The 122,648-nt window shown below is 54.6% G+C and overlaps 5 protein-coding genes across 7 annotated transcripts; 3 read left to right on the top strand and 2 right to left on the bottom strand.

The window, feature by feature from the left end:
* The first annotated feature begins 5,487 nt into the window (after positions 1-5,487).
* TPCN1 (two pore segment channel 1) lies at positions 5,488-55,778 on the top strand. Of its 3 annotated transcripts, XM_067306789.1 has the most exons (29): positions 5,502-5,530; positions 5,853-6,027; positions 6,848-7,081; positions 27,189-27,313; positions 29,919-30,095; positions 31,204-31,317; positions 31,584-31,714; positions 32,656-32,744; positions 33,373-33,407; positions 34,056-34,114; positions 34,944-35,043; positions 36,374-36,490; positions 37,462-37,586; positions 38,849-38,897; positions 39,072-39,135; positions 40,183-40,227; positions 41,376-41,432; positions 41,518-41,571; positions 43,124-43,196; positions 43,415-43,522; positions 44,767-44,838; positions 45,606-45,695; positions 46,493-46,608; positions 47,343-47,389; positions 47,974-48,042; positions 48,504-48,588; positions 50,085-50,221; positions 51,564-51,644; positions 52,967-55,778. In XM_067306789.1, exons 3-29 carry the CDS (start codon positions 6,970-6,972, stop codon positions 53,087-53,089), a joined length of 2,454 nt encoding a protein of 817 aa, XP_067162890.1. In that variant the 5' UTR covers positions 5,502-5,530; positions 5,853-6,027; positions 6,848-6,969; the 3' UTR covers positions 53,090-55,778. The 3 variants fall into 3 exon arrangements, with proteins under 3 accessions (XP_067162891.1, XP_067162890.1, XP_067162892.1); XM_067306790.1 differs by lacking the exon at positions 5,853-6,027 and having other exon boundaries at positions 5,488-5,530; XM_067306791.1 differs by lacking the exons at positions 5,502-5,530; positions 5,853-6,027 and adding an exon at positions 6,423-6,458.
* Positions 55,779-56,881: 1,103 nt separating this feature from the next.
* Positions 56,882-63,839, bottom strand: SLC8B1 (solute carrier family 8 member B1). The gene is made up of 15 exons (XM_067306808.1): positions 63,309-63,839; positions 61,900-62,052; positions 61,738-61,790; positions 61,562-61,618; positions 61,002-61,108; positions 60,698-60,865; positions 60,505-60,612; positions 60,372-60,428; positions 59,964-60,094; positions 59,745-59,886; positions 59,339-59,460; positions 59,045-59,198; positions 58,794-58,874; positions 58,389-58,453; positions 56,882-58,080 (listed from the first exon to the last, which is right to left on the bottom strand). The coding sequence occupies exons 1-15, from the start codon at positions 63,447-63,449 to the stop codon at positions 57,883-57,885; spliced, it is 1,737 nt and encodes a 578-aa protein (XP_067162909.1). The 5' UTR covers positions 63,450-63,839; the 3' UTR covers positions 56,882-57,882.
* Positions 63,840-66,860: 3,021 nt separating this feature from the next.
* On the top strand, positions 66,861-72,386 carry PLBD2 (phospholipase B domain containing 2). The gene is made up of 12 exons (XM_067306793.1): positions 66,861-67,081; positions 67,230-67,323; positions 67,417-67,575; positions 68,131-68,231; positions 68,849-69,063; positions 69,292-69,386; positions 69,474-69,634; positions 69,824-69,919; positions 70,401-70,472; positions 70,679-70,831; positions 71,020-71,182; positions 71,499-72,386. Exons 1-12 carry the CDS (start codon positions 66,861-66,863, stop codon positions 71,664-71,666), a joined length of 1,698 nt encoding a protein of 565 aa, XP_067162894.1. The 3' UTR covers positions 71,667-72,386.
* A 4,372-nt stretch (positions 72,387-76,758) lies between these two features.
* SDSL (serine dehydratase like) lies at positions 76,759-80,891 on the top strand. Its single transcript, XM_067306874.1, has 8 exons — positions 76,759-77,192; positions 77,346-77,617; positions 77,791-77,830; positions 78,420-78,559; positions 78,910-78,998; positions 79,103-79,330; positions 79,810-79,934; positions 80,032-80,891. The coding sequence occupies exons 2-8, from the start codon at positions 77,450-77,452 to the stop codon at positions 80,223-80,225; spliced, it is 984 nt and encodes a 327-aa protein (XP_067162975.1). The 5' UTR covers positions 76,759-77,192; positions 77,346-77,449; the 3' UTR covers positions 80,226-80,891.
* A 4,864-nt stretch (positions 80,892-85,755) lies between these two features.
* Positions 85,756-94,226, bottom strand: LHX5 (LIM homeobox 5). The gene is made up of 5 exons (XM_067307053.1): positions 94,035-94,226; positions 91,835-92,058; positions 90,357-90,634; positions 88,331-88,496; positions 85,756-86,123 (listed from the first exon to the last, which is right to left on the bottom strand). Exons 1-5 carry the CDS (start codon positions 94,205-94,207, stop codon positions 85,756-85,758), a joined length of 1,209 nt encoding a protein of 402 aa, XP_067163154.1. The 5' UTR covers positions 94,208-94,226.
* Positions 94,227-122,648: the final 28,422 nt, after the last annotated feature.

Raw genomic sequence — 122,648 nt, 5'->3', positions numbered from 1 at the left:
AAATGAAACATATATGACATAGTTCTGTGTGCATGTCTGAATCCATGGCTGATTTCAGCCCTAGCTGGGAGAGGAATAAAGGGCTCCATGGTATCAAGCTGTTACAAGGTTAAGAAAATAAAACAGTTCAGTTGCTCCCTGGCTTAGGGAGGGATCTGTAGGACTGGGAGCAGAGGCCACATCCCACCCTTCCCCTGGCCCTGACTGCAAACGGTCGGGGTGGTGCCCCGTCAGGGTTTGGCTGGGGAATGGGGAGAGGAAGGGGTCCCGGTCAGGGTCCTCGCAGAGCGGGCGCTGCAGTGCTCCGCTTGCTTGCAGCCACGTCGGGGGGAACAGCATACCCCAGCCTCTTCCTCGCTGAAAAGTGATGAATTCCTCCAGCTTCCTCCCATGCCAAGGAAAAAGTTCTCTCAAATACACCCAAGGAGAAACCGAGTCAGGGTAAGGGCATCATCCTGCCCCAGGAATGATTTTATTGCCACCTTCAGTAGCAGCAGGACTGGGCCCTGACTCACACGAGCACATGAAGGGCATCGGAGCTGAAGCGAGGGAGACCTGCCAGGAATCTGCACTCCTGGTCCTTTGGCAAGAGACGTCCTCTTCTGAAAGGCAGTGGGCTCAACCTAAAATAGTGAGACACATTGTGCCAATGCTCTGACGTACCCTGTACCTGAGAGCCAGCCCTGGCTCCAGGAGTCTTGGGCCTTAGTGCAAAAGCTCTCTCAGCTAATGCTTGTAGTCTGGGGGAGCTGAGCCCCAGGGGAGCCAGCAGACTGGCTGGGAGGAGAGAATAGAGGAGAGAGGATGGATTTTGTGCTTATTTCTTGTCCTTCTTGCCCTCTCCCTTCTTCTTCTTCGTCTTCGACTTGAGGAGCGTCTGGACCAAGCAGCATTTCTGGATGCAAATGGCAATACAGATCATCATGGCCATCTCCCTCACATCCCACTTGTTCTTCTCCTGCCATATCCTGTGCTACTCCCCAGCTTGGGAATACTAGGTAAGTACAGCATGTTTCTCCTTCAGGGCCAGCTGGGCCTTCTCCTTGGTGCAGACTGCATGAAGTGCCTCTTACTCAGCCTGGCAAGCTTGAGGGCCTCCCACAGGTCCTCTAAATCCCTGGGTAGGGATCCTTTTTACCTATCCAAAATTCAGGTAGAACAACAACTGGCTGCTAAACGGAACCTTTCCAAGGGACCAAAAAAGGAAACATGCCTGGATGGGAATCTCAAGAAACACCAGGTCCTCATATTTTCATGCTCCTTTGAAAAATCCCCCCATAGCTTCTCCTACTTTGCAAACAGCACCCATCCTCAGATGGGGACCCTGATCAGGTAATATGCAGGTCAGAGCCTGCTTTGCCAGTGCTTGGAATAGAAAGCCACATCTCTGCAGTTAGGAGGGGGCTGAGTCCGAGCTAGCAGCTTTGCTGAGAGGCAGGTTATATCAGAGCGGCACTGAAGCCCAGCTAATACGTAAACTCTGGGGAGCGTGGGAAGAGCTAGGCCATGGCAGGCTGCAGAAGGCCAAGGACAGGTAGTTTTGGTGGTGCTCATCAGCTGTTTATTCCTTTCCTCATGCACTAAAGTGAGCCATGTGGAGGAGGACGTTTAGGGGAACCAGCAGTGTGGACATGTGTCTGCATTAGCAAGTTCTGCCCAGACCCCACTGGGACTTGGGGCTCCAGCCATCCTGGCAGATAGGAAGCCCAAAAAAACTGATGTTATTAAAAACCTGACAAAGTGAGGCTCTTTACTTACAATTAGCTGCAAGCTTTCAGGACCTTCCCTACATTTTGCTTTGCTGGTAATCCAGCAGCTTTTCTTCATCTGGTTAAAAAGTGTAGGGACATGAAAGCAATTAGAGCTTTCTCAGAGGAGGCGTTAGGGGTGATGACATGAATCTAAGCCTGTTAAGCTTAATTTGGATGTCAGGACAGTGACATGCAAGCTGTTAAATCTGCAGGTCTCTCAAGTGGGCAGGGAGAGAAACAGAAGCGAGATTTGGACACTAGATGGAGACAGCAGAGTTGAGGATTGACACAAAAGTGAGAGCCCTGTTCCCTCGGAGCAGGTGGACGTGTCTGACGGAATGAGGTAGCTCATCAGCTCCCAGTTACTGTGGGATTTAGCAACTGATGTAACCCTCCATAAAGCAAAAACAGCAGAGAACCCCCTAACGCCCAGGCAGATCAAAGATACCTTCCCTTGCAAAACCTGGGTGGTGGATTGCCCCTCTGCCATATCCTCCTGTGTGTGTCCATCTGTTTGGACAGGGATCTCCCTGGATACACCACCTTGTAGGAGAGCCAAGCAGCTTAAAGAGGATACCTGTTTTTCTCCCATGTCCACTTCATTCTTCTGAATTCAGTACTCAGTTTCGAGCTGCACTTTGTGCTGCTTCTGAAATAAACAGCAGGATGTGTTACTTGCAGACCTCACGGACACCTGAAGCCTGGTGGGAAGTAGCCTGAGATGGAAAACAGCATAGCTTTGACCCCACATCATTACATTTTAGTGTAATACTTCTTCCTTCTGGAAAGCTTCCTCCAGCTGAGATATTTTTTGCCCTTGATTTGGGGGTTCTCTGAGGCAATAAGGGAATCCTTTGGTTTACAGCATGGAGCTAGTTGAGAGCTCTGTGGGTGAAACTGAATCACATCTGAAAGGTGTGTCCAAGGGTCGCTTGGATTTTGTACTGCGGTTCTGTCACTTTGCCACTGCCCAGTCCCTCTGCCACCTTGTTGTACCAGAGCTGTGCAGTCCAGTGCAAGAGTGAAAGATGCTCCATAACTGGTGTGTGCTGCCCTGCTCTAGAAGGCCAGTGCTTGTCTGAAGCAAACACCAAGCAGGATTAAAATGAGGGGGGGAAATGTTCTTCTAGCTCCAGATTCACCCTGTCTGATGCTCTGCTCAGGCCAGAGTTGTCGATGTAAAAGCCTGAGTCCCAGCTAGGACTCCTGCCTGCTGCTGCTCTTATTTCTTCTTTTTCCATCTGCTCAGCACAGTGATAAAACACACTTCCTCTATATTTGACTCAACACTGATTCCTTGGCTTGTGTCTCTTAACAAATTACCAGGCAGTCTGGGAACTGCTTTGCTTCCAAAATTAGCTGCACTCAGCCCTAGATGCTACAAACAAACCATAAAAGATGGTTTTATTTGCATCCAATATTATGTTTGCTCTGCTAACCCGTACAGCTCCCTTGTTTCTCAACACATGCCTTGCCCATTTTGCAGTAGCCTGGCTGCTCTGAATTCTGACTAGATCGCAAGCTCTTTAGAGTGTCACGGCACTTTGTGGAGGTGGTTTCAGAGCTGAGTCAGTGCATGGGGAGAGAAGGAGGTCCTGTGAGTAAGCTACTTCCTTGGTGGTTGCAATTGTGTTGCTGCAGGGCTGCTTTCCACAGAAATCAGCAGAGCATTCTGATGGAGCAGGTATACTCCAAAAAACAGCATATGCATCCTGCCAGGAACTAGCAGGAGCCGGGTAATTACCTGAAGCAGAGAGCAGCCTGGCCTGACAGCACTACAACGGGTTTAATCTCTTCCCGCGGTCCCTTTCTGAGAGCCAGCTCTGATTCTTAGTGCTCCAATATGACGGTATTGAGTTGTGTCCTTAGGTGCTGAGTATCCTGCTGTAGCTTGGTACGATTGGTCTGGGAAGCCCGCAGCTCCTGTTTTTGCTGTTTTTCTGCTTTCTGCTTGATCTGCAGGATGCAGTTTTTGGAGTCTTTTGGCCAGATCTTGCAAGCTGTTTTTGAGATCTCTCATCACATTGTCCTTCTTTCAAATCCAGACCTGGAAAACACAACAAAGAAAGAAATACCCCTGAGAAGTGGAGGGTAGGGGGAAACATCAGGTTGGCAAGAGAAGTAAGGCTCTTTTGCAAAGATGGTGCTGATCAAAGACTAGACACCTCTGCTCCGGTAGCAAGGGGGATGCTGCAGTTGTGCAGAAGCCTGATCCACCCGTTTGTAATACCAACAGGACCCCCACCAGGGGCAAAGGGAGCAGGGCGTCAGGGCCCCAAGAAAAATCCCCCATTTGGGGGATTTGGCTGCCTGGGCTCAGAGCCAGCTGAGATAATGCAGGTGTACAGCTTTGAGAAACCTCAGCCGCCTTGAAGCAGGTTGAGGAAAAGCTGGAAGAAGCCTCAGTGGCCTCATCACTGTGGATTTGCCTGGCATCCTGGACCCTCAGCTGGACCTGGCTCCCATCACCAGACCTGCTCTGCTCTTCTTGGCCAGACACAGCGGGACAGCCTCCTCGCTGGTGAAGCCACTGCCCCTGGCTGCCTTGTTACCCTGCCCGGCGCCCGGCTCCCCTTCCCTGCCGCAGCAGCCTGCCCTTGCTGCTCCCTGGCAGGGTTAGATTAACACAAGGGGCTCCGGTAAGCTTCTCCTCTGCTCGGTAACAAGTTTAGGAATAAGGCCAAGGATTGAACGAGCTTTACCGAGCCCTCCTGGCACTGTAATGTGAGGAAACATCTATAGGTGCTGCCTGGGCTGAATGGGAGCCAGAATCAGTCAGAGACACTGGACAGAGCTCAGTGGCTTCATCAGGCTTTCGATTAGGCTTGGAGGAACGGTCCTGGGGGCGCAGCTCTGCGGGCTGCCTGCAAGAGAAACGCTCATCCTGCGCCAATGAAACAGATTGATTCCTTAGGCACGGGACAGGCTGCCAGGCTGCACATAAAAGTCTCGAGTGCTTTAATTCCCAGACGTGCAAGGAGCAGGGGGAACGGGGAAGGCTGCCCCGGTCTCCACTCGGGGCAGGGGGCAGGAGACAGAACCTGCCCCTCTTGTGGAAAGGAGAGAGACGGCTTGTCAGGTGCTCGGGGCTGGGGCTGGGGCCGGGGCCCGGCTCGAGGCGCGGGGCTGGAGCCGTCCGCCACGTCCCCTCGGCAGCGCGGCCCTGCTGAAACGGAGCCGCAGCTCCGGCTGAAAGCCGGTGACTGCCACCGCGATCTAAGCTGGCTAGTGAGGAGGGGGCCAGAAGTTGCTAAGCTCAGGTTTGAAAGCCGAGAATGCAAGAAGCCTTTTCAGCTCCAGTTTACAGTGAAGTAAGCTTAAAAAGCGGCGTCCCGCCGTTGCTAGGCGACCGCCCCGCGCTCACCTCTGACCCCGGGCGCCAAGGGGCGGGGCCGCTCCCCACAGCCAATGGCGCCCCGCCCTCCTCTCCCCCTCCTCCCCCCCGAGTCCGCCACTTCCTCATTGAGGCGGGCCTTGCCCCGTGATGTCATGCCTCCCCCCGCCGCGTTGAGCCAATCAGCGACCGCGCTCGCCAAGACAGGCGGCGCCGCTACCCAACGACGAGGCTGACGGCGGAGGAGGCGGGGAATAATCCGGATGCTCTTGCCGGGGCGGAGGGCCGCCGGTGGGAGGGGCCGAAGGGACGCCGAGCGTCGATTGGCGGGCCGCCGGGAGGCTCGGCCTCTGCGGGCGAGGCCGCGCCGGCGGCAGCCAATGGGGCGCGGCGGGGGGCGGGGCCAGGCCGCGCCGGGCGCTGAGGCGAGCGGCGGCGAGTGCCGGTGCGGCGGCGGCGGCGGCGGCGTCCAGCGGGGGCGGGGGAGGCCCGGGCGGCGGCGCGCAGGCCGCGGGGGGGGGCGGGCGCCGCGGGCAGCTGTCCCGGCGCGGGGTCGTGCCGGGGGATGCGCCCGGCCTCGGCGCGGGCCGGCGCTCGGGGGCGGCGCAGCCGGTTCGCGGGGGGGCCCGGTGCCCGCGGTGCCTCGCTCCGGTGCCCGGGGAGGAGGGGAGCGAAGCCCGCGCGGCGGCCCCGGCTGCGAGCGGCCCCGTAGTCCCGCCTAGGACTGCTTTTTTTTATTATTTATTTTTTCCCCCCACTTTTTGAAGAAATTCGTGACTCTGCCGTTAGCCGGTAGAAAAGTCCCCGGGAGCTTCATGTGCGCGCACTCAACGCGGCCTCTCTCTCTGCCTCCTTCCCCGCCGCCGCTGAAGCCGGGGCGTCCGGGCGCGCCGGGGGAGGGAGCCGCGCGTGACGGGGACGCCCGGCACCCTGCAGCGCCAGGTGGGTCCCGTGGGGGGCAGGGCCACGCGTGACGGGGACACCCGTCACCCTGCAGCGCCAGGTGGGTCCCGTGGGGGGACAGGGCCACGCGTGATGGGGACACCCGGCACCCTGCAGTGCCAGGTGGGTCCCGTGGGGGGACAGGGCCACGCGTGACGGGGACACCCGGCACCCTGCAGCGCCAGGTGGGTCCCGTGGGGGGCAGGGCCACGCGTGACGGGGACACCCGGCACCCTGCAGCGCCAGGTGGGTCCCGTGGGGGGACAGGGCCACGCGTGATGGGGACACCCGGCACCCTGCAGTGCCAGGTGGGTCCCGTGGGGGGCAGGGCCACGCGTGACGGGGACACCCGGCACCCTGCAGCACCAGGTGGGTCCCGTGGGGGGACAGGGCCACGCGTGACGGGGACACCCGGCACCCTGCAGCGCCAGGTGGGTCCCGTGGGGGGACAGGGCCACGCGTGATGGGGACACCCGGCACCCTGCAGTGCCAGGTGGGTCCCGTGGGGGGCAGGGCCACGCGTGATGGGGACACCTGGCACCCTGCAGCACCAGGGGGGGCCCGTGGGGGGATGGAGCCACACGTGACGCGGACACCTGGCACCCTGCAGCGCCAGGTGGGTCGCGCCTGCCACCAGGCTGCTCCTGCTCTGGCGCTGGGCACCGCTGGTGGGAATGGGCAGGCCTGTCTGACTCCTTAAAACTCGTTTTTTGGATAAATATTTCCATTGAGCCTGGCGCCCTGCAGCACTTGCTGAAAGCAGGGAACTAGGCCCTTTTTGGACCTTGGCGTCTACAGACACACACCTTTATATTCTTAGGCCTAGCAGACACCCCTGATGGAAGACTTTCTGGAGAGAGTTTTTGACCAAGCCGTTTTACACGTGGAACTGCGAAAGCCGTTATTTGAAGTCCTTGGAGTGGGAGCCGCCGAGGGGACGGCATGGCGGTGAGCATGGACGATGATGTTCCCCTCATCCTCACCCTCGACGACAGCGGGAGCAGCACCTCGGCCCCCCTCGACGACCTGGAGCGGGAAGAGCTGCCTAATGAAAGTAAGATGCTTTGCCGTTATTCCCCGTCCGCCGTGGTGGCCTGGCTGGGTCTGTGTTTGCAGTAGCTGTTGGGTTTTGTGCTTGCCGGAGCCTGAAACTCTCGCAGCCGTCGTTCACCTTCCCAGCGGTTGCCAGAGAATCGGGTTAGGAAGTTGTTAATTTTGCTGCTTGTTTACTCCTAACGTGTGTGTTATGCCAGGCGGGGTGGAGAACACCGGGTGAACTGGTCCTGCAGATGCCTTTTCTAACACGTGTCCTCTGTGGCTTCCACGTAATAATCTGTGACCTTGCTGTCCTTAAGCTCTGCGCGTCTTCCCTGTGCGCTGGCCCGGAGCTGCTCCTTTTCTTGGCACCAACCCGCTGTGCCATACCATTGGCCCGAGCTGTCAGGGGCAGTGGCTGTAATTACGTCACTTAGTGTTTTCCTAGAGCCATAAAGCATCTGTCCTGTGCAACCGTGTTTTGCCTATTTTTAGTTTACATTCTGTTGTTGGTTTGTTTGGTTTTTTTTTTTTTTGGTAATAAGGAAATGGGTACGTACTGATAAATCTTTTAAATTCTTTACTGTATCCTTATCAAAGAACCTGGCATAACTTGAGACATTATTATTTGTATCCCTGCTAACCCCAGGTATTTGGTGGGACAGAATCAGCTTATGAGTGTTGGCAGAGAGAAAACAAAAGCTACTATCTCACAGAAGCATTGCTCTCTCCTCCATATATCTTTGTTAAAGCTCTCATCCCTCATTAGGTGAGGTGGGAACAGGAGATGTATTTAGTCATGTTCACGTTTTTTGGGGTTTTTTTTGGTTATACCTCACTAAATGTACTTCAGCCACTTTGTTCATCACATCTCTTTGACTTCCAATTGATATTGCAGGTGTACACTCACGTCTTGTGATGCCTCTACAAGCCCTTGCTGCCACAAGCTTAAAATTTCTTATAAATAAGAGTTCCCTGGCAAGGATCCCTCTTTCCAACATTGAACCTCCATTTAGTTTCTCTCTTGCAGCTATATGGGTTCCTTTAATTTTTTTCTTTCTCTAACTTCCTGAGCTAGTAGCTAGTTTCTGAATATTGGGATACTTCTCCGTTTCCCACCCCTGCAACACACGTGCCTGGCTAAATCGCCCAGCTGATTGCTGTAAGCCCTGCTGCACCACTGCTCTGTCATGTCTGCTTTATCACATCCAGTTGTCTTTTAAAATGTAGCTTTCTATTTTTAAGTTAAATAAGAGAGAATGCTTCCTCTATCCCGGGATGTCTTTGTAGGCCTTCTCGTGACTAACTGCAATCACTCTGCTCTCCTCTTTTTCTTCCTTAAAGCAATGGGAGATGGGGAGAAGAAGCTATATGGGTTTTAGCATTTAGTTAAAGCCAACATGACTGTGTTAAAGCATAGCTATGAGAATGAACGTATTAATAAATAAAAGTATTCCACAATCTGCTTTCCTTGAAATACAGAAAACTTGTTTAAGGGCAGATTTTGGGTTCTTAAAAGATGGCTATATGATCTTTGAGACTTCATTTCCTGGAATTCTTTGAACTAAGTGACTTTTGGTGTTGAAGAGCAGTTATTTTGCAATATGTTTTAATCAGTATTAAGGTTGAATTTGCTGGAAAAAATATAAAGCCTATTCTATACAAGTGATTCTGCATCACACAGAGCCTTCTGAAGTCAGTGGGGTACTGCAAGTGTGGAATCGAAGATTAAAACAGGAAGGCTAATATAAACAACTTGAAAGGCATGTTTATCTCTGACAAGCGGGAAGCTTAAATTAGTGAGTGAGAAGGCTAACACCATCACTTGAAAAATTAAGCTTGTTTGAGAAAAAGAACATACATTCTAGCTTTCCTCTTTCACAGTAAATTTTCTTTACAGGCAAATATTAAAAATATGTTCTGTCTCGTGGAGGTTGTGATGAATTCAGATGTTTCCCCTCTGCCTCGTCTTTGTTTTTCCAGTGAGGAGTGGAATGACTTTAACAAAACTGAATGATTTTATGTTTTTATTTGGAAGCCTGTTTTTACCAGGGGAAAAAAGAGTGTGGAAGAAGTTCTACTTTCAGGAGAGGAAGAGCCTCCCCAGGTGATGAGGGCATAGGGAAGATCAGGAGACTGCTTCCTTCTCCTGTTTTTGTCTTCCTAATGCCTAAATCCTAATAATAGAAAATTCGATCAGAATTTGGAGAAATAGCTCTCCTGTTACTGTGCGTGACCATAGACTACTAAGAATTTGTTGGAGGTTAAATACAATTCTTTTATTTAAAAAGTTGTCCTCTGGTATGAACTGGGACTGTCTGCAATGAAACACCCTTTATTTTCTTCCCAGGTGACACTATGGGAAAGACGAGAAGGGTCTAACCCCCTTGATGCTAAATCGTGTGCCAGAGGTTGAGAATAAAGTTAGATTCTTGTTCTGTGTTGCTATGTGGATGAACTTCTCCAGACTTTAATCCCTGTTCCAAACTGTCACAACCATCTCTCACTTAGCACCCTAAATGTATGTGACTTCCATACATCAGCTTTCACTTTTTTTTTTTTTTTTAATGAATTTGTGCCTTTGTTTAACTTGATCCCTCATGTAGCTTTGTTAAAAATGGATACTTGGACAAATGAATTTATAGTTGTGGACTCCTGATGTTGATCGTCTGGAAATACAGATAAATTACTTGGTTGCAATACACAGTAATAGAGTTTTCTGAAGTGATGCTTAGTGCAAGAATATACTCCTTTCAGAGTCTGGCGGAAGAGACCTCTCCTGGGTACAGTGCATGCTATGGGATTAGAATGACAAGAACTAAATGAGAAAACTGTGTGGAAAATCACATTCTTAAAGAAAATGTCCAGCTGCAAAAATTAATCTCCCTAGTCATAGAGCTCTTAAGCCCTTAATAGGGGAAAATACTTGCGTGGGGAGGAGTATTAAAACTCTGCCTTCCTCGTCTTGTGCTGGGATGCCTGTCTTCTAGGAAGCCTTCATTTTCTGCCACACCAAAAGGTCAGAATCCTGAAAAGTTGACTGGAATTCAGATCACATCCAGGAAAACGTGGTCCCTGTGGTGCAGCTGGTACTCTGAACGCAACATGAAGGATTGTGATGCCGGGTAATTTTTCTTTCAAGCTTCAACGGCTGAAGGAGACGGAGAGAAGCGCTGTCGTCACTTGAATCCATGGCTTACGCTAATTAATATGATGCTGCCCTTTCCTCGTACATCTTATCCGAGAATCTCTGAGTGCAGTACATGCTCTAATTAAGCTTCCCAACACCTATGTGAGGTGAATGACTAATATTAAGTGAATCTTACAGAAGGGGAAAATGGGAGGCAGTTGTTGCGTGACCTTGCCCAAAGCGAACCCCTGCAAATGGGGAGAATCAGCCAGGGTTTAGCGATTTCTAGTCCCTCACCCCAACTCCTACGAAGCGTTCCACCTGGGTTCTTAAAATATCTCAAGGTGCGAGGTACGTTTTCTGTATACAAAGGCAGCATGGATAGCCTTGAAACTCTAGGACAGTGTCTCTCCTTGAGCTGATGGGAACTATAAGCAATAAATGAGTGTACATTGATTTATCCTGTATTAGATCAGATACAAGATTCTCCTTTGCTTCCTGTGTGGAAATTGCTGTAGCCTCAAGTGGAGTTTCAGTGTGTTCAGAGCAGAAAGTACAGCTCAAAGTGTTGTACAGGGAACAATATGGTATTGTGTGCTTGTTTCTCCCACACAATGGATTATGGCGAGTGGAAGAAGTCATCTTTAAACTCTGGGTTTTTACAAGAAAGCGCCTGCATCTGCTATTGAGGTAAAAAATGAATTATTGTGTACCTGTGGGGGAGTGGGGGGAGCAGCAGCGAAGTGCAATGTTTTCCAACAGGATTGTTGCAAGCCGGGAAGTTGTAACTTTGAACGTCGATGTTTCAGCGGAGCCTCGCCAACTTGGTCTCTGCTGCTCGAGGAATAAGTTTTCAGGAAAGCTAGAGCCAGCCTGGCCTTTGGGGTGGAAAGTAAAGAGCTGTTGATGAATGTGCCTGTGCAGTGCTGTGAAGGAGAGGGGAGCCCGAAGTGCACAAAGAAAATGCCATTCTACTGTCGGTGGATTTGGAGGGGCTGTTCTCGTCAGGCTTGCTGAGCATCTCGCTTAGACCAAGGGAAGTGTGCTGCGTGTCAGTGGCTGTTTCTCTTACTTTCACCGCTGTCTCTAAAATAGCGTGTGATGTGCTTCCTGGGGCAGCTGCACGAGGGTGTCTTTTCTTGGCTTGCTGCTGCTCTTGTACCTAGTTCCTTGATGGAATATGTGAAGAGGCTTTTCAAGCTGTTCTTTTTGCAACTGGCTGATGAAAACTGTTTTGAACACTGAGAGTCTAATTATGACATTAGTGGAAATTGTTTACAACGAACTGCCTTTTTTTTGAATACGCCATCTAGTAATCCACAGGCAGGCACGTGCCTTCAGAGCTGGCACGGAAATGGGGACAGTTAATGTTGGCCTTTGGAGATGTATGAGCAGCCTGGATTTTAATGTCTTCAGGACTCAGCGCAAAACCTGAAGTGATATAATTCTCTTCTGTGTTGGATCCGGCTCCAGAACGTGTTTGTATCTGCACTGAAAGAAGAGTTTTGTCCTCCCAGTGCCCAGCTCCAGCTTCTCTGCTCAGTGAGTCCCTGCCTTCAAACAGCTCTGCTGCCTTCTTCCTACTGTCATTTCCTTTAGTGCAGTGAGCGGACAAAAGAGATTTCCAGATGTTAAAACAAGCCTACGTTCTCTGAGCAGAGAGTAACTGCTTGGCTTTTTGGGAAGTATTATAGCCATGCGCAAACTCTGAGTAGCTGTGCTTCTTGAGGAGCCATGTAATTGCTGAGAGAGCAATTTGCTGCCTCTGAAGCAAACCAAGTGTTCTTAATGTCAGCTAGCTAGTGGATTTAATAAATCCATCAGGAACTGAAGGTTTTGATCCTTGTGTGAAAGTGAGAAGACGGTTATTTGGGCTTGGGCACTGGTTATGAAATGTTGTAGCTAACTGGTGTGGGGAAAGAGGGGGAAAAGAGAACAAGCAGGATGCTTGGTAAATCCTAAGATCTGTGACAGCCAGGCTTTTAAACAGTCTTTTGGATTATCTGGTGACTTTCCTGAGTATGCCGGGTATTTTCTTGCATGATGGCTTCTAGCTCTGCTGATTTGCCTTTAATTAGTTCCAGTAGCAGTGCTTCTGCCACCGCATTTAGAGGCGAAGCATGGCCAGAGTACAGGACGGGGATCTCGTTTTCAGGAGCAATCTGGTTCTGCTGTTGACGCTGTTGCTTCTTGTACCTAGGGTAAGTCAGCTAATGTCACTGTGGTTCACATGTCTCATCTGTAAAGCGCAGATTACACATTTCTTGCAAATAGACAGGCAGGCTTAATTACTTTGTTATGAAGAGCTTCTCTCTGGTAGTGCTGTGCATGATTTGTTTTTCCTAATATCTACCTGCTTAAAATTTGTATACGGAGGAATTTTACTGATGCACGAGCGGTAGTTCAGTACTGAATTGTTTATGCCTCTGAAAGTCTCTTTCTCCAACCTAACCACCTTGCGTTTTGCAACTTCTGCCAGTGCTTCTGTAATCCTTTCCTGGCCTAGCTGATTTATAATGAATGTTTTAAGCAAGCAAAGCGAAGCAAGACTGCCTGTGAGATGAGTGAGGGGTGAAGAACTTGGAAAGGGAAATGAGCACCCAAAACATAAGGAGATTATTGTTTTCTCCTTCAGCACAATTCGTTTCCCTGGGTGATGAGCTCTGTAAACTCGGAGGAAGGAGGTAAATGCTACTTTTTTTAGGAGATGTTGGATATCTTTGATGTGATGTTAGAAATAGTGGAAAAAGCGGTTCTGCTATTATGTTCCAAATGCATCGTCTCCTGGAATCTCATTTATACTGAGTGTTGGGGTTTTAAGACAGGATTGCCTCGGCTGTGCTTAAATACTTTGCTGTAACGAGAGGATGGAGCTGGTATCTGCAATTCAAGCGAAGCAGAATTCTGTGTTGTCCGGGGCTCACAAAAGCGTTTGTATCAAGCGGTTCTTAACATGGCTCTGAAATGTGGTACCTATGGAACAGAAATCGCGAGCCGAGTAGAGTACCAGGAGGTATTGTGGGTTGCAGTTATCTTGGATATTTGTTTCTGAGCCTGCCTTGTTTTCTTAGCCCTGCAGGAGATGGGTTTGCACAACGCACGCATTGTGTGCTTCACAGCCGGATGCTTTGTCCAGCAGATTCCCTGCCCTGTCGACGCTTTCACACAGCAAAAAATCATAGCGATTTCATCCTGAATGGCCCATGCTGTTCAAATCTGAACTGGTAAAAGCGCTTACAAGGTAAAGGAGGTTTGGGTTAGTGTTCCATTATCCCGAAGTCAAGCGGTTCTTTCTCCTCTGTCGTTTCCCAGAACGCTGGAGATGGATACCGACTTTCACTGTAAATTTTTGAGGCCAAGGAGTCTGGAGGCCTCTTCTCGCCCCTTTTGGTGGAGGTGGGAGGGATGACCTTGATGCTTTGAGGTTGACGGCCCGTCCCCTTCGTGCCCCTCTTCCCTAATACACACTCGCATCTTTTTGCTCTGAGAACGGAGCAGGGGGTTAGGCTGCATGTTTCCCCCCACGCCGCTGGCTTTTGTTGAATGCCGCGGGGACGAGGGGACGCCTCGTGGCGTCGGAGGGCTCCGCTTTTTGAGCAGGTGGCCCTGGAACTATAAGGGATGTTAAGGAGTCTGAAAGTGTTCGAGCTGCAATTGTGAACTGACAACTTTCCAGCTCTAACTGGTCACTCCTCAGCCGCTGCAGCTGACTTGGGAACATTTGGCTCAGGAAGCGGAACAACAGTTGGAAACAAATAGCGATTGGTTTTTTCATGGCTTCCCAGGGAACGCGTCAGTTCATTCGTTTTTTCCCCCTCATTTTTGTGGTTCCTGTGGATTTTTAAGGCACTGTAGATGCAGGATGCTCAGTATAGCCAAGCTTGCTTACTGGCAGATTAAAATGAGCAAAGGCTGAGCACGCTGAGTTCACTCATCATAACCAATGCGATGCTTTTCAGAACTTCCTTTGCCCTTGGTGTCTTCACCGAGGAATCCTGCCTGCTGCCGTCAGCCCCCCTGCGTTGAAATCCCATTTTGCCCATTTGAATGCTGTAAGAAGTGCTGTATAAACTAAACAGGAGCATCTGTGAAGTGGTTAGAGTTGTTGTTGATTGCCTTTTCCTTATTGCCTTCAGGGGATTTAAGCTTGAATTTGCTGGGAGTAGAATTTATGAGCCAGAACACTCCATTTCTGATCCTTAAGCTGGGAAAAGTGCAGTGAATTTGATAAGTCTTTCTCTTGCCTTCAATGTCGCTGGCTTTTGATCCGGACTGCGCAGGGCTCTCCCTGCGTCTTTAGCATAATTGCTTTTTGCATGTTGGGAAGATGTCTGATTTTGCACGGCTGCTTCCCTTATAGCGAACCGTAGGATTTCATCCATCTGCTTCCAGCGAGCAGTTCGGTAGAGAGCTTGTGCACTTGTACTGCCGGTCCTCTCGTCCGGGGGAGAGGAGGGCAAAAAAGGTGTGATCGTGGCGATCCTCTAGCACTGCGTCATGGATGACAGATCCAGAGGATGACGAGGAAAGACTGCTGTGATCTGAGTCATAGCGTGGGGATTTGAAACTGTTATCCGGTGCTTTGTTTGTGGCTTTTTTTTTTTTAATCATAACTGGTGATGTGTGTTTGGAATAAAAGGCTTTTCTTTTCCTGCTTACACAGGGGAATAAAATTTAGGGTGTATCTCCATGCACTGCTATATTAAACCCTCTGATATGAGGGCTGTGTCCAGCCACTACGGGGCTGAACATATTAGCTGCCATCTTATGTGTCCTGCATGGTTGCCTAGTGCACGTGTGCTTGTCATCTGGGAACGTGTGATCATCCGTATTTTGTTCCAACTATATCTTTTTTCTTTTTTGAGAACACTTTCAATAACCTCAACAGATTTGGGACAGTTTATTGCATAGAAGTGACGTAGCCCACTAAAGGATTTCCCTAGAATACACAGATATCTTCCTGCACTTGGTTAACTAAATGAAGAAATGCCCGTAAAGTTACGACTAAGTGATCAGTGCTACAGGTGGGAGCACTAAAAACTCACCAGGGTCAGACTGTGCTAGAGAGTTGGCTGCGCCACTTACAGTAAAATCGGAGCCGAGAGGAGGAAGAAAGGAGGCTCCGAAGGAAGAGCGCGAGGGCAGAAGTCTGGACGAGTACGACATTTCCGCAGTCGGTGCCCTTTTTGCTGTGGTTCGGTTGCCCTGGCTTGGGGACGCCGGTGCCTGGTCAGGTGTCTTTTAACCGGACTCTTCCTACAGTGCAGCACAGCCACGTCCCCAGGTTGCTTAGTTAGCTTGCCGCTGCAGGAGTCGGAAAATGCCATCTTTTGTTGCACGGTTGCTTGTTTTCCGTGGTGCAGGAGGGAACGTTGTTTCTGCAGGGTGCTGAGCAGCCCGGGAGACCTGAATAACACCCGCTGGGACTGGTGTCCTGCAACCGTGTAGCTCTGCTCTCTGCCTCGGCCTTCTTACCTGCAAGTAGTATTAAAAGTTCTGCTTTTTCCGAGCCGCTGGCAGCGTGCAAGCAAGTGACCGCTCAGGTTCTGCTGTATTAGGTACGTGCGTGTGAGCCACTTCCTAAGCAGCGCGTCGCTGTCGGGGAAAAAGAAGTGGCCAAGCCAAAGCACCTTCCTTCTACCTCCGACACTGGTGGCAGGACCTTGTCTCTAATGGTGGCCAAGGGGGTGACTTTGAAATGTTGAAGATGATGCAGATAATTGGAGAGTGAGCACATGTTTGCTCTCAAAAGTGAAAAAGAAAAACGGGAACACTAATGGAAACTGTTTAAAATTGTTGGAGAGGCAGTAAAAAGTCACGATGCAAATGGAGATCTGTACGGGCTAATGTGAAAGCGGCTACGCAGCTATGTAGCAAATGAAAAAATAGAAACAGGGAATGATGGAAAATAATGGAGAGCTGTGGTCAGCAGAGTTAAAGATGCTCTAAAGGACTTGAGAAATAAAAATAAACCTTAAGTGATACTGGCCTGTTACACATCTGAAGCTGAACACTGATCAATAACACTACAGGGACGCTCCAGAAATACTATATTCTATATTTGTAGAAAAGCTAGTCATCATATAATCTATTCTTCCATCCCAACAGCAAATAAACTAGAAGTTAAATAGCTGATTCTGCGGTTAGGCATTTAAAACTCAGCAGATGACTTGCCCCAAAAGGTTTCTTATACCACGAGGATGACTGGAGGCCAGCCAACTAAACAAGGCTTCCAGACAAAAATAACGGAAAAGCAGCAATAAGCTTTTTTAAAATCTGGAATTAAAGGCGAGCTTTTAATGCGAATCAGTGGGGGGTTATGAAAAAGTGACAGTGTCGTATGAACTTGGAGTCCCTCACTTACTTACACTCACTTAATTGTGAGGCTGCGAGAGAGAGTGGCGGTGTTTCGGGAAGGTGTTTGTTTTGGCACCCGTGCAGCATTTTAACTGCGGAAGTAAACAATAAAACAATGCGAGTCAGCACTGGGTAGCAAACGCTTCTGCGCAGGGGCTGAGTGACGGCTCTGAAAATGCAACTGTTTATCGGGAGGCGTTAGTGAACGGTCTGTTATTAGCAGCCTGCCACAGGGATTAGATGTTGTCTCCGTGCCAGCTGCAACCTTTCTCTCCGATCTGGAAGAAAATGGAAGTAACTTCTGATCAAATTAGCGAAGAACATAGGTTGAGGGCTTCGTAAGAAGGAAGAAGGGGTTTTGGTGATGGGCAGTGGTTAGGACGACTGAGTGAGACGGATGCTGGCAAACCACAGGTACGGAAGCGTGAGCAGCACGGGGTCCCACCTCTGGAAGCGAGGAGCCTGCTAACCCGGGAAGCCGTGAATTGGGGGTGGACTAAGATAGCTGAGCTGAACCTGAACGCGTGGGATACGTACGAGAAAGCAAGTGTATTCCTTGGCTGTTTAAATAAGAATATTGTTTAGGGTAGCAGGTGACGTTCCCATCCGTGCTGGCTCTAGAGCAGCCACCGCGTTCCTGCTCGGCCTGTTTCTAGCGCCCTTGCTCCTGCTCGTCCGAGATCTGATCCGCCGTCTCCCTTCAGTGCCCCTAAAAGGAGGCTACAGTGACTAGATAACAGCAGGATCGTGCCTGTTTGACTGAAGCTAGAGAAATTCAGGCTAAGAATAAGGCACGTGTTTGACAGTGAGATTAACATTTGGAACCACTTCACAAGAGTCCGGGAGGATTCTGCAGCACTGGGAAATTTTGAAGGCAAAATTGGCCGCTTTTCTAAGGATGTGGTTTTGTATCAGGTAAAACTGTAGGACTTGAAGTAAGAACTAATTAAGGGGAAGCCCTTTGGCATCTGTTTTGCAGATGTCAAACTAATGGTCTAATTCTTCCCTTCCTCTCCAGCCTGTGGCTCTAACAGTTACATGTAACCTCTTCAGTTCCTACCAGCCACAGTTTCCACAAAATAAGCAAAAACCTCTATTTTTGATGGAGAGCGGTTATGCAGCGCTAGACTGGTGTTCTCCCTATTCCTTTTTATGCATCTTCAGATATTGGCAGCTTCTCTTTCCTGGCTGAGGCGCAGTGAGGAGGAAGAGGAGATGTGACAGTGTTGTATTTCCAAAGAGCTGGTATGTCAGAATCTTACTCTAACACCACAAAACGTCGTTACACACCTCTCACTACTGTACGACAAGACACTAGAGTTTTGCCATGAAATTGTAATTTAATTTAATTTAACCCATTTTCTTGCTATCCCTCTCTCTCTGGAGCAGAAAGGTCAGTATGGCACATACCTTATTGCTGCTGGCTTTGGCTTACTCCGTTCTAGTTCCACTCCAGCGCTGGCACCAGCAAAAGCGGTATGTTGTGGGGTTATAAAAATCAACGGAGACAGTGGATCAGCAGCAGCGCTGGTAGGCGTTTGCCCGGGCGATTACCGTGGCTTCACTAGCTGGGAGCGCCTTTGATCAGCGCGCTTCCCCTCCTGCGCAGAGGAACAGAGCAAAGTTTAACTAGGCTTCGCTCTACTACTGCTGCTTAGAAGTGGTCGTGCCAAAGTGCAAATTGGCATCGGGCTCTGCGGAGGCCGGTTGGTTTCAGAAGTAACTCGAGCTGATGATGGACGAGTGAGCAATCGCCTTGCAAGGGATTAGTGGCTCAGGCAAATGCTGGTTTCTCACAGAAGTGAAGCGCTTCCTCTTTGCTTCCCGCTGCCATCGTTGCCGCTTCCCCAGGGAACGGCTGCTGATTGTAACTGGGAATCAAACCTGGCAGCACAGTGCTTTTGTTAAAAAGGCCAGATTGCAGCTTAATCAAACATCTTTCCAAACTGCATCAGGAAAATCCAAGCGCTCTGCTTTGGAGAATTAAAATGAAGAACATGCTCTTAAAATGCTGATGCTGTGTTGTTCCTGATGCTGAAGCAGATCTTTAACATGTTAAAACCATGAGGCATTCATTTCCCTTTTTGGAACAAAAAGAGGAAATTCCTTTGCATAACAGGATATGTTAAAGACATGCTATATCTGAGGGATTCTGGTATTGTCTTGTTCCCTTTCTGGTACTTCCATAAAAGTTATGGATTATAAATATGTGTCTGTGCGTATACGTACTTCATGTCTGGCCTCTCTCATGAGCATAGCCTTAGGCAGAGCTTCTCTTCTTTCCATTGGGTTCAATGTAAACTTCACTATTTCCAATTGTTTTTTTCTTTTCCTTTCAAAATTTATTTTGTACAAATAAATGAGGGTTTCATATAACCCCTCAACAGCTCAGATATTTAATTCCAGTTACAGAATAATCTTATGTCTGTATCTACAAAGCCTTTGTTACTGTGGTGTGATCAGACTGACAAGATTACATAGCATATTGGTTGCTAAAAGGGTGGGTAATGTAAGCTTGTAGATCATCCTTCTGTTGTGGCTTTGACTTCTCCTTTTTGTGGTATGGAGATTCATTTGTTAAGGTCAGAAATAAAGGATATGAAACTGGCAGCAACTTGGCTTAACCCACAAGCTGGATTCCTAATTCTTAATGATATTTTCCATATATTTCCTAATACAGCCTTTCCTTTTATATAAGTTTTGCTGGTTAAAAATGCTTTGGATTTGACTTTGCGGCTGCAGCTATGTTAAGAGAAGCAAATGCTCCTCTCTTGTACGTTCTCAGATTGCGCCAGTGTCCGATTCTGGCTCTGCTTATGGTAGTGTCATGGACTTTCTCATGTAGGAGGCTTTAGTCCTACCCATCTACCAGAAAACAGTTTTTATGGAAGAGTGGCAAGGCTTTGGTTCACAGGAGGTTCTGGAAAAGCGATACTGTTGAACAAGAACTCGTGGGGTAGGTAACGCGGTTCTTAACGGGATGCAGCTCTGCGAACTGGGGAATGATCCTGCTCCAATTCCTTATTAGCCATTGCAGTGGCTTTTGCGCTGTGCCGTCTGGCGTACTAGTGAGCCGTGGACGGCTCTTAAATGGCCAAAGAGAAATGGCTTTTAGCATGGTGACAAAGGATCAGTCAGTCTTCAGTGGCTGAAGCCTCTGACTTATCTAACAGTGTTTGACCCAGTCTTGATCTTTGATCTCAAACAGCCATGAGGATTTTTGGACATCCCTGCAGGATGTGCCTCTTGCTGCTATCAGTCTAGAAGAAGTGACAGTTCTACTATGATCAGACATTTTCTGATAAAAGCTTAATTGCAAGAGAAACAAATCCAATCACAGAATGACTCCGGCTTGAGAGCAAGTGCCCTGAAGGGATGAGGCAGTAAATGGCACAGATGAGGGTTTCCAGCCAACCAATCTCAGCCCTTGAAGGGAGGCAAAATTATTCCTCTCCTTGCTTTCTTAGAAGCCTTTTTCTTTTTCTTTTTTTTCCCCTTTAAAAACATCTCTTTTTGTCCCAGAAAGGTGGTGCAGGTAAATCTCCTTGTGAATCATCTTAGCTTGTCCCCCATTTGCAATGAGTAGCAAGCTGCTGAGCAAACTGTTAAATACTGGCGCTCTCATGCTTAGAGCGCGAGTTAACTGGAGACACCGCTTCTGCTGAGACGAAACAATTTCTTAGGATGCTTTAGCTCCTGTATCATTGCGTTCAGCTCGTGTACCAGTGTTTTTAAGTGTGTGTCGCGCAGATGTTAGCAAGGATGCAGTGGTCCTCTATTCAAACAGTGCAGGGTTTAGGTTGAATTTAATATAAGAAGATAGGCAGCACCGTTGATAAAAGGCAAATGTTATTTAAAAAGTGGCTTATCATGCTGAGGGACATCTGCTCGTCCTTCTTGTGGATTCAGCTCCTGTAGCGTGGTGGGTGATAACTTGAAGTGAGCTCATGTTTATGCTGCTGGAAGTGACTGGCTTCTCGACTACAAGCTAGGACAGAAGACTTCAACTGTCTTACACCACTAATGGGAAGTGGCAGCATACGTATTTTTGAAAAACTTTTTGGTGTTAAATAGGAAACTGAAGTGATTTTATTTGTTGAGATTTACAGCAAGCGAGTGCTATGAGGCTGTAGCAAGAGAAGGAGCCCGGAGGTCTTTGCATATGTTTCTGCTGTGGACAGTTGTGCAGCTATCTCTAAGGGGAGAACAACTCGGTTATGCTGACGTGAAATATTGGGAAGTATATTATTTCTCTTGCTGCGGAAGGGCTTGGCACTGCACTCCGCTGGAGACGCTCTGTTTGTCCTAGGCAACAACTGATAGTAAATTGTTTAGGCTTCCTCATGGCCGTTGAATTTCTTCCCATAACCCTGCCCTGAAAACAGGATGGGCACAAGTATGCTTTGAGTTTAAAAGATCAGTCCCGTGCTGTTTAAACGCACAGAGCTGAACTGGCAGTCAAGTACTCAAGGCAGCGATTTCATTGTCTCCGTCTCTGTCACCTCCGAGACGTGGCTGAGGGCCAAACCAGCTGCGCTTTCCAGGCACCTTCCAGCTTTTTTCTCCCGGCTAGGTGAGGCTGGCCTTGGCGAGGCAGATCCATGCATGTTCGTGCCTCCGCACTTGAAAAGCAAGAAGCTGCTTGCCGTCCTTCTTCTGCAGCCACGTTCGTCTTCACTGCAACCTGCTTAGTCACCGAGGGAACCAGCAGCTTTGACCAGTGTCTGTAGCCACATGGGACTCGTACATTGAGAAGATCATGACTGTCCTATATGTGATGTCAAAATCTCCAGGGACCCCAGGGGCAGTTTGGATGAGTCTGGGGTCTCCTTTCTTGCAGGGACATGTGTGAGGTGTTGCCGGATGCCTGGTTATGTTCCTTTCAAACTGAAAGGATAAGATCTGCCTAGCTGTGTTTGGGTCATCGGGCGTTGATGCCGTCCAGGCCTGATGGTGTGAGCAGTGGAGGTGGTGTGGCAGTGAACGGTGCGGAGCTCGGGAAGAAATGGCTCCAATTTAAACGGCTAAGCGCGGCAGTCACCATGATGAGAAACTGCAACCAAGTGAATCATACTGTTCTGTGCTCTTTTTGCTGCTTGCAGAGGGATTAGAGTCTGCCGGGGAGACGCTCGTACTGTTGAGCTCCAGTTGCATGTCTGTGCTGACTCTTGCTGCAAACTTGTAAAATGTTTGCTCAACTCCAGGGAGTTTTATTTGCCGTGAACAGCAGACGCTCCTCTAAGTATGTTCAGCTCCGATAGGAAAAGACACTGCTCCCATGGGCAAAGGTGGCTGGCAAATGTTTCCTAACCAAGTTCATGCCTCTTTCCAAAGAAGAAATAATGACTCCAAAGCCTAGCTTATTTCCTTCTGGATAAGGGTAAATGGAAGGAAGGAGGAAAAGAAGAAGATAAAGCTGGTACCAGATTATATTTAATTAAGAAGGAACCTGATGGTTAACTGACCATTTGGCCTTCTCTTTCCCTGTCCTCCTCCTCTTCCTCCTCAGTGGCTGGGGTGCTGCGGAGTGTTTTATCAGCTGACACATCTCCAGCTGTCCAGGATGGTTGCTGGAGCTGCCCAGAACACGTGCTCTGGACAGCTTGACCGTTCCCTGCCACAGGAAGTAATGCCGTGTTCAGTTGTTTTCTTAGCTATTGCTGCTCCATTTGGCGCATCAACTTGCAAGGACCTTGTAAGGCCACGTGAATGAAGACGTGTCCGATCTCCTAAATTGCATGCCCTCTGCATTTCTTTATTCATGTATCAAGAGAAATATACGGGCATATGCAACTCTTGAGACTAATAACTTTCATTTTGCTGTATTGCATTAAGTCCACATATGATATGTGAATGGAATGAGTGACAGATTAGAGCACGTTTGCCAAATTATGTTAGTTGCCCTGCCTTCTGCACGGGTTGGGGAGTTTGGCCACTGCAAGTATATATACTACATTTATTTGTATTTGCATTATCTGGACAGGATGGCAACTGGTGGCTCCGTTAAGCTCTTTAGCAGCCTTTATGGGAGAAAGCCTGGTAAAGGCACATGGCTTTGGAGCGTTTGCTAACTCCTAGCCAAGGCTGGGAGTCGGTGGAGGAACTAATTAGAGGCGTCTAAGGCTGTTTCAATTTAACACCATAAAAAGTGTGCACCATCTAGAAAGCAGAACATCTGGGAAACAGGCTAATGAGAGCCAGATTGGGGGAGCTCTGAGGCAAATGCAAGAGCTACCCTGTAGAGTTTGTTTATAACTCTTTGTATTTGTAGTAGGTTACTAATTTGTTGGGTTTGTATACATCCATCCATACACACACACACACACACACATATATATATATATAAAATGTATGTATACAAACACACACACACACATATTTTTTTTTTAAATTAAAACAAAGGCAGACACCAAAGATCAGAAAAATGAAATGGCATCCATATCCAAATTAACTACAGTTGGGCATAAAATAGCCTGTCTGGGAAAGGTGAATTTTTCCTGCTTCCCATGAATTTTTTTTTCTGTCCCTTTCTCCCTTCCTGGCTCCATCCTCTAGATCTGTGGTGGCAGCGTGGGCAGACCCCGTCTCCTCCGAACGAGAGCATGTTTGCTCTCTCAACCAGATGAGAGTTTTGCTGTCATTCATGCAGGGAACTTGTTTTGCAAAGGGAGATGTTTGGGCTCTGGAAAGTTTATGCTCCTCCTTTTTCTTTTTTCTTTTTTTTTTGTTATTGTTTTTTATTGTAATGATGACATATGGAAACTATTTACACAGGAGCATGCTCTGCTGCACTGAATGGAAATGTTGGAGTCCCGGCAGTATCGTTCCGGATGCCTTGTGTAAGCAGCCAGCTGGTTCTGCTTTTCCTTTTTTTTTTATATATATATATTTTTTTCTTCCTTCTCTCTCTTTTCAGGGAACGTCTGGGATAAGTTACCCAAGTGTGGAAGGAAGCTTTGCCATCTGTGAGCAGCTTAGCTCGTTTAACTTTGTCAAGCCCTTTGTACCGTGAACTTCCCAAATCTCTATTTTACTTTTTTGTCCGGGGGGGCCGGAGGAGACTTCTTGCTATGACTAGTCAGCACTTGGACTCCTTTCCCGGTGGCTGTTCACGTTCGCTGGGGTGAGCGAGTTCTGCGTACGCCAGAAGGAGAGAGCAGGGCGAAGGAGACCCTTGTTTTACAACCATTCTTAAAAGCTCTTTGTCCAGCAACTAAGCCTTCAAATAACTTCAACTTAGAAATATCCTGCGCCTACGAAAGCGATGGGGAAACAATGTAGCTGAAGTCTGAGCCACCTTCCTCAGAGGGGAGGGGAAAACACGTTCAGTTCTGCAGAGAGCGGAGGAAAATCTTCTTGTGCGTGGTTGTCCCTCGAGTAAGCTGCGAAGTTGAGGATCAGCTTGCAGAGGGGAGGGAGAAGTCGGAAAGACTTTCCTTCCGACTCGCCTCCCTCCGCCCGACACCGCGCGTCCCTGTGCGCTTCCGACGCCCGGGCCGCCATGCGGGGGGGAGAGCTGCCCGCCATCTACTTGGAGGACTGCGGCAGCCCCGTGGAGAGATCCTCCTATCTCATTGAGCTAGATACTAATGGTAAACGCCGCTGGGGAAGTTCTGCAGCGCGAGCCGAACGCGGCAGAGGTTGCATTAGTCTGTGTCATTGTTATCAGGGGAGCAGCTGAGGAAATTAGCTCGCTGGAGGGCTGCCAAGCAAACAGCGAGATGCTTTTCAAATTTGTTATTATTTTTATTATTATTTATTACCCAGATGATGCTGTTGCCTCAGGGATGCTAGCTCAACCTTCTGGTACCTGATGGGGAAGGAGCTGATCCACAAAATGCAACTCTGCAAGGAAACGCTTCAGCAAGGTGTCTTCTGTTCTGTTGGGGCCTAGGAAGATGATGCCTGGCTTAGGCAGGAGGAGAACATCGTGGATGCTAGAGTTAATCGTTGTTTCTAACTTTCATCTTTGAGAGCTGTTTTGTATTTGCGTACTCGATGTCACTGGGACATCTCTTCTGTGTAGCAGGAGTCTTCTGTGTAGGAAAAGTAGAGAGATGGTTGGAGATGGCTTTTTTTTTTTTTTTTTTAACTGTGGTGTATCATTTCCTAGTGTAGATCGGATCCCTTTCAAAGATGGGTTTGTCTTTGTAAAAGAATTACTTCAGAGTTAAAGGAAGTTTTGGCTGTTCTTTTTGGTAGGACAAAGTGGTTTTTAAGGCTACAAACCTTTGCTGGCTTCTCCAGAATACGTTCTGCTGCTCTGAAATTTTGTAGGTGTTATAAAGGTCCAATAACACGGTAATACTTTAAGTAACCTAGTTAATATGTCCCTCTTCCCCAAAAGAGCTCGTGCATCCAGGAGGCCTGAGGCTCCCTTGTGCTCTGCCTCTGCTCTGACCCCGCTCAGTGCCCCGTGGAGATCAAGGCAGGCAGAATGGGGCTGCAGGGTGTTTTGCCTGGCAGCAAACAGCCTGTTAGGTTGGGAATGAGGGTTTGAAAATACCCATCTTTCGGGCAGGAAAGATCATTAGCAGTGAGACTAGTGGGTTCGGGTGAAGATGTGTTCCTTCTGCAGCTCCGTTAAGCGTTAAATGCAAAAAGGGTTCTGCTCTCAGGCTGCACTTTGAGAGAGTTTGTTGCTTTGAAAAGTCTACAGTAAAAGCTCCATAAATAATAACTTTTAGAAAATCACAGCGCTCACAGTGTAAGGCTTCTGATTTTTGCATGTTGCTGTCCCCTTTTAGTGAAAAGGGAAAGAAACCCCAAAGCCTGCCATTTCAGTTCTGTGGATAAATAAAAAGCTCCAACGTGCAGTTTTCTCAAGAACTGTGCTCATTCAAGGTTTAAATGGGCTGGGGGAAGAACTGGCCTCATTCAAACATTCATCCAGACTTTGAGTGGCGTTGTAAAAGTCTGGGGAGGGCGAGGAAGAGAAACGGGCTTACTGCTGCAGCGTGCTCAGCAGTACAACTGTGCGATCCGGGAAGTCTTTGCAAATCGCGGATGCGAAGTGTTATCTTTATTTGCTTTGCGGGTGAAAAAGGCAGCTGTGGCTCTGCGTTGGTCAAGGGATTTTTGATCTCTTCCCGTGGCTCTTTGTCAGGTACATGCAATAGCATTTCTTTGATAGGTACAGGATTCTTGGTGTGGACTCTCTCACCGCTCCTGAAGGTGTGCTGGGAAACCTGAATCGGTTGTTCAGCGAGGATTGTTTTGTCGTAGCAAACTGCCTCAGCAAATCTGCCACATGCAGATACATCAATGAGCGGAAGAGAGCCTCACTGTAAATTTTTCCCACCCTCAGATAACTTCTCACAACGCAGGGAAAGCAAACTGCCGCACCGCAGCTTCTGTGTCCCTAAAAAGGGGGAAATCAGCACTTTGAGGTTGGCAAAATCAATTTTACACATACCCTCTTTGGCGACCCTGTGGTTTTGGCACCGATTGAAACTCTGGAGAAGTGGGTGCTTGGCCAGCTCCACCACAGCTTTCATGTGTGGCCCTGAGCAGGTCTCGCTGCTCAGAACCGCTTAGAAGTGGATCCCGTAGGCAGTGTTGTGCTAATAATTTCTGTGAGGTCTCTCTTTAGTACTCTTTTTCTCCATCAAAGATGCAAAATAAAAGCTGCTATTCCAGAAGAAGAAACCAAGTGACGATCCCTTTATTTCTTTTTGAACAATAATATTTTTCATGTGTTCCATGTGTCTTTTATTGCATTGAAGCTGTAGAATTAAAAAAACTAGTATTTTGGAGTTTACATACTTGTTCTACACATCTTTCCCATGGGAAGGGCATTATGTATGTATAGCTATGCTTGGGAGAGTTAGGGTTTTGTTTTTTTTTCTGCAGTGCAAGCTGGATGTTCTTTTAAATGAGGTTTTTAGTTATAAAATCTTGTACATGTGTTCAATAAAGCATTGTTGCATAGTGCTTTACTGAGATGCAAGAAAAGACATGCTCTTAAAAGTTTCAAAATAAACCTGTGGAATTTGGCAGGTAATGTATGTTGCTGTTTGTTTTCATCAGAGGGATATTAGTAGTTACCTGCACTAAGAAAAGTGTTGCAAAGATGCATTGTTTAATGACTCGGGAGAGCTCTGAATCACGCTGTCTACAGAAAATACTATACTTCTACTAATAGTACTGTACTGTACAGCTTCTGTACTTAAACTGATTCCCTTTACCTGTTAGTTGGAGTCCATACTCTGTTTTTCCGTGCTGTCCTTTACCATTCAATGCAAAAAGGCGACGTTTTTCTTTTGTGGTTTGGATGCCCTTGGAGATGTTCAGCTGTTCGCTGCCTGTCCATAGTTTGACTGCGGATAGTAAGCTGCGAACATGACGGCCCAGAGCTCCTGAGTCAGGAGCCTGCTTATTCCTCTAAATGGGATTCTGGCTCTTTTGATGATATTCTGGGAACGTTCCTGTGTTGAAGTGCTCAGTTCGAGAGTGTCTCTTAAAAGCTTCTACATGTGAAGAGCCAATTAGTGTGTGTACAAACTGTTGGTTTCTTGGGTACGCTGCCGCTTCTTGATGCTTGTCTCCAGTCCCGCTGTGTGGCTTGTTCTCATGCTCCCTGATCAGTCGCAGCTTGCTTAATTGTAAATCAATTTTTTTTCTTCTTGTACTGATGCAGATGGAGGTAGCTACGACATTGTTAATGATGCATCCAGCCCTGCTGTGGGGGACTGCTGTGCGCAGCAAAGCTCTGCCCAACACAACTGGGAAATGAACTACCAAGAGGCAGCAATCTACCTCCAGGTGAGCCCTGGTGTTCGGTACATTGTGTAAAAATGGCCTCCTGAAATTATGATAGTTCTTGATTATGAAAAACAAAGAGCTTCAGTTCTGAGGTTGAAAAGATGGTACTTTGCAGAGGAATCCACTTGAAGAGTGGGGAGATGCTGGAAGTGCATCCAGATGAGCTCTGGCAAGTCATTTGGGGGCAACGGAAAAGGCTGGTGCTACCAGTCATTCATCCTTCCTCCCCCCATCTGGGCCAGCACCGGGACTGTACTAGTTGAGGGATTCAACCCATGTTCAGTTCTGCCACTCCGCCATGGAGACTTGCATAAACTGTCATTGATTTTTCATTTCACCTCCTCAACTGGTCTGGGTTGGATGGTCAGGACTCTTCGGGAGGCATGTTGGGCTCAAGAAGTGCAGATTCTAATCCTGTCTTGGCTGCAGATTTGGTGAGTGGCCCTGGGATGTTCATTTAGCTTCAGTCAAGCTTTTCCAGGTCACACAAAAAATATAAGAGAAGTTAGAGCTCTGTGCTTAGGCCTGATCAGCTCAGAAGTGGATTGCAGCCGCCTTCTGTTTAAAAAGAAACAAAACCAACCAACCAAAAAAACATACTCTATGTACGTACATCATGAAAGTTTTATAATATTTTTGTCAAGATGGCTGTACAGCTTCTGCTGGTGCAATGAATTAGCTACCAAAACTGAGCTTCTTCCCGAGCTGGCTTTCTCAAATTGTTGCTGGTTCCCCGACTGTCCTTCCTTCCTCCTTCCCTTTATTCCCTTTCAAAAGCTCGTGCTGCAATGCAGAACCGAATTGGACCCAGTCAGGGTTGTTGCCTAAGCTGCTGCAAAGTGATTGAAACTGTTCTTTCCTCCCTTCCCTTACCCCACAGGACTGAAAGTATTGCTCCTCTGACACTTTAAAACCTGGTAGGCTTGGACCTTGGACCTAACTTCAGCTCTCTTAGTTGTGTGCTAGAGCAGCACAGACAATATAATGGTAACGCCAGCCCCTCCTGGGCTTTTGTTTAAACTCGTGGTTATTGGAGATGCTCTGTAAAGGTTCATTGAGTTGCTGCAGTGTCTGATGGTAATGCACACAGCAGGCTTGGCCCTTCAGATGCAGATTATTCTTGCTGCTGCCTTGACCAATGGTCATAATGACAATGTCCTTGAAATGAAGTAGACATAACTTAGAGAGCATGCAGATTGTTTATTTGAACCAGTAGCTGCAGGCAAGAGTGTCTTATCTACATAAGAGGACTTTGCTGTCCAGCCACGATTTGAATTGCTTGGTTACCAAGAGGCAGAATTTAGACTATTTTTCATTCTGCAAATGTGTTTTGTCAGGCGTGAATAAGAATGCCCTGCTGATCCAAGCTAGCTCACCCTTTGAGTAGGGGGGCTTGTATTTTATGGAGCTTGCTGCTGGGTTTTGTCCTGCTTGCAATCTGGCTCGCTGACCTGGCAGTGCTTATGTTTGTTTTTAAACAGAATGTGAGTTTGCCTGTGAGATGGCTTAAACGAGAAACATTTGAAACCTTTTTCTGCATTAGTCTTGAGACTTTTTCACTTCTTAAGGGGGATCCTGTTTCCTGATTTTGCTGTCTGTTTGCAATCACAAACTTTCCCCTTGTGTAGTAATAGTTTACTGTCTCTACAGTAGTTGCTTACCTGGAAAGATGTTAATAAAAAAGCATTTGATGTGCATCTGAGTGTCCCAGCTAGGGAAAAACGATCTCTTATGACAGCTTCCAGGAACCAAGTTTTCTGTGGGTGACAAAAGCTACCTTGTTTAAACTATTGCAGCAAGAAAGAGAAGTTGTTGGATGGTTCTGCATGAAAAACCTTCTCTAAATTCTCACATAAGCTTTTAAACCTTCTTTAAATTCCCACACAAGCTTTTAAACCAAACTAAGCTTTGTCCTAGAGGTAAAAATAGTAATGATGCAGCTGTTCAAAATCGGTTGTAAGCAAACTGTTGAGCTGGAGTATCTGACCTTTTAATGTTAATTAAGCTTTCTAGTTAAGGGGGAATGACTAATCAGCGTGGAGACTTGATAATTTTTCATGGAGTCCGTCTTCACACATTCCTTCCTTGTGTGTGTGCTCCAGAGCATGTTCTCTCCCAGACATTTTGCAAGGCCAAGATAAGGAGGAGCAACTGTCAGCCAGGTGCCCTAGAGCTTATCTGTGTGTTTTCAAGTTCTGGCCTAGAGCAGTTTAACCAAGGAAGTCTGTAAACATGTGGAAGTGACTGGAACTAAATGAAGTGCTGTGTTTGTGTTGGGGTGTTGACTCAAGTTTCTTTGCCTACCTTTATAAACTCGCTCCGCACTCTTCCTCATTTTGAAAAGATTCAAAGGTTTCTGAAGCTGGAGGTTGTAGGTATTAATGAGTTGCCTTACTGAAATGTACTTACTTACAAACAGAAGGGGATATCCCACGGGCATAGAATTCATTCCTCAATAAACAGATCACCGTCAGGCTGTAAAGCAGGAATAGTCTGCTGGGAATTGTATCTAATCCTTATAGAAGTCTGTGTTCTTCAGGTGGAAAGCTCTGTTAGAGAACCAAGAGCAACTAGTGCTGTTCTCTTCTTCTTTCTGTCACCCTAGGAAGGAGAAAATAATGATAAGTTCTTCACTCACCCCAAGAATGCCAAAGCACTTGCTGCCTACCTCTTTGCACACAATCACCTATTCTACCTAATGGAACTGAGCACAGCGCTGCTTCTCCTGTTGCTGTCTCTCTGCGAGGCGCCAGCTGTTCCTATGCTCCGTCTTGGCATCTATGTAAGTGCTTGGGGCAAAATGAAGAAGTCTGCCTGTTTTTCAGGGGTGGGTAAGGGGAAAAAGTAGGCTAAACATAGAGGAAGAGGGTAAGCAGTAGTAGGAAGAACCATCTGGCTTGAGAGCAGGGTATGTTAGTTGGCCAGCCAGCAAAACGTCCTTTCTTTTTCATCTGATGTGCCTATAGACCAACAGCAAAAGTGACACTTGCTTTGTATTATCAAGCTGATACGGTTCTTAAGTTTCTTAAATGTTTGAGGAGAAGAATGTCGGTTTTGCTTTTACTTGAGGTAACTCAATAATCTGTGTGCTTTGAAGGGGTGGTTTTAAAGTCATTGTCATGGCTGGCGCTGTTATCCCAACACCTCCACTGGTTCCCAGAATGCAAACAGTTTGCAGCTTGGACCGACTTGTTTGACATCTGTGAGGTCAAGTGTTTTTCAAAATGAGTCAGGGTTGCATAACTGAATTTGAGTTTTGAGCTATAGCTAATTAAGCTGAGGTTGTAAGGAAATATTCTGTCCTCTTCTTTGTGAGGCATTTTGTGTGTTCCAACAGAGAAAGGGTCCTTCCAGCACTCCCGAAAGCTGTATGCTGCTCCTGGGCTTGATCAGGACACTGTCTTTAGTTGTTCAGGACTTTTGCTTCAAGAGAAGATTCTTCTATATGTAAATTCTCTCTGCCCAGCAACTCTCATTCCTGCAATTCACTAAAAAATTGCAGTCTTAAACTCTTAAAAATACGTCTGTTTGAGTTGCTGGTCTCGTGTCTTTTTTGGTATGTTGTTTTGAATGTATCAGAAAATATATTTTTTTGATACATTATTCAAGTTCAAAAGGTAACATGGATTTTTAGGGAATTCTGGACTGATACTGAATAGAGAAAAATTCTGTAGGCTTTAATAAAAGCACAAAGCAATAAATGCAGAAACTTCGAAAAACTGAGAGTGCCATGCTAGCCTTAAGGGTAGCCTCGGGTTTCCTGGGTGCCCCGGAGCAGTACTCAGATTGTTGTTAAATCCACGTGCTCTTTGAAAAAGGAAGGGTAGAAGTCTGATGTGCTTGTGTTTGTAATCAGAAAGGCCAGTTTAAGCTTTGCCCTGTTGTAACAGGTCCATGCAACCCTGGAGCTGTTTGCGTTAATCGTGGTAGTCTTTGAGCTCTCAATGAAGATGAGGTGGCTGGGCTTCCAAACCTTTATCAGACACAAAAGGACCATGGTGAAGGTAAGCTGCCTGATTGTCAGTGTTTCTCCTTCAGCGTCTTTAGAAATCAAAGAACCAGAGTAACTGTTGCACTGTACGGTAGCGGGGATAATTTAGGCAGGTGTCCCAACTGCCAAGCTATTTGTGGGAGGTCTCAGAGCTGTGGGAGTCTCCTCCCACCCTTAAAGCACCCAAATAGGTGAGTGGTCAGTGGGAGCCTTGCCTTTTCCCAAATAGAGACCGTAGCTCTCTTTAGACCCTTTTTAAAAATCTTATTATTTTTGCAGACTTGCGTGCTGTTTGTACAGTTCATAGAGGCCATTGTGGTGTTGGTGCGCCAAACCTCACATGTCCGGATAACAAGAGCCCTGCGCTGTATCTTCCTGGTGGACTGCCGTTACTGTGGTGCAGTCAGAAGGTGAGTGGTCGGCTGGCTGGATTTTCTGCAATCGTGCCTGAGATGGGAGTGAAGGAAAAACGCTCTGGTCCTGTGGGCAGCTAGGGAAAATAAGTGTCTTTCATGCGCATTTCAGATCTCAGATGTTTTGTGCCTGGGACTGACGTGTGCCCAGCGTCTTGCCTATGTAGGGAAGTTTCATAAGTAGTAGCTTTGGATGTGTTCACGGTACACAGTGCTTTTGTGATATTGTCCTCAGCAGCATAAGCTCCCTCAGAGAGCACAACATGTGAATGTGGCTGTATTGTTTCTGGCTCTTAAGTTACCTCCGTGATTCACTATGCAATTTATAGGCTAATGTCTTGAGTCTGGAGAAGGAAAGTGATGGGGTGACATCAGTAGTGTGTGCTGTACCTGAGAGGTGATTGCAAAGGGAAGATAAGTAGCTTGAAAGTTGTCTTAATTTACCTAGGGATGTGAAGCAATGTGGTGAGGATCAAGGTTCTGCAGAATGCATTTGACACCGCTGATTTTAGGACTAGTGGTGGTTGGATTTTTAGACATAAAATTTTGCTGCCATAGTTACAGAGGATAAAGCTTCATCAATTGATCCACCTTTATTGTTAAGGTAGGATAAAAAGGCAGATGAGAGAGGCTGGGATAGAAAACCCATGGGATAGGAACTGTATTGCAAGAGTTTCCCCCACGAGAGGTGAGAGAAGTCTCTCCAACTTCATCTTGCATACAAGCTTCATCATTCTTGCAGCAGCAGAAAGGACAGTGTGGTACAATGCCTGAGCTTTCTCCGTATAATCACTGGAAGTAGGGGGAAGAAGGTCCTTCTCAAGTCTGTTCTTATATCTTCGTTTTTATTTTTATTTCCTCCATTTGGAGAGGAAGGCTTCATTCCTGTATGAAAGCACACACAAGTTCTTGTTTAAGAATGTTTTCTCCTTTTTCAGAAACCTGCGACAGATCTTCCAGTCCCTCCCCCCATTTATTGATATTCTCCTCCTCCTGCTTTTCTTCATGGTGATCTTTGCCATCCTGGGTGAGTTGTACTTATGGAAGTTGAAGCTGTGATACTCCCAGCCAGTTATTGTCTAAGAGTAACAGAAAGAACTTGGATGAACATAAAGCTGATCAGACTGAGTCCTGCCAGAATCTTCCACTTATCTGATTTCTTCCACAATCGTGTGGGAGATACAGTTAAAGAAAGAACTAAAAATTCTAGGAGCTGGCATTTGGTTTTGTGACAAAGGTCCTTTTGACCTTTGCCAGAGGATAGTTTGTGGTGTTTATACTTGCAGTTTCCAAGTTCTGTTTCTGTGAACTGTTCCTCAGTGCAGTCAGTTCAATCTAAATTCCTACGAATTCAAGTGTTTGTAGCATACCTGCTATGGGCCCATCCTCAGACTATTCGCAGAAAGTTTATTTTCTGAAAGGATCAGTCAAATGCCAATGACAAGCATTAGCAAAATGCTGTATGGAGAGGGCTTTTCAGACCCCCCCCCTCCTTCACGATATCAGAGAGGGCTTCATGGTTCTTTGTGCAACCTGCTCTTTGGGAACAGACACTTATCACTTTGTTACTTGAAATTAAACGTCTTTTTAACTTTGTGTTCCTTTCCCCCATTCTTTTCTTTTCTCCTCCCCCTTCTCCTCTTCTTTTTCTCTAGGTTTTTATTTGTTTTCTCCTAACCACTCGGATCCTGTAAGTAATCACTGATTCTTTGGACTGAAACTCAAGTCCTATTTTGATCAGTTTAAGAATCAAACATTTCTGTGTAGACGTAGCTTGTTCCGATATGGCGGTCAAGGAGGCTGGATTCTAACTGGTGCCAGCAATGAAAAGGGGTAGAGGCTGTGACCGACGAGGCCTCTTGACAGTGTTACCCTGGATTAACACCTGCTGGGAAGGAAGACAGTAAATGAGACTTCCTCAAAGACAGGAACACCCATAGGGAACATCAGTGTAGTTGTTCTTAGTTCTTGACGTCTTAATTCAGTCAAACATGCCACCCACAGCTGTGCCCAGGGGAGAAGGTGTCTGGGTGAAAGCTTGGCCTTCTCAGGCTGTGACTCCCAGGAAATCCAGTAGCTGCTAGTTCCTGCTATTGTTGGGTCTGTCTGTTGCTTACTGGGAGTAACTACTACAAAAATGTGCAGAGGAGCTTTTAATCGTTTTGACTCTTCACATGCCATGCCTCTGGGGCCTCTAAAAAGGACCAGTGCTAAATTACCCTTTTTCTAGGAGACATCAGGGAATTGTAGAAGGGCCTGTATTCTAGTGGGTTTCTTTTGAACAAAATAACTATGAAAGACTGCTTGCATTTTTATGGGTGTGGTTTTTTTCTTTCAGTACTTCAGTACTTTAGAGAACAGCCTTGTGAATCTCTTCGTGCTTTTGACCACTTCAAAGTAAGTTCGTGCTTGTTTTAACTCAGTCTTTGCCTTTCCTCCCAAAAGAAGTCTAGCAGAGTCAAGAGTTTATTTGCAGCACTGTTGGATCTCCAGATGTGACCTCTTTTCTCTGCATGAGAGAGATTGCCCAGGTTAGCCTGCATGGGAAGAACTGGTACTTCATTTCATTTTAGGACACTGACTTCGGATGCAGAGTTATCTCTAAGCCACTCAGAGCACTTCCTCACTGTGCAGGCAATAAGAGGGGAGATGACTTTATTGGGCCTGGGTCCAAGAAGGGGAAGCTTCTGTTTGTGCTCCTTTGTCAGTGATAGTTTGCTGTCGTGAAGTAACTTCCTCTTCCTCTGCTTCACTTTTCCTATCTAGAAAACGTTGATAACAACACTAAGTAAATATTGGTTAGCTGTCAGAGTGGGCTCTGAGGATTAGGAAATTGGCAAAATCAACCAAGAATAAATCTTTGGTTGTCATTCTGTAATACTCTTAGCCCAAGGATCGGTGTAATTGTATTGCAGTTGTGGTGTATTGCTGTTATTAAAGCACAACCCTTAGCCATGTTGCAAATCCCCTTTGCCCATTTGGGTTTCAGGATGTGCAGGGAACATGCTTATTCATTTTTCTTTTTTTCATCATGCTTCCATGTTCTGTCTGCTCACTGCTAGACTCAGACTTCTGCGTCATAAGCAACTACATGCTCTGCAGAAATGTGCAGACCCACTGATGTGGGGGCATGCACATCTGAGACCTGTCTCATGCTCTTGCCCGCATATATAGAGTATAGTGTGAGCTCCTTGGGTGCTGAAACTTGTGTCTTTTTGGGATACAGTTTCCCTGATGTGATGATGCCATCCTATGCCCGGAACCCCTGGTCCTGTGTCTTCTTCATAGTGTATCTCTCCATTGAGCTGTACTTCATAATGAACTTGGTGAGTCCCCTATTGAAACACTTGACTTCTCTCTGCCTGACTTTGGATTTCCTTGCCCATTGGAGTCTTCCCCATTCCCAAGGGTGCTGTATAACAATCTGAGACCATTTGGCAGAATACTTCTAGAAATGGCAGCTTTGCTACAGATAAGAGTCTTTTAATGTTTGACCGTAAGGAAATGAGATAAATCGCAGAAAACAGAATGATGCAAATAATCTTTTGATTTCTCTCTCATTAATATGCTGCTTGGAGTGACACACCCTGTTGCATGAAATTTATTGTCCTTCCCCATCTTAATTATTTATCATAAAATGGCATTTTATTATCTGGGCTTGTCTGAAATCCTTTGTAAATCATTTTGAAAGGGATGGAATTGCGAAGTGTGGCAGGACTTGAATTGCAATAGCCCTGGCGTTAACTCTGTGGTCTCTCTCCACTTCCCTTTCCAGAGCTTGCAAACAGGACTGTCTCTTTTTGTCTTTGCTTTATGTGGATGTCTGTGTATTAAACAACACCAAATTGGGAGTACAGCTGCCACCCTGGAAAGCCTGACAGTTCAGGCACCCAGCAGGGTGTACAAGGAGGTTTTGGAGTAATTGCAGTAGTGTTGCCCTGTAGGTCATGGCCTCAGAGAGGCCACAGCCATCCTGTTAGAGCAGAGTCATGAGCGTGCCGATGACCACAGCGTGAGAGCGTGGCTGCTGTGCTGGCTCTGCTTCTTGACCTGCAGCATCCAGGGCAGGGCCAAGACCAGTTCAGGTGGGATGTGGGCTGTGAAAGAGGAGTTCTCAAAGGAGCTGGGGAATTCTGCAGCCCCAGAGGAGTGATTTGATGCTTCTAATGAGCTTGGATTTCAGTGCTGCTGTCCTAGATGGAGGCTTAGTTTTGATGTTTGTTTGCCAAAGCTTCTGTGGAAGGATGAATCCCAAGAGTAGCCCTTACAACTTGCTTTGCAGGAAGAGTTCAGGGCATTTTAACAAACCTTTCCATAGTGTTTTTTTTTGTTGGCCTGTGTGGGCTTAGCCTTAGCTCTTAAAACCACTAACAAGTGTTAGGAGGTCAGATACATCTGGACCTCTTCAAAAAAGTGAATCTGTGTGTGTGTGCATGGTGTGGTTGGTAATCCGTTTGCGCCCTTATGGCCAAGGGGCCCTCATTAACTCCCTTCTACCGCACATTAGTGTAGCACTTGGTAAGATTCCTCCTTCAGGCAATGCCTCTCCTTGCTTCTCCAGGCTGGATATTCCTGCCTGCTTGAGAAGCTTTGGCTCAGGTGGCCGCCCAGTGTAAGGATTAAAACTTGACTTTCTCTCCTGTCTTCTCTCTGCAGCTTCTGGCTGTTGTGTTCGACACTTTCAATGACATCGAAAAGAGGAAGTTTAAGTCCTTGCTGCTGCACAAGCGCACGGCCATACAGCACGCCTACCGCTTGCTTATTACCAAACAGGTACAGGGCCCTGCAGGGAGGCTGAGATCGGCCTGGGGTGCACGGCAGGAGGGGAGGCCAGCGATGCTGAGAGAACATCAGTAGTCTGGAGTGTTTAAAGTGTATGTCCCCAAAAAGATGATTTATGACAGCTGACTGCAATCATAATCGCCAAGGGCTACTCTTTTCTCATTTGTGTGACTTGTTTTTATCTATTTCTGGAGAAAAACAAAGTAGTCCGAGTTTTAGCCCCATGTCAGGCTATGGAAGTGCCCTGATAAAACGAAGGAAGCTTGTCCCGCAGTACATGTGATCCCCGATTTCTCTCTGCTTCAGTTTGGGTCACTTGAGGACTTGCATCTCAAACACTGGTACTTAGAGGAGGTGTGAGCTATACATATGAAGGTACAGTCACTAGGTACTGCATGAGCAGAAGGTGCAGAGGCAGAAGTAATTCACCTACGGACAGTTTTGTATGGGGCAGAGCACTGGGGGGGAGGGTTGATTTCTTGCTTCACTTCTGGAGTAGGAAGAGAAATAAGGCCTGAGAATAACTAACTTTCTTCCAGTAAATTAGCTCATGTTTAGGGCACATTCATTATATGAGCTGTTCCTGGGGAATAGTTGATGATCTGAAAAAAGCCCCAGTAATGGGGTCTGTTAGGCTGCCTACTAATTTCCCAAGGAGAGTGGTTGAACTCTGTTGCTTGGGGTGTCTGGTTGGACAACTTTCTCAGGATAGCACAACCGGGAACAATTCTGCATTCATTGGAGGGACCTTTTGCCAGGAAAGCTTTCTGTGTCTGTGCTCTGGGATGAACTCAGTATGTTAAAGTAATAGCTTAGGGTACTTTGGGGGCTTAGTTATAATGGCATCTTAGGGTGATGTAGAAATCCTGCTTAAGACAAATTTGGAGTGAGAATTAAATACGCTAGCCTGTATGTGCTTCTGTCTCATGTCACTGCTTATAGCATCATTCCCTTGTTTCTAGAGGCCGTCTGGAATTTCCTTCAAGCACTTTGAAGGGCTGTTGCGGTTTTACAAGCCTCGGATGTGTGCCAGAGAGCGGTATCTCACTTTCAAAGCACTGAATCAAAGCAATACTCCTTTAGTCAGGTAGGACGGTCTTGCTGCTGCACCCAGAGCAGGGATGCTGCTTCACTCTCCACAGCTGAGCTGTACCTTGGAGAGGATGGCTGGGTTTATGGAAGGAAACCCATCTGGAATGGGAGTGGAGTTTTGTGCTTGAAAGGCTTTGTGTTGGGGAAGCAGGGAGCTTTACCGTGGGGGTATGCTGAGAAGTGAGCTTGTTCTGCCGAAGCGATGGAGTTCCTGCGTGCCCTCTTGTGGATACAAGGCTCTGCTGGCAGCCACCAGGCAGTCTCGGTTTCCCACCTCTCCCGTCAGAAGAGAGGAGCAGAAAATTGAAGAACAGCATTAGAGCCTGCAAAGAGCATTTCTTCACACAGTGCAGCCTCGCAGCTTAACACGTTCTTGTTTCTCCAGCAGCTGGCTGTGTCCCCCAGGGTTTTGTTAATTAAAATCTGGTTCTGCTGGTGCTTTCAAGACTGTCATCCTCTGTGTTATGAGGCAGAGAATTACCATTCTGGTGGGTGGGTGCAGCTAACTCCAGCCAGCATGGAAGTAGAGGGAATTAGAGCAGGAGACTTGCTCTTCCCTTTCCTTTGTTCTGGCTGCAGACAGGCTTGGAGTGAGTGTCTCCAACGAAACTGGTGCCAGTGCTTCTCCTTAAAGTCAAGTGCCACGGAGAAATGGTGAAAATGGCATAAGGAGAAAGACCAAGTTCTTAAATTTAGGCACCTAATGACACCAGTCAGCATCTGAGAATTTCAGCCTCTTCACTTTGAGACACCTAAAGCCTGTTACATGCCTGACCCCAAGCACCTAGATACAGTCGCTCATGTTTTATGAGCATGCTGAGTTCTTTGCTTTCATGTCCTCCTTCAAAATTCATTTTTACCTTTAAAAGCAAATAAGCAAAGATGGTAGAAAAGAACGTATGAGTGAGTAAGGAGAGTAGTATGGTCTCTGTCCTTTGGAGCCTGCTGTCTAAGCCTGAGGTTTTTCCTCGTTGTAGTAAAACTCCGGAGTTCAGTGGAGTTGGAGTTTCCTCTGGAGGCAGAAGGGTAGTGATCTCTGCTAGGTCTCGTTACCCTCTGCACTCTGTTTGGGCCGTTGTCAGCCAGTAACCTTTGTCCAGGCCAGGAAGAGCTTCGCGCTGAGTTCTCCGCTGTGGTTGCAGCTCTGAAAAAGAGTTAACATTTTCCAGGGAGACTCTGCTGATGGTACTTGACAAGGACAATTAAGGATATAATCAACTCTAAGGATCTAATCAGATGCTTCTTTCTATTTTGCAGTCTAAAGGATTTTTACAATTTCTATGAAGTTGTTGGCTTAAAATGGAAGGTAAGTGTGTGCGGGAGGGCAAGCGAAGGAGGCCAGTGATTAGTGAGAAGGGGGTTGAGAAACAAAGGCAATCTAAAAGAAATAAATGATGGGGGTAAGGTGGGTCTCCCTCATTGCACATTTTTGTATGGATGTAGCACTGACTTCCTCTGATCAAGGCTGTTCTGTTTCCAGGCAAAACGAAATCGTGAGCACTGGTTTGATGACCTTCCACGGACAGCATTCCTTATTTTTAAAGGTAATGTGACATGTTTTAATGACAGCAGGTACTCAACCAGTCTAAAAAGCATTTCTTCACAAAGGCAAGGCCTTTTGAAGGGACTTTTTTTTGTATATCCTTGTGCCCAAATGTCCCTGGTAAACAGCTGAGAAAGGCCAACTGACCAACTCACTTTGTATTCAGCGCTTCCAAGGCTCTGAGTCTCCAAGGGAGATTTGTCATGTAAATATTCCCTGTGCTCTGACCCAAAAAGCAACTTTCATAAAATAAGAGAGCTCTTGGCAGATACTCTGTAATGAACCAGCTCCCGAGGTCATGGAGGGTTGTATTCCGTTTTTGGCACAGAGGTTAGCTGGGGATATACGCTTGCTGAATCTAGCAGAGTTTATAGGTTTGTTTCTCTGTACCCCAGGCGGCAACTCACAGCAGTGACTGTGCAGTGGATTTGTGTTTTCACAGAAGCTGCTAGGCTTCCTAGTCCCAGGATGTGATTGCAGCGCTCATACATGTCAAGTGCAGCTGCTAAGGAGAGGGAAAGAGATCAGAAATATCCATCAGGGTAATCTGTCTTGCAAATGTGACTTATCTCCCATGTCCCAAGTTTCCTGACTGAACATAAACATTCAGAAATAAGAACTTATCTGCAGTTTCTTTTTCAATGTTTTATGCTGGTGGGGCCAGTTAATACTATCTTGAGCCAAACATACGGCTGCCATCAGGAATCCTATATATTTATGCTAATGCACTCAGCCCTTCTTTACAGCATATTCATTGTCCCAAATGTGGACAGTGCCTCATCAACTGTATTTACCTGTGTAGTATTTTTGTGATGTGGTTGGAGAAAAGATATCTAGGTGGGTAAAGAGAGCTAGTTCATTCCCACTGGAGTTCTAGAGGAAGATTTGAACTTGGTCCCAAGAGAAAAATTTAATAATCTTCTAAACCACTTAGCTTCTGTGCTGAGAATTGGTATGAAGAAGTCTCTAGGGAGAAGATAGAAGAAGCTGTGTGTGAACTATAGAGGACTGCATAAATATTTGTTTTGTCATGTTTTCCTTCCTGCAGGCATCAACATCCTTGTGAAGTCGCGAGTATTCCAGTACACCATGTGTAAGTAGGAGAAATGAACTGTCTTCTGCCAAGCTCCCTTCATCACATGGGTCAGGGATGTTGTCTTGTCTGTGCTAGGCAAGAACTGTCTGCAAAAGAATTCAGCGTGGTGGGACCTGGTCTTTGGTCTGAGCCACGGCCCACATACAAATTCCTAGAGTTTTGGTGGAGAGGGAGGGAACTGCGTGTTGATACCAACTACTGCCGCAGTTTGTATTCTCGGTTCTCGCCATGGCTGAATCGTCTGGAAGGGCTCATTGGTTCAGTACTTCATAAGACACTTGTGGATCTGATTCTGTAGCAATCAGCTTGTTGCAGTGAATAGGTTGGTTAGCTTTCACAAGCCTGGAGGTTTTTATCTTGCAACTGAAGGCTGCTGGAGCCAGTCAACCTTCTTGTGCTGTCTGCACTTGAGAAGGTGCAAGTGTCTTCATTACTGGAGGGATTGCTTGGCAACTGTACTGCCTGTGAGAATGATTCTGTGCTCCCCTCCTCTAGAGGAGAGAAAGTGGTTACTTGTGGTGCTAGTTGCTATGTTCTAAACGATCTCTTCCTACTCAGTAATTTTTTTTGAATGCTGGAGGAGAGGATTTTTGTAAATTAGGGTGATAAATTAAAATGAGTGAGGGGGTTGGGAAGATCTGAGTGAAAAAGAGCAGTCCTGCATCTTTGGTTTTCTGGGTATGAATATGGGGGAGAAGTGGGAGATCCAAGCTGACAGGAGTTTTGTCTTGCACTCTTGGAACCTGCTTCATTTGTTTTGCATTATTGGGGACCTAGTGGCTCTCAAGAGCTTGCTCCAGAACTAGGAAGAAGCTGAAATACACTTGTAATAACGTGGCAGAGTATAAGATAAAATGGTAAAATGCTTGTGGTTTTGCATTTCCCTTCCCCCCCCCCCCCAACCTTCTGGAGACAAAGGTGCTGTATCTGTTTCACAGGCTGGGAAAATTCAGGGCAGAAGTTTAGAGACTCTCCCAAGTTATGAGTTGAAGCCTGTAGTTGAGTTGGAAGTACGTTCCAAACACTGACACTGTTACTTGCCCTGTGTTGTAGGCCCTGTTGTAGGTGTCTATTTAGTAGGTTAGGAAAACGATGTTCTCTGATCTAGGTGTGTTTTTGCTATGGGTTTTTACTTCATTTTCCAGATACTGTGGTGGCTGTGAATGGAATTTGGATTCTTGTTGAAACCTTCATGCTGCAAGGTAGGAAACATTGCAGCTTGTTTCTTGACTATGTTGTGGGGTGATTGAAGTGAAGGCTAGAAAAAGTTCTTCTCGTGTCTTGCAGGAGGGAATTTCTTCTCCAGAAACGTCCCATGGAGCTACATAGTCTTCCTCACAAGTAAGCTGATGCCTCCTAACAGAGTGGTGGTATTTTGTAACAAGGTGGGAGGGGAGTACAGGCAGCTCTGTTCCCAAGTGTTTTTTCACTTTGAAGTTAAAACTGAGCCACAGAAGCACAAACTCCATCTAGAACGCTGCTGTGCCTGGCGGGGACTGTCAGCACCCACACAGACCTGTGTGCACACTGCTGGGCTGTCGTACCTTCCCTGAGCTGCAGCAGTCAGGGGAGCCTCTTGCCTCTGCTGCAGCTCTCTGCAAAGGCTGATACATTGCTTCTAAAGCTGGCTCAGCCCTGACAGCAGAATAGCCTTGTTCGCTGGGCACAGCGTGCAAAGTAAAAGCTCCTCCAGACCTGTGATGGCTCTGCATGGAGTTGCTCACGTTGCTGTGCGCTGGGCTCGCTATTCCAGGAGGCATTACCAGCTCTGATCTGATTGCGGCTGTGAGCTGGCTCCGTGCGAGGCAGCCCTGTTGGAGTACAAGATGCAGGGGCATGTGGAGGAGAAGGCTGAAAGGACTAGCTGAACTAGTTGATTAGTTAAATTTGACTATTTGATTATTAAATTTGACATTCTAGTTGAACGTTATCCCCCCATAAACATGTATCTCAGTCTTCCCTTTTCAGCCCAAATGTAAACACTGGACCTTTATGTGCTGATTAATAGCACTGCCAAGGAGTTCTTTAGTGTTGTGAATTCATTTCTCTCCTGCCAGTATCTCTTGCTCAAGAGGAGAAGCAAGGAATAATTTCACTGACTCAAAATAGTGTGTAAAACTGCAGTAAGAGTTGCTTTGGAGAATCTAAGAAAGATTGCTAACCTCTTATTTGACTGCTGGATAGCTCTGGTGCTTCCCTGTTCATTAATCTTCAAAACACTCATGGAAGTTTGAAGGCAGAGAGACTCCCGGCACTTCCTTTTACAAGGATGTTGTCATCCAGACTCTTCACTTCTCTTCTAACTTCCCTCCTTGGAATCTGCAGAGGAAAATTCTGGGATGCCTGAAACAAGGCATGATCATGTCACTGTTTTGTTGTCTACAAGCCCACAAGGTGCTGCCAGGACAGAGAGTGAAGTAGATGGCTCCTCTTTGAAAGGATCTCCTTGCGGGTTAAAAGCTAGGCTGTGGGATGTTTAATATGTTCTGCTGGTATAGAAGAAAATAAAACAGGCAGGACTGAATTCCCTACATGACTTTCTGACCTTTTCTATGGAAGCTTATGCCTCAGCATTTATAGTATGTTAATTAAGTGATTGTTCTGGAGAGAAATCGCCATGAATACAAAGAAATGTGTTGATCTGGAGGGAAAACATTCTCTTTGGCATCTCTCTGAGAATAAAGAGGATGGGCTGGAGTCTATTAAACCTGTGTTCAGCAATTCTGTATGTTCCTAAAGCACCATGCATATTTGAGGACAAGCCTTTGCTTAAGTCCTCTTTGTGGTGCTGCTTATTTGTAGGACATATTTGCATATTTGAGGACAAGCCTTTGCTTAAGTCCTCTTTGTGGTGCTGCTTATTTCTGTCCATGTCTGTCACCTTGTTTTACAGTCTATGGCGTGGAGCTACTCCTGAAAACCACTGGACTGGGGCCTGTTGAGTACCTGTCCTCAGGGTGGAATTTGTAAGTGTGCATTGATGTTTTGAGAAATGTAGTGAAAATTGCTGGGTTAGAAAGAGTGACTTTTGAGAGGAGCTTTTAGGTCTGTAGATGAGGCCATCTGCAGGCCATTATAATTCTTCCGTGCCTGGCCTTCTGCATCTTGTCAGGCTGGAGTGGCACCAAGTACCACTTCTCTGCTGAAATCCAATGATACATCATTGCTCTTATTTTTTTTCCAGCTTTGACTTCGCAGTCACCCTCTTTGCATTTCTGGGGCTCCTGGCACTGGCGTTTAACATGGAGCCATTCTACTTCATTGTCGTCTTGAGACCTCTTCAGCTGCTGAGGTGAGACAGGGAGGCGGTGTGGGGAGTACAGAAAATAGATGGGGAAGAAAACAGCCAGACTTGTTTTCATTCAACCCCGTTGGGGACTGAGCTCCTTAGCAGGAGAGGGCAAGGATTGCTCTGTGGGTACATGACCATGGCAAGCAGGAATTGCGTGGGGTAATGAGATTAGCCAGAGTTATCAAAATGACTGATAACAAAAACTTGGGATGGGATATGAAACCCTGTGCTTTGGAGCTTAAGCTGATCTCTAATAGAGATCAAGGGATTTACCGGGGGCAGATTAGCCTATGTCTGCCTTCGTGGGGTTCTTACACCTCCTCTAAATTGTCTGATGCTGCTCAGAGAAAAGCTCTTCTGTCGGGGTGAGACAGTCTGAGCCAGTTTAATAATTTCCATTGAATTACCAGAAATTACAGTTTTCAAAGGATACTGCTTTCTAGGGTGAAGCACAACCCTGCTCTAACTGCATCTCGCACTGTAAGCAAGACCGAGGCCTGTAACCTCTCTGCAGCTCAGCAAGATGGGTATGATTAGCCCTCCTGTTCTGAGGCTGTTACGGAGGTACAGTCACCTTCACAGAATGCTTTGAGAGCCATAGATGGAAGGCATTTTAAAGAGGCAAAATATTGTTTTATTAAAGACAAGCTAATGTAGCTTAGCTCTTCAGTTAGGATTTAAAGAACACTTAATGACGCTCGGGAGAAAAAAAAAAACAAAGACGTTTTCTCCATTGCTCCCCTGCCAAAGCCTGCGTTTGGCAGCAAGGTTTCTGTGTAAAGGCCGATGAAATTGCCAAGTTTGAAATTAGCAGGCAGAATGTGGTTTTCTTTCATCAGTTTTTATTGAGTCATGGGGGAAGTACAGAAAAGCTTGTGTCTGGGGAAAGGAGTAATGAATTCTGACCCTGAACACAGGACTGATTTAGGCTCTTGTGGTTTCAAAAATGTAGCTATTTACATTTCATGCTGTATAACAAGATGTGAGCCTTTCCTTGAGATACCTTAATCCTGCAAACACTTACTTGGATGTGTCATAAGCATTCAGATGGGATAGGGACACCTGCTCAGGTGAGCAGAGACTATTTGAATGAGTACAGATTCTGTGAGTTTGGTGTCAGGAGGCCTTAGCTGCTCATTGACTTGTGTGGTAGAGACCTGTGATACTCTTCTAACTATTCCCAGCAATCATGACAACTCCAGGAAAATCGCCGTGCATAGGTAATCATGGGCTTCTCCTTTCAGGCTCTTTAAATTGAAGAAACGTTACAGAAATGTCCTGGACACTATGTTTGAGTTGTTTCCCCGGATGGCCAGGTACTGACTGATTGTTTTTGGATGGAGGAAAGAGGGGATGAGGGGTTAGGGCCTGGGGCTGGGATCAGGATAGGGACCTGTCCAACCTGCCAAGGGTATTTATGGTCTGATCTGTCAGCTGATTGTTGCTGCTTCTTTGCAGTGTGCGTGGTGTGGTGTTCATCTTCAGACTTCTTGGAGCAGTCTGTGATAAGAAACTCTCTAGCATCCTGGGCCTTCTCTTGCTCTTGTGTGTTGGGGAGATAACTAAGAGTTGATAGATTTTTTTTTTTATGAGAGGGGAGGCTCATTTGGGAGGCATTGTTGGCATGAATATACTCAGCCCCAGATGTTTTCCTTGTCCTCAGTACAGCCACCCTAGAGCATGACTGTGAAATGGTAGGGCAGAGTATGTTAGCTAGTGAGCCTTGTTCTGGGTGCTGTCCAAAGACAGAAGAGGAGTGGAGAGGGCAGAACCTGTGTCTTATTCTTCAGAATAACTGTGGAGACAGGTTTGTTTACCAGAAAAAGACAGATCAAGGCTATTTTTAAGCTTCTTGAAACTTCCTTCCCTCTTCAGTGAGTGGAAGGCTCCTGGTCCTAGGACTTCTTCAATGAGAGTAGACAAGACACTGCAGAGCAGCAACAGCTGGGAGGCTGGTCGGAGATTTTCAGTGCTGTTTCCCATCTATAGAAAACTCCTTCCATAACTACCAGCCTGTAACTTTGTTTTCCTTGTGTCAACAACTTCTCAGTAACACAGTACTTTTCATGCTTATGCCCTCCAGCCTGGGTTTAACCCTGCTGATCTTCTATTACTGCTTTGCCATTGTTGGCATGGAGTTCTTCGCTGGTGTGGTCTACCCGAACTGCTGCAAGTGAGTACCACAAATCCATCATCCTCTACAGTGGGTTTGGTGCAAAGCCAGTAGCCATGCCTCTCACATCTCTATCTCCCTGTGAAGAAGTGGGCCAGAGGATGGGTCTGACTGGGCCTTTGCAACTAAGGCAACGTGCTTGGAAAATCTAGGGGAGACACTTCACCTCTCTGGCTAGGATTGGATGAAATGACCTTTGCATTGCATTTGGAAGGGGAGAGGATTCTGTGGGGCAGATGGCTGGTTTTGATGAGCTCTGTAACTGTGGCCTCAGGTAGCTGCACTGGGGTGACTTCTCTTTCATGGTATCGTAGCTGGGAACTCCTGTAACATCTGTGAGGCTATGCTGTCAAACAAAAATGAGATTTTTCTCTTGGTGGTGCCACAGTCTCTCTGCCAGAGGTGTTGCATACTTTTAGGCCTCACTTTCTACAAGATAAATTCACATGATCTTGGAAGCTAAGCTGTCCTGGGCCCTTCTCATCTTAAATGATGGCAGACCACCTGAAAATGCCAAACTTTAAGGGAGCGAGCCAAGGACTCTACCTCACATACTCAGTTTCTCTGGTCTAATATTTGCTGAATGACTAGAAAGACTCACTGAGGTCCCTCAGCTTCTGCAGAACTGTGAGGGTGGCGGAGAAAGGCTTTCTTTTAGAGAGAGGCAAGTGTTGGCCAAGAGGTAGAAACTGCCATCTTGCTCACAACCTTCTAAGCATTCCGGTATCTGTAGCCCTTGAGATTTTCCTTGCTTTTCCAGCTCTCTTCTCATTCTTTGTCCTGGTTTTTCTGATCAGCACAAGCACAGTCGCAGATTCTTACCGCTGGGTGAACCATACCATTGGCAACAAGACAGTTGTGGAAGAAGGCTATTACTATCTCAACAACTTTGACAACATTTTGAACAGCTTTGGTAAGGGTGGTTTGGTTCATAGCAAAGACCATTCCTTAGTGCGTCTGTGTTCCTGCAGAGCTGGGGTGACAGGATTGCAACGCTCCTATAGGCCTGGGATTCTCCCAGGGACTCCTACTAATGCACCTCAAACACTCAGCATCCTGCTCTTCCTGTCTGGATAACTCCAGCTGAGTAGTTTTGCTGTGAATTTTTTGCAAGGTGAGCAGACATCTCTTAACAGTCAGTGTGAAGCCAGCAGGCTTGTTCTGACAGGCGATCAGACCAGACTTCCAGAGATGTTTAAGGAGGGGTTTAAGTCACTACCCTGCTAAAGAGCTAGCGGTGATGCTACTACATTTTTTTAAACCCATTGATGAAAAATAATTTGAATATGGTCATTTTTCTCCGTGATTTTTCCAAGGATGCTTATTTTCTCTTGGAGGCTTCAGAGGTCTCCATGCTCTCATGTAGAAAGGGTCAGGTTTGCTTCTGATTCTTTTTAAGAAATATAGGTCAAGCTATGCTCCTGGTTCTGTGGGTCTTAACAGTGGGAAGATGCCAAACTAATTGCAGTGATGAGGACCAGCATTCTGTCTCTGGATTTGCTGGGTGTATTGAAACTTGGTGGGCTGTATTAAAACTTGGTGTCTTACAAAATCTTTGATAGGGACAACTGAGGTTTAAGAATCGTTCTGAAGCAGATCCAGCTGGGTAAAGCAATTGTCTTTATTTTTTCTTCCACTCTTATACAGTCACGCTGTTTGAATTGACAGTCGTCAATGACTGGTACATCATCATGGTAAGTAAACCTCAGCTACCTTGTGTGTACAGGCAGTGCTGACACTTGCCAGTGCACTGCTGAACTAGATCTTCCACACCACCACTGCTTTCTTCCCCCAGAAATGGGAGGCGGGCAGGATTAGGCCCAGCATTGTCACTTGCTATTGCCGGATTTTTGTTGCTCTTGATTTTTTGGGTGATATTTAACCTCTGTGAAGCCCTGCTGCGTATGTTTCTCCTGAATCTTGATCAGCCTTCAGGCCAGGTTTCAGGATCTGAAAGAGTGAAGTCACTGTGTACTCCGGTTTCTCACCCTGCACTCCAAGCTGTGCTCTTATAGCAGCAATGGCTCATATGCCCACAGGGTTTAAATGATCTGTGTGTTTGCATATAGGAACCTCTCTCTTTACCTTTAGAGGCAGATTAGCTACAGGGACCAGTTGGAGTACTGAGCATTGTGCAGGCAGTGGTCACTGAGGCTAGCTATGAAGCCATGGATATGAGATAGATAGTGTTTGTGCTGCTTTATGTCTGATGACAAACAGTTAACAGGAGGCTCCCCCTTCCTTTACGCACTGCTGACTTTTTACCTCTCCTCCCTAGGAAGGGGTGACCTCACAAACCACTCACTGGAGCCGTCTTTACTTCATGATCTTCTATATCGTGACCATGGTAGGTTTCTGAAGATGCTTTGCCTGTCAAATAATGGGAATGGGGAGGGAAGACAACTTTCACCATGTTCTAGTAGGAGCCTCCATCCCTAAATGAGGAGAGCTCTATTTCTGTACATAACGTCTTCCAGAAACAGGTGTGCATCCACATCACGTGAAGAAAGTTGAATCTACAAGATTTATGGTCATTGACAAAGCTGATGCTGTAGAAATCTGGGCCTCGGGTTAAGGACTAAGGCAGCACAAAGGTTTTGTTCTGTCCCTTTTGTGGCTGACTGTCAGTAGTTTACTCATACTCACAGGCAGATGTGTGAATCGGGACATGCCTGTCCCCTCTGCCAAGGAGGAGCTGGGGAGCACCAGGAGGTGAAGCCCAGACCAAATGCTGAGCTTCCTGTTGTTGGGCTGGAAGAATTCCCCAGCAGCAGCCTCCTGATCTCTTCTGTCCATGTCCTCTCCCAGGTGGTGATGACGATCATAGTGGCATTTATTCTGGAGGCTTTCGTCTTCCGCATGAACTACACACGGAAGAACCAAGATTCGGAAGGTCAGGACTGAGAAGTGGCCAACTCACCATTTTGTGTCTTCTCTCACTGGTGTCCTACGTCTGTGGGAGAGAATGGGAGAGACCAGCAAAGATCAGATTCTTTTCAGCCTGGTTTCCTAAACTCATTCTTACACTTGTGTAGTATATCTATCTGACCTTTCTGCTCTATGCTCATTTATCCCAAAACCCACCCCATCCCATGCCCAAAAGTGTGTGTATAAATACATACATATACGTACATACATACGTATATATAGACACACATGTGGATGTATATAAATATATACTTGAGCCATTTCAACCAAATTATTCAAACATTGAAACCTGTGTGGACTTCCTTAGAAGGAATCTAGGAAACATTGTTGCAAGGATGTAGCAAAGCTCAATGAGAGACCTTGTGAGGGGGGGAAGATGATTTTTTTATTGTAAAATCGATTTTACCCCTTTGTGCTAATATGTTAATACTAGCACCAGGACACGTGTGTCCAACTGGCTTATGCAGCATTCAGGCACTGAGACACTGGATCCAAGAGGTTTTCCAGAATTCCTTGTCATGACATAGAGGGCAAAGGTTGCTACTTCTCCAGTCCTTTTCATAGCTACTGAGTTCTTTTTAGGTTAGTGACCATGTACTGGTTTTGGATGTGCCTTTTTGTACCCTTTAGGAACTGACAGTGCCTGTTCTCTGTCGTCACACCTCTGTGACTCATCAGCATTTACTCACTGTCCTTTGTCTCCTGAGCTGGGTGTCTGAAGCTGCATGTAACTTCATGACCTGCTAATTTAGGTGCTGTAAACACATGCATCTCCTATAGCCCTTCTGCTATTCCCTCTGGTCCTCCACACCCAGACTTTTCTATTTATTCTCCATTCAGACTAATCTTAATAATTCTTTTCATTTTTTCTATGGGAAGAGAAAGCTATAGCTAGTGCACTTGCACGTATGTAATACCAGAGAGTCTTCCCTGCAGAAGCATGTGATGACAGCCCCAGCCACAGGAACAGCTTGATCAGCATCTCATCTTTCTTAGGTGCCAGAAGGTCCAAATGTGAGGCACAGGCCCATAGGAACCAGGCATCGTCACCTACAGACCCCCTTTTCATCGTGATCCCTCCTGCACCCAGTTTTAAGAGTGCAGTGAAAGACATTTGCTAGTACCTTATTTTCAAGCTGTGTTAGGGAGCTGAAGGTCAAAAGGCAGCAATTACTGTGTGGTTATTTGCTTTTCTAGTTAATTTGCAGGCAAGCAAAAAGCCACAAGAGTTTCTTAAGGTATTGAGGAGCCTGGTGTTTTAAAAGTTAAGAGATGCCTGCTGGCCCTTCCTCCCTGCCTCGTGGAACAAGGACATACATGCTTAGAAGTAGACACAGACAGTCTGGCATCCTGCTTGGTCCTGTGCGCAGTTAAGCTTTGCCCTCCAGGATTATTGTAGTGGCTGATGAAAGCAGTGTTCATTTTGGTGACTTTTTCTGTTTCTTTTCCTTGCCCCTCCAGAAGACAATGGCATTGTGCTGGAGAAGGAGATCTCCAAGGAGGAAGTGATTGGGATAATAGAGCTGTACAAGCGGAGTTCAGCTGCCACTGAAACGTCTCAGCTGCAGAAGATTGTTTTGCAGATGGACAAATATGGGGTAAGAGGAGACCCTTATGCAGGTTCTCTGCTTCAGGGGGGGGATTTGGTAGGGCCACAAGTGCATTTTTGCTGTATTCCAGAGAGAAGCTGTATGTGACTTTATAGCGTTCAGAACTGTACTGCTGAAGGGACTTTGTAGCACTGGCATGAAGTTTTGCTGCTCTAGAAAAATAGCAGCTCAATGTCCCCTGCACTCTGAAAAGCCTTGACAAAGGCTCATTGCTATAGCCTGCAAACTTTGCTTAGAGCTGTCCTGGCCCAGCACTGACTGGAAAAAGCATATTTCTTTTTCTCCAAGGAAGCTGCCACCTTGTAGTTCTCCTGCCTCCTTCTGTGGCATAATACATTTAGGCTCAGACGGTCCTGAAAGTTCATGCAGCAATATGACAGTATTGATTCCAAACACCAGACTTCCTTTCTCTGTGGCACTGTTTACATTTTCATTCCAAAAAAGGATGTTGACAATTGGAGAACTGAGCGGACGTGGATGACTGTTCTTACCTCTGTGAGCTGTTGTCTCATGCATCTGAGGGGAATTTAAATGGATGTTTTAATAATTGCTGCTATATTCTCATGTCACCACGGCAAAGAGCAGGTGCTACAATCTCTTAGGTGACACTTACTTGCTTTGGTTGGCTTGGTAGTTAAAGCTTGAGCTCTTGTTTGCATAGGTGAAGTTCAGAATAATGATAATGATACTGATCATAAACACGGTTTTCGAGGCAATAAACCTAAGAAGGATGCTGTCCTCAGCCTTGCAATGGAATATAAAATGATGATGTTAAAACTATGACTTTTAATGGGGTTTCTTTGCTTTTCAATATGGTTCAGATAACTCATATGACCAGAGAGTAATTCAGGCTTTGACTCTCTGTGTACATGACTTAAGAAGTCCAGGCCCATGGAGTAAATGGTGTGGTCTAGACAAATGGGACCTGAACTTGTGCTAAGATGAGGTCTCCCTTGGAAGCTTGGGTTTGAGCCTTGTTCCAGATGCTGATGTCATGTTCATCTGACTAAGTAAGCGCCTCTGGCAGAGGTGTGTCCTGCTGAGCTGGTCTCTTACAGCTGCCTTTGTAGTCTTTTGGGATCTACTCAGTGTGATTCGTCAAAGCCTGCAATGGACGCCTGTATTTGGTTGGGTGATGTGTACCCTAAAAATGCTCCTGATGAAGGAGCCCAGGGTGTCCTGAGCTTGTCTGTGGGTGATGGATGTTGGCATGAAGGATGCCTGAAGTTCCAGGGGCTGATCCTATGAGTTGCTCAGTGATTAACAAATGGGGTTTTTTTCTTTCTTTCTTTTTCTTTTTTTCCTCTCCTCCTTTCTCCCCCATTTTTAGCAAATTTCAACACTGTTTCTGGGACGCAGATCAAGGACCAAGAGTGATTTAAGTATGAAGATGTACGAGGAGGAGATACAGGTATGTGGACCTGAGTGGGAAATACCACCAGCCTCTGGGGCGGGCAGAACACTTTTCTTTGCCCAGAATAACACACCGTCCTTTTAAATACAGGAGCCCTTCTGCCCCTAAGCCCCAGGCAGCTCTGCGCTCCATGGAAAGAGTTGGCAGTGGATGAATTTTTTTTTTTGGGGGGGGGGGGGGAGGGGTGGATTCATCGGTTCTGGCATTTGGCAACTTTCTTAAACCCCAGAGTGCTTCAGAGCCGCCTCAGGGGGTTTGGGTGCCTGGCTCTGCTGGCATGTACCAGCCAAGTCGCAGTAACTGAGCGCTCAGGGGACGCGTATGCGCTCCAACTTGGCTGAGCTGCCAGGCTCACCAAGGTGGACGTGTCTGCCGGGGGCTAAGAGCGCATGCGTAGTGTGTTGCTGGAGTTTGGCTGCTGAACACTAATTTGTTAAGTGCAGGAATGTGATTGTGTTTGAGCTTGGGTGTGTCTGCGTCTGACACAGAAACCAAGTGTTCTCCAGGTCAGAATGCTGTTTTTGGTGCTAGCAATGCTGCCTGGTTTTCCTTCAGGATAGCAGGTGAAAAAAGATCAGAAACATTCACTCTCTAGATCATTTAAGACATTTGTACAAATGTCCTTCAAGGTTAGGAGCGCTATGCCATGAATTTGGTCACTTTAGTGCATGCCAGACTTACTCTGTAGGTTGAAGGTCATTGGCTAATATAATGATTAGTACTCAGAGAATTAATCTTGTAACCATTTAAATCTGTCCTTTGTCCCTCGGGCAGCTAGCTTGGGGATGAGTCTTCGGTCCACCTAACAAATAAACATGTTATTTGTCATGGAGCTGGCTGGAAATCTGCAGAGAAGCGCTCTGTGTATCCTGCTTGGCCTCTAATTTGGGAGTGGTAAATGCTGTAACGTCAGTGCTAGAGTCCTGGGCATTAACAGAGTCCTGAGCGTTAGGGAGAGGCATCCTGGGAGAGTGATGATGTTTCCTTGCTCAGGTTTGTCAGTCCTGCCAGCTCAGCCAACTGTAGCTGAGCCATAGCTGACACTTATTACTTTGAACGTGGGCACTGAGGTCCCAGTGCATCTGTCGCAGCTGTGCTGTAGTTAACCAGGTCATTCCAGGAGATCGGGTTATATCCAGGACTTTGCATTAGGGGGGAAATGGGAGCCTGGAAGGAGCTCCTGTATGCCTGAGCAAACGCTGTGCCCTCAAGAGATGGAGCCGCTGGGGGCTCTGCCTGTTGGGGTCCTCCTGGGGAGGAGCGAGGCACCCAGGGGTGGGAGAGAGCCTGATCTCGGTGTGTTTGATCCCTTGTCGCAGGAGTGGTATGAGGAACACTCCAGAAAAGAAGAATCTCAGACACCGTTGCAAGAATCTGCACCTGCTTCCAACAACTCTCTGAAGCCCTTGAGCCTCCGGCAACGCTCCCAGACTGTCATTTAGGCCCAGCTAACGCAAGCTGCCCTCTATGCAATAACCTAGAGTATTACTTCACAGCATATATATTGGAATGGTGTATATAGATCTGTTCAATGTACTGGTTGGCTTTAGGGTTTAAATCTCTTCCTCAAGGCAGTGAATTGCTGAAAAAACAGAGGCCTGGGGGCGCTCTGCGTAAGACTGCTGAAACCAGGTTGAGCAAGATGCCCATGCTCAGCACGGAGTGAGCATCTCAGGCAGGACAGAGTCCTCCTCCCTCTGACCCGCTTCCCAGGCTCAGACCTGTTGCTTGTCTTACCACTAACAGACCCGGGGGGAAGAGATATGTAATCCATTAACAGCAGGAAACGTGCTGAAGCCACCTGCTTAATAATATTAAAAACTTTGCCCTTTTGAAGATCCGTTTTTTTCAAAGGGTGCCATTAACCTAGGCGTAAAAGATCAGGGAACGAGTTTGTTTTGTTTCTTCTTGCCCCCTCCTTGTGCAAAGCAAGGGGAGGTGGTGTGAAATTTCAGCACTTTCGGAAGAGCAGTCTGCTTTCCCCTCCTTTCTGACATACCTAGATGCACTCCTGTAGCAGTTCTAGCTCTGATTATTGAATTTAGCTGTCTGTGAGCTGCTCTGTGGCAGCTGGAGCCAGAATGAAGGGCCAGCAGCTCACTGCATCCAGACTGTAGGTGGGACAAGAGTTTGGGGAGACAAACTCTGTTTCTGCTGGTCAGTTCTGCCCATGGCCCTGCCCAGAATTGGGAGTGACTGCATAACCCCCAAAGCTCTTGTCTCCATTTGCCGAGATGGATGATTCCCTGGGGTGGCCGTGGTTGTTGACCTCTGCCACTTGGCCACCTGCTTTGTAAATGGCAGATCTTTGCCTGCTCCTTAGTTCAGATAGAGGATTAGGAGGAAGAAGGGGAGGATTTTGCAGCTCCAAGTCTATGACATAGTTCTGCCTGCATCTGGGTTGAGAAGAGCTTATGGGCAGAGAGTCCATAAAACAACGCTGCTGGTTAATCCTCAGCCAGGTCTTGGCTTTGTTTATGCAGGTCCTAATGCAGCAGTGTTGCTCCTCCCTTGTTCTCACCCTTGCAGAAAGGTTCCCCAGGCTGGCAAATGCTGACTGAGTCAAATCTTAGGAAGTTCCTCTACTGAAGAGCTTTTCTGTTCCCCTGAATTCTGGATGGAGGAGGAATGGGGAAGACGATGCTTCTTCTCACCCATCTGCTTCTCTGTATCTAGCAAGGAGGCTGCCTGACCTGGGAGATGGGAAAGAAGGGGAAAAGGAGATCCTTCCCCAGCTCTACTGCATTTACTTTGTGACTGTGGCAGGTTGCTTCATCGCTCGTGTTTCATTACCCACAAAGTGGTGAAAACGCCTGTCGCTGTAAATGCCTTTTTTTTCTGTCACCACAGAAAGTTTTGAGGGTTAAAAGTATTTGTGTCAGCTGGGAGGTTTCCATCACCTCTTGCTTTTTGATCTTTTCTCAGGTTCAGATTAAGAGCAGAACTAGCTGGGGGGGCTTTCTCCTTGCTCCAGATAAATCAGGCAGTGGGGGATCTGTGTGGCCCTTCCTTTTGCCCTGTGCACCTGATTTCTTACAGGTAGCCTCAACATGTGGCACAAGGAGAGAGGGAGAGGACTGAATATTCCTCATTGATCCTACTGGGACAGCTAGGGAATATTTCCTGGGAAAGGATGAATGAGATTTCCAAAAGTATGCCAGACAGGTAATTCTGAAAATTTCTCCCCACATAGAGCAGTGGGAGCATTTGGATGAAGCGATGGAAAGGGGGTGAGCAGTCAGCATGCTCACCAAAGCGTGCTCTTCACCCCTGGGGTGCCTCAGGGCAACTCCTGGTTTCTCTTCTGGGTGCTGCGGGAGCTCTGGTATGAAGCTCCTTCTGAACTGAACCGTGAAGGACCATCAAGGACTGTTTTCCAAAACATACATCTGACCACAAATTAATGAGCAGTGCAGTGCTCCTCTTGCAGTTGCTCTGCATGGAGTTGTAGCCTGGGGGATTTATCCAGATTAGTCCTGGTGCTAGAGGAGAGGTTGTTTCTTCTGGTTTAAGTTGTGGGCAGGACGAACAAGGATTGTGAAGATTAGAAAAAAAAATTGTGACTGTGTTTTTCAACTCCTCCTTCCCCTCCAGCCCATTTCTCACTGCAGGGCAGTCGGTGACTTTTTCTGGTGTTTCCTGGGTGGGAAAGAGCTGCAGCTTTAAGCTATATTTTGGGGGGCAGCGGGGAGGCACTAACCCGCTTAACGTACGGAAACAGGGCTCTTGTGTCACGGAGAACGTGTGGGAACGCTTGAGCTGTGGGTCAGAGCTCAGATGCTGCTTTCTGTGGTTGCTTGCTGAGATGTTGATCTGCCCTCACATACGCACTGTATTAATTATTTTTTTAAACCAGGAGGGTCGCAGAAGTTTACTTCTTCCGCATGACTTTGTCTTGAAGGAAAAGAAGTTTTGAGTACGGGGCATCCCCTTCTATTTGTCCTCCTCTTCCCCACCTTACACACAGACTAACCACATGGACAATCATTTTGTAGGGAACAAGGGAGGAAGCACTGCAGGGTTTTGTATGCTGGCGTTTTGTTTATAAAACGATTTTATGGACGTGTCTGTAAAAATGTTCTCTAGATTTTTTTCAAGCACACTAATAAAAAGCATCCTCGGCTTTGTAAAGGCAGCGGCTTCCCTTCCTCCTTGCGGCGCTGATCGTGGAAGCGGGGCCCGGTGGCAGTTGGAGGATTGCCACATCAGTTGAAGAAGAGTCGTGCCTGCCCTCCCTCTGCAGCGGCAACTGCTTGCAGGGGCATATTTTACATGCGCAACACCAAGATCTGCCCTAAGTTCTTGTTCTTAGATGCTGCCACCTGAAAGCCCAGCTCCCTCCCCCGGCACTTTCCCCTCAGTGGTAAGATAATGCTTTTGAACTTGTTTTTTTAAAGCCTCCTCCAGTGCAACGTCAAAGGTTGAAAAGGGGCTGTAGACTCCTAGGGTAATTTTTACTGCTGTGCTTAGATGGTGGCTGCTGTTTTGGCTGTTTCAGCTGCGCCTTGTGTAAGGAAGGGGGCTTGCACATGTGTCACTTCTCCCGGATAACTCCAGAAGCTGGTGGAAGCCAGCAGGCACATAGAGCTTTAATTTTTGCGGCAATGCTCATGTGGGTAGAAAAAGAAGAAATGATCCAGGCCCAGAAGGGAAGGGAGGAGCAGGAGCCTGCTGCTCCCCTCAGCCGAGAGCTTAAAAGCTGCGAGAAGCCAGCTCTGGCAGTTGTGCTCTTGCAAAACCGCCTCTCCGTCCCCAAGGAGCAGCGGGGCGGCTGCCCCCAACAGCAATTTGCTTTCTAGTCTGCGCCCCATGACCTGTCCCGAGGCGGAGCAGAAGCTCGCCTTCCTCGCCGCTTCCTCCGGGGCCGCCCCAGCCCTCGTGCCGAAGAGGAGCTGAGTAAGGCCGTCTGCTCAAAGCCCCGTGCCGAGCCGTGACGCCGCAATTCCTGCGCGTGGGAGCGGGAGGCACGGCTGCACGGGAGAGGCGGGCGCATGTGACTGCACTTGAGCAATCGGCTGCTGCTAAACGGAGCAAAAACACTTCCCTAAGCCTCCGGGGCAATAACCCCATGCAGCGGAGGGTCTCACCCCCTCTGCTTTCCTCGGATTGCTGCTGACTTAGCTCCCGCGACACCAACGGTTTTCCCTCTCCTGCTTCAGTTTAGCAACGAGACGCTTTACCGAACGCTGTTTGTATTACGCTAGCTCGGAGCAGGAAGTGGCCAGGCAAGCGGCTGTGCAAAATACCCCACCAGCAAACAGCACCGAAGTTGTTAAGTGAGGTGGTTTGGGGTTTTCTTTTTTTAATGGAGTTGTGTTTTTTTCATACAGTGTCTAAACCTAGCTTTGCCCAGAGGCTAACAGTTTGTGTGTGGAAACCTTCGAGTACCAAGTCATTTGTTACAGCTCTGTCCACCCTAAGAGGAGAAGTATGTTCTTAAGTTCAGGTTGAAAAAAACGTAGCTTAAAAAGGCAGGAGAAACCAGGCTCCCTTGATTATTATTATTGTTTTTTTTTTTTCCTCCACCTTGGCTTGCATTAAAACCTAGCACTGCCCTGGACCTTTTCCGCATGGTCAACCCACCTTGCTTTGCCTTGGCTGCTATTTCAACCCATGGCCTGGACACTTACTGTCCTTTGCCATGAGAGACAGTCCCAAAATTGCACTCGAACCTTCTCAGAGATACCCCATTGCAGCATGACTTCAAGTGCTAGTCCTGTCCCGGAGGAACTAGGGTGAAGACACAGCAGGGCAAGTAAATCGGTTGGAAAGGTAAGACCTTCTCCTGGGGCTGGTCCTGGGCTGGAGCTCCCCTTCGCCTTCTTGATGCAAGGAAGCCGAGGTCTTAACTTCGTTTAACAAACTTAAAGACAGGGGAGAGGACACAGCTAATGCCTCTCAAATCCTTTTCCTTTTCCCCAACCAAAAAAGACCCCCCTGGAAGCCGTTGCTGCCGGCTGGGCTGGCACCTGCTGCCGGGGGATCAGGTCTCCTCTGCTTGCGCTGGAGGCCGCATCGACCCAGCGGCTCCATCACCGGAGCGGAAAGGCCGCGGGTGGCAGCGTGGTCGGGATCGAGGTCCCGGCGGGGACTGCGCCAGGTGCAGGCCAGAGGGCAAAGCGGGGAGCCGAGGGCCGCGCCGAAGCAGCCCGGGGGCGGCCGCGCGGCTCCGGCGGGTGGGTGGCCGCCGTGGGGCTCCCCTGGGGCGCTCGCCGCGGCCCCTCTTCGCGCCCCGTCAGCTGGCGGCCAGGCGGATCACCTTGAACTCGGTCAGCAGGGCCACGCAGAGGAAGGCCAGGTAGTAGAGGATGAGGCAGGCGCCGTACGCCTTGCCCAGCTGGAAGCACTGCGCCGGCACCGCCACGAAGGAGAAGACCAAGCTCAAGCCCAGGGCCCCGGCCAGGATCCACACCAGGAGGCTGTCGGGCTCCAGCTGCCAGAGGCAAGGGGACGGCGGCGAGTGGCAGGGGTCCTGCTGCCAGCCTGCCCCGTGCCACCCCCCTCCCAGCTTGCTGCCCCCCGAGGTGCCGGCGGTGCCGAGGGCGTGCTCCCCTCCCCGGGAGCAGCCGGGCGCCTTTCCGGGGCCGTTTGCAAGCAACGGCTGGGAGGAAACCACGGGTGCTCGCTGCACGCCGGCCTCATCCTGCATCCCTGCCCTCGGCGCGGGGGCCGGCCCTGAGCCCCCCCCTTGTGCCCCGCGTCCTCCGCGGAGCGGGACGGGGTTGGGACCTCCAGCCTTACCTTCACCACCATCTGGCTGCTGCTCATCTGCAGCAGGCAGCCGAGTCCCACTCCGACCAGGATGTCTGGGGCGAGCTCAGGAGGGGGAAACAGTGCGGGAGGAGGGAGCCACGGAGCCGGCCGGCTGCCTCCAGCCCCGGGAGGGGACAGCGCTGCCCCGGACCCCCCGGCAGCTGGGGCCGGGATGCGGCTCCCTGCCGGCGGCACAGGGAGGCTGCAAAGGGGCAGCGGTTTGCACCGGTCACGCCGGTCCGGGGGCTTTGGGATGGCTCCTGGCCGGCTCCTTTCCAGGGATCCCCTAGAAGCAAGGGCTCTCCCTGGGGTGCAGGTAGGGAAACTGAGGCAGCCCTGCCCCATGCACCCCCCCGGTCCTCGCAGCCCTGACGGCGCCTGTCCAAAGGATACTGAAGATGATGCCGCCGAAGCAGGCGGAGAAGGCCATGCGGGGGTAGCCCTGCCGCGCCATGGTCAGGTCGGAGAAGGTGTCTGCAAAGGGAGAAGGGGGGAGACGTCGGGGGGTGCCGGATGGGGGATCCCTTCCCCAACGCCGGCAGCGGGGCTGGGACCAGTCGGCAGAGCCGCTCCGGGGCCCCCTTCGGCCAGGCGGCGAGGAAGGGGCGGCAAGGGCCGGCTCCCCCCACCGGCTCCCCCCTTACCGCCGACGCTGTTGCCCCAAGCCAGCAGCGTCAGGCCCAGCACGGTGTTGCTCAGCTGGAAGATGACGCCCAGGGTGCGGAGGATGTTCACCAGCTCCGTGGCCGCCGCGTTGATCCACATGGCGCTGGCCAAGAACCCCAGGAAGGCGAATACCTGCCGGCAGGGGAGCGAGCCGGTCCCTGGGGCGTCCCTGCACAGTCCCCGCTCCCGGGCTCCACGCGGGGACGTGGCGGGGGCACCAAGACGGAGCGTGTGGCCCCTGCTCCCCCCAGGACCGTCGGCCCCGGCCTTACGCAGTGGTACTTGGGGGGCTCCTCGTTGCTCGTGGTGCTGAAGACGAGGACCGCCACGACGGTGCCGACCAGCGCGACCAGCGCCCAGACGGGGAAGATGCCCTGGATCTGGTAGAGCCCGTCTGCACGTGGTGGGGAGAGAGCGGGCGTCAGCACGGCAGGGACCCGCCGGTGCTCTGGGCCACCTAAAGCCACCTCCTCCCAAAGCCTCCCTGGAGCTCCCGGCTGAGAGCTGACCCTCCGTGCCTCAGTTTCCCCAGGCAGGGGATGGCAGCCAGGGCAGCCTCGTTTCTGCCCCCAGGCACCTGGACGCCGGCGCTTTGGTGGCAGTTTTGGCCACGTCCCCTCCTCGGGTGAGAGGGAAACGTTTTTGGGGCATGCGGCAGCCCCGGGCGGGGGGTCTTACAGGTGCCTGACTTCAGGGTGAGGATGCAGAGCAGGGGGCTGGTGACCACGTGCAGGCAGTTGAGGGGCCTCTTCCAGTTCAGGTCCTCCTTGTCGGGGTCCACGACGGGCACCGTGAGCAGCAGCACCAGCTCCACGGGGACCTGGGAGGAGGGTCGTGAGCGGGGCCCGTTGGGGGGCTCCTTGCGCCCCGCGTGGGCTGCGCCTGGCTCTCGCTCACCTTGAGCACCTTGAAGAGCCGCCAGTACCAGGGCTTCCTCCTCCACTTGCGGTAGTCCACGGGGCTGAGGGCCGCGGCCAGGATGCGCAGCGAGGTCTCCTGGTAGGGGAGCAGGGGCCGATACTCCTCGCCTGCGCGGGGCCGAGGCGGTGAGTGGGGTATGGGGACCCCGTCCCACCTCCCCACGCACCCCTTGCTCCTACCAGCCCTTCCAAGATGGGATGGTGGCCATGGCCACCACCTGCATGGCCCAGGCCTCTCCCCGCAGGGGGGACATCTCTTAGTAGGGAGGTGCTACCCCAGGGTTTGGGTGCACACGGCAACCTGGAGGTCCCTGGGACCTCCCAGCGCCCCCGATCTCCCCACCGCAGGAGCTGGCCCTACTGGTGGCCCCATGACACTTCCTACCATAGTCACCGCTGCTGGTGCCCAAGGACTCCCGGTCTTCAGCATCTGTCAGCAGCTCTGGAGGGAGAGGAGACGAGAGCAGCGGTGGGCAGAGGCCCCGGGGTCCTGCTGGCGCGGCGAGGCCGTCTCCTACCTGGCTCCCAGGGCTCGGGGGGGGCCAGCCCGTCCCCACGCTGCCGCCGGTGGATCCAGGTGCAGAGCACCACGGTGAAGACGTAGAAGATGTAGAGCCCCAGGTAACCTGCAAAGGAGGGAGGGAGCTGTTACCGGCCGCCCCCTCTGTCCCAGCCCCTTCCCCTGCCGTCACCCCTGGCCAGGCGACTCACCCAGGGCCTCTCCCAGCGTGATCCTGCCAAAGTAGAGTACCATGAAGGTGAGGAAGACGGCCACCATGTAGAAGATGACGTCCCTGAGGAAGGGCCTGGAGGCAGCTGCGAAGGGCTTGACCAGGGCGATGCCCCCGGCCACCACCGTGGTCACGAACACGCCGGCACCTGCCAACGCAACGGGTGCCTCTCAGGGGAGTCCTCCTGCCACGGTGGCCTGGGGCTGTCCTGTCCCCCCATCCCTGACCCTGAGCCAGGCAGCCTGCGGCTCTCCCCAGGCGGGAGCCAGCTGAGGGGTCCCTACCGAAGACGGCGCCGATGGCCAGCCCTGCTGTCCGCGGGTCAGAGAAGGCCACCACAGCACTGAAGACATCTGGAGCCCCATTGCCGAATGCCAGGAAGGTGACACCATGGAGAGGAGACGTCAAGGAAAAGGCCAAGCTGGCTGCTCCCCACGGGGTGAGCTGGGGGCACATGGGCTCCGCTCCCACCCATTCACAGGCCCCACAGGATCCTCTCCCGGTGCCGGCATGGCATGATGTACAGAATCAGGGAACGGTTGAGGACGGAAGGGACCTCGGGAGATCTAGTCCAACCTCCCTGCTCACGCAGGGTCACCTAGAGCACATTGCCCAGGATGGCTTTTGAACATCTCCAAGGATGGAGACTCCATAACCTCTCTGGGCAACATGTTCCAGTACCCCGTGGTCCTCTCCTGCTCGCGCCCCAAAGCGGTTTCCCTCAGCTTGGCGCCAAGGGGGTCTGGGTCCAGAAGTCGCCCCAGCACAGCTGTCCCCTTCCCCTCCATCCCTCCCCCATCCCTCTTTCCGGACGAGGGTGCCCCTGTGCCCTGCCAAGGATACTGCCACGTTGTGAGACAGCTTCAGGTTGGTGGAGATGGCCGACAAGTTGGGGCAGAAGCTGGATGGGCAGAGAAGGAGGCAGAGGGAGGTCACGGGGGCCGTGCCAAGACCTCCGCTCTGCCGTGTGGGGCTCTTCGCCGGGGGACGCGGCCGGCAGGACCACGCCAGGCTACTCACAACTTCTCTGCCGTCACGCCGAGGATGATGAAGAGGTACAAGAGCCAGCAAGCCTGCGGGGCCGAGGGAGGGTTAGCGCCGAGAGCAGGGTGCAGAGCACCCCAACCGTCCCACGTCGCCCCTCTCGCCCAGCCCGCGGCCGGGGCGCGTGCCCATCCTTACGTAGAGGGTGACGGCCAGCGGCAGCAGGCGCGCGGGGAAGACGCAGAAGACGCCGTTGAGGTAGTCGAGGAAGCCGCCCTCCAGCTGGCAGTCAGGGTTGGTCCGTATGAAGTGGCACCACTCGGAGCTGTTGCGTTTCCGCACCTCCCAGCACTGCGCGGGCGAGAGGTGCGGAGAGGTGAGCGCCTGGCCCGGCGCCCGGCAAGGGGACACCAGCGCTGCCCTGCTGCTGGGCAGCTTTCGGGAAGTCCTCTTCTGCCCCCTGCCTCAGTTTCCCCATCGGTCAGCTCTGTACCATACACACGTGCTTGGACTCAGGGCTATGCTAGAGGTCAGCACGAGCAGGATTAGCCTGCTGCGCCCATCACCGTGGCGTCTGACCCCACGTGCCTCAACAGCAGGGCTGACTCTGAGCTCACGGCCCTGCCACCAGTGATCCCCTCTACCAGCACCCCAAAGGCCTCGAGGGGGGGGCTGCGAGCGGGCAGCGGTCCGGCACCGACAGAGGTGTGGAGATGTCAGATCCTCATGGAGCAAAACGCGGCTCAACCCCGGAAAACCGAGGCCAGGTGCTGCCTTCTCCCCTGCGCTTCCCACGGGCCCCGCTCGGGCCAGCCCCGAAAACACCGTGAGCCTCCCCATGGGCCCTTGGACGCGTCCCCACAAACAGCAAGTCCAGGCAACGTGTTAAATCCAGAACCGCTCCATGGGAACACTCCTGCTCCGGCCGGCAGCCGGCTTTTAAAGGGGAAAACAGTGGCCAAGGAAATCCTGGGGAGACCCACGCTGCGATTCTTGCCGGGCTGGGGGACGCAGGGAGGGAGCGACGGGGAAGGCAGGGTGCCGGCTGAGGGACCGAGTCCTGCTTTGTCATCAGCTCAGCATATCCGACGCCTCCCGGTCCCGATTCCCAGCTGGCAACACCCAGCTCGGGCTGGGAGGGCGGAGGGAGCCCCAAACCCTCCCTGCCATCCCCACGTGGGAGCAGCAGCCCCAAAACGGCTCCGGCCACCCTGTGCTTGAGCTGCCCCACTGGAGACGCCCCCCGCTTGTCACACAAGTGAGCCGGTGTGCGCGGGAACAGGTTTCTCCCCTGCCAGATCCCCCTGCCCGCAGCCGAGCACCCCTCCATCTCCGCGGAGACGGGGGAAAAATGAAATAAATGTACAAGCTCGCCCTTCCGATGTAGCTGAGCACTGTTAACTCATCACACCTCAGCCCCCTCTTCCTTCGGCCAACCCACCCGGCACTCTGTCTCCTGGCTTTGCCTTTTCGCCCCCGATGGCTCTCGCGGCGCCCGCGTCCCTCCCGATGCCCACGCAGAGCCGGGCGAGGGCAGGGGTCCCCCGAAACACCCCGCCGAGGCTCCCGCGCCCCCCGCCCGCCCGCCCGCCCGCGCCGGCACTCACATCCGCGGCCTTCCCGTGGCCCAGGGCGTCCGCCACGCCGCGGGCCGGGCTGCCCGCTCGCCCCGGCCCGCCGTCGCCTCCGAGCGCCGCGGCGCCGCGGCTCAGCGCCCACGCCGCGCTCAGCGCCCACGCCGGCCGCATGGCGCCCACGCCGCTCGGGCGCCTAGAGCATCGCCGCGCGCCCCCCGGACCTTGCGGCGCGGTGTCGCCAGCGCAGAGGCTCGGCCGCTGCTGCAAATACAGAAGTCGCCCCCGGGGCGCACCGAGCCTTGCGAAAGCCGCCGCGGCCGCAGAGCCCGGGCCGCTCTCCCCGGGCACGGCGAGGGAAGGCGGGGCGGGAGCGGGGCAGGTCGCCCAGTCTGCGGGGCGAAATCCAGGTCCCGGCAGGTCGGCGGGGGATAACAATAAAAAACAAATAAATAAGAAGGAATAATAACGGCCAAAAGAAACCAAGCCGCAAGGCGCAGAGCGGGGCGCTGCGGGCCGGGCGCTCCGCGGCGCGGCTGCCACGTCCGCCGGGCCGCGCTCGGGCACCTCGGCGACCCGCGCCAGGGGCACCGGGGGGGGGGGTTAGGGGGCACCCGGGGTGCTTGGGGGACCTGGGGGCACCCGGGCCAACGGGGCCGGCGGGGGGTGGCTCGGGGGGGGGGGGGAGACACCCGGGGCAGGGGCCGCTCCGCTCCGCGCCGCGCAGACCCACCGCTGCCGCCGCCGCCGCCGCAGCCCGGCGCGGCCCCGCTGCTATGTGCAGGCAGCTGATCCCCCCCCCCCGTCGGGTGGCTCTTAAAGGGACCGCCACCCTTTGCTCTTAAAAGCACAGCGTCTCATTTCCGACGCCGCCGGCTGGGGGAGGGGAGAGCGGGAGAAAAGCTGGAGGGGGGGGGAAGGGGTGTTTGCATCCACCCCCCCGCAGGGAAGGGAAAAGGAGAGCAACCGCAATTAGGGACTGCTATGGGTTAATGAGGAGGGGGCAGGACGGTGGGGGAGGTTTGGGGGTGCACGGTCCCGTGGCCTGAGCCCTCGCTGGATGTGGCCCACGGCAGCCCCCGTGGTGGGCTCGGACCGGGATGCGCTGTCCACGGGGTGCAGGGAGAAAATGCTGCCCAGGGGGGCCAGGGCACAGGGGCAGCAAACGCTCCTGACTTGCCGTCCCCGCTTACCCCGGCTGGGCTGGGAACCCCTTTCTGGGATTATATCCCTGTTTTGGGTGGTCCCCGCAGGTTCCCCCCAGGATGGTTGTAGCTGGGGGCAGCCTGGCAGCAGCTCTTGAGGCCTCCCCCCGCCGTCCCTCTGCGTGCCCCAGGGCTGCTGTGCCGCGCAGTGCCCAGGCTGGCCCCTGCACTGGTTCCTCTGGGAGGCCAGTTTTGGGTGACCCTCTGAGACCGCCTGAGCTCATCACACGCATGGCTCAGCATTTTGCCCACCCAAGCAGTGACTGCTCTCCCGGAGGGAGCAGGACGCGCGGGCCAGGCTTCAGGGCCGTGTTCCCGCGGGCTGTCTCCCCCTTGCACAAGTGGCAGAAGCACTGTTAGAAGTTCACGCTCAGTCCCGAGGCGCACGGAGCTGCACAGACCCCTGCGCCGGGGCCCCTGTGCCCATGTGGCCGGGCCTTCGCTTGGGCTGACCCCCAGTGCCACCCGGCAGGGCGACCAGGGGAAGGGGGAGGAGATGGGGGGGGTGCCTTGGGGCTGGCATTGGGGATGTCCCTGGTGGGGATCCCGCAGCCGGGGATGCCCCCGGGGAAGGTTTTTCGGATCCTTTCACGCTCAGTCTCCGAACGGTCACTTGGGGCCCTGCAGCTCTTGGCGGCTGTGTGGGAATCCCGCAGGATCCAGGTGCCTCTGGCAGCCCCCGGCCACCGCTCCCGGCCCCCAGCGCCGCCAGCCTGGCCGAGGTCGTGCAAAATCATCGTGCTGGGCATTTCCCACGGTCCCAGGAGCCGATAGCAAAGCGTGACCGCGGCCGTAAGAGCTTTACGAGATTAAAGGGCCTGTTTCCCACCCCGGCTGGTTTCTCACCCAAATCACATGCTTCACTTCCCTCTGGGGGCAGCCGGGGGGAGGGAAAAAGAAAAGAAAGAAAAATAAGGATGCAGAGGGTCCCTGCTCCGGCTTTGCCCACGCGGGCTATGGCCCTGCCTCAGTTTCTCGGCGCCCGGCTCCGTCCCTGGCCGGGCCGGGGCCCCGGGAGCCGTTTCGTACAGCACCGAGCGCAGGAGGGAGGAATTGGGGCACCGCCGGGAAGTGGAGGGGCTGCTCCTGCCCGCGGGCAGCGCGCTGGGCTGTGCTGTGAGCGGGGGGACCCCTGCCTGCACTGGGGCTTCCCTGGCTGCCGGGACCAGCCGGGGGCTGGTGCCTGTGTCAGAGAGCCCGGCCGCCTTTTCCAGCTCTGCCAGTTGATCCTGGCACAGGGGACACGCGCTGCCGGGGCAGAGGCACCCGTGGGTGGCCCTTCGCCAGGAACCCCTCGCCCCGACGGCTCGCTGTCCCAGGAGGTAAACGAGGGCTCCTGAGTTTTGAAGCGTGGGGACGAAAGCTCCTTCCCTCGCAGCTCACCTTCCGCCCTGCTGCCGCGCGTGGTGTGTCACGAGTGCTCCCGGCCTCAGCGATTGCACCTGTTTGGGGGCTCAGAATAAAAACAAGCGGGATGGGGCTACGGCCAGGCGAAGGGGGGCTTCAGGCATCGCAGGCAACGCGGTCCTTCCTCCCGGAGGACTTTGCCCAGCGGGGCCCGCGGGAGGAGCGGGCTGCGCTGTAAAGAGGCACCTCCGTGATTGCACAAGGCCGAGGCCGGCCGGGCGCTCGGGGCAGCCGAGCGGGGTGCGAACACCTCTGCCGTCCCCTGGCTGCCCTGGACTGGGCTCCCAAGGGTGCCCAGCGCTCACCCCCGCCGCCAGAGCTGGGGTCTGCCGCGTCCCCGTGGGCAGGCGCTGGGGGGGGGGCAGGCGCTGGGGGCTGCGCCAGGTGGCTCGGCCCCTCGGGGCAGGGGCAGCGTGGGGCTGGGGGTGTATCAGGGTGTGCGTGGGGCTGAGGGTGTGCGTATGGGGCAGGGGGGAGGGGGTCCAGGGCTGTAGTAGGGTGGGTATGTGTGGGGCTGGGGGCATACTGGGGTGTGTGTGGGGGGTGTGGGCTGGGGTTGTGTGGGGCAGGAGCTGCACCAGGGGTGTGTGTGGGCCCAGGTGCGTGTGTATGGGGCAGGGTGTGTGTGGGGGGGTCTGGGGGTGTGGGGGTCTGGGAGCATATTGGGGGTGTGTGTACGGGGTGGGGTGTGGGGGGGGGACCTGGGGGGTGTATCGGGGCTGTGTGTGGGTCTAGGGGTGTGTGTGCGGGTCCGGGGCTGTGTGCATGGGTCCACGCGTGTGTGGCTCCGGGGCTGTGCACGGGTGCGGTGGCCGTGTGTCTGTCCGGGCTGCGCGCCGCCACGTCCCACCGCGCAGCGCAGAGCAGGCTCTGCCCCGGGGGCGTGGCCGTCGGGTCGCCCCGCCCCCTCCCGGGCACGCCCCGGCCCGGCCCCGCCCCCGCGCGCCCCGGCCCCGCCCCTCCCGTGTCCGGCATGGCGGCGCTGCGGGCGCTGCTGGGGGCCGCGCTGGCCACCGCGTTCGCCCCGGCCCCGGTCCCGGCCGCCGCCTCCGCCGCCGCCTCCTCGCCGCCGCCGCCGCCGCGCAGCGCCTCGGTGCTGCTGGAGCCGGGCTCCGGGCGGCTGCGCGTGGTGCCGGGCCGGCAGCCGGCCGCCGTCGCCTGGGCCAACCTCACCGACCACGTCCAGGCCGTGGGGTAGGCGGGGGGGGGGGGGGGCAGCGGTGTGATGAGTGCGCGGGGGCTCAGCCCGGCCGCGGCGCGCGCTCCTCCCTGCCGCCGCGGCCCGGGGAGGGGGGAGCAGGGGGCCGCTGACCCGCCGCCTTCCCCCCTGTGCCCGAGCCAGGTGGGCCTTCCTGGAGGTGGCCACCAGCGCCGCGTACAACGACAGCCTGCAGGCCTATGCCGCCGGGCTGGCGGAGGCCGCCGTGTCCGAGCAGGTAAAGCGCGAGCCTTCCCCTGCCTCGCCCCCGACCCGGGGCTGGGGGCTCCCCGCGCTCACGCCGCCGCCGCGTCCCCCCGCTTGTCCCCAGCTCATCTACATGCACTGGATGAACACGGTGGTGGGCTACTGCGGCCCCTTCAAGTACGAGACCGACTACTGCGAGAAGCTCAAGGGCTACCTCGAGGCCAACCTGGCCTGGATGGAGGAGCAGATGGAGGGGGGGCAGGACCCCGAGTACTGGCACCAGGTGAGCCCTCCCGGCCCCCCCAGCCGCCGCGCTGTGGGCCGCCGCCGGGCGGGTTTCGGCCTCAGACCGAGCTGCCCCGTGGTCTCCCCTCTGCGGGCAAACTGGGGTTTTTAAGCGTAAGGAGGACACCGCAACGTCCCCTGCGTGCTGGCCGCGCTCCAGGCAGGGTGACTTGGAGCTGGCCTTTGTCACCGCTGCTCTGGCGGGGAGCAGAAGTGACTCATGACTTTCTCTCCACGAGAGCCTCACGTGCTGCCGTTTTCGGGGCAGTTCCTCCCGGGGCCGGAGCCAGCGGGGGGGCAGCTCGGGGCTGTGCTGCGTCACGGCCCCCCCAGCCGAGCCCCGCGGAGCCGCCGGCGGCGGCAGCGTCACCCTGCGACCGCCTGGCCTCGGCCGCGCGTCCTGCCTGGGCCAGCCGCTGCCCGTCGCTCCGACCCGGCGGGCAACGGAGCGGAAGGAGGCATGTGTGGGGCCCGGTCGTCCTCGGATCCCTGGAGCTGCCCCCATCCTCTGACGCCAGGCGCTGGCGTCAGGCGCGTCCCCCTGTGCCCCCAGGTGCGCTTGGCCCTCCTGCAGCTCAAGGGCCTGGAGGACAGCTACAACGGGCGCGTGGCTTTCCCCGGCGGCCGGTTCTCCGTCGCGCCCTTCGGCTTCCTGTAAGCTCCTTCTCCGAGGGCTCTGCGGGGCCGGGGAGGAGGCGCGGGCATGGGGAGAGGGTCCTGGGGGGGGGTTGTTGTCCCCCCTGGGGGTCGGGGAGCCGTGGGGAGGAGGCAATTCCGGCTCGGCAGGTCGCTGGCGTCTCCTCCTGGGGGTACGTGACGCGGGGCGGCTGGGTCCGTGTCCCCCGCCGGCGGGAGGGGAGCCGTGGTGTCCTGCGACACCCTGCTTCTGTGCCGCGTCCCCGCGCGGCGTGGGAAGGGTGCTGGGCGCGTCGGCAGGGACTCGGTGCGGTGGGTTGTCCTCCGGGCCGGGACACGAGCCGAAGCAGGGTCCCTTCCTTCTCCGGTGTCGCGGGCTGGGTTTGGCTGGTGGGTCCCCTCCCAGGCCTGCTGGTGCCCCCTGCCTCAGTTTCCCCACTGCCACGGTCACCCGTCCCTCCCTGCTCAGGCCGCCGGGGCGTTCCCTGTGCTGGCATCCGCACCGGGGCACGATGGAGAGACGCCCTCCTGCCCGGACAGACGGTTCCCCTCAGCGGCCAGGTTTGGGGGGGTCCCACCTCCCCAGCCGGCGCCTGCGTCTGATACCCCGCGTCCGTGCTTCCTCCCTCTCGCAGGTTGCTGCAGCTGGGGGGCGACCTGGAGGACCTGGAATCTGCCTTCAACAGGTCGGCAGTGCCGCCCGTCCTGGGCTCGGGCTCCTGCTCCGCCCTCCTCAAGCTGCTCCCGGGCAATCGGGATCTCCTGGTTGCCCACGATACCTGGACCTCCTACCAGTCCATGCTGCGCGTCATCAAGAAGTACACGCTGCCCTTCCGCGCCTCGGCCCGCGGTACGTGGGGGCCGCGCTCGGCCGCCTCGCTCTCCCCCCCCGCCGCCGCTGCGGGGTGCAGCTGGGCAGCGATCTCCAGCCAGCGGCGCTGCCGGGACCTGTGGGATCTCGGTCGTGGAGAGCAGGGCCACGCTCCTCAAGGGCTGGCGTGGGCAGCTGTGTCGTGGTCTGCCTTTTTCCTTTCCCCCCACCCTTCTGATGCTCTGCCGCTTTTGCCGTCCCTCCCAGGTAACGCTCAGATCGCAGGAAGCGTCCAGGTGTTTTCCTCCTACCCTGGCACCATCTTCTCCGGAGATGACTTCTACATCCTGAGCAGCGGCTTGGTGAGTAGGAGCTGGTCCTCCGGGGCTCCTTCCTCGCCTTTGCCCTGGAGCCCAGAGCCGGTCCTGCTCACCTCCCCGCTGCTGCAGGTGACGCTGGAAACCACCATTGGCAACAGCAACCCCGCGCTGTGGAAGTACATCCGCCCGCAGGGCAGCGTCCTGGAGTGGCTGAGGAACATTGTGGCCAACCGGCTCGCCCGGAGCGGCTCCGAGTGGGCTGCCATCTTCCGGCAGTTCAACAGCGGCACGTGAGTGGGGCAGTGCCGGGTGGGGGGATCCGGCACCGCGACCCTCCGGGGCGGCCCGTTCCTGCCTGGGTATCGCGGTGGGATCTGGCGAACAGCGCCGGATCCGTCTCTGAACAGCAGCGGTGTACGCGGCGAGGAGTCCGCGCGGGCGGCCGCTGGAAGGACGCTTTCCCTCTCTCTCTCGGCCAGGTACAACAACCAGTGGATGGTGGTGGACTATAACGCCTTCTCGCCCGGGAAAGCTGGCCTCCGGCAGGGCGTGCTGACGGTGCTGGAGCAGATCCCGTGAGTGCCTTGAACCCTGCCCAGAAGACAGCTCCTGCTCGGAGTCACTGCAGAACCATTTCCTCTCGCAGCTTTGTCCTCACCGATTCTGGAAAGCCGTAAATCCCGTCTGCCGTGTCCACTCCAGCCCTCACACTGCCCCGGCTCAGCTGAGGTTGGAGTTTTTAAGTTAGGAGGGCGCGAACGCCAGGCAGGCTGGGCTTAGCCGGACTGGCCGCCTCCGCTGGTGGTGGTCGCCCTTCTGCTGCGCCTGGGAAGGTGCTCGTGCTCGGCCGCGCTGGAGGTTAAAGGCTCTCGGGGGGTGCTTGTACATGGGTGACGGGCCACCAGGACCCCTGGCTTGGGTGGTAGCTTAGCTGTGCCTGTGTGGGGGGAACCGCGAGGCAGGTACACCCTCCTTCGCAGCGCGGCCCCCCGGCGCGGCCCCCCCAGCGCTGCTTTGTTTTGCCTTCTGATCTGATCCGTGGCCGTCTTCTTGCAGGGGCATGGTGGTCGTGGCTGATAAGACAGAGCTGCTCTACCAGCAGGGATACTGGGCCAGTTACAACGTGCCGTAAGCCTCAGCCGGCTTCATCTCTCCGCTCGTGTCCCTCGCTTCCGTCCCAGCCTCCCCTGACGTGGGGCGTCCCGGCCCCGAGGGCTGGGCACCCTTGACGCTCCTGGGGCCGTGTAAGGGGAGGGCGGCTGATGCTGCCCTGCCTTGGGCCCCTCTTGCGGGCTGCCCCAGGCCCCACTCGCTGCCTTCTCGCCCCCCCCCAGGTACTTCGAGGAGATCTTTAACGCCAGCGGGAACCTGGAGCTGGTGAAGAAATACGGCAACTGGTTCACCTACGACGGGAACCCCCGCGCCCGCATCTTCCGGCGCAACCAGACGCTGGTGCGCGACATGGACTCCATGGTCCGCCTGATGAGGTGGGTGCTGGGACCGTGGCGCAGGAGCCCCCAGAAGGGGCTTGGGGTGGATGAGGCGCCCCAGCACTGCTCCCCGGACATCTCCAACCCTCGGGGTGTATTTTTTCTTTGAAGTAATTTATTTTTTTCCCCCCCCTCCTTTTGCTGCGACTCATCTATGCCGCCCTGCCCGTCTGCCCCTTCTCCAGGTTCAACAACTACCTGCGGGACCCGCTGTCGCGGTGCCAGGGCTGCGACCCGCCCCAGAACGCCGAAAACGCCATCTCTGCCCGCTCGGACCTGAACCCGGCCAACGGCACCTACCCCTTCCCGGCGCTGCGCCAGCGCTCCCACGGCGGCACGGACATGAAGGTGGGGGCCTGGGGACGGGCAGGGCTGAGCCCCGGGGGTGGCACCTCCCCGGCGCCAGGCTGCCGAGCGGGAGGCGCCGCAGGGCCCGTTGGTGTCCCTCGAGGACGGGTGGCCAAACCAAGGTGGTGGCACCCTTGCCCGGGGTATGTGGGGCTGCAGGAGCTGGAGATCCCTAGTCCAAAGCTGCGTCACCGCATCTCCGCTGCACCCCGGTCCTGTCTGGGTGTCCAGGCTGTGCTATCAGCTCTATCGCTCCTTCCCCTTTTCCACTTACATCTTCTTTTTTTCCTTATTTCTCCCCCTCACCTCGCGCCAGATCACGTCCTTCGGCATGGCCCCCACCTACCGGCTCGTGGCGGCCAGCGGGCCCACGTGGGACGACGTGCCGCCCTTCCAGTGGAGCACGTCCCCCTACAGCAACCTGCTGCACATGGGCCACCCCGACCTCTGGAAGTTCCCCCCCGTCCACGTCCGCTGGGACTGAGCTGGGAGCGCAGGGCCGATTCCCCGTCGCCTTCGCCACCCTCGTCCCAGGGCGAGGGACGAGCGTGCGCCTGCGCCCGCGCGGGACCCCCGGCGCGGGGGGCCGGGCTCTGGGGAGCAGCTCGCCAGCGTCGGACGATGCTCGCGGTGATCCCGGTTTGCTGCTGGGCTTTGCCGTGCCGCCGCGGCTGGGCTTGGGTGGTGGAAATGGGGGCGCAGGGGAGCACGCCGTGCGCCCCCGTGCCCGTCCCGCCGCCTCCCGTGTTTTTCTGGCCCCCCATGTTTTTCTGCTGCTGCTTTTCCCTCTCCCTCCCGCATCCTTGCCTTGCCCTCGAGCCGGCACGGGTGCCCTGCCGAGGTGGCCGAGTCCCGGAGCCGGGGCGCCTGCGGGTCTGCTCCCGCCTCGGGTCTGCTCCCGCCTCCGGCACGGGGGCTTCGGCCCCATCCTGAGGGATAAGCGCTGCCACCCGCCGAGTCGTTTCCCTGGCCAGGGGGCTCTTCCCTGCGCAGACCCTGTGGCTTGTCCTTCGCCTCTCGATGCCGGCCAGCTCCCGCGCAGGCTGGCCACCCCTTCTCCCTCCTTCCCCCCCAAAACGGGGGAGGTTGGGGTCGGCTCCATGGTGTCCGTGGGGCGGCTGGGACAGTGACGTCCCGTGCTGGCGGAGAGGAGGGGAGAGAGCTGGTTTGGTTTTGACAAATAAAAGGATGTGTGAGCCGCGAAGCGGTGGAAGCTGCTGCTTTGGCGCTGTGTTTGGATTCTCTGGGGGCTTGTATAAGGGTTGGGCTCGCGTGCTGGTCTTTCCCCTCTAAGGGGAAGGGCTAATGGGACCCTTCCGCGAGCTCTGCCCACGTGCGGAGGCAGGAGCGTTTGCAACCACGCTCCTTTGGGCTGCAGGCGAGTAAGGCTTCCTTGCATCCCACTCTTCCTTTGGGTGGGGGATCCCTTTGGGTTACTCTGTGGCAGCCCGTGGTCGTAAGTTATTTCTCCGCCGTATGTTGATGGCTCCGGAGATGTAAAGACGCTTCTAGCCGGGGGCCAGTTAGCTCGCGCGGAGGCGCAGCGTTTGGGGGGAGATGGGGCGCAGACTGGGGTGCTGGCGGGAGGTGGTGACCGGAGCGAGGCCGGAGCGCCGGGGAGGTGACACCCCGCGGCTCAGACCTCTGCAACGGGGTCAACATCCCCGTCCCCTTTGTTCCCCTTCTCTGCCACCCGTGTCCCCCCGCCCGGCCCCAACATGCCTGTCGCAAAATCCTCTTACGCAGCTCCCTTGATCCGCCGTGCCACGGAGCGGCTCGTTAGGAATAACGAGGTCATTAGCGGGGGATTAATGAACCGCGGTCGGCGAGGGCTTTGAAGGCGTGAAGTTCCCACCGGGGCCTGGGCTGGCCCTGTCCCCGGTGCCCTCCACGAGGCCGGGGCCGGGCCGTTCCCACGCACCCTCGCGTGGGCTTCCCCGGACCGGCCGGGAGCAGGAGCCCCCGCACGTCCCCGCGCCGGGGCGGGATGCCGGGGGGCAGCGCCGGGTGCCCGGGGCAGGGATGCCGGAGGGGACCGTTGGGTGCCCATGCAGGCTTGGGGACGGCTCGCGGTGGCGGGGTGCGGGTGATGCAGCCTGGCACCACCCCGAGGTTGGCCCCTATTTGGGGCCTGGTGCGGCCGTTACGGGGCCGGAGGGCAGCGAGGGGCTGGGGGCCCCGGCTCCGCTCTCGGGTGAGTTTTCCCCCTGCCTCGGTTTCTCCGGAGCTGGAGGAGCTTCCCGCAGCTGCGCGAAGGGGCAGCGAGCGGGGTGGGCGTTGTGGAGCCGTTTCAGTGCCGCTGCGGAGGACGTGGAGCGTTAGAAATGCTGCTTTTCTGGTTTCCTTTTATTTTTTTAAAGTGGAAAAACAAACGAAACTGGTTAAATATTCCCCAGCTGCAGGGAGCAGCTGGGCTCTGGGAGCCGTTTCCCGGCATCGCATGAATGATGCTTGGTTGGACTCGTACTGCTGAGCGCCTGCGGGAACCCTGGGCTGCTCGGCCCCGCTCCGGCCTCCTGCCGAAAGGTCCCCGACAGCGAGCGGGACCCCCCGGCCCGCCGGGACCTCCGGGGAGCCACACTGGGGTGGCAGGGTGCGGACTGGGGCTTTTCCTTCCCTGAGGGCTGGCACCGGGGTCCCTGGGGTGCAGCTGGGGGAAGCAAGAGCCAGGGCTGAGCCCCACACACCAGCTCCACCAGCATCTCCTCGCCGTCTGCAGGGGTGAAGGCAGCTGCCGTCACCCTCCGGCCCTGGGCACCCCGGTGGGGACATGCCTGGGGGACAGCCTGGCGTCCCCCTCCCTGGGCACGGATGCAGCAATAGGGGGGAGCAAAGCAGGTGGGAAATGAGGGTGCTGGGGACAACGTGGGGTGCAGAGGGGTGGGAAGGGGCTGTTAACTCTGAAGCCTAATGAAGGCATAAGCACCAGGGGGTTAATTATTTCATCGCTATCAATGCAAAAATCTGGGGTAACACCCAAACGAGGGGAGGGGGAAGGCTGAGCTCAGTCCCTATTGCAAATTCTCTTCGAGGCAGCGGCAGCTGGTTGTATTAACCGCTCCCGTGTGCCCTCGGGTACCAGGCGCTCTCTGGGCTGGTTTTGCAGCGCCGCTTGGCCCGGGGCAACCAAAATCCTCTCTCTCTGGGTCCTGTTTCACTTCCATGCCGTTTACGGGCCGAGCTGAGCTCCTTTGCCAGGTGACGCAGCTGAGCTGCCCCGTGTGCTGGCTGCAGGCAGCTGGCTCCGGGCCGGAGCGCTGCCACCGGGAGCGTGGCTGGGAGCGGGGAAGAGCCATTGGGACCAGGAGGAGGTTTCCAGCATGCCCCAAAAGCCCCCAGGGCCAGGGACTTCCCCCAGGGCCAGGGACTTCCACAGAGGTCAAGGACCTCCACTGGGGCTCAAGGATGTCCCTGGGGTCAGGGACCTCTGCTGGGACTGGGCACCTCTGCTGGGTCAGGGATCTCCACCAGGGTCAGGGACCTCTGCCAGGGCCAGGGACTTCCATAGGGATCGGGGATCTCCACCGGGGCTGGGGACCTCCCCTGGGGACCTCCTCTGGGGCTAGAGGTCTCCACCGGGGTCAGGAACCTCCTCCTGGGACCTCCACCAGGGCCGGGGACCTCCACCAGCTTGGCTGCAGCTCCGTGCGGGAAGGGTTCGTGCTGCGGGGCGGCCGGAGGATGGAGGCTGCTCGGTGCCGTCCGACGTTTCCCAGCCGGTTCAGACCCTGCCAGGAGGCGAGAGCTGGGTTTGGGAGGGGGCAGGGATAAGGGGGCTGGCCGGCCAGGTGCCCCCCTTTCCCCAAGCCCAGAGGCTTCCCCAGCCCTGCCTCGGCCACCGCGAGCCCCCCTGGCATCTCCGGCTGCGTTTTGGGGGAGCTCCCGGGTGCCGGGAAGGGGCAGGACGGGGGTGGGGGGGAGCTTGTGCCCCCGCTGAGACGTACCTGGGGTTAGAGGGACGCGCGAGCCACCGAAGCAGGCGTTTGAAGGGAGGGTGGTTTTTGGCAAGCGCCGCTCCAGCGGGATGCGTCCGGCGACGCTCAGCGCCGCGGGCTCTGCGGGGGGCTGCGCGCTCCCGCGGCCGTTTCGGAGCCTCGGGCACTGCGGAGGCCTTGGCAGCTCGCGGAGCTCTTGCCGCTCGCGTGAACCTTTGGACCGGCCCGCGGCCGGGAGCAAATATTGCCGGGGGCTGTTTGGGCGCTGCCGGTCTCTGCCCGGTGCCTCCGTGCCGCGGCCCGGCCGGCCTTTCCCGGCTCCAGCGGGATGGGACATCCCGGCCCGGTGCTCGCCGCCCTTGGGGCCCTCGCCAAAATTGCCTCCTTTTATCCCGGTTGCCAGGGGAGAGGGAACCCGGTGCCGGCGCATCCCGGCAGGCCCGCTCCCCCTCCCGTTTTCCCAGCCGCACGGGGCTCAGCACCGCCCCGGCCCCCCAAACTGCCCCGGCCCCTCCGCGGGGCGCCCGGCTTTGCCAGCTGGGGCTTCGAGCCCTGGGGATACCCCAAATCCCCCCCGGTGCGGTGGGGGTGGCAGCTGCCAGGGAAGGGGGATCCCTGAGCCGCATGTGCCGGGTGCCCCAGGGGGCCGGGAGCGGGGGGCGCCGGGGGGGCTCGTTTTGGAGAGCGTTTCTCCCCGGGCTTTCGGGGCGTTTTGACCGGGCTGGCTGTCCTCTCTCAGCCTGCCATCCCGGCCAGGCGAACCAAGTCCTCAAATTTGGCAGGAAAAAGCATTTCTGGCTGGGAAGGAGCAGGGACAGCGCTGCCGCCAGGGTGTCCGGAGGCTCCGGGCTCGCTGCCGGCTGCAAGCGCAAAGCCTTGGCTACCCCGGCGCTTTGGGAGCCGGCCTCCCCCCGGGCCACGGTTGGGTGCTTCGGGTTTCGAGCCAGCTCCGAGGCGCCTTGGAAAGGAAACGGCCGGAAAACCCACGACCCGGCCGGGCGGCGGGCCGGGCTGCTGCGTGCGAGCAAAGATCCCGCGCGGGGGGCGAGGGTGGGGGGGAGCCCTGCCCCTCGCTGCCTCGCTCCGCCACCGGTGACGCGGCCGCCCGGGCACGTGGGGACGCGGCGGGGGCACAGGGCACTTCCAGCCTCGTGTCTCCTTCCTCCGTCGCCCGGCTCTGGACGGAGGGACGCCAGGTAGGTGCCCGCCGCGGGCAGGCCGGGGCGTCCGAATTACGGGGCAGCCGAGGGGTGTCCTGGGACCGATCCTGCCCGAGGCCCCCCGCTCGGCGTCTCTTCCCTCCCGCTGGGGCTTGCTTTCCCGGGACTCGCCGGCTCTCCTCCGGGGGAGCAGCCAGGGACGGAGCCGGAGAGAGGGAGGGGACCCTGGGGACGGGGTGACGGGCTGGTGCCACCTGGCTTCTCTGCCCTGGGGGCTTCAGAGCAGCGGTGCCGCTGCGCTTGGCCCCTGTGCCCCCCCCCACGCTTCCCGGCATCCCCGGAAATCCCCATCCCGGGTGGGATTTTGCCCCTTTTATCAATCCTGGGGCGGTCAAGGGTCGTTTCGTTGGAAACCGCAGGGTGGAGACGTGGGGAACGAGATTTAAACGGGGGGGGGTTGGCAGGGGAGGCCCCAGAAATGGGGGTTTGCGGAGGGGCTGCGGGGCCCCAGCGGGTCGCGCTCCGGCCGGTGCTGGCTGCCGGCCCCGTCCCGCGTCCCCCGGCCCTCCGGCCAAATGCCCGCCCCGGCTTCCTCCCCGGCTCTGCTGTTTTCTTCCTCACAAACAACCGCCTTGTTTTTCACTGCCAAAAGAGGAGGGGGGAAAAAAAAGGGAAGGGAAAAAAAACCCCTTTCTGAAACTTCGGGCTGTGGAAGGGCAGGAGAGCACGGGACGAGTCCAGCGAGCTCTGCGCAGCCCCGTTTGGCAGCCCCGCCGCAGCCCCGCCGCCCTCCGGCTCCCTCCCCGGCGCCTGCGCACTTGGGCTCCCTCATCCAGCTGGAAACCAGCTCAGAGTTTTCAGGAGCTGGTTTTGTTCCCACTGAGTTTCCAGCTGCTCCAGCCTTGGGCACCGGCGGTAAATCGGACCAGCTGCTTTCTTGCCCGCCCCGGCCTTCTCGCGAAATATCTCCCCTCCTCGCCGCGCCTTTGCTCGCCCAGCCGGCAGCCCTCGGAGGGAAATCGTCTCCCGGGGGAAAGGATTTCCGACCGCTCCTGCCTCCTCTCGCAGAGGCCGGCGTGGTTCCCGCGAGCGGTTCCCGTGGGCTGTGAGCGGTTCCCACGAGTGGTTCCCGCGGGCAGCAAGCGGTTCCCGCGAGCGGTTCCCACGGCCCCATGGCAGCGCAGCGCGGCGGGGACGGCGGGCGCTTCCACATCGTCTCGCCCGTCCTGGAAAGCCTGGCCTTGTCCGAGGCGGCCGGCACCAAGGTCTACATGAAGCTGGAGAACGTGCAGCCCACGGGCTCCTTCAAGATTCGGGGCATCGGCTACCTGTGCCAGGAGGTGAGCGCGGGGGGCTGGGCACGGCGCTGCCCGGGCTGGCGCGGGGGCCCTTGGCCACGCGGGGGGGGGGCCGGGAGCTGCCATGAGGCCGCGTCCCGTCCTGGGGGAGCCTGCGGAGCGCACGGAGGCAGAGCCGAGCCCCGGGTGCCCGCGCGCTCTCTCCCGGCTTTCAGGCTGCCAAGAAGGGCTGCCGACACTTCGTCTGCTCCTCAGGTACCCGGGCGCTGAGCTGGGGCGGGGGCGGCCGGGGGGGGGTAGTTACGCCTGGGAATAAATCCCTGCTTCCCACTCCCTTCTCCGCGTGCCCCCCTCTCCCATTTCTCCCGGCCGTGGTGTGAAGCCAGGTGTCCCCGCGCCACCGCGGTGGGTGACGGGGGGCCCCAGCCTCTGTGTTGGGTGGCGAAGCCTCGCGGGTCCTTGCCGCATGGGGGGCGGGGAAAGGTAGGTCTCCCCAAAACCGAGGGGGTCCACGCGGAGGGAGCGGATGGGATCCAGGCCGGGGGAGCCTGGCAGCACCGGGGACCTGGTGGTGGTGGTGGGACCTGGTGGTGGTGGTGGGACCTGGTGGGGGGGGATCCGGTGGGGGGGACCTAGTGGGGGGGGATCCGATGTGGGATATCCGATGCAGAGTCCCAGGCAGGGAGGGCGGTCGGGAAGCGAGGGGAGGCTGAGCCGGGCAAGGAGGCAGCTCCGGGTGTGGGGGGTGGTTTGCAGCCCCCTCTGACGGTGCAGCCCCCCCCCCGGCCACCCCATGGAGCGCCGGGGGGGGCTCGAGCCCCTGCGTGGCCCCTCGTTTCCGCAGGGGGGAACGCGGGGCTGGCGACGGCCTACGCGGCCAGGAAGCTGGGGCTGCCGGCCACCGTGGTGGTGCCCAGCAGCACCGGCCCGCTCACGGTGCGGAAGCTGCAGGAGCTGGGCGCCGAGGTGGAGGTCTGCGGCCAGGTACCGCACCGGGGGGGCCTGGCCCCCTCCTCAGCGCCCGCCGCGCGCGTGCACGGCGCCCGCGATGCCTGTCCCCGTCCCGAAACGCCCCCCTGCTGCAGCCAGCACGCTCGGCACCGGGGCAGGGTGACCCACGGGCGCGGGACGCCCTGCCACCCCCGTGCCCTGCGCCAGCGCCCCGTCGATGCTCCCTGGGCAGCCAGTGCCCTGCACTGATTTCACCCCCCCCCCCCGGCTCTGCGGTGACGAGGGGCTCGTCTGCGGGGGGGGCAGCCGGGGGGGGCACGGTGCTGCACGCGCTCGTGGCGGCACCGTGCCGGGGCGCGAGGGCTGCCTGGGCTTTCCCGCAGGTGTGGGATGAGGCCAACGAGAGAGCCCTGGAGCTGGCCGAGACCGAGGGCTGGGCGAGCATCCACCCCTTTGACCACCCTTTGGTCTGGTGAGTGCAGCGCGGGCGCAGCCCCCGGCCCCCCCCCGGCCCCCGTCCCCAGGTTTGGGGAGCGGCTCCGGGGCCGCGGCCACCCCGGCTGCCTCGTGCCGCAGGCAGGGCCACGCCAGCCTGGTCCGGGAGCTGAAGGAGTCGCTGGAGGCCAAGCCGGACGCCGTGCTGCTGTCGGTGGGCGGCGGGGGGCTGCTGGCCGGCGTGGTGGCCGGCCTGCAGGAGGTCGGCTGGCAGGACGTGCCCGTCGTGGCCGCCGAGACCTGGGGCGCCCACAGCCTGCACGCGGCGCTGGAGGCCGGCCGCCTCGTCTCCCTGCCCGACATCACCAGGTGAGCGCCGCGGGGCAGCTCAGCGGCTTTGGGGGCAGGTCACCGGCTTTGGGGACAAGCCCCATGGGCTGGGGCTGCCGAAAGGGCCCTGCTGTCCGCGGGACATCAGCACGGCCCGGCCGGTGGATGTGGCTTCCGACCCCGAATCCACGGCAGAGCGATGGTGGGACGGCTTGGGCTTGGCCATGCGTGCAATGAGTTGGCAGGTCTCAGCCCAGCCCCGAAGACGCAAGCTGTGCGCCGCGGTCCCTGGCTGCTGCTGCTGCTTTGCCGGCAGTGCCCGCAGGGAGCGCGTGTTTTCGGGGCCGCAGGGGCTGCGTGGGGCGCTGACCCCCCCCCCCTCCGCCGTGCCCCGACCTGCTGCGGGGGACAGGCCGAGCGGCACCGCGGGCTCCGCGGCGGGGGGGGGGGGGCACGTTGGGCAGGGGCTGCTCCCCCCGCGGAGCTGCCCGCTGCCTCCGTCCCTGCCCTCCCCGCAGCGTGGCCAAGTGCCTGGGCGCCAAGACGGTGGCGGCGCGGGCGCTGCAGTGCGCCCGCGAGGGCCGCGTCATCTCGCAGGTGGTGCAGGACGCCGAGGCCGTGCGGGCGGTCGAGCGCTTCCTGGGTGAGCCGGGCGCGAGGGCCGGGGGGGGTTTTGGGAGGGGGGGGCCGCGGCGAGGCTCGGCGTGGCCCATCGCTCCCCCCCCCCCCCAATCCCGCAGACGACGAGCGGCTGCTGGTGGAGCCGGCGTGCGGGGCGGCGCTGGCGCTGCTCTATGCGGGGCGGCTGCGGCGGCTGCAGCGCGAGGGGCTCCTGGCCGCCGCCCTGGCCTCCGTCGTCGTCGTCGTCTGCGGCGGCAGCGGCATCCGGGCGGCCGAGCTGCGGGCCCTCAAGAGCCAGGTGGGGCTGCCGTGAGCCCGGGGCCCCCCGAGCGCGGAGGCCGCCGACGGGGCCCCCGCGCCGCCCGCTGCCGTCCACCCGCGCCCCCGCCCCTCTCCCTGACTCCCCTTTTTGCCCTCCCCAAATAATTGCAATAAAGCCCTGGCGGATGCCGCCCCAGGCGCCTCCCCAGCGCGGCCCGTGCCTCAGTTTCCCCTCTGAGACGGCCACGGCCCCGAGCGCGACCCACGGCACGGGGCAGGTGCCCGCGGGGAGCATCTGCCGCGGACGAAGCGAGCGGGAGCACCGAGCCCCTGGCAGCCTCCGCCCGGCAGCCGCCTCCGCGCGGGGATGGGGAAACTGAGGCACGGCACGGGGCCGGAGAGACCTCGAGCTCGTCCTGCCTGGGGGGGGGGGGGCAGAGCCGGCCCCAGCCTGGGGCTCCGCTGTCCCCCGGCGGCAGGGCCGCGCGAGCCACATCCTGCTCCGCCGTGGGCACGAAGCGCCAGCGACGGGCTCAGCACCCGCTCGGAGCCCGCGGGGCCCCGCTGCCGCCCCGGGGGCTGCTCCTGCCTCCCCTGCTCCTCCGCTGGGCCCTGCGCCTGCAGCTCCCTGCCTCAATTAGCGAGCGCTCCCTCGCCGGCTAATTACTTTGCTACTGTCTTTATGCATTATTATTCTAACGATTATTAATTATTACAAGCTTCTCCCGGTCCTGCTGTGCTGTCTGCGGGCCGGAGCGCGCACCACGCGCGGCCCTGCTTGCTGCCGGGATTTATCGGTGGCGCGGGTGGGCACCTGGGTGCTGCAGTGCTGGCGCACACGCGTGTCCGTGCACACGCGTGCCCATGCACACATGTGTCCGTGCACACACCTGCCGGCGAGCAGGCGGCTGCAGGAGCTCCAGGGGGGCGCAAAGGGCAGCTCCCCGGATAACTCGGGCTCTGCCCGGCTGCTGTCGGGGTCCTTCCGGCCAGCGCATCCGTGGGCTGCTTTTAGTCCTTTGCTGTTGCACCCTTTGCTGCGGGGCGGCCCAGGGACGCATGTGTCCCCCACGAAGGACTTTCCTCGCTGCCTCCCTCGCAACACAGTGACAAGCAGAAAGCTCTTCCCTTCCTTTCAGTTTAATTTTTTTCCCTTTCCCCCTGATAAATTCCGCCGGCCAGGCCAACCCACGAGATGCTTCTCAGAGGACGGATCCCCATAAATCAAAACTCTGCTGCTCCATCGTGGGCAATATCTTATGTAAAAAGGTGTTTCCAGGGAGCACCGAAGGCTGGAGAATCCTATTACAAGGCACACTATTAATTATAGGAAGTCAGCCCAACCTACTCCGGCAATTTTTTATCCCAGGTCCAAAACCTGATTACTTTCCACCTTCTGCAGTCCTTCCCCTTCCCCCTCGCCCCAAAAAGTAAAGGGAAAAAGGTCAAAAAAAAAAAAATAGCGGTGATGTTTTCCCGACACGTTTTTCAGAAGCGGTTTCTGCGCGAGGCCGGCACGGCCGCCTCCGGGTGCGGGAGGGAGCTGGGAGCGCGCGGCCGCCTGCGGCACTGCCGTTCCCCTGGCGCACAGCGGGTTTTCGGTGCTGTCGGTGCTGCCCCGGCACAGCGGGAGCCGGCGGGAGGGGAACTGGGCCTCCGGGGTCCCCAGGGCGAACGCGGGGCTGCAGTGGCCACCCGGGGAGGTGCCGGGCGATGGCCCCGCTGGGGGTGGGAGCCAGGCAGGGTCCCTGCCGGGGTCACCGGGGCTGGGGGTGCCCCAGCGGGCTGCAAGCAGCCCTTGGCCACAGGCCTTGGACTTACAACAATAACAATAATAATAATAATAATAGTAATAATAATAATAGCCGGTGTTCACCCAGTGAATGACCTTGTGCTCTGCTTTATAATCCTCATAATGATGCTCTGAAGAAGTTATTTAACAACACATTGCACAGTCCTTATTTCCCTTATAAAAAAAAAAAAAATCCATTAGCCGAATATTACCGAAGGCCTGGAAGGGACAAAAAGGGACAGGCCAGCTGCAACCCCGCTTCAACTCCGCACAACCTCGCTCCTGGGCGGCATAAACTGGCGCAGGCAAAGGTGCTGGCCACATCCCTGCGGATTTGGCCCCCAACTACGGATGAAGAGGTTTTTTTCCTCCCTGATGCTGATACCTGATGATGCGTCGGAGTTGGCGTGTGGCGCCGTGACCTGCCACGGAGTTGGCGATGGTGCAAAGCTCAAAAAGCCCCCGGGGCATCAGTGGCATTAGGCACTGCAGTGTAGAACCGGCTTAGCGCCGTGGGCGCAAGGATGAGCTCCCACTTCCCTCCCCTGAGCCACCAGCGGCTCTTTGCCACCTCGTGCCTCAGTTTCCCCACCTGTGAAATGGGGCCAGCCTGCCTTGGGTGGCTGGTGCGAACCCCGGGTTAGTCCCGGCTCCGTGCGACAGCCCGAGCTCGCAGCCCAGGCATCCCTTGGGTCTCAGCCTGTGTTTGGTATGGCTCATTTGCAATAATAGGCAACGCCATTGTTAATGTCGTTAATGGTATAGGAAGGATAAATTCCATCACTTGGCTGAACAGAGAAAATATGCAGAGAAGTGGCTGCCTTTTCATAAATCATCAGGGCTCGGTGCTACAACCAAGCCAGGACTTAAAATTCAGGTCAGGAGAGAGGGACTCTCATAAGCCAGCAAGGGAAGGTAATTTATTCTGTTTATATCTTTTTACTGCAAGACAAGGGGGAAAAAAACTCTGCCATGATTTTGCATTTTAAATATTAGTTCAGAGCTGCAGCCTGCCTTGGACTTTATTTATTTATATCTCAGAAAAGAGAGAGAGAGAGAGAGAGAGCACAGAGAGGAAAGGCTTTGCCGGCTTGGCACAGGGTGGTGTGAGGAATCAATACAGTTTAACTGCCACATCTGATTAAGAATTACAGCTCTGTGCAAGGAAGGATAAATAAGACGCACAGATTCGGGGCTTTTAAAGGATTGCAGCTGCGCAAGGCCATCTTAGAAGTGTCCTTGTTGCGTTCAAGGAGCAGCCCTGGCCTTGCAGGATTTCAGACTCCTCTTACGGACTAGAGGGAAAAGCAAGCGGAGGAAGGGGATGGCGATGGGGACAAGGGGCCGGAGGGAAGCGCGGGGGGGCTGGCAGTGGGGTGGGAAGGGGAAACCTGTCAGCCCCCGGGACAGACGGAGCAACTCCCTGGCCTGCACCCGAGCAGAAACGCTGGCGGCCTTCCAGGGAGCCCTTCGTTCACCCTCTCCTGAGCTCCCTGCCCTGGGAGCAACCCTCTTTAGCTCCAGGTGGACCTTCCCCCCGGACTGTGGACCTTCCCCCCGGACCGTGGACCTTCCTCCCAGGCCAAGCCAGCATTTTTAGCCCCAAACTAGGACCAGGTGTGAGAAGGGCCTGGGCTGCCGGCCGGCTCCCGGCGAGTCGGGGCGGCCCAGGATTTGGGGTGGAAGTCCTGGCTGGTGCCAGGCTGGCTCCGGCTGCCGCCTGTGTCCGCCCGGGGGGGGGGCTGAGGGTCCGGCGGGGGGGCGGCCGTGCTCCGCGGCGGGGGGCAGCCGGGATCCCCAGGTCGGGGCGAGGGGCGGGGGGGGGGGGGGGTTAAGGGGGCAAGGGGAGGGGGTGGCAAAGCGAAGCGGGGCGCGGGGCGAGGGCGCCGCAGCGAGGCGGCCCCGCGGGCGCATTACCGCGGCTGCCCCCACGGGGGTGCTCTGCCCCCGCCGCTGCCCGGGCCCCGGCGCCGCAGGGGGGGCAGCGGGGGCACCAGCCGGCACCCCCCCCCCCCGCTAGGGTCTGGCGGGGCGCAGGCCTCGGGCACGCCGGGGTTTGCCGACCCGCGTGGGCGCCCACCGGCGGGAGCACGGCAGCAGCCTCGCTGTGCAGCGAGGATGAAGGAAACGGGCTGCGTTTGGGCCCAAAGCCCTGGGGGGGGCGAGGACCTAACGCGGGACGTGCCGGGCTCAGCCGAGGTAAGCGCGACCCGCTGAGGGGACAGCGGTGGGGACGGTGACGGCTGCTTAAGGCACCGTGCTCGGTAGATATGCTGTACATATGTGTAAGACCCCGTACTCGAATACAGGGCGTGCTGTGGGGCCGTGGGGGACGGCACTCGCCACGAGCAGCGTGCTGGGAACAGGAGGAGCAGCGCAGCAAAACCCGGGTCTCTCTTTTTCTCGCCTTAAAAAAAGAAAAGGGACCAGGTGACTGAACAGTAGGTAACTAAAAGGTTTTTTATTCACATTGAACAACAAGAGCCATTCACACTAACAGCCTCTGCAAGAGGCAGCGGGGACAGGAAACCCACAACGCTTTCAGAAAACAACTTTTTTTCTTCTTCTTTTTCTTTTTTTTTTCCTTGCTCTTTTTTTTTTCTTTATCCTCTTGCCCCCCTCCCAAGTGCCACCCCCCCGCCTTCAAAATAGAAAAATTCGGAGCCTCCGATGACTAAAGTACAATAAATAATCAGTAAACACAAAAACATACTTTATTTGTTTCTCCTTTATACAAAATAAAGAAACTAGAAGCAAAAACTATAATACATCCTTAAATTCGCGGAGCCTCCGGGAAACAACTGGATCGGGCTCGGCGTTCACTGGAGACAGTCAGGACTCGGCCGTGGTGGGTTTTTTTCCCCCGTTTGTTTCGCTTTGTTGCGTCGGTTTTTCCTGCGGCCGCCCCGGTTCGCCGGTGGCGGTGACGGGCTCCGGCGCGCCGCTGCCGCGTGGGAACCGAATCTCGGCGAGTCACTCGCGCAGCGCCGGGAGCGGAGCCGCGGCGCTCCGCTAGGGGGCGGCCTGCGGGGGGGCGCCCCCACCCCCGCTCCCCCCCCCCCGCCCCTTCCCCCCCCCCCCCCCCCGAGCAACGGGTCCAAAACCTCCTTCTCCTTGGGAATTAAACGGGAACAACGAAAACGGGGGCACGGGAGGAGGCGGCGGCGGCGGCGGCGGATGGGGGGGGTTATTCCTGTATTCCCCATTCCCACCTCCCCCCTCAATGGGGACGCGATTCGGGCTGAACCGAGGCTAAGGAAGAGGATAATTAAAAAGGATGGGAATTAGCACAGGGGAGGAGGGGGGGATCCTTCCCTTTAGACACACGCGAGCCCCCCCCCCCTTTCCAAGCCGCCCCAGGCCAAGGGGCGCAATCACTGCTGGGGTCGGTGGCACCCTGTGCCCGGGCGAGTTCAGCTTTGGTTCGAGAGATGGTGGTGGTCCTGATGCCGGCAGAGGTTTCCTTCAGGGCCCGATCACACGTGTTGGCGGAAGGTAGCGGGAGGGGGAGGTAGTGAGGGGGGCACCAAGGTCCCACGGACGACCCCCAGCGTCCCAGGTGCTGGTGGGGGGGGTCTGAACCGACGGGGCAGGCAGGGGCGGACGCGAGGAGCGTTTTGGCATCGGCTGACGATGGAGGGTGGCTGTGGCATCGGAGGGTCTTCATCCGGCGAAGGTGAGGTGAGGAACCGTGCCTCGGTCCGCAGGGATGCGTGGGCCAGAGGAATCCGGGTGTGTTTTCCCCCCTCGCCTCGCACACGCGCACGCACACGCACACACACGGCCAGGCCTACCACACCGCCGCCTCGCTGAGCTCCTGGTTGGGGTGCGAGAGGGCCCCGCTGTAGCCGCTATTGCTGGACATGGAGAAAGGCGGGCTGGGCCCCCCGCTGAAGACCTCCCCCGGGATGGGGTGCAGCGAGCCGGTCATGCCCGGCTCGGGGCTGGGGGTGTCGGGGTGCGAGATCATATCCGTGTACCTTTGGTTTTCTGAGGAGTGGTGTCCGCTTAGGGGGGGCTCCAAGGGTCCCAGGGGCGTGGAGCCGGGTCCTGAGTTCTGAAGGTAGCTGGAATCGGCCGGGGACTGGGCTTGGGAAGGAGGCCCGTGGGGGAAAAAGTCATAATTGCCTCCCGGCCCGTAGTAGTCACCTTGATAATCTGCAGGAGGTGGGGGGAGAAGAGGTTGGAGCCGGTCCCTGGAGGCCCCTTGCCTCCCCCCTCTCTGCCCAGGGCTCTTCTCCCCCAGACGGCCCGGCTGCGTCGGGGAGGCCGGGGCAACTCCCTTCCAAAAGCCCGCTGCGCCCCGCAACGAGCCCGCAAGTGGGGGTGCAAAGCGCCGGCTGCCCTCCCCTCCTGGGGCGCAGAGCTCCCGGCACCAGCTGCAAATCTGCACCCGAGCAGAGGGCCAAATAATCCAGGATTAACGATTCCAGCTGCTAATTACGCTCTTCCCCTCCAGCCGCAAGTGAAAGAGGAGAAGTAGGAGGGCAGGGAGCTGGGGAGCTTTGGGCGGGGGGAGCCTCAGTTTTGTTCTTATTTAAGAAGGGGTGGGAGCAACGTATATATACATATATATTTAGCAGGCTAGAAGGGAGCTGGGAACGAGCTGCCGGGCAGCCAGGGCTGCCCAGGAGGCACCTTGCCTGAGGGGGGGGCTTGGAAAATAGAGGTGAACGGAGCAGTAGCGGGGGCTCGGAAAAGAGCAGCGAGCTCTGAAAGGAGCTGGGAGAAGGGGGCGGCGAGAGCGCTTTTCCCCGGCAGGAGAGGCTGCCCCAAAGCGGGGCACCCCCGAGGGCAGCGAGGTGGGTAACTGCCCCGGCTGGGGCTGCTCCGGCCCAGCTGCCCGGGGGCGACAGGGGGACATGGGCCGGCGCCGCGGCAGTGGCCGTGCCGGTGTGGTGGGGCTGGCGGTGAGACAAAAGGTCGTGGCCGCCACTTTGTCCTCCTGGGCTCCCGCGGGGAGCAGCGGCGGCCGGCGCCGGGGGTGCGTATGCACGTATCTGTGCACAGGTGGAGGCACGTGTGTGCATGGAGGTGAATGTGTGTGCGCGTGGACATGTGCACACACACGGTGGGGTGTTTATGTGCACGGGTGTGAGAGTGTGTGTGCATGAGCATGGACGTGTGTGCATGTGGTGGGGTGTGTGCATGGAGGAGGGTGAGTGCATGCCCAGATGTGTGTGCACGTGGTGGTATGTGAGTGTATATGTGTGCATGGATACGAGTGTGTGTGCATAGACGTGCACATATGGCAGGGTGTGTATGGCGGTGAGTGTGCGTGCATGGATGGGTGTGCACACAGTGACATGAGTGTATATAAGTACATGGATGTCCACGTGTGTGCACGGATGTCTGTGTGTGCACATACATATGCTGATATATGTGCATGCATTAGGCAGTACATGTGCACGGACATGCGTGTGCACGCGCACAGACGTTGGTATGTGTGTGTGCATGCATATAGCGGTATGTGCATGAAGGTGAGTGTGTACATGTGTGTACATACGGTGGTGTGTGTGCATGCATTAGGCGGTATGTGTGTGCATGGACGTGGCACATACAGCAGTGTGTGCATGGAGGTAACGTGTGCACAGCCGTGTGTGCATGTGGTAATGTGTGTGCACGGGCAGGTGTGCTTGTGCATTGACATGCACACACGCAGCAGTGCATGCGTATGCAGGCGTGCATGTCTGTGTGCATGGACATGTGTGCATCTGGTGGGGTGTGCACGTGCAAGGACACGTGTGAGTGTGCACATGTGCACGGACATAGGCACAGATGGTGGTGTGGGGGCACATTGCCATGTGCAACTTTGGCAGTATGTGCATGGATGTGTGCGTGAGTGTGCACGTGGACATGTGTGTGCACTGCATGCATGCGCGTGTGTGTGTGCATGCACAGACATCTATGTGCGTGCACACGTTTGTGCGTGCACACATGGCTCCGCGGCTGTGTGCAGTGATGCGCGTGTGCACAGTCTCATGCAGGCACAGCCGCCTTCACGTGCGTGCGCGTGCTGATGCGCGCGGTGTGCGGAACAGCTGTGTGGGGGTGTGCACAGATGGTTGTGTGTGTGATCAGAAACGAGTGTGTGTACGTGTGTGCACAGGCGGCTGTTCCGGGCAGGCCAGCAAACCCGGCCTGGGGCAGCTTCCTCCAGCCCAGGGGCTTCCCGGGAGCTGCGGGACCGACATGGGCTGCAGTGGCTCGGAGCAGAGACGGGGACGGCAGGGAGCGAGGACAGGAGAGGGAAAGGAAGGGAAGAAAACGGGAAGGGGAGGAACAAAGGGAAAGGAGGAGAGAGAGCGAGAAGGAAAGGAGGACTAGAAGGGGAAGGGAAGGGGCGCCCGCAGACGGTCCCTCACCTCCGTAGTACGTGTAGGGCGTCGAGCCGAGCATCTCGGACTCGTCGAGGCGGCCGCCCAAGGGGCGCATCCGCCGCGGGCTGCGGAAGAAGGCGTGCCGGCGGGCGCCCAGGGCGCTCAGCTGCTTCATCCGCCGCTCCTTGGACCTGCGGTTCTGGAACCAGACCTGCGGGCAGAGCCGGCCGTCAGCGCCCGCCTGGAGAGGTGCGGGGGGGCCGGGGCTCAGGCACTCCGGGGCTGCGGGAGGCAGGGAGGGGAAGACCAAGGGACAGGCTGCTAGGGACCCCCCCCATCGGCCTGGCTAAGAAACCCGCTGACGTTTGGCCCGTGATGCTTTAGGAGAGACCAGAAAGTGTCAGGGGAAGTTCTTGGGACCTTCTGGGAAGGGAAGAGTTTTGCCACCTCGGAGAGTTTTTACTGAAATCCCAATATCCTGGAAAGTGGCACCGGGGGGGGGGGGTAAGTAAGGAGACCTTTCCCACTACCAGCATCCTGTCTGCATCCTTCTGCATCCTTCTCCCCCCCACAGGAGGAGAAAGGGGAGAGGGAGAGGACAACCAGCAGATAGGGGAGATGAATTTTCCCTTGCAAGGGAGGGAAGGGAGGAAAGAAGGAAGAACTCTGTTTGGCTTGTGGTAGAAATAGGCAGGATGCAGGGAGCTGAGCACCTGCCGGGATGGGGATGGAGTTAAAAGAAAAACTGGCCTAGGAAAGATAAGGATAAAAGGGAAGGGAAAGACCTGGCCATCTTTTTATGAGGTTCTCCCTCACCCAGGCCACAGACCCTCAGCCCACACAGGTGTTTTTTTTTCCCCCCAGGCCTGGTGATGGTGTCTGGATTGTGCGTCCCACTCCACACACGCACCCCGGGCAAGGGGGCAGCTCTGGGGGAACCAGCACTTCTCAGGAGCCAAACATTGCTCCAGGGACTTCTGTTCCCCTCTGCCAGGGGCTGGGGCTCTTGCTGCTCCACTAACAGCACAGCCGGAGAGTCTTCCCCTCTTAACGCTGCACATTTCTGCAGGGATTTTCTGCATGTGGGTGGTGTGGTAGGAGACTGCAGGGCTGCACGGAGGGTGGAATGGCTTCTCCTCGCTTGCAAAGGGCAGAGCATCCTTCTCCCCAGTATACCTACAGCCCTTCTGGGCTGAGCAGGCTGGAGAGGATGGATGTCAAGCTCTGGGCAAAGGCTGCGGGCAGGAAAGGGGTCTGGCTGCGAGTCTTCTCCTGCTGCATACGGACACGGAGTCCTTGGGCCTAGCAAGACTCGCAGGTACTGGGGTTCCTGCTCAGCTCCTGGTGAAGCCACACTGGCTCTAAGCCATCAGCTTGGCTAGGGGCTGGTGGGTTTTCTAGCCTGAGAAGACCCCAGCTGGCTCATGTTTTGGGGCTGATCTTCATGTGTTTCCCAGGAGTCAGTGCACTAAAGCAAAGAGTGAGACCAGCTTCCCTATGTTCCACTCTGCTCTTCCCAGCCGCACATGCAGGGTATCTCCGTTACCCCACCAGGAGGTGCAGGATGGGCCCTGGGGCGACACCAGGAGAAAGCTGCCAAAAGGTGGAGGGAGATGGCTGGAGTTTGCTCGGCCCCTGCTGGTCACCCGTCCCCATTTCCCCACCTGCGGGCTGAAGCTAGCGGGACTGGCCTCAGGGTCCCAACTCCTTTCCCTCCGGCAGCTGGGTACTGCGGGGCACAGTCACAGCCTTGAACAGCCTGGGGTCCCATGAGCACCCGCTTCTCCTTCCCTCCACACGTGGGTCACTTCCCTTTCTCCGCTTCGGGAAAGGGAATTGCTCCTCTCCTCCTAGAGCTCTGACATCATGGGAACATCACAGCTTCCGGCAGGCCAGGGGAACGACGTCGCTGGGCCAGCCCCATGACATCATGCTGGGAGAGCCAGGAATCAGGTTGGACCCTCAGAGGATACATGCTGATGGAGCAAGCTGTGGTGGGGCAGCCTGCTTTGGGGTGGGGGGGTGAGTCCAGGGAATGGGGGTGGTGGAGATGAGGTTATTGCCCCTGTACCTGGATGACTCTCATGTTGAGCCCAGTCTCCTGGGCCAGCTGCTCCCGAATGTGCCTGGTGGGTTTGGGGGTAGCTGCGAAGGCAGCTTTGAGGGTCTCCAGTTGCTTGGCTTTAATGGTGGTACGGGGCCCCCTCCGCTTGGTGCCCGAGTTCTGCTCTTCGTTCTCGTTGTTGGTGGTCTCTTTGTCCGAGGAGGTCGAGTTGTCTGTCTCCTTGGTGTCGTCTTGCATGGGGTCCTGGAGATCCGGGGACAAACTCCTGTCTGTACATGAGGACACTGTAAAGGAGACCCAGAAAGGAAAGGGGGGGGGGGGGCGGACGACTTAGGAGAGAGATCAACCCCCCTCTCCTCTGCCCTCCCTTTCCCCACTGTCACCCCGGCGAGTCCGGCTGCTTTCTGGGAAAGGGGGGGGGGGTGCTGGGGAGAAGCAAGGGGTGCAGATCGCCTCTGCCCCCCAGTTACCCCTATAGCACCATCCACCCCCAGCAGCACGCAGCGCCGCAGGCGATCGCCGCCTGCTCCAGCAAGCCGAGCGGCCTGACCCGGCCCCTGGCACCGCGTCTGAAGGGGCGACCTGGCGCGGCCCCCACCGCTCTGCTGGCTGCGCGGAGGGGCTCCACGGCCAGCAGCAGGAGATCTGGGGAGGGGGCGATTCCCCCCCCCCCACTGCAGGCCCCAGCGCTCCCCTCTCCCCCCCCTGCACCTTTCACACTGGGAACCGGGATCCGCCGCTGGGAAAAATGCAGCCAGTCACTCTTGGGGTTCAGGGGTGTCCAGTCGCTGCCTTGAGCCTGGCTCGGCCCCCCCTCCCCAGCCGCCCCCCAAGGGGACCCTGACGCCAGCCCCCCCCCAGGCCAAGCTCTACTCGCCTCGCTCACAGCAGCGGCCCCACTGACTCGCGTGGCAGGATCCGGCCCCGGGTGCTGGACGGAGAGAGAGCCCACGGAAGGGGGTGAGCGCGGGCGGCTGGCATTGCTGGGGCAGCAAGAGCGGGCCTGATCCTGCCGTCCTGCCGCAGAGACAGCTTCCAAGGAAGTCAAATGGGAGCTTTGCCTCTGGGTGAAAGAGGCGGAGGATCAGGCCCGCGGCGGGGGGGGGGGGGGGGACGGGGCGGTGCGCACTCGCGGGGAGCGCTGCGGGCTCGGACGCCTGCGGCCGGGCCTCGGGGGGGGGGGGGGCGGCGGGACGCGCCCGGGGCCCCCGCGGCGAGCGGCCGTGCGCGGCGCCGGGAGCCGGGCGGCAGGAGCCGGGGGGAGCGCTGCTGCCGGGAGCCACCTCTGCCTCGGCCGCCCCTTGCCCCACGCGTGTGCCCGCCGCGCGGGGCCCGCCTTGAAGCCCTTCACCCCGCCGCCCTCCAGCCCCGCCGCCTCCCCAAACCGCGGCCCCGCTCGCCCCGGCCGCGGCTCCGCGCTCGCCGCCGCCGCCGCCGGGCTTTAACGGCGAACCGCGCTTGCCGGGCGGCTGCGCGCTGCGTACCTGAGTTGAGGCTGCCTTCCTTCAGGCTGGGGGAGTTCAGATAGTCCTCTTTGCAAACAAATTTGTTTTCGTCTATGATATACAGTTCCTCGCCCGTGGAGAGCTGCTTGTTGCAAACCATGCAAGTGAAACAGTTCAGGTGAAAGACTTTGTTGCGCGCTTTTCGGACGAGGTCGCTGGGGGAGATGCCTTGCGAGCAGCCGGCGCATTTGGTACCAAACCTCCTGGAGGGCAGAAAGAGCAGAGCTGAGAGCAGGGGCCGCCGGCAGCGGGGCCCGCCGCGGGGCTCCCCCCGCCGGGCCCCCTCGCCCCCCGCTCGCTGCTCCGACCCGATCCCCCCCCCCAAACTCCCCGCACCGGGGCTGCAGCCGGGCCCGATCCTCCAGCGTCTCTCGCCGCTCCGGGAAATGCCGCAGAAAGCCTGCGGGGATGTTTCTGGCCCGGTGCCTCTCTGCTGGCGGGGACGAGGAGGAGGCGAGGCCGGCCTTCCTCCCCGGCTAACCCCGCTCGGAAAAGCCGAGGGAGAAGGTTTGGGCGAGGCGAGAGGAAGCTCGTATTTGCGGGTCCGCCGCTGGCTCCTGGGCTGCCCGGGGCGAGCCCAGAGCTGCCTCGGAGCGGGGACGCGCGGGTCACCTCTCCTGGGGCCGGGTGGCTGGAGCCAATTTTGCACCAAAATGGAAGGGCCAGAAATGAGCAGGGAGTTTAAAGGATTTTCCCCTCCGCGGTCTGCAGTGAAGAATTTCGTTTAAAAGGAGGCATCGGTGCCTCCCGGCCGGGAAATACGAGCCCGGCTCGGCGCTGGTATCGAATAAATAGCACCGTAAAAATATCAGGGGAAAGAGGGGCTAATTGCGGAGAGAGCAACGAATAAAGAGGGAAGGCGAGTGCGAGACGAACCGCGCTGTGAAAACAAAAATGGGCGACGGAGGAGGGAACTCAGGTCTCCGAAAGCATCGCCTGGCTCCCGGCGAGTGCCCAGCCCCGGCGCCGGGAACCATCCTGCTCTCCCTGGCGTTTATTTTTCCTGGTCGAAAACACCACCTTGAAGATCTCTAATTTTTCTTCCCTGCGTAGAAGGCAGAGCCTCTTTCCCCAGTCTCTGCCTTTTTTTTTTTTTCTCTCTCCTCTCTTTTTTTCTCTCTCCTGGGCACCTGAATCGGCTGAAAACGATCTCCCCGGGAAAAACAAAAAAACCAAAAACCAGCCCGAGGAAGGGGCTGTTGCTGTCAGCTCCCGGGGGAGAACGGGGGCTCGGCTGCGGGAGGGGCTGGGATTGGGGTGCCGCTCGGAGGGGTCCCCCTTTTCCTTCCTCGCCTTGACACAACTTCTGCCGCCCGCGCTGCTCTCCGTGACGTTGATGTAGTGAAAGCATTAGAAGTCATAAGTCATTTTGCCCCTCTCGTCCCGGCCCCTAATTTCCTCATCTGCACCTTATCGGAGTCATTAGGGGCATTTAAGGAGCCGCGGAGCGTGGGGGGCCCTGGAGGGAGCCGGCCCGCGGGGCAGCGGCATTTCCTTTCCACGGGGAGCGGCGAGGCCCGGGGGTGTCGGTGCCTCCTCCGGGGCTGGGGGCACCTGGGGACCGGGATCGCTCCCCCGCGGCGCCAAGCCCCGCTGCCGGCCGCGGCCCGGGGGCTCCGCGGGGCCGCCGCGCTCGGGCCTGCCGCGACGGGGCGGGCGGCGGCTCCGGCGACGCCGGGGCGGGCCGCGGCCGGGGGGCCCGGCTCGGCGCTGCTTTTGGAGGCAAGGTCACAGGGAGACGAGGCGGAAAAAAAAAAGCCGCCCCGAATTGCAGCAAACGGCCGCAGCGCTGCCGTCGGCCCCGGCCGCCGCGCCCGGCTCGCCTCGCCCTGCCCGGCCACCGCGGGGCTCCGCCGGCCCCGTTGGTGCCCAGGCGGCCGCGGGAGGCCGGTTCCCCGCCGGGGCGACGGGGCAGGCTCCGCCGAGGGCCGAGAGCGAGCCCCGGCAGAGAGGGACGAGCGGCCACCGACGGGGATAGGGGCGAACCCCGGCCCCGCTCCCTGTCCCCGGCCGCCCCCCAGCCCGTGGGGGCCGGGGCAGAGCCCGAGCCCCGGTCCCTTCCCGGCAAGGCAGCGGGGCCGGGCGGAGCGGCGGGCGGGCAGGTAGCTGTGAGGCTCCGCAGCCTCTCGGGGAGCCCCGGCGGGGTGGAGGAGGCTCGACCCCGTCGCAGGGGACTCACCTGAAAAAGTCATTTTTGCAGTAGAGTTTGCCTTCCCTGGAGAAGCATTTCTCGGTCAGGTTGCATTTGCATTCGCAGCACTGGACGCATTTAATGTGCCATGCCCTGTCCAACACGTTCAGCAGAAACCTGTCCAAAATCGGCCTCTCGCAGCCCGCACAATGCACCATCATAACCTCAGCCGAGGAAGGAGACACACAAAACGAGAAGTCAGCCCCCGCGCCGGCACACGGCGGCTACAGCGATCGCCGTAAGAAGGGGGGGATTTTTCAATGCGAGATTAAAAAAAAATATTAAAAAAAATATAGAGGGAATAACAAAAATTCAGGCGCCCTCAGGAGCGCGGAGCGGAGCCGCTGTCAAGTTCTTGCCTCTCTTCTCTTCGGAGCCTCGACGGAAGGAAAAAATAACGCAAAGGGGACAAAAAAAAGCTCCCCCCAAAGCCCCCCCCTCCAGAGCCGCCAAACCGCCCCCCCCGACCCACCCGAGCGGGGCGGCCGGCGGTGCCCGGCGCTGCGCAGCCGAGGCGCGGCGGCCGCGGCGCGGGGGCTGCTGTCGGCGGGCTCTGCGGCAGCGGCGCGCCGCGGGAGGGGTGCATGAACGCCCCCCCCAGCAGCCGGCAGCCCCCTCTGCCTCCGTGTGCTCCGCAGCCGCCCGCTTGCCGCCACTTTCATGCTGGTCCCATCTTCAGCTTTGTCTCCCGGCTTAGTAATTCGCGCATCCTTATTCAGATTTGGTGACGTGGCGCGGAGCGTAGCCCGGCCCGCGGCCAATGGCAGGGCGGTGGCCATGGCAACCTCTTAATTTATAGCATATCTAAATTGGCTCCAGCCTTGCGCTTGGCACAGAGGGAAAAAAACAAGGCATCTCTATTGTTGAGTAGTAGGTTTTACCTGGTGCGGTGGCGAAGTGAGTATTTACCTTTCTTTGGGGTCCGGGGGGGTGGGGGAGCATGGAAGTTTTTTTCTCTCTCTCTTTCTCCTTTTTTTTTTTTTTTTATAAATCCCTGCGGGGGGTGGTGGTGGGGGGCATGCCCAGGGCTGATTTCGGGGGGTCCCGGGGAGCGAGCAGGTCTGGGGGAAGCCATCACCTGGCCTCTTTGCATAAGCGGGAGAGGTGGCAATTCGGGGTCTTTTGTCTGGGGATCCGCAGGGATCAGCAGTAAAAACAACAAGCCCAAAAGCGGGGTGGGAGGAGGAAAGGGATTTTGGGGGGGGTGGGGGCGGGGAGGGGGAGGGGGGCCGGGGCCGCTCGCCTAATGAGGAGGGGGTGCTCTTTGAGGGACGGCTCCTTCGCGCAGTGTCTTGGGATGAAAAGTTATCTCTGGTACTTCGCCGCACGAAGGTATTTGACCCCCCAGCGAGCTCGCTGGCCTTTGTTATACAGACTTTTAGCGAGTGGGGAATTCACATCGCTTTTCTTTTTCTTCTTTTTCTTCTTTACGCTCTGCATTAAGTAAGTCACTGACAACATCCGTAAAACCTGAGTCAACACGAGAATAAAGAGGGGAACGAAGCGGGAGAATAGGAAGAGCGGATCGGCTCCCCTGGAAAACGAAAAAGAAAAGGAGAAAGGGAGAGAGAAAGGGGGAGAGGGAGCCAGCCCGGCGGACGGAGAGGTGCGGGGCTCTTGTGCAGTTGTGTATGATTTTTCTCTTTAATTCCAGGTGCCGCGGAGCTGTAGATAACCGGCTCACTTTGCGCGCAGGGGAAGGCGTGCATGAGTTGACCTTCCGTTTTTGTTGCAGAAGGGGCGATGCCGGGGCCGGGGCAGGCCCGGCACGGGTTTTCTCTGGCACTGGGCGAAGCGAGGCGGCGGGGGGGAGAGGGGCCGGGGGGGGCCAGCGGCGGCCGAGCCCGGCGGCGCGGCGGGCTCCAGGTGCCCGAGCCCGGGGCGAGCGCCGGGGCTCCCGGAGCGCCGTCGCCGCGGGGGATCAGGCCGATAAGTCGCGGGTTTTGCTGCGCGGCTCCATGCGGAGCGGAGCGGAGGGCAGGGGCGCCCGCCGGGCCTGGCCGTGCGGGAGAGGAGGAGGACGGTGGCAGCACAGGTGAAGGCCGGCCCTCCCCTTCCCCGGCGCCCCGCGGCTCGGGCCCCTCCGGCGCCGCCGTTTCTCTACCAGCATCTCGGTATTTTTCTTTTCGCTCCGGAGCGGGCCGCGCTCGACCCCGCGCCCGCCCGGCCGCCGCTCCCGGCTCCGCGCCGAGCCGCCGAAACGGCCCCGGTGACTCCCCGAAACTCGGCGGCGGCAGCGGCGGCGCGAGGGCATCGCCGGGGAACGAGCGCGATTGATTTTCTGTGCCGGTTTTCATAGAGACGGTTGGGGAAGGAGAGGAAATACCAGAGAGGAATTCAGAAAAGCAGCGAGATAGAGACAGACAGACAGAAGAAAAATAAAGAGAAAAAGAAAGACGCAGAGAGAAATAGAAGAAGAGAGCGAGAAGGGAAAGAGAACGAAAGTAAAAGGAAAAAAGAAAAAGAAAGAAAAATAAAGAAGGAAAAGGGAGAGAAAGAGAGAGAAAGGGAGGGAAAGAAAGAAAACAAAGAAGGAACAAAAAAGAAAGAGAAATAAAAAAGGAGGTAAGAAAGGAGCGGAGAAAGAAAGAAAAAAGAAAAACGAAAAGAAAGAAAGAAAACGAGAGAAAGAGAGAGAAAGAAAAAGAAAGAAAGAAAACGAGAAAAGAGAGAAATAATGAAAACGAGCACGGGAGAGAAAGGAAAAGGAAGGAAGACAGAAAAAAGAACAGACAACGAAAAGGAGAAAAGGAGAGAAAGAAAAAGAAAGAAGGAAAGAAAGAATAGAATAGAAAAGAAAAAATAACGGAAAAGAAAAAGAATAGAATAGAAAGTGATAAAGAAAGAGAAAAGAAAGCAGGAAACGAGGGAGAGAGAGAAATAAAGAACGAAAGAAAAAAGAAAGAAACGGAAGGAAAGACAGAAAGACAAAAAGAAAGACAGAAAGACAGACAGAAAGAAAGAACGAAAGGAAGAACGGAAGAAGGAAAGAAAGAAAAAGGAATAGAAAGAAAGAGAAAAAGAAACCGTTACTCGATTTCCGACCTGGCTCACGCCAATGCTCACGCCATGTCTAGGTCTCTGCCTGAGTTAGTGGGTTCGCTCGTTTTCCTGCTGCGGTTGACGCTGAAGCCCGAGGCCGCGGTGCGGGGCGGCGGGGCTCGGCCCCCGCCCGGTGCGCGGCCCCCGGAGCGGCCGGGACACGGCGCCGCCACGCGCGTTCGCGACCGGCTCGGGGCCGCCGGCGCGGGCTGGGGCGGCGCGGGCGCTGCGGGCAAAGGGGGATCTCGGCGCAGGATTTAACACGGGGCCGGGGCAACACAGCAGCTGGGACAGGGCGAGCGGGCCGGTGCCGGGGCCGGGGCCGGGGCCGGGGCCGGGGCCGGGGCCGGGGCCGGAGCCGGTGCCAGCGCGGCGGGGCCCTGCGGCCCGAGCCGGCCGGCAGCGCAGGAGCCGTTGTGGGCGGCTGTCAGGAATTTCCGATTGCACAGGGCTGAGGGGAAAAACAGCCCGGTGTAAATGCGTACCTAGCGATATGTTTAGGGAGATGCGTGTATACATACACACCTATACATATTTGTGTATGTATGTGTGTATACATATATGTACACACACGCACAAGTACATATACACACATATACAAATGTGTATGCACACATACATATAAATACACCCACACATGCACCTGTATTTATATTTGTAGGTATATATACACATGTATAAACCCAGCTGCTCTCTGCGCGCTGCCAGGCGGGCCGAGCCGCGGACGCGCACGGCGCGGTGGCACCGGGGTGCCCTCTCCGCCGCGGCCGCGCCAGGCGCTGCCGAGCCCCGGGGCCCTCGGCGCCCTCCCGGAGCGCGTTCCGAGGCCCGCCGCGCGCGGACGTGGGGCCCCTCTTGCGCCCACGCTTTGGGTTGCCACCGACTCGTTCAGGCGAGCGGAGCCGCCGCAGAGCCGGGCGCGGGTCGCCGCTCTCGGCAGCCCCCGCGGCCGGTACCGGCGCTCCCGGGCCGCCCCGTCGTGCTGGTGCCATCCAAAGCCAGAGCCCGTCGGGGCGCGGGGGGAAAGAGGGATTTTCCGCGGCCAAGCGCTGCCCCGTGCCCAGCCGCGGAGGCTCCGCGCTGCGCAGGGAGAGCGGCCGGGCGGGGTGCGCCGGAGCCGCGGCTGGGCCGAGCGGCCCCGGGGGGCGGCCCGGACTCCTGGGCCCCCCGGCCTGTGTACCACCCCTCCGGGGCTGGTGTTAGCCCTCTGCCTTCCCCATGTCCGGGGTGGCTCCCGCGGCACCTTTTCCTGCGTGGCCGGGCAGGGAACAATGTGGGGAAAGAGACGGTCGTGGCAGCGGGGGGCTGAACTGGGGGACACGGTGGGGGGGTGTGTGTGCGTGTGTCAGCGCCGATCACATGCTGTAACAAAATTAATATGTATAATCTATAATGTACGTAATAGGGATGGGTGTGTGCTCGTGTATATAACGTGCGTGTGTGCAGAGGCCGCCCGCAGAGACAGCGGTGTTCACGCATTTGCTTGCGCACACGCACACACACACACGCACTCCGCTCCCACGGCCTTGCACACACACACACACGCACGCAAAAACGGCGTTGCACACACACGCACCCCACTCCCACGGCCTTGCCCACACACACACGCACGCACAAACGGCGTTGCGCACACACACTCGGCACCCACGGCCTTGCACACCCCCGGCTCCGACCTGCTCTTGCACACGCCTTGCTCCCTCCCGATCCGATGCGGTCTGCGGGTCTTTCCCGAGAAGGGTCCCCGTGTCCCGCCCTGTCCCGGCCCCTCTGGCCGCGCCACCTGCTAGTTAAGTCCCGGTGATGCGGAGACCGGTTCGGGCTCTCCAGCCGCGGCCGCCGGCACCTGCAGCCGGGAACCCCCCGGCTTTGCCGGCAAAGCGTCCGGCTGCAGCGGGGCAGGGGCGGCTCGGAGCTCCTGCTCCCCCCTTCCGGTCTCAGCCCCTGCTTTCGTTTGAAAATAAAATAATACATATTTTTTTTTCCCTTCCAACGGGAAAGGGGGAAAAAAATACAAACAAACAAACAACCCCTCGGCCCACCCCTATTAGACACATTCCCCTACGGTAACAGATGGTAATTCAGGCAACATAATATCCGCCTATATGTAACTAATAAACCTATTGTGTTTTAACAGGGTAATGCATGGAGAAGCAGCGTCGCTTATACAAGATGTTGATGGAATTTACTATATAAAAAAATTCCCTTTCAAGAATAAAGTGTATCAACTTACAACACAACAGACGGCAGAGGGATAAGCGAAACAGACAAAAGACAAACAAGATAATAATCTGTTTCCAATCAGTTAAGCCCTGTAGAATTTGTAATATGAGGTTTGCATATTCCCCCTGTGTTTTGTAATTAATTATCTATCTGTTAGGATGCTCCGCCGACGAGTTTGTTGATATTTCAAACTATTTTGGTTGTGCGCGGCGGCGACTCGGCGGCAGCCGCCGGGGATCCGGGGCCGGACTGGGCGACTGGCCCCGGCCGAGGGAGCCCCGGCCGGGAGCGGCGGGAGGCAGCGGCCCGGTCCGCTCCGCTCCGCGCCGGCCGCGGGGCTCCGCCGCGCCGGCTCGCGGGGGCCGCGGCGCGTTTTGGTGCGCGCCGCTTTCCCTCGCTACAGTCCCCTCCTTTCCCCTGGTAAAAAGGGGACGGTGCAGGTTTTAACATTAAACAAACCCAGCAAGCATCTCCTCGCCGGGCCATAGGCGTTTCTGAGTGACTGCGTTACAAATTGTAAATTTAAATAGCTCACAGGATTCATTACCTCCCGCGTCTGATTTCACCCAGCCGTGAAAAATTGTCCTGGTGTACCACTGAGAAAGGGTTTGCTGCAAAGAGCCACAGCCTAATCACCAGCTTTCTCTCTCCAACAAAAGTGTAATTATTTTGTTTTGGGTGTAAATATAACCCACGGTACAAAAAAGATAAACCTCCAACAGCGTCTGAATGCATTACGGGGACGTTTAAAAAGATCCGTCCTAAATTAATACCAAGGTTAAAAGGGGAAGGCAGCTGGGACATGGAAATTTCCGTATTATACGGAGTATTCTAGGTATGTGTGTATGTGTGTGTGTTCACACCGCCGCAAACAATGCGGCCCCCCCGCGCACACAAAAAGCCGCGCAGCGCCCGCGCAGCGCCGCGGCCCGCACCCCCCGGCCGCAGCCCCACCGGGCACCCGCGTGACACGAACCCACCGCGTTACCCGGTCGGCTCCCACCGCTTCTCCGGCGCCCGCCCCGCCGGGAACACGCGAGGGTCCCCCGTGGGGCCTCCCCGACGGGGCAGCGGCCCCGCAGCCCCCTCCCCGCCGCTCGCCGATGTTGCCGCCGCAAAGCCCCGAAAAGGGCCGTGCTGCCAGCCCGGTCCCCGGCAGCCCCCGGCCGGCGCTGCGCCCCGGTCCTGCGCCGCCTCCCCGGCTGGGTCCCGCCGTCCCCGGCGAGGCCGGGCAGCCTGCGCCGGTCTCTCGTTTTTCTTCCCTTCTCGCTTCTTTTGCTCTCCGTGCCAGCGGGCGGGGATCCCCCAGCCCGGCCCGGGATGGCTCTTTACTCCCTGCTCCCCACGGGCATTTCTGTAAACGATGGGGGGAAAAAAAAAGCAAAACAAAACGAAACCCAAAACAGCAGCGCGGCTGGAAATACAAACGAAGAACGGGGTGATTTTCCCCCCTCTTTTCTTATTTTTAACGAATTTATTGTTTCCTTCCCTCCGAGCTCTTGGTCGCCGTTTCGGAGGGAGAGATGCCAAAAAAACGAAAGTCGATGCCGGTGCCGGCGGCAGGGTGAAACCTCGGGAGAGGCGGAAATGACTCCGGAATTAAGCTCGGTCGATGCCGTTTAAAAGGGTGGGGGAAGAGGAAGAGAAGCGGGACGGGCGTTGCATCGCCGGCATGAAGCTTGCGGCCCGCCGCAGCGGAGCCCCGGTAAAAGCCCGGCGGCGGCCGGGCCCCGGCGCAGCCCGGCTCCGCGCCCCGGCGCGGGGGCCCCACGGAGGCGCCGCTCCTTCCCCCTTGGACGCGGGATGGGAGCGGGGCCGTTCGGGTTCTCCCTCCCCGGAGCTCCGGTTTTTGGGGGCGGCTTGGAGCGGCCAGCGCCGACCCCAAGGCCCCGACTGAGGGGGTGGTTTCTCCGACCTTCTGCGTCCTCCTCGCCCCCAGCTCCGGGCCGGCTCGGCCACCTTTCCCAGGGCGGCAGGGCCGTGATTTATCGGGATTTCATCTACTGCTTCCCCCTCCCTCTTCTACAGCTGTTTTAATCGGTTGCTTTTTCCGGGGGGGGGGGGATAATTGGAGATGCTTTAATTCCCCCCCCCCCGCAGCCCCTCCCACCTCCAACACTTCTCCATCCTAGGGCCCCATTCGCACCCCAGCTCCCCTCTCGCAGCGCTATCGCGATCGCCCCGACAATTCCCCAGGGCTCCCAGCTCCGGCTCTCCCTTCCCCTGGGCTTAAAGCGCCGCTGTGCGCGGAGCCGACCTCAGGGCAGACCAGGAGCCCCGATCTCTCCCGGTCCCTGCGACGCTGGATCGCGACCGCCCTGCTTTGAAACCCAGCTAGGAAAAGCCTGGCTGAGCTGCTTGTGTAGCAATAAAAGACTTGGAGGAAGGCAAGCCCAGAGCTTCGGAAACTTATTTGCTGGGGGGGGAGGGGAGGCGGTGAAGAACTCGCTCCAAATTTCCTCGGGCGATCCCCGGCCCGCTACAACCTCCCGTCGATGCGACCGCCCCCCCGGAGGGGCTGCTCGGGCCGTTCCCACCCGCTCCCCCACCGCTTTGCCGCTAATGAGCGTGTGTGTTGACACGGCGAGGCGATGCCCCCGTTTGCCTTTGTTTGGGAGGTGTGAAAGAGGGAATCTGCATGAGAAAAGCCGGCGGCAACCGCGGAGCTCAGCATAGCAGCAGCGGGACAGAGCGAGCCGGTGCGTGGGGAGTCCGCCCTGTCGGGGCAAAAGCCCCCGGAGCGGGGGGGGCTGGGGGAGGAGGCGGGGGCAGGACTGAACCTGCGGGTTGTCTCGATTTTAGCGAGCCGAAGCGCGGAAGGGAGCTTTCCCTGGCCCTCTTCGCCCAGTGCTCCCGTCGGGGGTCGGGGCTGGGCGGGGATCCGGGCTGGGCCGTGCGAAGGGGCGAAGCTGGGGCGTTGGCAGGGGCTGCCATTCGGGCCCCCTCACGGTTACAGCCGCGGGTATCCCCGCACCACGGGAACCCCAAAGCTGGAGAGGAAAGGCCGGCAGAGGAGATGGGTGTCCCCGTCGGGCTGTCACCCTCCTCCACCTCCCCGCTCAGCGCCTTTCCCCTCCCTTGAATCTTCTGGTGAAACCGTGCGGGGGGGGGGGGCACACGGCCCGCACCCGCGGGCAGGATGATGGGGCTGGGTTACACCGCGCACGCTCGGGCTCCGGCGGGGCTGGCGCTCGCTGGGGCCGGGGCCGGGGCCGGGGCCGGGGCCGGGGGCGAGCGGAGCCGGGGGCGAGCGGGGCCGGGGGCGAGCGGGGCCGGGGGCGAGCGGAGCCGGGCCCGCCGCGCTCCCGCCGCGCTCCCGGGGGTCCCGGCGGCGCGAGCTGTCCAGGGTGCTGAACCGGTGCTGAGCCGCGCCGGCGGCCCGCGCCCGCCCGCCCGCCGCCCCCGGCAGCTCGTCCCCTCGCTCTCTTTCTGTCGCTGCTTTTCACCTCTTCTTTTTTTTCTCTCTCCCTTTTGCTTGTCGATTCTTTCTTTCTTTCTTTCTTTCTTTCTTTCTTTCTTTCTTTCTTTCTTTCTTTCTTTCTTTCTTTCCCTTCCTAGCTCCCTCTGCACGCACACATCCTCTGCTGCTCTCCCTATTTCTCGTCTCCTCCTCTCAGTTCACACACATACACACGCATTCAACGCCGATCTCTCTGTGTCTGTCTTCCTCCCCTTTCCCGTCTCCCCCCCTCCTCCCTCAGAAAGGTGCGTTTGCCAGAAAGAGTGGAAATTTTGCAAACATGACGATATAATTAGAAGACACTCGTCAGAGCCCCTCTATCTCCCCAGTGCTGTGGAAACATTAACTACCTAATTCCGATGAGAGCCAGGCTGTGCTTCCAGGGTAAATCGTCAGCTCTAGACACCATCTCTATTTCTAGGGGTAAATACCGGTGGTATTTCAGCGTGATGGTCTTATTCTCACCAGCTCAGTAGCTGTGATTAAAAATCGAAAACCAAACTCCCAGTGGCGGGGCTGGGCAGACACACACCCTACCCTTCCCACGGGCTGGGGGACACCCTCCTCACACCCCGGGGTATTTGAACTGGCTCGAAATGTGACTGTACAGGAGAAAACACACAGTCTGGGCTTCTGCATCTGCCTGGTCACAGCAAAGGGAACCTGACACAAAGTGCATCAGAAAAAGATTGCAGACCTTGCTTCTTCAAGCCAGAAGGGTGACACTCGGACACTCTTCCCACCTCTTCTACACAAATGCTCCTTCCCTTGCACTCATTCTCCCCCCCGCCCCTTTCCTTGCACACACATTGCATCGCCCACCCCCTTCCCTGGACAGAAACTTCTGCACCGGGGAGTGGATGGAGCCAACTGACAGCTCCTTCCCAGGACCAGCTGGGTCAGGGGGGGTCTCTACCAGGAGCCCTGAACAGCGAAGGGCCCCGGCAAGGCCCGGGAGACCCCTCCCCCCCCCCAACATACACACAGAGCTTGCCCGGATTCGCCCAGCCCCAGCACCCTCGTGAGGGGCGATGCCCAAACAGATGCCCTGGGGCTGCCCCCAAGAAGCTCTGCCCCACTACCAGGCCCGGGCTCCCCCAGAGAAGGGATCTGCCCCTGCCTGGCCTCCACTGCTCTTTGTCTGACCTGTCGTTTCCTGCAGCTCCCCACCCCCTTATCCCTGCACACACACACACACGCACTCCCTTCCTCTGCATACGCACCTACTCCTGAACATGCAAACCACCCCCACCCTCCCCACACATGTACATGTGTGCACGCACTGTGCCACTGTGCGCACGCACACACACACACACGCACGGACAACTCCTCTTCCCCTACACCTACATGGCTCAGAAACATCCCTTCAGCATATCTGTTACATGCACACACCAGCCAGCCTTAAAACACATGTGCGCACCCCCCCCCCCCCACATGCATGCATGCACACACAGAACCAGGCCTCACACATGTGCATTCTCCCCTGCAACACCCATTGCAGTGGCCCTGCCTTCTCTGATGTACCCAAGCTCTGTGGGGGCTGACACTATCTCTCAGCACCATCTTTTTATATGAAGAGATGAGGTTTTTCTCTTTTTGCAGGCCTGGGCCAGAGGAAAGAGCCCGTCCTGGGGTTGCCTTGGGGCCTGGAGCGGGGCTGAGCATTTGGCCTAAACAACCCCAGCACCCATGCCACAAATTGGGTGAGAACTCAGCAGCAGCACCTCTGTCTGGGCAGAAACCTGCCCTGAGAGCACCTCCATAGCCTCAGGGAAGGGGAGGACTGCACACAGGACCTGTCTAACCTCATCAGCTGCCTAATGTGCAGTTCTCATGATGAGCATGCTTGGACTGTCACTGTCACCTGTGCACATGGCTGTGTTGCTTTCTGTCTTCTGTCTTCCCCTCTCCTCCTTCCCCCTGGAAGGGGAATCTGTCTCCACTCCCTTCTGCTGACAAGTCCCCACTAAAAATGCACAACTTGCCTCTTCTAACCATGTTCAGGGCCACAAAAGTAGCCCCTCCTGCTCTGGGCAAGTGGGTCCCCCATAGGTATCTGGGTATCTTGGGCTTCCCAGGCCATCCAAGAGCCAGGAGAGAAGACAGGGCAGGGTACAATGTTGGGCCACGACAGTGATGTAGAGGGCTTAAAGGACAGCAGCCCCCCCGTGGGCTTGGGAAGGGGTTGGCTTCTTTCTGTTTTTCTTTAAATGCTTCTGATTCATTTTTCTGGAGCAGGGCAAAAAACAGCGTGGGGGAAAATAGGTGTGGCATTTCCATTGGTAGGAACTTCTTACAGCTGTAGGTGAATGTGCCCCTCAGCTGGATGACAGAAAGCCCTAAAAGAGCTAATCAGCTGAGTCAGCTGATCAGCACAAGCAATACATGTGGGATCAAGCCCTGAAGATGCACTGCAGGGCAGAAGCACTTCTAAGGAGAATTTGATACACCAAGGTCTTGCTGCAGGTAAGTCCTAAACCAGAGGCAGATGCCCTGTGTGTAGAGACAGCTTTAACCTTTGCAGTCCCTGGGTGGTGACAAAGTCCAGTTATCCCTTTGCCTCAGACACCAGGGCTGTGTTTAGCAGATTAGCTAAGAGAATAATGAGCATTCAAACAAGTGAGGACTTGTTGGGCCATGTTCTGCTTTATTATATTACCGTTAACAAACGATGTTTTGGGCAGCTTCCCATATGGTCTCATGTAAGCTTGACAAGTGGATTTGGGCAGAGAAATTAGGTGAGGCCAGTGCAGATCTGCTTAGTATCAAAAGATGAGGTCTCTGTATGTGTATGTATAAATGTAAAGGAACTGCACATGCACACACGCATATCTGTGCACTCAGAAACTGTATGGTCAGATCTGGGGCACATGCTCTTTCCCTGGCACCACACATTGCTCAAGTTGCCCAATGTGCTTCTGTCCCTGTGTGTGCGCGCACACACACACACACACACATACGTGCTCATGCAGTCACGAATGTGAGGTTTTTAGGTGCAGAAGCAGCATACAAAATGGTCTGGAGGGGTGAGCATGTCCCTTGTGTGTCCCTGCAATCCAAACCCAAGGCAGGAGGTAAAGAGGCCATTTTCTCTTTGCGGAGTCTGAACCTGATTCTGCACTTGACAACCAGTGGGGATTAAATCCATCAGAGGCAGGCTCGGGTTTTTAGCTCACAAAAGCTCTGTGCAACTTCCCTGGACTTCAGCAGGGACTGCATGTACTGAGCTGAGAGCAGCCACTGGCCCTGGCTGTTGATTTCTTCACACTAGTGCATGAGAGGAGATTAACAGTGAGAGCAGAATGCTGCACCTCAGGTCTCTTTGGTCACTCCTCATGCAGAAGCTTCCTTTGTTTTCCATCATAACCTCACCTCTAACCCAGGTAAATGTCCTCCCTAGGAAACCAGGCTTTAGCTGGCTGCAGACTGTGGGCACCAGGCTTATGGTGGACCTGGTACAGTTTATTTATTTATTCCCCCACAAATGTAAGGGATAAACACAATAATTTCAAAGAACCAATAGCTTCCTGCTGGAGACGCCAACAGGGACCTGCCGCAAAGTCCTGGTACGGTGTGACACTGACACTGATTCAATCTGACACCTGGGTGTCTCCAAAGCCATCACATTGTGTGCTGCAAATGTATATTAACATTAGTATGCATTGGCACAATATGGATCCATTATTCCAAATGCTTATGAGAACTAGGTGCTGCATAGGAGCAGCTGCTGCTTTTTAAGCCTCAGAGCATCAATAGATTCATAGATTTTAGGGCCAGAAGGGACCATGACGATCATGTAGCCTGACCTCCCACAGAGTGCAGGCCGTAGAGACTCACCCAGTAATTTCTATCCCTCAACTTCTGGTTAAGCGGCAGCCTCACTTTCAGAAAGGCAGCCAGCCTCAGCTTATAGATTGCTAGCAATGGAGAAGTTGCTGTCTCCCTGGATAAATTTGTTTCCCTGTTTAATCACTGTCCTCATCAATCATAAAAGGGCAATTTTTTATTTCAGGGTTCAGCTTGTCTAGATCCAGCTTCCTATCACTTGGTCTTGTTGGGTGTTCGCTCTTCTTACACTTCTGCTATATGCAGGAACAGTCTCATCGTAGAAAAAAATACTTTCCCCATTTCGTTGAAGAAGTGGCAATATAGGAGAAAAGGAAAAAAATTGTGTTCTGGAATGTCCGCGTAATTGTCTTAAAAAGGACTGGTACTTCTTAAGGGTGGGAACTGAATTTGGAAGATGCTCATATTTGGGGTTATCCCCTGATGGCAACTGCACAACATACCTTTAGTCCTTGTTAAAAAAAATCTGTATAAATGCATTTTGCAGCAAAGAGGTGATATTGTAGAAGGCCTGTTACTACTTCTGCTCCCAGAAGATGAAAGAAAAAAAGAGAATGAGATCCATTAAACCAATGAAATAAAGCTACAAGTCCTATATTACTGTGAAAAGATTCTTCAAAGTAAACACCTTCTATGTGACTGCTGAAGATGGGTAATTATAATTCAAATAATCTCTGATCCTGAAACCAGTGACAAAACTTCACTGATAAATGATCTGGGATCAGACCCAGAGTTTGCCTTAATACAGGGGTTTGTCCCTTCTTTTTTTCACCTGGATTCACTTAATTTTGGAGATAGCAGTTCTTTTTCCCCGTCTTCCAGTTGTGATGCTGTTAGACCACCTGGGAATTTCTCTGTCGACCAGGTGCTGATTCCAGAGGGGCAGAACCAGGCTGGGTTGCCTCATTCAGGCTGTGCCTGGTGATCCCACACATGCCCATGGTCCCAGCTGCCTGCTCCTGTGCTCAGATCTGGCTGGAGCACACCCAGGATCCCTCAAAGCCTGTGTGTTCAGGTTTCACCCTGCTCCCTGCACATCATCAAATCCACATAGGCATGGCCAGCTCCACCTCAGCAGGTATCTTATCCCTTTACACCGTGCTACAAGGCTGAGCAGCAGCATCTGTTTTACAGCTTGGGGTCCAGCGGCAGGAAAGGATGAAAAGACTTGTTCCAGGTCATGCGGGTAGTAGGTAGCTGGTGGCAGGCTCGTCTTACACCACAGCCACAGAAGGAGTCACTGAAGCAAGGATCTTGTTGGAACTTGTTTGATTAATATGTGCAAGTGAGAAGCCTGGTCACTTGCACTGTTGCTGTTTGCCAGCAGCACCACATTGGTATTTGTTGGTGGGCATATGGAGAGGAAGGATTAGCAGATAGGCAGATAGGATGGTTTGCAGGACATTATCCAACAGGAAAAAAGCACAAATTAATCAGTACTGTATTTAAAGACATAATTTGATGATCTTCAGTTTTATTCTCATAAGCAGTCTTGAGCTGAGACCATACTATGAAGGAGAGGAGCCAACATGACTTGATATGCGTGGAACAAGAGACTACTTAGCACTGAGACTTTGCAAATCCTAGGAGTGGAGGGATACAGCAGAAGAAACAGAATCTGCAGGGATGGGACATCTTTCATGAGATTGTACAGGACTGTGAGAGAGGCAAGGGTCATTCAGCTCATGGACTGAGATGGACCTCAGATCTCCAGCAAGTCCTTCATCTGTCCCATCCTGGAGCAGAGACAGTGTCTTTAACCCCAGGAACCTCACTTGTGCCCTTGGCTGGAGTAACTACTAGTTTCTCCTCATGCTGGGCTACTTTAAGATCAAAAGATGGTCTTCTGCATTCTCAGAGGGTTGGCTAGGTTGACCTAATGAGTCTGTTTGTGACCTTTGTGGGGTTATGTGATGCCTTTGAAAGCATTTACCGCATGAAATATCTAGTAGGAGACCAGCACGAAATCAAATACCCTTTCATATCATCAAATTAAGTTATAAGAGCAAGGTTTAAAGCAAACCAAAGGGATTGTTTCTCCACGTGATGAGCAGTTGATCTGTGGAACTTCTTGCTGCAGGAACTTGCATGGGTTAAGAGGAAACTGGACAACCTCATAGAAGAGAAATCCATTGAAGGAAGGTAAAAACATTGAAGCCACAACTGTCTCAGGTAGTCCCTGAGCTGGTAGCTAGGAGAATATTCCAAGGAATTGTTGCATATCCTTGCCCTGCTCTGCTGCTCTCCCCTAGACATCTGCCCATGGCCACTCCTGGAGACAACAGTCTGAACCAGGCCCCTACCTTTCATTTGCCTAGATCTAGCCATTCCTCTGTTCTTATAAGATGTTTGTTTTTGTCTAGCTTAGTATTTTCTCAAGATCTGAGAAAGTAAGCAACAATTGCGTTACTGGAAAGGATGTCTCCAGTACATCTCCTCCTATCCCACCATGTGTGAATAGCCTCTTTCTTGGCTACTAAGCTAAGTCCTGGTTTGCCTTTTCTGTTCCATTGCTTGGCTAATGTCATAGCAGACATATCCCTCACCTCTCACAATCTCTGACAATGATGAGAGGAAATGAAAAAAGATTATTTAGTATCTTTTTTTTCCTTCTACTAGATGTTTCATGTGGGAAACCCTTTCAAAGAAGAGGGATGAATCACACAACCATAGAAATTAGAGATGGAAAAGACCTTTTAGGTCATCCAGTCCATTTCCCTGTGAATGCAGAAAAGCTTCTGAATACAGTTTGATTTTCAAGGACTTTGTCCAGTCTAAAACAACTTTAGCAAAAAAGCTTCAACTTAAGTCCATTTCAGGACAGCTGTACCCAGGAGAGCAGTGGTTTTCAGCTGAGTTTCATTTGAAGGCTCCTAAACTTTCTTCCAATGGAAGCACAGACATCTGTGATGAGAGCTGAAGTTTTCTGACTAGATGCTTGTGGAGTTCAAGTGAGTGGAGGAGCCAGATGGTCTTTGAGAGTTCATCTAGCTGGCAAGTCTGCACTTTTCCCATCTCAACAGCAAAGTCAGGTGGATGATTGCATGCCTCTGTTGAAAGGTGGACTCTGCTATTTGGGGCTGGACAGCAGCTCAGTACCCTGCAGAATCAGTCGCTTAACAGTAAACCCCAGGGGTTGGGAGTATGGGTCTACACTTAGCATGGCTTTAGGGTGAGGGACAGCAGATCTGCTGTGGACTGCACAGGTTGAAGCCCAAGGGCCCAGGCTGGTCAGTCATGGGGCTCTGGTGACCTTCGGCATGTCCCTTCAACTTTCTTCCTCAGTTTTCCCTCTTGCCCTTCTGACTGGCCAGACTCTCAGCTCTTTGGGGCCCTGTGCATTGGTCCAGCACAGTTCATTATATGAATGCCAAATAAATCATTCCAGTCCTAGACTCTGAATTCTGTATTCTAGGCCACCTTCCCAGCCATGAAAAACCTTTCCAGAGGTCAAAGTACAATTAATTAACAATACAGCTTAAAGAGAAAAAAATAAAAAAAATGCTCGGGTGCTTTGTCTCCAAACAGACTCACTTTGCACACTGCTTTGGGGCTGAGGCTCTCTAAAGCCTGGCTCCATGTGCTTCCAAAACCACGCTGATGTGTGAACAATGTGGGGACATACGTACCCAAATAAAGGCAAAGAGCTATTCAGGTCTTCTAGAAAGCTGCTTCCTACTTCCCGTCAAAGGGAAGGAAGAGGAGAAAAGAAAATGCGGGGAAGGGGGATAAGCTCACAATTACATTAATGTTCAAAGAACCCTCCAGTCCAGGGATTTACTTTTGAATCTAGACTTTTGGCCATGTGAACTTTCTCCCAGTGACTCCTCAAATCCTTATACTTATTTTTTTGTCATTATCAGGAAGCAGAGAGAGTTGCTGAGCCTGGGGTGCAGCCAAGAAGGGCCTTTCTAATTAACCCAGGAGGGAAAACATCCATCTAGCTTGCTCTGACCCTATGCTGTTAGGGATGGAGCAGGATTGCCAGAGCTCACCTAGAAATGGTGCCTTAATCCCCCCTCCCCAAAATACCCAACCCCTGATCTACACTGGAGACAACTGTTTTAAAGAGACAGTGTTGCAATGTGCCACCTCCTTCTTGTAAGTGGTCACCTGCCAGCTTCAACTGGAGGCATAATTATCATCCTTGAGGCCTGATCCATCTTATTCCTCTTGAAGTCGATGAGGAAACCTCCCAGACTCTGCTGGAAGCAGTATTAAGATCTCCCCCCCATCTCTTTTCCCAGGATTTATCTCCTTGTTAGGACAGATGATCCACCCGGCTTTGAGCCTGGGCAGCATCAGGAAAACTGGATGGGAATACTGGGCAGAAAGGTTTGGAGGGAGACAGTGCCTTGGGGAGCCAGTGAGAGGGAGAGAGAAAGAAGAGCAAACACAGGTCCATTAATCCACAGTTAGTCTGCCTTTTTTGTTAGGAAGATGAACTTGATGAGTTAATTAAGCCACAGCCTGTAAAACCAGTTTATTTGCATAGCAAACTCCTGGGCCAGTGTGCTGTGAGCGGGCATAGACGTGCAGACAATTCCGGGGAAATTACAGCCTCATTAATATGCTAATCTGGTTGCAGGCCTGGAACGAGTTTTGGGTTTGCGGTGCTTGGGGGTGGTGGGTGTAGGTTGCTTAGCAACCCTTTCCTCCAGGTAACCCTTCTCTTGCTTGCCCTTGATATCCCCAAAGGATTGCGAGGAGGGAAGGAGGGAGGGGGCAGGCTGCTGTCACAGAAGAGTGAGCAAAGTAAAAGGCAAACACCGGGGGCTGGAGCGCACAGGCGCACAGGCGCGCACGAGACACAACTCCCGTTGCACACCTTCTGGATGCGCGCCCCCACGTAGCAATTGCGTGTGGCGACCGAGAGGCAGCAGCAAGCAGCCCCCCCCTCCCCAAATCGGAGTAAGGACATGAATGCTGCAGATGCACCGTCATTGGCATGCACGCGTTGCATGCAACACACGCGCATACGTAGGCACACACACACACATGTGCACACACAGTCCCTGGGTGAGGAGCGCTTGCAGTCTTTGTGCCCCAAATCTCCTGACCATGAGCGCTCCTCAGCTGTGTGTTTGCACATGGTAGTTCCTTGCTTTGCAAGTGGCATATCCGGAGGGCTCAGTTTGACAGAGACCCCCAGCGATTGCCCCTTGGCCTGTGATACTCAGCCCTGGACACACAGCTCCCCACTGAACACCCTCCTGGATCAAACAGTGCCTCTCCAGCCTGCCCTTCCTCATGTGCCCTGTCAGGCCACACTGTCCACAGTTGTCCTCTTTTGCTGCCCTGTGTCTTTCCTCCCAGACTGGCACAAGCCTAGAGGTCTATGCTCACCCCTGGCTCAGGCTTTCTGCAGTGCTGGTCAGGACAGGACTGTCAGGCGTTTGGGGTGGGAATGCAGCATCTCTGCCCCTACCAGTCCCAGCAGTTCCTGAACCACTGCAGTCAGGGGCAGGAGGAGAACTGTGTCTCTGCCCTGGGTTGGTTGCACAGTCATGACATTCCTTCTGCTCCTTAACCTTTACTGATGCAATATGACAGCAGAGCATGTCCCCTTCCCCCATCCCATCCCTGGCTACTGGGGGGAAGAGACAGAGATGGGTGTCCCAGTGTCCTATGGTGTCCATCAGCCCTGGACCACAGCGAAAAGTGTCAGTACAGCTTCTGCTAGGATACTGGGGCTTTCCTACTAAGAGGTGGCTGTCTTGCTTATCAGAGGCACCAGTTGCAGAGGAGCATCTGTACAACTTGGATCAAGAAAGCAAAGCTACTACCTGCCAGCTCTCCATTACAGGTAAACAAGGGGAGTATACCACACAGTGTCTACTAGCCTAGCAGAGGGTTCAAACACTTTCCTGGTTCATTAGACCTACTCTCTCTCTCCTGACATGGTCTTCATTCGGGAGCCAGAGTCCTGTCTTGGTATGGTGGGGGGAGGCTGGATTAGAAGACTTTTCCACATCCCTTCTAGACTGCTTCTCTACAAGCCCACACAGGGCTGCTGCTCTGGGGCAAGTTGGGCTTTTCTTGTGAAGTCTGACGCTATGCCAAAGCTATGCGACTTTCCAATGCTATGCGACAAGCCACTGTCTGCATGTTGTGGTTCTTTCATAATACAGAGGGGACATGCAGACTTCAGCAAGGGTTTTCACCTGGCTCTTCCAATAGCCAGGCCTTCGTCACACTCTTCATCTGCACACCGTCCTCAGAGGTATTATGTGGGTATTATGTGTGCAGTCCAATAGATAGACATCAAAAGTCCTTCTAGTCAGACCCAGGAAGAGAAAGCATGTACAAAAACAAGGCCAGGGAGGGTCCCTCAGGACTGATGAGGACATCTGGGTCAGATCCATCTAAAGCTTCTGCCCCTAGGCCATTCCTCCAGGGAGAGGAGAGTCAACTGGAGTTTAGAACACTGGAGATGTGTGCCTAGTTCTCCTGCTCCACCACCAAACTTCTAAATGCAGATGAATCAAGAGCTGGTTGCAGTGGGAATGAGATGCCTAAATAGCTTTGAGGATCTGGACCCTTTGCTGAACAAGCCTGGTTCTTGTCCAGTGGAAACTGAGAACTCCTGTTGGGATGGAGGTGCTCTCCTCTTTCCATAGCTTTGCTCGGTGGAGCTTAGAAACAGCCAACTTTACTCATTCAGCAGCCCAATGCTCTTACTTGAAGTGTTAACAAATATTTCAGGGAACAAATTTTTGTTTCTGCCATTTCCCTGTCAAAAAGCACCTCTGACCTTTCTGGAGGAGCCTGATTCCCTGGATCACGGCTGGGGACACTGATATGCGGAAGGGAGCTGCTTGTGCTACACTGCTGCCTTCCTATTCAGGGAGTGCCAGTCTCCAGGGCTATCCATCCGTTAACCTTCATGAGCTCAAATATTTATTATTCATATTACCCCAAAATGTGTTAAAAAGATGAAAAAAGGAATTAATGTGCCAGATCTTGTATCCACCTTTTAGCTTATTACAGTGCTAAAGCAGTATTAACATTTACAGTATATGAGCTCTGCTTTGCTTGTGCCTGAGGCCAGGGGGTTTAATCCAGTGCTGAAGTTAATAGCAAGCGCTGGTTAGAAAAAGCCCATTATGTCATAAAGTTGGAATTTCACTTGGGCAGTAGCCATTGGCTCTCTTTCCAATCAAGATGCAATGCCATTCTCTCAATCCATTTCAGCTCTGTCGTCTGTTCCATCTCTCTCTCCTGCTCACATTCAAACAAAAACAGAATGGGAAAAAATCATGTTTTTCTCCTCAGTGCTGGTGAATCAAAGAGCATCATGTTTGCCAGAAGGTAATTGGTTCAGGCTCTGGCCAAGAAGCTTTGTCCCGTTCCGGAACGATGCTAGGAGGTGCCATGCAGTTGAAGGTGTTTCTGGGCCCTGTTCCATGTGTCATGTTGGAGATGCTGGGCTCCTGGACGTCTCCTCCTTTACAACTTGAACATATTGATTCATTCAACTTCCATGTGTTGTGCTTAAGGACGATAACATGAGCATCTTCTGTCTCCCACTAGGAATGATCTGCCTATAAAAGAGTGTGAGGAGTCCTGCTGTGTGGCAGCTATGACCTGCTGACATGCTAGCCTCTGTTCAGGAGCCTGCAGGATGAAACCTCTGCAAGCTGAGTATCTGCTCATTCCTGGTCCTCTCAGTGCCGCTTTGAGGAGATAGGCTACCGCAGCCTCTCTCCAAGCCATGGTGCCCTATCTGCTCTCCTTGAAACTTGCCAGCCCATCACTTTGGGGGGTCCCTTGAAGTGCTGTACCAAGTTCACCACACATATGATTCTTTCAGCCAGCTGTGCTTTGTGCTATACAATCTTCAGGTATAATTGCCTACAGGCTTTGCTTCTCTCCTGTTAAGAGTCTCCTGCCCCAGAACATGCTAGCGTAAGAAATATTTTCAGGCTTATCCTGTTTCAAGGCAGCCGCATTATCCCTGTGGCCTGGGAAGGGGACAACAGTGTATGTAGTGTGAGTCACATTGTAGGATTGGCCCTCATGTGGTTATGGAGCCTGTGTTCTCTTTTTGTCTTCTGAGGCAGACCAGCTATGTTTGCTGCAACATGTGGTATAGGATCATATGTTACAAGGTGCTAGTGATCAGGCAGATCTGCCCCTGTCTGACAGATGCACCTCTCCCTGCTGCCCATACGTTTTTTAACCCTATGGAGCCCTGGGCTTTACAACCAGTTCATGCCATTGAAAGGGAGAGGGTACCTTGACCAGTCCCATTGCTACTGAAGCTCGCTTGCTCTTGCAATGGCCAGGAGCTGCCATGGTCAAAAACCTCATGAGATCCAGTATCATTATTTACACCAGAAAACACCTCTTAATTTCGCTACTATGCTGAGCAAATACTCAGGGCAAGGAGTAAGAAAGCCTCTACTCTGATGTACCTATACCATTGAGACAAGTCTCTCAGGCCTGAAAGGCAATGTGTGTCAGGGCCCTTAGAGCCTTAATCAGCCTTAATTGCCCTGATGAGCCTCACCTGGGACCTCTAATCACTCTCCTCTGCTCATGGATCAGGAGGTCTATTTAAGCTCAGTTCTGGGGCTTTAATTTCTTCTTGAGCTTTGTTATGGGTGTACTTGTCTCTGGCTCAGCTACAGCCCTGCCTGTGCCTGGCTATGGATCTGGATCCTGACCAGCAGCTTTTGACCTCAGACTGTCTCATCACTATGGACCTACCTGGGGATCATTGGTCTGTGTTTGACCCTGGTCACCAGACCTGATCCTGACTCAGACTCGCTGACTTGCCTTGCCAGCTTGACTTCAAACCTGCCTGGTCACCTTGGGCTTGCCTGAGAGCCTGGGCTCTGGGCAGCCCCCCTGGGCACTGGAGACTAGAGGTAAGTCAACAGATGTTTCAGAGGGCAGTGACTTCCAGTGCAGCTGTGAGCCGACCAAAGGCAATGTAGGCTGCTCCCCAAGCCCCCAGCCTCCCTCCACTTGGGGAACTGCAAACATTTTCTTACTGTTCACCCCTCATAGTTGCACATAACCCCTGTGCATGGTGCCAGCACAACACTGAACCCACTCAGATGGGGTGCAGGAACTTCACAGAGCCCTTGAAGCTGAGGAGCAATATTCCAGTACAAAGTGAGAAACTAGGTCTCAGCTTCTTGGGCTGTTTCTTTTCTTTGGTCATTTTCTAGCAGAGGCACCCAGACTATCAAAACAGAGCTGAGTCCTATTTGAAATTCAGAGGGCACCATCAGCCCGTGTCATTGGCAGAGAATAAATAAATACCTTCTTTGAACAAGTCAGGAAAGATGTTTCTAAGCTCATTCAAGGTCACACCCATAAACATGTGATGGAGGCAGGAGCCAAATCCAAATTGGATCAAATCTCAGCCCTAGTTTTCCCCCAGAAAAAAAAAAAAAATCCCTCCTCTGCTGCAAGAGTATCTGGCAAATGCCAGCCAGAGCCCAGGGAGGCATCAGTGCTGCATGGATGTTTCTGCTTGTATCTTCTCCAGCGTGTTGAGTGGCTGAAAGGGACTGCCTGGGAATGCATGGGAATGGTCTGGGGTCAGTCATACAGAATGGCCACCCATTTCATTGGGCAGAGAGTATGGGTTTCTGAAGGGATCTGAAATTGTAGCGTAGGGTGTCCACATCCAGCATGCTATCTGCATGCGATTTCCCGTGAGAGTGCTGGATCCTGGTACTGAGGATGCCTCAGCATCCTTGGTACAGAGCAGATTTCAATGGGAGCAGAGGATGGCTAGGTATCTGTGTCAGAGGCAGCATTCCCCCCAGGGCAGAGCTCTGTTTTTGGCAAAGCAGACAAACAAAACTCGGGCCATTTTGTGGATGTGTCCAACTGCTTGGCTGTAAACACAGTTGCTAACCCCTTCCTTCTCTCCATTTTGCAGACCTGTGCATCACGTGTTGCAGAGAAGTTGCCTTTGCCCTCCTGGATGTAAAGCTATTTCAGGGCTGTGTCAGTCCCACAAACTCCCCTTCCTCATCCCCTTTGCTTAATCTATGGGAAAAGCAACCAAAGAGAATCCAACAAAAAAAAATACTTGCATTGGCAAGAGCCCTTTCCTCACATGCCAAGACTCGGACCCCAAGTCCAAGGCTGCTCAGCTCTGTGTCTCAGTGGCGCTCCTCACCCTTTGACGAATCCTGGCATTTGCAAAGTTATTATACCTCATTATGAATTGGATTTTAATCTACTGTAAATAGTCCTACCATTATAGTGTCATAAGAAGCAATTAGCCCCCCTGCTTGCTTCTATGCATGAGGGGAAAGCTTTAATATCATGGAGCTGTGAGGGCTTGATGGGGCTTTAGCCTACATACATGCAAGCAGAGGCTTTACTTGTGGTGTTAACCTGTTCAGTGAAGGGCCAGTCCACCCCCATCCTAAGACATTCACTCTGTGTCCTTAGGAGGTCTCCAAAGTGAATGTCTCTTGAGCTGCTGGCTTAATTTCAGCCTGGGATCTCTGTCTCTGGGTGCTTTTTGCAGCACAGCTGGCAATCTTCTTCCAGAGGATGGATGCGGTTCAAGCAGATGATAAATTGTGGTTTCCTTGCATTGCCCTTAACCCAGTCACAAAGGGGATTATCATCTGCAGGGGTGAGAGGTGTCCAGAGTCCAGTCCCTGCCTTCCCTCAGGGTGATTATTTCCAATCTCAGCAAAGCTTTCCTCCTTTGCGTCGTGGAGGCTGGTGAAAGAAATTCATTATCTGGAGCTGGCGCTCTTGCATGGTTATAAACGAATCCTACCTTCTCTGTGCCTGTGTCACCTGGAGCTGGGCCGGGGGAGCTGGCGGGAGTCTGGGCACTCAGACGTCATGGCTGTCCCCACTGGGTAATGTTGCATGATTAATAACAACCTCATGTTAATGGGGTTTTAATGTTCCTCAGGCAGCAGAGAGAAGGGTGATATTCTCAGCTCCAAGCTAGTGTGGCACAGAGCAGAGGCTTTGATCTTTGTTTTAGGGAGGAATCGAGATGTCTCTTTGTGCTTGGTGCTGTACATTTGCCCACAGACAACCATGGTGTGTGTAGCTTGAACAATGTGGGCAGGGCTGGGTGCTCCAGGGTTAGGAATCGCACTCAAGCCACCGGGACCAGTGATCATGGCATGCTGCAGGATGAATGTGAGCATTAGGTACTGTCCATAGACACTGTGTGGCTGGTGGTGGTATGGTCACCCCCGAGCTCCTGGTGGCATTGCACTGAGTGGGATGGGTGAGCATGGCATGGGTCCTCATTGAGGCTGTTCAGCCCAAGGAGCAGTGATATCCACCCTTCCGTGGGCACTGTCCATTTCCAGTGGAGAGGGGATCCCCACAGCATGGATTTAGCTGAAAAGACTTTCCTTTCTTGGTTCCCATTTGCAGGAGCTGGAGAAGAGATGACAGTTCCCTGTGCTGCCCAGGTCTGCAGCTGATGGCTAGAAAATGGCTGCCCCCAAGGAGAAAAGGAGGTCCAACTTGCCTGTGGCTGAGCAGTAGCGCTGGGCAAAAGGGCCTGTTGCCCTTGTTCCTGGAGTGGTGCATCCCTCCTTCCTTCTCCTGTTCACAGACAGTGGTGTGGTCCCTGCTTGCAGAAACTGGCTCACAGGGGATGGGCTCAGAAAAATACTCCCCTGCTCCCAATTCTTTGCCACACGAAAGAAAAGCTGGCTGCCTGTTAAATACATGAACCTTCTCATGGGCAATTGAGCTGGCTCTGTGTGTGTGTATTCATGCTGCTGGTAAGTTCTTGTCTGACTCATGCTCACAGGTGACTGAAATGAAGCCAAATTTTGCAACAAAGCACTGCACTGGCTGTGTCCACCTGCATCCAGGCTTCTCTTCACCCAGTGATGCAGCATCTCTCCTCCCTCCAGGTTAATAACAATGGCCACCTGGGTCCCAGACTCGGTGTTTGAGTCCTGTGATGACTTGTCCCCATGGCCAAGATGTTACAGAGCCCAAAAGGGCAGGACATCCCTCCAGCCTCTCTGCCTGTTGCATCCTCTCCCTCCACTTTCCTGGGGAAAGTCCTTCAGATTGCACTTGCACAGAGCAACAAGCTTCTCCTTCCCTGGCCCATGGCCTAAGGATGCAACCCCTTCCCCTTTCCAGAGGTGGTGGAGGCTGGTGCTTTGGGAGGGAACAGGTTATAATGTCAAGGGCGGCTGGGGAAGAGCATGTGCTTGCTGTGAGGATCAGCTCTGCTGCCACTCTGCAGGTAGCTGATGTTCTGGATCCACGTGTGGAGTCAGAAGTGCAGCCCATGCTGGTGAGGGACCATCCTCTGGTAGGTCCTGGGGTGCATCAGGAAGAGTGTTGCCAGCAGGTCGAGGGAGGTGATTCTCCCCCTCTACTCAGCCCTGGTGAGGCCACATCTGGAGTACTGCGTCCAGTTCTGGGCTCCCCAGGACAAGAGGGATGTGGCACTACTGGAGCAAGTCCAGCGAAGGGCCACAAAGATGATTAGGGGACTGGAGCATCTCTCTTATGAGGAAAGGCTGAGAGAGCTTGGCCTGTTTAGCTTGGAGAAGAGAAGGCTGAGAGGAGATCTTATCAACATGCACAAGTATCTGAAGGGAGGGTGTCGAGAGGATGGGGCCAGACTCTTTTCAGTGGTGCCAAGCGACAGGACGCGAGGCAACGGGCACAAACTGAAACACAGACACTTCCATCTGAACATGAGGAAAAACTTTTTCACTGTGAGGGTGACAGAGCACTGGAACAGGTTGCCCCGAGAGGTGGTGGAGTCTCCTTCTCTGGAGATATTCAAAACGCGCCTGGATGCAATCCTGTGCAATGTGCTCTAGGTGACCCTGCTTGAGCAGGGGGGTTGGACTAGATGATCTCCAGAGGTCCCTTCCAACCTCAGCGATTCTGTGATTCTGTGCTTGCTCTTTGGTTGCCCCTTGCGATGCCAGCATACGCCTGATCTGGGGCCGAAGTCCCCATCACCTGCTGTCTTCCTCTGCTCTGCATGCACAGAGGTGGTGCTGGTAGTGCAGGGTGATGACAGTTCCTGGCTTTGCATGACAGAAGATAGTGAGGATCAGAGACAGTCCCTAGGGACCCCTTCTCTCCCACCAGAGTTGACTGCAGCTGGGAGTGTTGTCCAGCAGGGCCCAGAAAGCAGGATTCTTGCATTATATACATAGGCTACAGATCTGAGTGCTGGCCACCTCCATCCATGTGTCCTGGCACAGTTTTGGCCCATGCCAATTAATATCCTCCTTATCAGTGCCAGAAGCATAGCCACAGCCCATGGCAAGCTTGCTGCCAGGTGCTGGAGGAAGAGCGTGTGTTCCCAGGGTGTGCGAAGAGAAAGGTAATAGCCTACCATGGCTCTGCTGCTCCTCTCCTTTCCACCACGTTGACTCCAAATGCGTCAACACTTAGTTTCTAGGCCCAGAGCCTGCGAGGTGGGGGTGTGCTGGGCAGGGCTGCTGTGACAGGGTGGTGAGAGGGAAGGATGGCTGTGGGTGTCGCTGGGGCCTGTCGGGAAGGGAAGCTTAGCTGGGAAGGGCCATGTTCAGTGCTCATTGGTGTTCTCCATCTACAGCACTTTGCTATTCATCAGGGCATCTGAATATTTTAATCCTTGGGGGTGATGGAAAATGACTTGCCTCCTCTTTCCGTATCACCTTCCCTGGCTTATCTACTGAAAGCAGGGCCAAACTATTCCAGGCCTCAGTGGGTGAGACAAATCGTAGAAGAAGCTTAAAGCAAGATGAGCATCTCCCACCTTGTACTTGGAGGGGGCTGGGAAAGAAGAAAAGGAGGGGGGTGAGAGAAGCAGCTTGTAATTATAGAGTAAGAGGCAGTGATAAAATGATAATGGAAGAGTTCTGACCTGGCCTAACCAGTTCTGCAAAGCTGTGAAATAAATTTAGCAAAAGAGCGAGGGCACAGGGCTCCCAGGCTGGGTTACAGCTGAAATGCTGGTTTCACAAACAAGGCATAAATTGGATCGCAAACATCTAATTAACCTCTTTGCTTATTTTTGTTGGGAAAGACGACAGATTCCAGCCAAAGCTGATGCCATGGCTTGGTCTCCCCTTACAAGAGAGGATCTGGAGGAGAAGGGAGAAAAATGATTTGGTACTTTCTACCTGCTGGCGCTGCTCTTGCTTTCTGGAAATCAGGGAGAAAAGAATTTCTGCTGTCTTTTTCAAGTTCTTTTTGTGCCTCTGTCCCACAGTGGAAGCTGTGTGTGATGCCTGTCCTTGCCGTGGGAAGAAGAAGGTGCTGGTGGGGGTTTCCCTCCAGGTTCTTTTGTTCTTCATCTCCCTCGGAAAGTTCCCCGCTTCCACAGAGTCAGGGATTTGCTCCTGCAGCCTCCTGTGTCCGTGCACCGCCAGGCCAGCTCCTCTTAGCTACTACTTTGTACCAACTGGTCTCATTTACAGATTTGACCCAATCTCTTTGGAGAGAAGAGCAAGAGCAGGAAAATGAACCTCTTTTTTGCTGCCTGGGCTACAAGGTTTGCTGTTTATCTTGCTCGAGGGCAACTGTTCCACATGGATTTCAGAAGCGGCACAGCTCTTTGCCCCCCCCCCCCCCCCTTTCCCTTTCCTTCCCATCCCCTCACCGCCTCCTGCTTCCCCCTCACCCCAACCTCTTCTTTTTCACCCCACCTTCCCCCAGGGGCATCCAGCCAGTGCAAATGGTCCCTTGGCAGCAATGATGAAGATGGATGTCTGATTGATTCTCTCTCCTCTGTGCAACCCCCACTCAAGCCCCCCCTTCCCCTCTCCCCCCCTTTCCATGCCCTTCTGGCAGAAAATTAAAAGGCTATTTGTTAAAGGGTGAAAGCCCTCAGGTGCAGCCCCCGGCTGGACAATTTGTCTCCATGAAAAGGATGCTATTATGAGAGCGGCTGGATCCAGGAGGAGGGGGAGAATTTGCCAGGAGAGAAGGGAGAGGTGGGGAGGGGGAAGGAAGCATCTCTAAGGGACAATGAGGTTGGGCTGGGGGGAGACGGAGCGTGTGCGAGATTGTCGGGGCTTGCCGTCTCTGTTGGCTGGGCTGTCGTTCAACGGGGAGCGCGGAGGGGAGGGAGAGCCATGTGCCGGAGGGAGGCAAGCCAATCCTCTTGTTATGAGGCCTGCTGCAGAGCAGAAGTGCCGTCCTGCCAAATCCTCTCCGGCAGCAGCTCTGCAAGCCACCCGCTTAAAAGGGAACAGACGCTCGGGCCGGCTGGGTGCCCCGCCGAGCGGAGGTACCCTGACAGCCCGCCTGGGGAGGGCACACAGATGCTGGCCGTGCAGATGCATGGAGCGTGGTATGGCCCCCTTCCCCAAAGGCCCTGCCTTATTACTGCTGCCGCCCGGTCTGGGTGTTTTGCCAGCTGGGCTCTTGCCCCTCTGCGTGGCCTTGGGCAGTGGGAGCAGAGCTGTGCTGCTTGCTGGGTCACCAGGGCTGCTGCCAGGCTGCTGCGACAGCTCCTCGTGAGCTCTGCTGGGCTCAGCGCGGGCCCTGCTTGTCTCCAGGGCTTTTCATAGTCTCCACTGCTCCAGGGAGGAGGAAGTAATGTACTGAAGCATCTCTTCCTGTCCATCTAATCTATCAGCCCACTGTCTGCCTCCACATCCCACTGTATTCTTCTCTGCCATCCGTCTCTCCTTCCACCCATCCATCCCGGTGTATATCTATTTGCAATTCCATCCACTTATCTCTTCATCCTAGTATCCATCTATTTGACTGTCTGTCATCAAGCACCCATTTGTCCATCTGTTCCTGGGGGCACTTGTCTCTGTTGGTTTTAGGGTTTAATATGAGCACCTGTTTGTGTGGTGCGATATCTGAGAATCCGCTGTACTAAACCAAAGAGGATAGTTCCCCCAGGGAGCTCAGGGAGTCTCCAGCCCTTTCTCTTTTTGAAATATTACTATAGCTTTTCAAGAATTAGACTTGGTCAATGAAGAACCACTGCTGTGAGGAAAGACTCTGTACATAGGACATGAGACTCTCCAGATTTGAGGTTGGCCCCAAACTGGAAGAAGGTGAACACCACTCAGGACCCCTGGGAGAGACTAGGG

Source organism: Apteryx mantelli, chromosome 17, assembly GCF_036417845.1.
Source record: "Apteryx mantelli isolate bAptMan1 chromosome 17, bAptMan1.hap1, whole genome shotgun sequence".
NCBI lineage: Eukaryota > Metazoa > Chordata > Aves > Apterygiformes > Apterygidae > Apteryx > Apteryx mantelli.
This window is presented reverse-complemented; position numbering and strand designations above follow the sequence as displayed.

Excerpts from the sequence above, each read along its gene's own strand:
- TPCN1 (XM_067306790.1), top strand. The coding sequence starts at position 6,970 with ATGGCGGTGAGCATGGACGATGATGTTCCCCTCATCCTCACCCTCGAC. Across the intron at positions 27,314-29,918 it reads AGGCAGCAATCTACCTCCAG|GAAGGAGAAAATAATGATAA; the intron begins GTGAGCCCTGGT and ends CTGTCACCCTAG. Across the intron at positions 34,115-34,943 it reads GTGCTTTTGACCACTTCAAA|TTTCCCTGATGTGATGATGC; the intron begins GTAAGTTCGTGC and ends TTTGGGATACAG.
- SLC8B1 (XM_067306808.1), bottom strand. The coding sequence starts at position 63,449 with ATGCGGCCGGCGTGGGCGCTGAGCGCGGCGTGGGCGCTGAGCCGCGGC. Across the intron at positions 62,053-63,308 it reads GCCACGGGAAGGCCGCGGAT|TGCTGGGAGGTGCGGAAACG; the intron begins GTGAGTGCCGGC and ends TCGCCCGCGCAG. Across the intron at positions 59,887-59,963 it reads GGCTCTTCAAGGTGCTCAAG|GTCCCCGTGGAGCTGGTGCT; the intron begins GTGAGCGAGAGC and ends CCCTCCTCCCAG.
- PLBD2 (XM_067306793.1), top strand. The coding sequence starts at position 66,861 with ATGGCGGCGCTGCGGGCGCTGCTGGGGGCCGCGCTGGCCACCGCGTTC. Across the intron at positions 69,635-69,823 it reads CGGCAGTTCAACAGCGGCAC|GTACAACAACCAGTGGATGG; the intron begins GTGAGTGGGGCA and ends TCTCTCGGCCAG. Across the intron at positions 69,920-70,400 it reads ACGGTGCTGGAGCAGATCCC|GGGCATGGTGGTCGTGGCTG; the intron begins GTGAGTGCCTTG and ends GTCTTCTTGCAG.
- SDSL (XM_067306874.1), top strand. The coding sequence starts at position 77,450 with ATGGCAGCGCAGCGCGGCGGGGACGGCGGGCGCTTCCACATCGTCTCG. Across the intron at positions 78,560-78,909 it reads AGGTGGAGGTCTGCGGCCAG|GTGTGGGATGAGGCCAACGA; the intron begins GTACCGCACCGG and ends GCTTTCCCGCAG. Across the intron at positions 79,935-80,031 it reads GGCGGTCGAGCGCTTCCTGG|ACGACGAGCGGCTGCTGGTG; the intron begins GTGAGCCGGGCG and ends CCAATCCCGCAG.
- LHX5 (XM_067307053.1), bottom strand. The coding sequence starts at position 94,207 with ATGATGGTGCATTGTGCGGGCTGCGAGAGGCCGATTTTGGACAGGTTT. Across the intron at positions 92,059-94,034 it reads TGCAAAAATGACTTTTTCAG|GAGGTTTGGTACCAAATGCG; the intron begins GTGAGTCCCCTG and ends TCTGCCCTCCAG. Across the intron at positions 90,635-91,834 it reads GGAAGGCAGCCTCAACTCAG|TGTCCTCATGTACAGACAGG; the intron begins GTACGCAGCGCG and ends TCTCCTTTACAG.